The 144,179-nt window shown below is 38.9% G+C and overlaps 1 protein-coding gene across 2 annotated transcripts; it reads left to right on the top strand.

Moving 5' to 3' along the window:
• The first annotated feature begins 35,922 nt into the window (after positions 1-35,922).
• RBBP8 (RB binding protein 8, endonuclease) lies at positions 35,923-92,550 on the top strand. 2 transcript variants are annotated; one of them, XM_068993549.1, is made up of 18 exons: positions 35,923-36,031; positions 47,602-47,644; positions 50,610-50,705; positions 57,314-57,426; positions 61,594-61,660; positions 69,542-69,717; positions 71,746-71,850; positions 73,239-73,324; positions 74,885-74,997; positions 76,289-77,168; positions 77,251-77,377; positions 79,619-79,707; positions 80,591-80,705; positions 84,197-84,340; positions 86,130-86,199; positions 88,084-88,180; positions 90,878-91,019; positions 92,295-92,550. In XM_068993549.1, the coding sequence occupies exons 1-18, from the start codon at positions 35,923-35,925 to the stop codon at positions 92,390-92,392; spliced, it is 2,670 nt and encodes an 889-aa protein (XP_068849650.1). In that variant the 3' UTR covers positions 92,393-92,550. The 2 variants fall into 2 exon arrangements, with proteins under 2 accessions (XP_068849650.1, XP_068849651.1); XM_068993550.1 differs by lacking the exon at positions 88,084-88,180.
• Positions 92,551-144,179: the final 51,629 nt, after the last annotated feature.

Genomic DNA, 144,179 nt, shown 5'->3' with positions numbered 1-144,179 from the left:
CTCTGCAGCCCTTACACATCAATCTGTCTGTCTTCTCCTTTAGGAAAAGGAGAGTGTTACTTCCCTAACTCCTCCCAAACTCTTCTAACATTAGTCCACAAAAAGCAAAAGGATTATATCATAACTTTCACCCTTGAATGTTAGGAGAGGAAACAAGTTCTGTACGATATGTGAGGTAACCTGAGGGAGGAGCAGAACTTTTACAGACAGAAAGAGATTTTTTTTTTTTTTTTTACCAGATTTCAGTATACGGTAGTATATTTCTGTCAGCTACTACAGATGCTAAGTCGCTTCAGTCGTGTCCGACTCTGTGAGACCCCATAGAGAGCAGCCCACCAGGCTCCTCTGTCCCTGGGATTCTCCAGGCAAGAACACTGGAGTGGGTTGCCATTTCCTTCCCCAGTGCATGAAAGTGAAAAGTGAAAGTGAAGTCGCTCACTCGTGTCCGACTCTTTGAGACCCCATGGACTGTAGCCTACCAGGCTCCTCCATCCATGGGATTTTCCAGGCAAGAGTACTGGAGTGGGGTGCCATTGCCTTCTCCATATTTCCGTCTATATGTGCCTAATTAAGTGCATTTATGAATTACTAAACATAACCCTCAAATGATGGCTTTTAAAGGCAAAGGAAAGGCAAAATGAAGATAACACAAACAAACACAAAACCAAACAAGGAAGCAGATAAGCCTCTTCTTCATCAGCCTACCTTCATTTAAAAACTGAAACAGTATAATCAAATCTGGCAAGAAGCCAGCCAAAATCATTTTTAAATTACTTCTTCAATTATTTAAATAATTCCAATTATCATTAACAATGAATTATATTATGTACTGAGATTTTACCAGTAATAGAGCTACATGTATATAGTTTATGAAGAAATAAAGACTCTGATGGTAGAAAAAATTGAAGGCAAGAGGAGAAGGGGGCAACAGATGATAAGATGGCTGGATGGCATCACTGACTTGATGGCCATGAACTTGAGCAGGCTCTGGGAGATGGTAAAGGACAGGGAAGTCTGGCATGCTGCAATCCATGCGGTCGCAGAGTCAGGTACAACTCAGTGGCTGAACAACAACAGCAAAGATCAACAATCAGAAAGGTTTAGACACTACTGTGCTAGCACCATTCTCTCCACCCCTTACCCTACCCTACTCCCACATTAGATTCATAGATTCATTAGACGCCTTCACAGATCCTTTGTTGTTGTTCAGTTGCTCAGTCACGTCCAACTCTTTGTGACACCATGGACTGCAGCACACCCTGTGCTTCACCATCTCCCAGAGCTTGCTCAAACTCACGTCCATTGAGTCGGTGATGCCATCCAACCATCTTGTCTTGCCTTCAATCTTTCCCAGAATCAGGGTCCTCTCCAATGAGTCAGCTCTTCACCTCAGGTGGCAGAAGTATTGGAGCTTCAGTCTCAGAAAGACCCATTGATTTCCTAAGTTCCTCTATTCCCTCTTCCCACAAGGTGCCTGGAGGAAGTCTGGCCTTGGGTACCAACTGAACAATCTGACACCTGTTTGTCTTTGCCTCAATTTTAGATAGGTGGCCTGAGTTTCCTTCTCACATTCTAGCTCAACTTCCAAAGCTGGGACCAGAGCCAGTCTTCTAGGTTTGTATGGTTCATTATTTTGATACCCACCTGGCTATCCTCTCCCTGGTACCTAGGAAAGAGCCTGGCAGACTGTGCAGCTGGGACAGATCTCAGAACAGGGCAAAGGACAACACCTATAGTTCTAATGAGTCATTTACAATAATTTGCTCTTGGGATAAAGTTCTTAAAATCTAGAGATAAGAATAAACTTTATTTACAGGTGCTTTTAAAAATAATCATGTAGCCTTAATGGAAAAACTAAGAACCAACTGTCAAGTACCAAACGCCTTCCCTATATAAAGATACATTTACACTGATACTTTCAGAGTCTCAAACTCTGTTGGTCTGTGTTCCTTCAAGACGGACTGTGCTTCGTGCATCTTTGTTTCCCCAGGCCTAGCACTGAAAATAATAATTAGCATTATTTGTAACTCTTGCTACTACTTTTAAAACATTGACCTCATGCCAGACTCTTGCTAAACACATTGCAGATATCCCATTTAATCCTTTTAATAATCTTATTATCCCTCTTCATGGATGATGTGACTAATCTCAGAAGCCCAGTAATTTTCCTAAGAATTTAACAACTAACACAGGGTTGAACAGGGATTTGAACCCAAGCCTTTCTCATTTTGAAGCCCAGATTCCTACCAACTATACAACGAGGCCAAGGAGGAAAGACTTGGAGTGGTAGGAAGACAGAAGTTTGCCACTGCCTTCTAAGCCAGAAATAAAAGCACGGTGCTACTTAGAAAATGTTACCTCCAGCCATGTTTCCAAGCTAATTATAACTTCTCTGGCACTAAAGACACTTGGTTATTACACTCTCAGACACTGGAAATCTCTTTCTAATATGTGTCACAGCAAAAAATACACAGGCATAAAGTAAAAAAAATATATATGATATATGAACTTTTATAAAGGTGGCTGAGGTTACCTTCCCTTGGTGAGTCTAGTAATTACTGCTGGCACGTAAAGTGAAGCTATTTGCAAATTCATATCTCTTAATTTGGCACAAGGTAGCAATTTAAAGGAAAAAACTATGGGTGGAAAAAAAAAATCACTGCTTACAGCAGCATTTAGAACCACAGTGATGCAATTTTCATTGCATGTCTCCTCAAGTTGGAGAATTCATTAGCACCTATGTAGTACTTAGGTAATTTTGCACAAAGCAAGTTGCAATATTTAGCTATAAGTTCATTTTGCTTTGTAGTTCCATGACTTCACATTAGAAGTTTAAGTACACCAATTACATCAACATTAAATACAGATATAAAATACCCAGTTCACCTTCTCTCTCTTTTAAGTCTTGATCAATCATAAAATGTTCTCACTAATAAATTCTCAAGGGTTTGTTCTATTATTTAAGTTAGTTTTAGTCATAAAAATTGGAACATATACAATATTGTCCTTTTCAATTCTAAGTACACTTTAATTTACACTATTTATGCTGGTTTTTAATGGTTTTGTTGTTGTTCAGTCTCTAAATCATGTCTGACTCTTTGCAACCCGTGGACATAAGCACACCAGGTTCCTCGCTCCTCCACTGTCTCCTGGAGTTTGCTCAAATTCACGTCCATTAAGTCCATGATGCTATCTAACCATTTTATCCTCTGCCACCTCCTTCTCTTTTGACTTCATTCTTTGCCACAAACCACAGTCATTCAGGTAGGCAAGGTTTTCACATCTCTTATATCCTGTGTTTTTTTTTTTTAATTTTTAAGACTTTATTGAATGTGTTACAGTATTGCTTCTGTTCTGTGTTTTGGTTTTTTGGCTGCAAGGCATGTGAAATCTTAGCTTCCCAACCAGAGATAGAACCCCCTGCATTGGAAGGCAGATTTTGGACCACCAGGGAAGTCCCCCTTGCCTTTAATCTTCCCCAGCATTATAGTCTTTTCCAATACGTCAGCTCTTCACATCAGGTGGCTAAAGTACTGGAGCTTCAGCTTCAGTGTCAGTCCTTCCAATGAATATCCAGGGTTGATTTCTTTTAGGATTGACCAGTTTAATGGTAGATAATGCTTAAGGCTGTATATTGTCGCCCTGCTTATTTAACTTATATGCAGAGTACATCATGAGAAACACTGGACTGGAAGAAACACAAGCTGAAATCAAGATTGCCGGGAGAAGTATCAATAACCGCAGATACGCAGATGACACCACCCTTATGGCAGAAAGTGAAGAGGAACTAAAAAGCTTCTTGATGAACGTGAAAGAGGAGAGTGAAAAAGTTGGCTTAAAGCTCAACATTCAGAAAACGAAGATCATGGCATCCGGTCCCATCACTTCGTGGCAAATAGATGGGGAAACAGTGTCAGACTTTATTTTTGGGGGCTCCAAAATCACTGCAGATGGTGATTTCAGCCATGAAATTAAAAGACGCTTACTCCTTGGGAGAAAAGTTATGACCAACCTACATAGCATATTCAAAAGCAGAGACATTACTTTGCCGACTAAGGTCCGTCTAGTCAAGCCTATGGTTTTTCCTGTGGTCGTGTATGGATGTGAGAGTTGGACTGTGGAGAAGGCTGAGTGCTGAAGAATTGATGTGGTGTTGGAAAAGACTCTTGAGAGTCCCTTGGACTGCAATCAATCCAACCAGTCCATTCTGAAGGAGATCAACCCTGGGATTTCTTTGGAAGGAATGATGCTAAAGCTGAAACTCCAGTACTTTGGCCACCTCATGTGAAGAGTTGACTCATTGGAAAAGACTCTGATGCTAGGAGGGATGGGGGGCAGGAGGAGAAGGGGACAACAGAGGATGAGATGGCTGGATGGCATCACTGACTCAATGGATGTGGGTCTGAGTGAACTCCGGGAGTTGGTGATGGACAGGGAGGCCTGGCATGCTACAATTCATGGGGTCGCAAGGAGTCAGACACGACTGAGCGACTGAACTGAACTGAACTGAATGCTTAAGGAGACTGACTAGCTCCTAACTATTCTCACTTCACTGGAAATGGTCTCTGGTCAACCATGATGGGCCCCATCAGCCTGATTTGTACTAAATAATCTCATGCTGGTCAATGCTGACTGATCACAGATGGACATGTTCATAATCTCAATTCTGTCAATCTGATCCTCAAGATTTGGAATTGGAACCCAATTCCAATCAGATAAAGCTGTTGCTTAAACTGACTTCCTATAGGCAGGACTTTTTCCCCCCAATAAGCACTAAGAAGAAAAAGTAACAAAGATAGAAATTATACTATTTTAGAGACAAATACCAGTGCTATGAGCTGATTTATGAGTCCCCCACCCCTGCTCAAATTCGTGTGTTGAAATCATAATTTTCTGTACTTCAGAATGTATCTGTATTTGGAGAGAGATCTTTAAAAAAAGCACTTAAGTTAAAATGAAGTCATTAGGGTGGGCCCTAATCCAATACGATGGGTGTCCTCATAAAACTACGAAATATGGAAAGAGATATGTACAAAAGGAAGGTGTGGGGAGAAGATATCCACCTACTAGCAAAGGAGAGAGTCCTGGAACAGATTCTTCCCTCATGGCCCTCAGAAGAAACCAAGCCTGCCTATAGACTGAGAATAGAAATGTCTGTTTTTTAACTCACCTAGTCTGTGCTGTCTATTATGGCAGCCCTTGTTGTTCAGTCACTAAGCTATATCCAACTCTTTGTGACCCCATGGACTGTGGCCCACCAGGCTCCCCTATCCTTCACTGTCTCCTGGAGTTTGCTCAGATTCATGCCCATTGAGTCGGTGATGCTCTCTCACCTTCTCATCCTAGCAAACTAATAAAACCATAAAGGGGTGTGTCTTTGTTTGAGTTGCTTAGGTCAAAGCATAAAACCCTGGAACTTCCCTGGCGGTCCATTGGTTAAGAATCCACCTTGCAGTGTAGGGGATCCCTGGTTGGGGCACTAAGATGCTATGTGCCTCCAGAGCAACTAAGCCCACACACCACAACTACTGAACCCACACGCCACAACTAGACAGTCCACAGCCAAAAATTCTGCAAGATGGAATGTGTCAGCTGCAACTGGGACCTGACACAGCCAAACAAATCGATATTTTTTAAGAACCCTGAGGGCGTAAGTATCAGAAGAGACAGAAACAAAGGAAATAGTAAAGCTACTTGGCCTGACATCAGAAAAAATTACTCCCTCCTGAAAAGAGACAGAGAAAGAATTCAGCAGGGGAAGTTTGAAGTGGAAGGACTATGGTGAGTGAAGGGCCAAAGGAAATTTCTGCAGGAGTGGTTCAAGGTAGGTATTCTCAGCAAACAGTACTGATGATATTGCTGTGATGTAAGCCGCCCCCCAGTCTTCAACAGAGTCTATAACATGTAGAAACAGGGGCCCAGAGCCAGGGGTGACCAGGAGAGCATCAGTCTGACATTCCCCAGCCCCTTATCTCACTGCCCCTCACCCAGAAATCTGTAGAAGTCACATGGAGGCCTCCAGAGTCTCCACTGGTGCGGAATGTGGTTCGTGCCAACAGTATCTAAATCTCAGATGCTGGGATACTCTAACTGACATGTGGATCTGCGAAGAAAGAAAAATGAAGCAGATAAGTGAAGAAATGAAAGATCATGTGCTCCAAAGAGGGAGAAAATGAGAGTCATGAGGCTTTCTATTTCCCGGTTCAAATTCTTCATTTGACTAGACTGACTCCCTGCTTTTGAAATACCTACGTTTCTTTATTCTTCTTAGGATACCTTTATAACCTCAAAATAAATCTCTGCTTTTCTTTTTGGCTTAAAGTATCTCTAATTAGTTTCACTTATAACAAAAGAATTTTAACTAAGATTTGTAAAATCTTAGGGCCATGAAAAATAAACAGCAAAACCAGGTAGGTAATCATGGGAGATTTAAATCATGCCTGCTGCTATTCCAGGGAGAATATTTGATATTACAGCAATACAATGAGTAATGGTGCTGTCTAGTTTTTCCAAACTAGTGTCCCACAGACTACTTCACACAGTGGTGGGTAGGAGGTTAACAAGTATGATAGTATGCTATAAAAAAAAGTATTCTGAGGTCAAATATGTTTGGGAAATACTAACACAGAATAAATAGCATGTAAGCAGTAGAAGAGACTTTTTTTTTTTGGAAAGGGGTGAGTATAAAACCTTTCTTTCCTACTCATTGAGTGGCAGAAAAAAAGAAGGTATGTTATTGAAAGGAACTTTAAAAGTAATCATCTCCTTAACAATAACAAATATAAATAAAAGTAGCTAAATAATAGAAAAACCAATTTGAGGACCAAAATCTAGTTCACCTCTAGGGCAGGAAAAAGTAATGATTAAACACACGCGTTCTAGCGATAAGCTGCCAAAATTTCTCTACTTCCTCACTCTAAGTAACATGCTTGCGTGCTAAGTCGGTTCAGTTGTGTCCGACTCTTTGTGACCCTGTGGACTGTAGCCTGCCAGCTTCCTCTGTCCATGGGATTTCCCAGGGAAGAATACTGGAGTTGGTTGCCATTCCCTTCTCCAGGGGATCTTCCTGATCCAGAGATCAATCCCAGGTCTCCTGTATTGCAGGCATTCTTTACTATCTGAGCCACCAGTGAGGCATTCCAAATAATGACTAACCTAAAATGCTTTACGTTTAATTACTGAGTTACTATATAAAAATTGCTTAGAAATGACAAACATCCTAAAATATTAGTTATGATTATGAAAAATTTATAGTCCCAATACAACATCGAAGGAGAATGAGGTTGGAGGACTGACACTTTGTTGTTGCTGTTGCCCAGTCGCTAAGTCGTGGTCGACTCTTTGTGACCCAGTAGACTTCAGCAGGCCACGCTCCTCTGTCCATGGGATTCTAAAGGCAAGAATACTGGAGTGGGTTGCCATTTCCTTCTCCAGGGAATGTGGGATCTTCCCGGACCAGGGATCAAACCGGTGTACCCTGAATTGCAAGGTGGATTCTTAACCACTGGACCACCAGGGAAGTCCCATTGTAGTTTCTTAATGATCCTTAGGATTTGTTAGTTTTAATGTTTCCTTTTTCACTTCTGATTTTGAGTGGTCTCTTCTTTTCTTAGTCTAGCTAAGGGTCGGTCAATATTTTTTTAATCTTTAGAAAAAATAGCTCTTAGTTTCATTGATCTTTTATGTTGCCCTTTTAGTTTCTATTTGCTTTATTCCTGCTTTGATATTTGTTATTTTCTTCCTTTCATTAACTTTGGGCTTTTTATAGTTCCTTAATATATAAAGTTAGGTTGTTTTATTTGAGCTTTTTCTTTTTCCTTAATATAAGTGTTTGTCTCTATAAACTTCCCCCATAGAACTCCTTTTGCCACATCCTGTAAATTTTGGTGTTCTGTGTTTCCATTTTCATTTGCTTTATGATTTTATAAGTTCCCTTTTGAGTTATTCTTTGAGCTGGAGTGATTGTGGGACTCGTTTGTTTACTCTTTCTCTAGAGATAGCTGTTCTCTGTTGACTGATGTACAATGTCTTGAAAACTATTGTTTTATACATTTTACTTCTTTTTTTTTTAGGTGGTAAGGGTAAATCTGATTCCTATAACTCCATCTTGGTTGGAAGCAGAAATCTTAATCCTTCACTTTTAATGTTATAGCACCTATAACCTTCTTCAAAGGAATACTCTCAGGTTACTAGAACCACTTCTAGTCGAGAAATGAAAGCGCCTGGAAGTCTACAAATTTCTGGAGCACCCAGGACCCAGTGACTGGTTCGGGGGTATGAAAGCCTGGTTCCTTTGCCTCTCAGTAGGATAAACTCATTACAATGTATGCTACAGAATTCCCTGGGACCAGGCTGATGCTGAAATCATACCCTTGCTTTTCTTATTCTCCTTTCTGGCCCTGCCTTCCTGTCTCCCTAACTAGTTTCATATCGGAGCACATTTCTAATAAATCACTTGTACGTGAATACATATTTAAGTGTTAACCTTTGGAGAAAACATCCTAAAATTAAATTGCATTTTTAAATTGCTCTTCTGTAAAATGTCTCCTTGATTGGTCTATCTTGCTTTTGCTCTCACATTTTTTGAATTGTTCACTTGCCCCAAAGAACTTTAGAATAAAAGTGTTGAGTTGAATAGATATCTAGAATATATCCAATCAGACTCACTCTTTTAATAAACAAAGCAATTGAGGCTCAGGATGTGAAATAAATAACTAACCCATGTTTCCATACTCTAAGGAGAGTTGAGGCAAGTTTCAAAAACGGGTTTCCTGATTTGGCCTTATACAAGTAAAACATGCTCTTAATTTCACTGTGATCAGGTTTTACTAGCTGTTGGATAGTATGTTGCAAACCTTTATTTATGAACATTGGCAGATATGAATGTTTGTGCAAACTTTTTCTGCAGGTGCAGGTTTGTACTTGTACCAGTTTGTCTGCTTTCCTCATTTTATGATCTGTGAATCTCAACCCTTCGTAAAGTGTAAAGTAAGTGACTACTTGCATTTAAGGAAACCTTTTACATTTAAATCTATAACCGAACACTAATCCTCAGATCTCTTTCTCTCCTCTTCTCTCTTTTCTCCTTCCCTCTCTCTCTCTGTCTCTCTCCCTCTGGCCGCTTTCCCTTTTCTTCCCTCAATCTTAGACAATGTGAATTTGAAGTAAAAGTCATGGAATCTTCACACTTCAAACTTACTAGTGTGCTGTGGTCTTAGAACTGGTAGTTGGCCATGTTGAACTCTAAGCAAAGAGAAGAAATGGAGCTACTTCCAAATTCCATATTTTCATCTTTTCCAATTTATTCTTATTTTGTGACACATCTTTCAGTACTTTCTTAATTTTACTTTCTGGTAGATTTCCTTAACTGTATCTTCCAACTCGTGTTGACTTAATTTCTGCCATCATATTTTTACTTTCCAACATCTCTCTTTTTTTTAGTAGTCTATTATTTTTTAATTGGATCATAATTGCTTTACATGTTGTGTCAGTTTCTGTTGTACAATAATGTGAACCAGCTATATGTTTATATATCCCCTCCTTCGTGAGCCTCCCTCCCACCCCCATCAACTGACTCCTCTAGGTCATCCAATATCTCTTTTTTATCCTCCAGAAGTTCTACTTCTAGATAAGATTCTGTTCTTATTTCATGTAATCAATATCTCCTCTTATTTCTTTGAAGAAATTAATATAGTAGATATTTAAAATTATTACTATTCTATTCCCTACATTGACTATTTTCTGTAAGTTCTTTTTATCTACAGGTTTCTTTTTGTCTCCTTCATGTTAGATACCCTCTATATCTTAGAATGAGGCACAAAAATGCTTATTTGCAAATTTGTGTGCCAAGGCGGGACTTACTTGTTTATATTAGGGTGATGTTGACTGGTAGGCTTCACATTAGAGTAGAGTTTCTCACCTTTGGCACCACTGACATTTCGGATCAGATAATCACGTGAGGAGGTAGTGAGGGAGGTGGAGGATATGCTCTCCTGAGCATTGTAGGATGTTTAGTAGCATCCCTGGCCCCCATCCGATAGATGCCAGTACCATACACCTCCCCTACTTTCCCTGATGTTGACAATAACAAATTTCTCCAGATATTGCCAAATGGCACTTGGGGGCGAGATCATCCTGGGTTAATAACCCTGGCCTTAGGGTGATGAGAGTTTTGATTTTTGGAGGGAAATTCTCCAGTTTTCTGCTTTTGGAGTGAGGAACATGAACCTGGTCATCAGCATTCAGAAGCCAAGCAGAGGAATGGATCTGGGCATCTCACCATTCAATAGAGAAACTTTGACCTAATCTCTAAGGGAGGCAGAAAAATGGTCTCTCAAACATGTCCACATCCTCATCCTGGAACCTGTGAATATGTTCTATCATACAGTAGAGAGAATTAAGATTGCAGATAAAATTAAGATTGATAATCAGTTTACCGTAAAATGGGGCGAATACACCAGAATATACAATTGGATTTAAATATGAAAGAGGAAGGCAGCAGAACAAATGTCAGAATGATGCAATGTAAGAAAGACTGGACTGGCCATTGCTAACTTTGAAGATGGAAAAAGGCCATGAACCAAAAGCACAGGCAGCCTTTAGGAGTTGGAGAAGACAAGAAAACAGATTCTTCCCTGGAGCCTCCAGAAGAGAACTCAACCTCGCTGACTCACTATACCTTAGAATGTCAGCCCTGCTGACTTCAACCCAGTGAGACCCATTGTGGACTTCCAACCCCCAGCATTGTAAGATAATAAATTTGGGTCCATTTAAACCACTAAATTTCTGGCAATTTGTTACAGCAGCCATAGGAAACAGATATAATCTCATTACCATTCATCCTCAGCTCTGTCTGCCATTCTCAAGTCCAAAACCAACCTGAGACGATCTCTTCCAGCATGATTCAACAAATGCCACCTATTGTTCATCAAGGTTGAAGAGGGGCAGTCTCCAGGCTTCTGGACTGGGAAGGGATCTAGGGAGCAAACTGTTCTTTAAGTATATTTTCAACTAATCCTCCATTTTGAGCGTGCCCTCCCCCCCACCTATACCCCAAAACTGTTTAGAAGAATCTGTACCTCCAATTCCTGAAGGTTTCCAAGATTTTGCAGAGGAGACAGACTTGCTTTTATTATTGTAAGTAGACTTCCTCTTTTTCTATCCTGCTATTATCAATGACCACTCATCTTCATTCCTTCTTTCAAAATGTATGGACACTTCTTGCCTGTTACTTCTCTCATTCTTCTTGATCCTTAAGAGTTTATGCTGCTTTTCTATGTGTAGTGCTTTGTTTGTTTGTTTGTTTTTACTGCACTGGGTCTTTCTTTGTTGGGATACTTGCACAGGCCTTCTCTAGTTGAGGCGAGCAGGGGCTACTCTTCACTGCAGCTTGCGGGCTTCCCATTGTGGTAGCTTCTCATTGTGGAGCACAGGTTCTAGGTGCAAGGGCTTCAGTAGTTGCAGCATGCGGGCTCAGTAGTTGCGGTGCATAGGCTTAGTTTCTCTGTGGCACGTGGAATCTTCCCAGACCAGGGCTCAAACCTGTGTCCCCTACATTGGCTGGAAGATACTTATCCACTGCACCACCAGGGAAGTCTGAGTTCATGCTGTTTTGATTCTTTACTGTCATTTTATCAAATTTTATGAAATAATGGAAGTAAACATCCATGTTCAACTACCATGTTTAACTGGTCTTATTTTTAGCTGACTTTTATTGGACCCTCACTGTATACTAAGCAGAGTCCGACACAACTGAGCATGCACATGTGCACTCACACACTGTGTACTAAATTTTTGGATAAAGCCTCATGTGAATTATATTATTTGAACTTCACAGTAACCCTAAGGGCTAGTTACTGTCACTTTCATTCACATATTATAAATAAAAGGGTTTCCTGGTTTAGGTGACAAAGCTAATATGGAAAAGAATAGGGATGGAATCCAAGTCTTTTCGACTTACAAGCCTATTTTCCTAATCAATTATATAATCTTGTTAATTTTCACAAGTTACACTCTAGAGCAGGGGTCAGATCCAGCCTGCTATTTGTTTATAAAATTTTATTGGAACACAGCCATCCTCATTCATTGACTACCCTTTATATCTGCTTTTGACCTACAATGTTAGATTTGAATAGCTAAACCAGACACAGTGTCCCACAAACCCCAAAATATTTCATCTCTAATCCTTTATGGAAAAATTTGCTGACCCCTGCAACAGAAAATAACCTTATTACTAAGTTTTGAGGTCATGGTGTACTCAGGTATCTACAACTTTTGTTGCTATATCAAAGGCATTCTTTTTATTGTTCCTTCAACCTTTGGTTATCCTGCAGATAGCAATCTGGTCATGATTAAAAAGGAAAGCCTCTAAACCAATCTCCTTTGTGAAGTCTTTCCCATACTCAGTCACACTGACTCCCTTTTCTTTGTTCCTATCTCAATTATTCTAATTATTCTACTTAATGCAGCTTGATTCACATAACACTAATTGTGATTCCCCCTAGGATCTAGCAATGTTGCCCCTGACTACATATTTACTCAGCAAGCATTTATTAAACACTTTCTAAGCATCTGTGCTAGACACCAGAAATATAAAGATGAATATGGCAACTTGTGATTAATATCTAGTCTATTTAATTAGGTACAACAATACAAAGAAGCTGAGCAATGGAGGCTGAGCCTATGTCCCTACAACAACTGCAGCAGGATCACTGGAACTGCTTTGGTAAATCTCTACTCATCAGGATCCCTGGAGGTGTAAGTGTTAGTTGCTGCAACCCCATGGGCTGTAGCCTGCCAGGATGGGATTCTGTCCATGGGATTCTCCAGGCAAGGATACTAGAGTAGGTTGCCATTCCCTTCTCCAGGGGATCTTCCCAACCCAGGAATCAAACCGAAGTCTCCTGTATCACAAGCAGATTCTTCACTGTCTGCGCCACCAGAGAAGACATAAGTAAGTAAGTAGTGGTAAGGTCCAGTGTAAACTTCAGATTATACTTTAGCAAGAATGTTGTAGAATCACTCCATCAGTACATAGGAAAGACTATTTCTAAATGTGCAAGTATAATGAAAGAGTAAGAATAAATCTCACATGATCTCCCTTAATACAAACCAATTTCTGTCAAAATGTGATCTTGTGTACAAATGAACTTAATTACAAAATAGAAACAGACTCAGAACAAACTTACAGTTACCAGGGTGGAAGACTGAGGGGATAGGAAAACTAGGGACTTTGGGATGGACATGTACACTTTGCAGTATTTAAAATGGATAACTAACAAAGACCTACTGTACAGCGCAGGGAAATCTGCTCAACATTCTGTGGCAGCTTGGATGGGAGGGGAGTTTGGGGGAGAATGGATACATGTATATGTATAGCTGAGTCACACTGCTGTCCACCTGAAACTATCACATTGTTGATTGGTTATGTTGTTATTGTTTAGACACAGTCTGATTCTTTGTGATCCCATGGACTATAGCCTGCCAGGCTCCTCTGTCTGTGAAATTTTCCTGGCAAGAATATTAGAATTGATTGCCGTTTCCTTTTCTAGGGATCTTCCTGACTCAGGGATTGAATCCGCATCTCCTGCATTGCAAGCAGATTTACCACTGAGCCACTGGGGAAGCCCACGAAAAGTTAAAACAACTTGTGATCTTGGAAGTGATGTTGTTTACTTCCTCCCCCTAAAGGACCAACAGACAAGCTTCACTGGGAACCTGGACATTTTCCCCATCTCTTACCAAATTTGTCCTTTTTCGCCATTGTAACCCTGGACCTGGCACAGTCTGGAACATAGTAGTTATCAAGAATTTGCATTCCACTGTTGACTATCCAAAGAAAATCCTCTCTAAGTTGTCCCAGTACATAGAACAGGAGTTTTTCCAACTTTAGACTGGAATGGTATGAGGCTCTTTGAGTACAAGGAAGGTAACACCCCAAGCAAATGTTGGGTCCACCCACAGCTTGTTTTCCTCCCTCTAGAAATGCTTCCTTCAAACTCTCAGGGCCACTGCCCTCGTGGGGAATACAAACACCCCCTCAAGGCTGAGCTAGACCAAGTGGACCAGTGGAAAGGCCAGGCATTATGGATTCTTCTTCACTGTAATCTCTTTCTAGAGGCTTTAGTCCAAAGAGCCTTGAAGTAAATTTTAAAAAAGGATTACCTACCTCTGAGGATGAGATATACTCAAGTTATCTACAATGAGAGGTTTGTAACAATGGACTCTTGCTGTACCTGACACAGACCTTCCCCTCCCACTGGAACTCTGAATTATTTTGCTGCAGGCTACAACATTCTGAGCAGTATGTTGGGAGTTGACGGGAGGTGGGGATAACTCACCTGTATGAGCTTAGCAGAGCTGAGCCGCTGCAGCTTGTTGGGCTAGCCTTTGATGCAGACTGGTTGGACAGGTTCTGGATCTACAGAAGAACCGGTCTGACTGGCCTGTTGTGCCAACATATTCTGGTTTGATTCCATGTTCCACAGACGGCAGAAACCTGCCCAGCCAGTTAAATGAAAGGCAGATTAGGTTATCCATTGCACACCTTATATAGCTTAGATGCAGCAGAACTCTTCCACACAGCAGTGGTGTCTAGCAAACTCTAGCATGGTCCAGAGAGGTGTCTCCCACTGATTACTGTGTAAGTTCATAGCTTCAGGGAAAGCCCGCAGTGAAACACCTGCTTTTGACCAAGAGCAGAAGTTTTCTAAATAAATTGAAGGGTAAGTTAATATATTTTTTTATCTTTCTCAATTTTCTATGTACTTTTAGAAGGTTAAGAAATTAAGTTTAAGATGATATCTTTTTAACATGGCAATACCTGCATTGCCTCTTTTATATAAATTTGCTTAAATGTTGTTTATAGTACTTGCATACATATATTTTCATTGATTTGTTTGAATAAAGATTACTTGGCATATAATATACTTTTCTATATTTTTTTGGTAAGTCATGCATGGCTATGGTCATTAAGAAAACTGGGTTGAATAATTTTGCTAAATATATTTCACCTATTAATGTAATGATTCATCTTAAGCCATCTACTCCTTTGATAATATACTATTATGTTTTACAGGCTGTTGCTATATGGTAACATTTTATATGGCAAATCTAATTGCAGATAAAATAATAACTGCCTTTTTAAGGCATTAAAAAAAAAACAGTGTTATTCTTCTTGGTGATCCTCAGCACATTAAAAGAACAATTCACAGCAAGTGAGGAGTGCGAAAAACAAAGACTGTGGAATCTGGTAACTGATTAACTATTGGAGCTCGAAAGCACTTGCTGAGCTGAATAGAAAGGAATGAAGACAGGTTTTGTCATGTCTATTAGGTCTGAAAACCTTTTTAGGTTAAAGAATATTTAGATCTTCTTTTAGTTTATATTTTAAAATAATTATTTTACCTCTCTTTTTCATTGATCCAATTAATTTATCTTAGTAATTTGTGTCATTTAAAATGAAAGTTACCAATCCCTTTAGATTTATGTTGGCATACCAACCTACTCCTTAGTTATTAGTATTAGATTGAACTGAATGCACACATCTTCTGGGCAATTTAATATAACAGCTGACATATGAACTTTATCGTAGAATTAAAAATTACTTTAAAAAATAGATTTATACTAAATACTTTCCTCTCAAAGACTATCTGCAGATCATCATATGACTCACCTTGAACTGAGCAAGACTGATGCATTCTTTTCATTGTCCCTTTAGAGTCTTCACTTTGTCATTATTTTCAAATTCAAAGGCTTTAAGAGTTTCCTCAGGATGATACTAAAGAATTTGTTTTTTTAAGTGACTAAATGTTCAGATGAGATTCAGTTTTTGCAGGGAAATGTTTTAGATGCTTGCCTACTCCAAGACAATTCTGCATAAAGCTTCTGATATTCAGCTGAACTTATGAAAAGCTATGTAATGTTGAATCTGCAAAAGGAATGTGCTGATTCAGCAAAGCAAAAAATTAATTTTATTCAGCATAAACTATAGTATGACAATTTTTGAAGAAAATATGGATCAAAAATTTCAGTTGATTGAATTTTTCCTTTTAAATTAGTTTTCAGGCTAAATATAGATATATGTCAATAGCGTATACTTACACTGTTTCTGGTAAATACCTAGTAACTTAACATTTTTAAATCTTACTATATTTATAATACAGAGCTTATTCTTTAAAGATAAACTTAATTTGGGATTCCCCCTAATTTACTAGGTATCTTTTATGTTTATGGTTTTGAGGAAAGCTATTTAGGAAGTAGATATATATTTCATACAAAATTTGTGGGTAAAATTTCAAGTCTAATGCTACATTTTAGATAGGGAGTCTTCAGTTTTCACTTAATGGAATTTTTAGTTTCAAATCTATGATTTCCTATTAAATATGACTTTTATATATTTTCCATAAATTGATTCCTTTAAAATATTGATACATTGTGATAACTTTGATTAAAATTAAGGATATACAGATTTATCAATCAAATTAGGAATCTGTGTATGCATCTATATTTTATATAGCCCTGCATTATCTGAGGGCCTAGGTCAAAAACTGTTCTAGTCATTTAATAACCTTTTTACTCTCTAAGTCTAGCTGGGGATGCATTTCTTTATCTTTACTGCTGGCCACACAATTTCACACAATGACTCTTCTTGTCAACCATGCTAGCTTTCTTAACACCTATAAACTCCTTTCCTGAATGTATTCATGGGTTTCCTATCAAAAGCGCTTAGAATCATGACATTTCTGAGCTAGAAGGACTCTTTAAGAATAACTGATGAATTCACTTTTTAGTTGAATGAAAAGCCCCAAAATGTAGCTGAATAATATAGTCTAAGGGTAGAGGTGGTACTAGACCATCCCAGCTTCCTGATACCAGCCCAGACTAATATTTTTTCAGCACTCTACATTGATTCTTCTGAATACTACATAAAATCTACTCTGTGTTCTAAAAGATTCATAAAAAGGTAAAATTGTATAAATTATGTTAAGGAGTATCTACTGAACCAAGAAACTCTTTGCTTTTGTATTTTAATCTATTTAATTATTGCCCCTGAACTTTTTTTGGTATAGTAGTCAAATTTATGGGATTGCCATTGGTGAGCAAGATGACTACCTCTTCAAACCCTAATCTCATAAGACCAACACAAAATGTTGTATCAAACTGATGAGTATCTCACATTACTCCATCTTTATCCAGATTATTTGTGGATAGTGCTGTCATTTTTTAACTTATTATTACTTTATACTGTTTCAACTGTTTATTTTCTTAGTATGTGTATAAGTATATATGTATTTTTGTATTGTTTTAGTCACTCTTACATGGATACAGTTTAGGATTTGCCTAAGAAGGTTGTACTTCCAAAATTTGGTTAGAACTGACAAAAACATTCCAAAAAGTATATGAAGCCCAGGATTACAGAACTCAAAACTCATCTTAAAAGTGAGAGAACCTGTTATATAAAGGGCGATATCTTAATACAGCACTTTGTACACAAGCACTCAAAAATGCTTTAAGTGTTTTTAACTTGAGGAATTCCAAGGTAATATAGGACCACAGAAAGCTTGAAAAAAAATGCTGAAAATTTTCAATTCTGATTCTTCAAGCTAAAAGTTAATTCGCCTAACCTCTTTATCTTTTCACAGGTAAAATCTTACCGGGGGATGTTTCTAAATTTGGTAAATTTAGTTCAGTCCAAGTGGACTCTGGAAAATAATTTGTTTCTGATCTTTATACTCAAGAGAAAAGGTAGTATATTGAAAAACATATGGGTTTTTGGCCCAAACTGAGATGGATTTGAATATTCATCTACTACAAACTAGTTTACCCTTGGGAATTATTTAATGCTGAGTTCTCTTTTCTCCATCTGTAAATGAAGGAAATGGAAATCATTCTCTAAGAGTAGTTGGAAGAATCATATGAGATATTGTATGTAAATACTTAGGAGAGTTTCTAGAACATAGTAGGTATAGCAGTCAATATTCTTCCCACCTTTTTAATAGAATATATAATAAATTTCAACAAATGGCTTGAGTAAGAGAAGTCAAAGCTTTAACTTAGAATATACATTTTTGTCAGAGATAAAATTTAATTAGCAATCTTGGAAAGCATTAAGATTTAATATTTTAATCTTGTTAAATTAAAAAAATTAGAAACCCATATAATTGAACCCAATTAAAGAATCATTTCAAAGATATCTTTGTTAAATGTGTTTTGAGAGCAATATACCAATGTGATTAAAAGGCTTGGATAACTTTTAAAAATTCAGTCATCTCTACCAAAGGAAGGATGTGACAAAGATAGTGCAAATTATGCCTTATTCGTACCTAGTATCTGTTCTTCAAAGGCATTTTATATCTATTTATATATATCATTTAACATGACATCAGATTAGTTGGCCAAGGGTTTCTATGCGTTCTAAGGATTGTGCTTTCTACTACTGATTGAATTATTTCTTCAGGGCTATAGAGTATGTTTTTTCCTCCAAAAGATTCTCTGATGAATTAATTTACTGTAGGTTAATGTGAAATTATATTGCATTCCCTTGATAGTAGACAATGATAGGAAGAGTGTGTCCAAAACTGGATGTAAGAAGTAAGATACAATAGGATTCAACATGTTCTAAAAATAATATTAAATTAGCCACAGATTGATAAACTGATTAGGAAATGGAGCCAATGAACAAAGTTCACTATTGAGATATCTTATCTCATTAGTCAGAAGGGAGTTCAGAATAGTATGATAAAACATTTAAAAAACTTATCTAATGGCAGTTGGGTCAACTGATACATCTTCCAATGTGTGAAGAAGGAACAGGAAAGAGATTATGACTTGATATTAAAATCAACAAATAGATCCACTTTATAATACAAACTGATCTTACTGGGCCTTTGCAATCAATTTTAACTTCCTGGAAGACGTTTAACTGCTATACAAATAAGCTTTATGGGAACAATATAATTCGAACTTATATCCATGGTAAATGCATTAACCTGAAAAGCTCATGTGTATACCTAAAAACAGAAAAACCACTTCACCAATTTAGTCCACTAACTATACATTCGTACTAAAAATATTACATCCATAAGCAATTTAACCTTATATGACTATTCATTAAATTAATATTTAATTTCCATTTAATTTTCATACATTCAAAGTGGACATTACTCTAAACAATTGAAAAGCACACATGTAATTTTTAAATGTTTCTCTATAAATAGCTAATTTGAATAATACAGGACTAACAACCAAACTTGCTATGCATCAAAAACTAACTGGGAATTAGAGAATGGTATAGCTCATTATGTTAAAGACATATAGTTTTAAAAATAATCAGAAAACTATTAACTTAGAAATTATGTATTATTGACAAAGTGGAAATACAACTTATGAGATGGCTGGATGGCATCACTGACTCGATGGATGTGAGTCTGAGTGAACTCCGGGAGTCGGTGATGGACAGGGAGGCCTGGCGTGCTGCGATTCATGGGGTCGCAAAGAGTCGGACACGACTGAGCGACTGAACTGAACTGAACTGATCTCCTAAGTCTATTCCCTTGAAGGTTCTGCATCTGTTTCTACAATGATTTAAATTAGGAGTGAGAAACACTTCCAGCACGAAAATAGTTTAAATGAATGAATTTCTTGAAATGAATAAATGAATCTTGAAACATTAAGAAATAAGGTTTTGATAACTTTCAATAACATTAAGAAATAATGATTGATAACTTTCTGTAGCTTGCAGTATAATATTCATGGACATAGAGCAATATTACAGAGTTCTGTGATGAGGAAAAAATTTACATTTAACATATATAGATTTTCCTCAACTTATGATGATTTGTCAACTTAAGTCTCCATGAATTCACTGTAAACTGAAAATATCACAACTCAAAAATGCGTTTAGGGACTTCCTTGGCAGTCCAGTGGTTGAAACTCTGCTTCCACTACACAAGTTCAATTCCTGGTTGGGGAACAAAGATCCCTCATGCTACATGGTGTGGTCAGAAAATAATCTAAAAAAATTTTTTTAATGCATTTAATACATCTAACCTACTACATACACATCATTGCTTAGCCTAGTCTACCTTGAATATGCTCAAAATACTTAAAATAGCCTACAGGTGTGCAAAATCATCTAACACAAAGCCTACTTTATAATAGTGTTGAATATCTTAAATAATTTATTGAATATTGTACTGAAAGAGAAAAATAGAATGTTGGTCTGGGTATGGAATGGTTTAAGGCCACCAACTATTAACCCTCATGATTACATGGTTGAATAGGAGCTGCGGCTCAAGGCAGCTGCCCAGCATCATGAGACAACATCATGCTGCATATTGCTAGCCTGGGAAAAGATCAAAATTCAGAATTAAAATTATGGTTTATACTGAATGCATATGGTTTTCACAACATTGTAAAGTCAAAAAATCATTAAGGTCAAATCATCTTAAGTCAAGGACCATCCATACAGGTCTACATTTGGAGGTCTTCTAACTGAAAGTAGCTGAAATGCACTCTGAGATAAAAGGATTATTTGCATTTTTGAAAATATTAATATTGTGATCAGTTTTCAATCATATATTGTAATAAGTGTGCATGTATGCTCAGTCCTCAACTGTGTCCCACTCTTTGCGACCCCACGGACTGTAGCCCATCAGGCTCCTCTGTTCACGGGATTTCCCAGGCAAGAGTAACAGAGTGGGTTACCATTTCTTTCTCCAGAGGATCTTCCCCACCTAAGGACTGAACTTTCATCTCTTACATCTCCTGCAACGGCAGGTGGATTCTTTACCACTGCACCACCGGGAAGCCCTCCAAATAAGTACTGAATGGCAAATACCCATCTACATAGAAGTTCAGAGAGCCCTTATCTTCTGCTCTAGTCACTGTCCAAGAACTCGTTTGACAAAAGTTAAGAGATAAATGTTGCTCAGGAACAAGTATACTGTCTTTTAACTATAATACAGAACCAACCACTAGAACCTGACTATTGGCCAGGAACCTGAACCCTGGACCTGGAAACTGGCAAGAGGCCATTCAGCAAGAAAAGCTGAATTTCATTTCAGCACAACAATACCAACCTCTTTTCCTACAGTTTTACTTGTTAAGTTGAATGACGTGTCATTCTCGTTCCACCACTAGGTGTAAATTAAACACATTAGCGTAAATTAAATTCTCAGCACTTCCTTTGGTACCACAACAAACCACATGTTAATACTAAACGTTAAAACCAGAAGTCAGATGAGGGCTGTCAAGTCCTGGTGGGCACTGCAATGACTGGAGCAGCCTGGGCCCAAGAGGAGTCCAGATACATTACAGAATGAATATGGTAAAACTATTTTTTCGTTAGTTTAACAATATATGTTTAACTAATACACTGTACAACTAAAATGGATTGTTTGAGGAATGAGTATAGCAATTTCAAATGGAAAGTGAGGAAATTTAGCCTATTTTTGTCTGATGTATTTGATCCATTCCCATAAAACCTGAGACGCACGGAAACTTGATCTTCTGTGAGAAAGGTATTTTCTAATAAACTACATTTCATTTCCTGAATTTGGCTGCCAGTTTTTGAAGAGCCAAACAGTCACAGAATGAACAATAAGTATGTACTCTACAAATACTTTTATGTCCAGCATTGATCTGAAGTCTTTATTGTTTAAGTCTACATTGGTAAAACTGTAAGCAAAAACAGATTGACTACCTTGCATCCTCAAATAACACATCACTATAGTAAAACACAGAATTTTGAATACTACAAGTTTGTCTTGGACTATTTTCAATAGGGTCTGGTTACAAGAACTAATTCATTATAACATTTAATGTGATCCTGGAGCATGGCTCTGAAAAATATGTTAGATGAAGGCTCTAATCAAACTGATTAAAAATAGAAAACTGAATAGCTAGTTATATGCTCTAATTGAGTAAATACCATATTTGTCTGCATAATGATAAGAAATTTAGCTTAGAGAAAATAAGGAAGAAATAGGTACAATTGAAAAAGAAATCTGATTAAAATCATATCCTCTTTTCATTTAATTTGAACTAAGTCAGAATAGAATAATTATCTGAATTTTTTTTTAAATAACTCTTAGAAAGTGGTTAAATTAGCTAATGAACTGAAAAAGGGAAACTAGACTGAAGAGGCATTGAAATAAGAAAAAGTGGGAACATAAACTGCTGAACAAAGTCCAATAATAGCAGATACTATTTTCAAAAGGAGTTATCAAACGTACTCAGATCTTCACTAAATTAGCTCAGATCACAGTCAACTTGATCCCAGTGTTCCCTTTCCCAAGAAGCTGAATAGATCATAAATCTCTGTTAAATAAATGACTCCTTACAACAATCAATTTCTGAAATAAATGAATAAATTAGTTTCCCCTTTCCTTACAATTCTGCAGTTGGGCAGTTGTTAAAAACCCCCTAGAGAAGAGAATGGCTACTCACTTCAGTATTCTTGCCTGGAGAATTCCATGGACAGAGGAGTCTGGTGGGCCACAGTCCATGTGGTCTCAAAGAGTCGGTCACGATCGAGTGACTAACACTCTAACGCTTAGAATATAACAGAAATAATAATATAATAACTACCTGACTATTTAACTACCTGACTTATTTAAACTTAATCATTTGAATCAAGTAAGATATGTAATACTACTTAATAAATTATTATTTAATCCCTTCTATAGTTATAAATCTCTCAAAATTTGCATACCAATTCAACAATTTCACTACAATTACATAACATTAGCAATTGGAAACATCTTTTTGATTAGCTACAGCTCTTAAATTTATCTATATTATTAACAGCTTCTTATACTATCTAAATACATACATATAACCATTCAGGCTTACCTGATGGCTCAGTCAGTAAAGAGTCTGCCTGCAACGTGGGAGACCTGGGTTCGATCCCTGGATTGGGAATATCCCTTGGAGGAGGGCACGGCAACCCACTCCAGTATTCTTGCCTGGAGAATCCCCATGGACAGAGGAGCCTGGCGGGCTATAATCCATGGGGTCTTCAAGAGTTAGACATGACTGAAGCATAGCACAACACATATAACCATTCAGTCCTTAACAATCCTGTGAAATATCCACGGTATATATTATTATCTTCGTATCACTGATAAACAACTGAGGCACAGATAGGTTAAATTACTTGCTTTAAAGAGGATTATAGTTAAAAATTATAATTCATTCAAAAAATTAGGTGGAGCTGCTGCTAATTTCCCACTGTCTACCTATACAAATACATTGCACGCATGCGTGCTAAGTTGCTTCACTTGTGTCCAACTCTTTGTGACCCTGTGGACTTAGCCCACCAGGCTCCTCTGTCAGGGGGATTCTCCAAGCAAGAATACTGGAGTGGGTTGCCATGCCTTCCCCAGGGTATCTTCCCAACCCAGGGATCATACCTGTGTCCCTCATATATCTGGCATTAGCAGGCAAGGTCTTTACCACTAGCATCACCTGGGAAGCCTACAAAATACATTACAGTACACTCACAGTTTCTAGAACTCAGCGATTTCCCATAGCAGGACATTTGCACATGCCTTCTGCCTAGAAAGCCTCTACCACTCTGTTCCCAATAGGCAAGCTGCTTCAAACTTCTGTGATGTGTTCTCTAAGACGTTTCACAAATAATGTCTCATTTTTACAACAACCCTTTTGGACACAGTGAGGATGAGTAGTCTCATTTTCCAGTTGAGGAAGTAAGACTTGACTAGGAAACATACAAATAACCCGAGGCAGGGCCAGAGCATAAATCCTGGTCACCTCTCAGCTCAGGACTCACACAGTACCACAGGCTGGGAATATGGCCATACACCATCAATGACTGTAGAACAAGGCTACAGCTTTTTGGAGCACTTCCTACTCTGGTCCCTTCTGAGGTTACAACATAATTCAAGGCCCTTCAATCTATTTAGTTTTCAAATAGATTGAAAAATTTTACCACATGATAAATCTAGCTAGGAAAGCTAGAATAAACACTTTCACTAATTCCATTAGAAATCAATTTATATTCCTCTTTCAAATGTCCACGTCTATTGTAAGCCAAGTGAAAGAATACATGTGCCATAGTTACCAAGAAAAAAATTGTTTTTGCAAAACAGTCTTTAAAAACTGAGATAAAAGTGCTTCAGTCCTACCCTGACCAAGAGAACCCCATTTATTTTCCTTTTTCTCAATGAGACTTAAATTGCCATCAAATTGAAAAGTCCTTTTAGTAAACTTGTATAATGCAGATCTTTCTGAAGTAAATAGAAAAATGCACTGTAACTGTAAATTAGCATTTAGGTAATAATAATTTCTGAATAATTTTTCAGAAATTTTATTTGGTTATTTTCTCAAAACTGTTTTCTACATTAAAAACAGAAAAGCGCAGAATAAGTTTCATATAGAATCTATTATTCAAAAATAGCAGAGTGTACTGAAAAGATCATAGATACAGGACTCATGTTCAGAAAACTCGGTTTGGAATCTTGGATCAACTTATCTACCAGTTTGTACATATAGTGCTAGTCACGCCACCTAATTTATCAACTTCTCTGAAAAGATGAAAACTGCACCTGTTCTACCTTTATGACATAATTATTTTTAGGTTCAAAAAAGAAGATAAGTAGGAACAGTACTTTATATTTTTATCATCATAAACTCTTCTTAAACCCATTTTCTAACAGAATTAAATAAACCACTTCTCAACTAATGGGAATTTCAAAGTACTATCAATAAATCAAAAAGTGTAATTCTTTTATGGCTTACATTATCTGTATCACAATATTCTTTAAAACAAGTTTAGATAGATCTATATATAGTTGAGAAGGAAATATTCCTGCCAACAAAAGGGTCATTTGAATCTTCCCTTTTTTATTATGCTATATTTCAAATTCCCTAAACCTTCTGACCATTTGACTTATCATTCAACTCAAACCAGGATATTTTTTAGAGTAAATGGGAGCCCTGTTAATAGCTAAGCCAGAAGAATAGACATTAACCAGAACTGTTGATGGTAAGCCAGGCATATGAGCATTGTATATAAGAAGTGTATTAGATTTGGGAAGAGGAATTCTATCTATCCTAAATAGCCTGCAAAACCAAATTGTCTTAAAGGGTGAGAAGTGAATTAAAACATAATTTAATTTCACTTTTCATTTATAATAGTTCATATTATAACAAGTAAAATTGAAAAGTATTGGCTAAAACTGAAGGTCTCTGAGAGCTGAATTTTGAACATAAAACATTTTTGGAATGGTAACAATCAAAGCTTCCTTAACCTAAGACTAACATATGGATTAAGAAAAGGAAAAAGTCATTATTTTTTAAAAAGTCTATTTTTCTCAAACATAGTTAGAATAGGGAAAATACGGGGGGAAAAAGTCAGCCAGTGTGTTTGAAGACATAGCTATAATTTGTGAGGCATGAACACACATTAAAGGTCACAACTATTTGCCATCAGTGCATAAATTCACCATTTTACTGATGGAAAAACCATTATTTAAGATGTGAATCATTATATTTTTAAGTGGACAAAGCAATGACTATTAAATGTGCTTGCTTTTGTGAACCTATCAAGGAATGCTTTAATTAATAGACTACAAGTGTCAGTGATTTGTTCCTACAGTTCATATTATTTTCCACTTACATTACTGTAAATAAATATTGTTCCCACAGCTGCCATCATGGTAGCATTATTCATATATATATGTTATATATGTATATATATTTGTATTTTTATCATCATAAACTTTCCATAAATATATGTGTATATATGTGTATACATTATACATATATATATATTTGTGTGTATATATATATCCACACACAGAACACTGTTGTATAGAATGACATCTGCTGAATTAAAATATTAGTTTTTCAAGATTCTGAAAATACAATCCATCTTAATTATGACCTCTACACATCACCCTACAGTCTTAGTGATCACTCTTAAATTCTTTTATCATTTCTGTAGCAGTTGAGCTCTGAGGTTCTTACAAATGTCAGTGTTACAAAAAGGGTCTAAGGCTTATTCAACAAAATTTCTGGACTTTATAAATCCATATGCAGAGATATAAAATATTGCTCAAGCAGCCACTATATAGAAACAGATGATCTGGAGGAAAAAGACACCCCTTTCCATTAACAATAAATCACTTTGCAATACCAGATCATAAACATTCTTGATCAGCCCACCATCATTTAAACCTATGCCAACAGGCAAACACACGGTATACTGTATAAGACTATCAAGTATAAAGAGATAGTTCCAAAATTGGGAAAACTATGTATTTAATAAAACGTTGCCCATTGCTGATGTGAAATGAAGTAGCTAAGTACTTAAAAGCACAAACAACTTTAATAGCTTATAATGGGAAATGAAGATGCTCTATGTAGCCATAGTGATAATCAAAATAAATAGAGCTTCTTTATCAAAATAAAGTTGGAAGTTGGCTAGACTAATGAAGCTAATTTTTATAATTAGAAAGCAAAATAATCAAAATAATAATAATAATCAAAACTATCAAAATAAAAACCGTGATACTGACATCCTCCATGAATGTTAAATATATCTTTAAAACAATTATAAAACTGCTCAACCTAACTGGAATCTTGGCACCATCCACTCAAATCATAAAACATTTTGGCACTTGGGGCAAGATCACTAATTGATGTATACCCCTTCCCCAAAACAACACTCAATAATTACTGTAAACAACTTTAAAAAAATTAAATCAAGTGTTCATTTAGGTTGACATAAATTTTGACAGTTAACATAATTTTCTATTATGTTAATACTTCTCTCCCCTCTTATCTCTTTTATTATACTTAACCTCATTATTTTTATCTCTCTCTGTCTTATTATCTCCTTTGTTTTGCTCTTAAAATAGTTCTGACTCTAGGGATACAGCTCACCCCTAGTATTGTATGTTCATGTTAGAAGTGCTGGACTTTATTGTAAACAATCATAACGGGTTTAATCACTAAATTTTTTGCCTGAGGATACAGGCCTCAGTGCTGGGAGGGGAGGAGAACATGATGTATAGAGAGGGAGAAGAGATGGGAAATGGCCAGCACAAATAGCAGAAACAGACTATGAATCAGTTACATCCTGAGTCACCAGGTAAACCATGGAACCTCATTTGTTCATTATATATGATAGTCTTGGGCTGTCCAATATGGTAGCCACTAGTCACATGTGGCTTTGATCACTTGGAATGTAGCTAACCCAGATTAAATGTCCTATAACAGTAAAAGACACATCAGGTTTTGAAGACTCAAATTAATGAAGAAAATTAATGTAAAAGGTCTCATTGATAAATTTGTACATGGATTACATGCTGAAATAATATTTTAGACAAACTAGGTTAAACAAAATATATTAAGTTAATCTCACCTGCTGTGATTTACCTTTCTAAATGTGGCTATTAGAAAATTTAAAATCATATATGTGGCTTTATTAGATAGTGTTGTGCTAAGACTGGAGAAGGGATAGGCTACCCACTCCAGTATTCATGAGCTTCTCTGGTGGCTCAGACAGTAAAGAATCCAACTACAATGTGGAAGACGTGGGTTTGATCCTTGGGTTGGGAAGATTCCCTGGAAGAGGTCATGGCAACCTACTCCTGTATTCTTGCCTGGAGAATCCCCAAGGACAGAGGAGCCTGGTGGGCTATATAGTCCCTGGGGTCACAAAGAGTTGGACACAACTGAGCAACTAAGCACACACACACACACACACACACATACACACACACAAGACTCTCTGGTAAGAACTAGGAATACTGAGAAGAATAAAGAAAGCACAGTCTCTGCTATCAAGGAACCCCTTGCAGTCTAGTTGGGTAAAAGCTGTAAAAATAATTACAATATAATGTCATTAAATGCAGTGATAAAACACATACAAAGAGGAGTATGGGAGAATGAGGAGGGCTATTTAAGGAAGAGGGTAGGAAGGAGCAGCAATGAGAGACCTTATAAGGTAGTCTCCTGGAAGCTGCGCTGCCTGAGCTAAGTGTTAAAGGCTACATAGAAATATAAAGTATCTGGGTGGAGGTCATTTCAGGAGAAGAGGGTTATATGAGCCAAGACAAAGAAATAGCAAGGAGCTGGAAGGAGGAATATAAGCAGTCTTCCTAGTTGGATGGCATCACCGACTCAATGGACGTGAATCTGAGCAAACACCGGGAGAAAGTGAAGGACAAGGAAGCCTGGCGTGCTGCAGTCCATGGGGTCATACAAAGTCAGACACAACTTAGCAACTGAACAACAACAACAACCTGTTTTAGAGGGAAAGGATGATGTGGTGGTTAGAGGTGCAAGGTTAAGAGGGACTTCTTTGACATTTTTTTAAATTGTCAATTTTATTTTTTTAAATATTTATTATTTATTTATTTGGTTATGTTGGGTCTTAGTTGCGGCACTTAAGATCTTCAATTCTTGTTGAAGCATGTGGGAACTATTTCCCTGACCAGGGATTGAACCCAGGCCCCCTGCACTACAAGCATGGAGTCTTAGCCACTGGACCACCATGGAAGTCCCCAGGGATTGAATTTTAATCTTTAGGTAACGGGGAGTTTCTGAAGGGTTTTAAGCAAGGGAGTGCCAAGATCAGAAACAATAGTTGGGTTCCCTGGCAGCTGTGTGGAAACTACATTTAGGAGCAAGATTGGAAGCATGGTCTAGGTAAGAAATTTATCAGAGCCCAAGCTAGGGCAATAAGAGTGAGGAGGAAAGGAAAGCACTAGTTCAGAACTCTATTTAGAAGATAACATCAGTAGAATACAGTAATTGACCTGTCCTGATTCCATAGAAAGGGAGTTGCTATTATTCTAAAGTGATGGAAAGACCTTGGAATGTCTTAAGCAGGGGAGTGTCATGTTCTGACTTAGGTTTTAAAGAATCATTCTGATTGCTATTGCTGAATACACTGTAAAGGGAAAACAGTGTAAGTAGAAAGATAATTGATTTTTTTTTTTTAAACGAAGGCTATCGCTGCACAGGTGGGTCAGTCATCAAGAATCCACCTGCAATACAGGTAGGTTCAATCCCTGATGTCAGGAAGATCCCCTGGAGAAGGGCATGGCAACCTACTCCAGGATTCTTGCCTGAGATATCCCATGGACAGAGGAACCTGGCAGGTTATAGTCCTTGGGGTCGCAGAGTCAGACATGAGTTAGCAACTGAGCATGTATTGCTTCAGAAAATGCTTGAGATGATGGTGGAGAGACCCAGATTGGGTACAGACAAGGTGATGAGAAGCAATTGGATTAGGGTTGCAATTTCACTGCAAAATGGTATTGCCTAATTCAGAGTTGAGAAAGGAAAAGGAAAGTTCAGGAAGATCACACTTATAGAGACTTGTTTAACCAGGAGGTGAAGATGTTAGCTGAGAGTGAGTACTCTGTAGAGGCTTGAGGAAAACAGTGAAGGTTTGGAAGACAGCAAAGGAAACAGAAGGAACTGAATAAAGGCTACCTGAGAGATTAACTGGTGCCCTATATGAGGTCTAAAACCATGTAATTTTAGTGATGTCAGTCTAATCTGTTATGTGATTTTTCCTTCACAACCCTCAGCTACCCAGCTATAGGAGTTAAGCAGATTGTAGAATGAATCAACAGAGTTTCAGTTGTAAAACGGCTTGAGTTAGATGACTCCAGGGTTTCCCTGGTGGCTCAGTGATAAACAATCCACCTGTAATGCAGGAAATACAGGTTGCATCTCTCGAAGATCCCCAGGAGGAGGAAATGGCAACCTGCTCCAGTATTCTTGCCTGAGAAATCCCATGGACAGAAGAGCCTGGCAGGCTACAGTCCTTAGGGTTGCAGAGTCAGACATGACTTAGCAACTGAGCACACATGCAGATGACTTCAAAATCTATAGTTTCAAAAGTGTACACTTCTAAGAATCCTAGAGTTTTTAGTGCATGATTTTTCTTATTTTGATTAAATGTACATATATGATTTAACCACTTTCAGTTCAGTTCAGTCACTCAGTCGTGTCCGACTCTTTGCGACCCCTTTATACACATTAAAAATCAAGCATCCTAAGGGCCTCTAATAGGTTATACATATACTAGGAGAGATGGGAATACCAGACCACCTAACCTGCCTCTTGAGAAATCTGTATGCAGGTCAGGAAGCAACAGTTAGAACTGAACATGGAACAACAGACTGGTTCCAAATAGGAAAAGGAGTATGTCAAGGCTGTATATTGTCACCCTGCTTATTTAACTTATATGCAGAGTACAACATGAGAAACGCTGGGCTGGAAGAAACACAAGCTGGAATCAAGATTGCCGGGAGAAATATCAATAACCTCAGGTATGCAGGTGACACCACCCTTATGGCAGAAAGTGAAAGCCTCTTGATGAAAGTGAAAGAGGAGAGCAAAAAAGTTGGCTTAAAGCTCAACATTCAGAAAACGAAGATCATGGCATCTGGTCCCATCACTTCATGGGAAATAGATGGGGAAACAGTGGAAACAGTGTCAGACTTTATTTTTCTGGGCTCCAAAATCACTGCAGATGGTGACTGCAGCCATGAAATTAAAAGACGCTTACTCCTTGGAAGGAAAGTCATGACCAACCTAGATAGTATATTCAAAAGCAGAGACATTACTTTGCCGACTAAGGTCCATCTAGTCAAGGCTGTGGTTTTTCCTGTGGTCATGTATGGATGTGAGAGTTGGACTGTGAAGAAGGCTGAGCGCCGAAGAATTGATGCTTTTGAACTGTGGTGTTGGAGAAGACTCTTGAGAGTCCCTTGGACTGCAAGGAGATCCAACCAGTCCATTCTAAAGGAGATCAACCCTGGGATTTCTTTGGAAGGAATGATGCTAAAGCTGAAGCTCCAGTACGTTGGCCACCTCATGTGAAGAGTTGACTCATTGGAAAAGACTTTGATGCTGGGAGAGATTGGGGGCAGGAGGAGAAGGGGACGACAGAGGATGAGATGGCTGGATGGCATCACTGACTCGATGGACGTGAGTCTGAGTGAACTCCGGGAGATGGTGATGGACAGGGAGGCCTGGCATGCTGCGATTCATGGGGTCGCAAAGAGTTGGACACGACTGAGCCACTGAACTGAACTGAACTGAACTGAGGAAGTTAAACTCCCAGACCTCAAGGGGGCAGTACTGGGCATGAGGTCGCTAGACTCCTAATTTCTGTTGCTCTGGGTGGAAGCAGTCTGATCGGTCTTAAAATAGGTAATACAAGTATTCATTTCCCAGGTACCCAATAAGCTTGGAAAGCATTGTTCTAAGTTATAAAATTTGTGAAACGCAAATACTACAAAGAGTTCAAATATCTGCTTCTCTGTTAAAGAAGTTTCCTCAGAGATCTTCAGGATTTCGTAATTTATTCCACCACGCGGGTCTTAAAGCTCCTTATTGGGGGCAAAGATCTAGCGTATGCCCACTGTTTCCACCGTTAAAGAGATTATCCTAAAATTCCACACTGAGAATCTAAGGATTTTGAATGGATTCAAAGATACTCTCTGCTTAAATAAAAAGAGGAATCCCTCAACGGATGCCCAATTCATTCATATTTACACGGAGATTGCCTCTCTGGCAGGTACTGAGTTAGTTTCTGGTGATTAAAAAAAAAAAGTGAACAGGATGTGGTTTTGATCTTAGGAAGCTTAAGAGTCTGGTGGAGAGACAGAATTAAATAATGAAAACTGTAATAAGTGTCAGTAGTACAGGGTGTTGTAAGAGGATTCAAACAAGATAAAATTTGGAAATGAATGAGAGTTGCGTTAGCAGGGTAATGAATGAATGTTCAGCAGCCCCAACAGCATTTGCTAGTATGGTACAGAAACGTCCTGTTATGCTCACTCCCAAGGAGTAAGCTGCGATATTCACCCCTTAAGACTGGGAAAGAATGGGAAAATTACCTTTACATTTTATACCTATGATTTCCTAAATACAACTTTTTTTTTTTTTTACAACTTAACTTTTTAAAGTTTATGATGTTATCCTCTGTGTTCCTCCCAGGTCTTATAAGTATTAAAGTATTTAGTTTAAAAGATATTGTGATTCTTGTCTATTCTGCTTATTTTCTTCACCTTTATTTACAGAATTTCTGATACTAAAAACGCTTCTTTTGGAAACCAAAATAATTAGGAAAACATACTAACAATTTCAGTGTTTACAAACAAGCACCGACAGAAAACGTCGACTTAAAAAGATTATCTAACAGCATGCTGTTCCAGTACACAATGCGGAGCTTCTGATTCCGTCTCATTGCAGGTTCGTCAGAAACCGTCTTGAACCTGAGCATAATATACACAGCGTTTATTTTGCTACACGGCCTCGCCACCCAGTCCTGTCACGTCGCATCACTAGACTATAGGTAAGAGCGACGTTAGACTGATACATGTCCCTTAACTCAATTATCTTTAACTTTCCATTTGGTACAGGCCACTCAAACATGCTTTCCCAGAAATGGGCTTAAGTCCGACACATTTGAAAATGCCTCAGGAGAACTCGAAGCTCCGCAGTCAGAACAGCGTGAGCTTTCCCCGGGGTATCTCAAAATCGCTGTGGCGGCCGCCAGCTCTCGGAGCCCCTTCCGACCGCTCAGAGGCGGCGCCCCACCTCGCCAGTCACCGCCCACCGTGGTGGGACTGCTCGCCGCCCCGCTCCCTGCCTGGGAGCGACGCCTCACACCGCCACCGGAGGAGGAGAAAGGGGCGTGACGTCGCGGGAACTCCCACGCGACGTTTCGTGACGTCACGCGAGGTCCGGGCGGGGCGAGCGGGGTTGGAAGCCCTCGGGCCTTCCTCCAGCCCGGGAAAGCGCGGGCTTCCCCGAGGGGGCGGCTTGGCCGCCGCCAGTTTGGTAGGTTAGTCAGGGAGCAAGGAGAAGAGCAAACGGCCGTCTCAGACTTTCCAGTCTCACAGCATGTTTGCTTCCCAGCTGGGGGCTTTGGAGAATCTCGAGGCCGTCTTGTAAGCTGTGAGTAGAAGGAATCTTCTTTCCCCCGACCCTGAGCGCTGGGTCCTAGCGACTACTTCCGGTCCGCAGTTGCGGGCTGACCGAAGGCGTTTGGCCCCGGGGTGAGGATGGCTGTTTGGTCATCGGTCTGAGTCGAGGAGTGGGCTGGGGCAGGCCTAAACTCAGCGGGAGGTGGACCTGAGCGCTGACGGGGTACCGCTCGGTGCAGTTCTTGGGTCTCCTCACCAGCTGAGAGCTTGGCTGCCGGCGCGAGCCCGCCCCGCGCATGCGTCGACCTGCGCCCGGGCTCGCCCCGCGCGGTCTCGGCGCCAGTCCGGTGGATTGCTTCAATGAGGGCGGCCCACCAGCTCGAACCGCGGGAGAAGCGGCTGATAGCTAAGGGTGCTGGGATGGGAGACTCTGGATCTCTGCTCTGCCCGCGAGAGGACGACTCAGAGTCCCTGTTCAGTGTGTTCAGAACCCTTGTGTGACCCGAGGCTCCGCTCTTACCTCACCTGTGTAAGCATATGCGTGATGTGACAGGAAAGAAATCTCTTGAGCACGTTCAGTGTGGTGGTTTATGATTTACACCGCAGCAGGATGCGTAGAAATGTGCTAAATGATTGCCGACCTCTCAGCCCAGAATGCAACTTGAGAGGAAAGATGCACATTTCTGAGAAATTGAAGGGCAACGTCGTGCCAATAAATAACGGTTCACTATCAAAAGAGATGCCAGCAATAAGTGCTAAGCTTGCAAACTAGAGTGGAGAGGGTTTTGTGATCCAGACTTTGCAGGTTTAGTATTGATACATTGTTATGTGCGGGGGGGGGGAATCACCTTTTTACTATCTCTGAAGATAGATATATTTATTAAAGGAAGTTTATTTTACACTATTGGCTTTAAACCATTTAATACTAAAATATACAATTTTAAATTGTTCATTAAAGTAACAAATATTGATTTGAACTTTTTTATTAATAGAAGTAATTAGCTTACTTTTTTTTTTTTTTTTTGGCTTCTTAGAAGTATTTTGGAATTCACTGACATCACAACTTGAGTTCCAGCCACGTTGTAGCCTCGTAGTGTGACCTTGGGCAAGTCATTTAATCTCTTAAACTTGTTTTCTTCAACTCTAACATGAAATTAGTAATAGTGGCTATTTCATGCAATTGCTCTGACGATTAGCTTAAAAGAGAATAGAAAATGGCACACTCCATGGTATATGCTGTTGCTGCTGCTAAGTCGCTTCAGTCGTGTCCGACTCAGTGCGACCCCACAGACGGCAGCCCACCAGGCTCCCCCGTCCTCGGGATTTTCCAGGCAAGAATACTGGAGTGGGTTGCCATTTACTTCTCCAGTGTATATAGTGAACACTTAATAAATGGTGGCTTATATTGACGATAGAAGAGACCCATTGCTTTATCTTTTAGAACAGGCCTCTTTGAAGATAAAGCTGTATTAATTCAACGCACCCACTTTTAAAAACTTTATTATATAAATAATATAGTAATGCATTACTATAGTATAGTAATAATATTTGTAATACTTAATATGATGTATATTGTGTAAATAATAATAATATAATACACACTAGAGAAACACTAGAATTATGAAACCTTCATATACCTATCTGGTTGCCCAGCTTCAATAATTGTAATAGTTCAACCCTTCTTGATTTATCTGTCCACCCAACATTTATTTATTTTCACTGGAGTATTTTAACACAAGTCCCAGTGAACCATCAGTTTACCTATAGAGACCACAGTATTTATCACTTTAATAGATAAAGAAAGGGCTTTCTTTTTAACATGATCATCTTATTATCATAAACAAGAAAATTAAAAAATTAACATTATCTAAAATCTAGTACTTGTTCATTTTCACTGTCTTTAAAAAGTGTAGTCATGATTTTGGAAAGGCTTAATAAATGTATTTTTATTTCTTTAGTGCTTTATAGTTTACCAAGTGACTCTGCACATATATTGCTCCCTTTGGAAATGGCCATTGCTTATCTTAGCCTCTTCATCAGAGACAAGAAATAGCAAGAGACACTTCAATCTATTTGGGTACTTGTTAGCAATGGTAAGGCATTGGCTAAGGAGCCAGATGCGAGGTTTAATAGACTTGTTAATCATTTAATTTTTTTAGTAGTAACTAGTTAATGGTTTCAGTGTAAGAACACATATTAAAATATTTATTAATTCACTTGAACTTCCTAATAGCCTTTTGCTTCCTTCAGGGGTTACACAAATAATGATCCTTCACTTTTACTCTGAGAGGCACAAAATAACTTTTCCCTAGTTGCTTTATTATTAGTTGTTTCTGTCTCCATAGATCTTTGCTGTGTTTCTTGTTCACGGATTTCTCTTATGAAAAAGCTGTTCAAATACTTGTGTTATGTCAGTCATCTTTCTTGCTCTTTTACAATGTATGTATGTGTCTAGATATGAATGCCTAAGTCAAGAATACTTCAGAATGCTTTCCAGTTTTTGGTTCAAAATGTTGTATTCCCTATCAGCTCAGAAGTTTAAAAAGCAATAAATTCTTTAAGAATGGTCAATTGGTTCTGACCATGAATGATTACAAACCTCTCTATGTAAGAGTCCTTTCAATATAACACAATGTAGGTAATTTCTTCCTTTTTGGCAAAATAAGAAAAAATTCACCTGAAAAAAATGTGTGTGACTTAAGGCCAGATAACTGAAATTGGGACTTTTCTCTCCATAATCATCTTTTTTCCCTAACTTCTGCCTCCTCAAATTGTAAAGTGATTGATCATAGGTTAAGAAGGAAAACTTGAGTATAGCTGCGCTGAGCTTGAAGTCATCCTGTTTTCAAATTACATAAAGATAAATGTAGAATTCATTTATGTTGTAACCTGTTGTTTCAGATATTTCAACTGGCTAAAGGCAACTTCAGACTTATATAATGTAACAGAAAAGGTCAGGAAACATTAACCAGTAGAAGCGTGGAGCATATTAAGCAAGATGAACCTCTCAGGAAGCAGTTGTGGAAGCCCTAGTTCTGCAGATGTATCTAATGATTTCAAGGATCTTTGGACAAAACTGAAGGAGTATCATGATAAGGAAGTACAAGGTAATTTTTTTTCTTAAATACCTATATCATTATTCTGCTGAGACATAGTAGTAATAACTAGTCTGTGTGACAGTTCAAAGATCTCCTTCTTAAGGGACCTTTACTGTTCTAATTTTGGGGGATTCATATTCATGGTTGAGTTGTTGCTTTCTGACTACAGATAGTACCATAGGCTGTAGCTCTTGCACAACTTGTAGTACTTGTGTTAATGTGTATGGCGTGGTGGAAGGGGCATAGAAATGGTTGATTGAACATCTTTATTTGAATTCTGATTTCATTTATCTACATGCTTTGTGATCTCAGCCAAGTTATATAACTGCTACAGTTAATTTTCTTATGTGAATTTATTTACAGGATTTTTCTATACACTTCTTAAGTTCAACAAACCTTGAGAATTTGTTTCTCAGTGCTTGGGTTTGCCACCAAGCCCTGTGATGTGATCCAAAAATAAATAGCAGTTTGCCTTCAGAGAGCCTGCATTTTGGTAGAGAGAAAGTCATATGAACAGATAATTACAGTGTAATAAGAACTAAAACATTTATATGAAATGTAGTGAGCTTACGGACGATTGAGCTGTTGTGGTTGGATAAGTATATAAATATTATATGTGATTGTTAAAATGTACTATGAAAGCTGATCTCAAGTTTGATATTAAACCTTAGTATACCTGTCTAATTCTGTGACTTTAATGTAATACATTTGTCCCATGTGTGGAAATGCTTTGTTTTACTTGTTTTTCTTGATTACGTGTTGCCACCATAGGTTTGCTAATACAGTGCTTTGTAAGTCACATAGCTTTTTCTTTTTTTAACTGAAGTATATTTAATTTACAGTTGTGTTGGTTTTAAGTGTACAGCACAGTGATTCAGTTATATGTAAATATGTATTCTTTTTCAGGTTCTTTCCCATTATAGTTTATTATAAAATGTTACTCACCTGTGCCACACAGTAGGTCCTTGTTGTTTACCTGTTTATAGTATATATAGTAATGTGTATGTGTTAATCCCGAACTGTTAATTTATCTCACCCCATCCATCCCCTTTGGTAACCATAAGGTTGTTATTTGTGTCTGTGACTCTCTATTTTGTATCTGTATTATTTTTTTTAGATTCAAGTATAAGTGATATGATATTTGTCCTTCTCTGACTTATTTCACTTAATATGATACTCTCTAGGTCCATCCATGTTGCTACAAATGGCACTGTTTGATTCTTTTTTTTATAACTGAGTAATATTTCATTGTATATCTGTACCACATCATCTTTAACCGTTCATCTATCAGTGAACACTAGATGCTTCCATATCTTGAGTATTGTAAATAGTGCTGCTGTGAACATTGGGATGTATGTATCTTTTCAAATTAGTTTTCTCCTGCTGTATGCCCAGGAGTTGGATTGCAGGATCATACGATAACTCTTTTTTTAGTTTTTTAAGAAAACTCCGTACTCTTTTTATTTCCCTAATGATTAGTAATGTTGTCTTTTCATGCTTATTGGCTATATTATCTTTTCCTGTTTATTGGCTATTTGTGTACATTTGAAGAAATGTCTATTCAAATTTTTTGCCTATTTTTAATCAGATTGGGTGTTTTTGTAGTTGAGTTGTAGAAGTTCTTTCTATATTTTGGATATTAATCTCTTATCTGATACGTGATTTGCAAATATTTTCTGCCATTCTGTGAGTTGCTTCTTCACTCTGTAAATCGTGTCCTTTGATGCATAGAAGTTTTAAATTTTGGTAGAGTCTAAATTATCTACTTTTTTTATTTGTTGCCTATACTTTTGTTCCAAGAAATCATTGCCAAATCCATTGCCATTAAGCTTTTCCCTTGTGTTTTCTTCTAAGAGTTTTACAGTTTTAGCTTTTATGTCTAGGTCCTTGATCCATTTGAGTTAAGGTTTGTATTTAGTGTAATGTAAGAGTCTAACTTCCTTCTTTTGCTTGTGAATATTTCACTTGCCCAGCACCATGTGTTGAAAAGACTGTCCTTTCCTCTTTGAATGGTTTCGGAACCCTTCTCAAAAACCATTTCATCATATCTGCAAGAGTTTATTTCTGGGCTCTATTCTAATTGGTCTATATGTCTATCCTTATGCCAGTACCACATTGTTCTAATTATTGTAGCTTTTAATTTTGTTTTGAAGTCAAGAAATATGTGATGTCCAGCCTTGTTCTTTTTCAAGATTGTTGTGGTTATTTGGAGTCCCTTGAGATTTCATATGAATTTTAGGACAGATTTTTCTAGTTCTGCAAAAAATATCATTGGGATTTCAATACAGATTACATTGTATCTGTAGATCACATTGAGTAGTGTTGACATCTTAACAATGTTAAGTCTTCTGTTCCATAAACATAAGATGTCTTACCTTTTTAAAATTTCTTCCAGCAATGTTTTGTAGTTTTCATCATACAAGTCTCATCTCCTTAGTTAAGCTTATTCCTTAATTTTGTATTGGATGCTTTTGGATGCTACCGTAAATGGAATTTTCTTGATTACCTTTTCAGATTGCTCATTATTAATATAAAGAAACACCACTGATTTTTTTTATTATTATTATTTTTTTACTTTACAATATTGTATTGGTTTTGCCATACATCAACATGAATCTGCCATGGGTGTACACGTGTTCCCAATCCTGAACACCCCTCCCACCTCCCTCCCTGTACCATCCCTCTGGGTCATCCCAGTGCACCAGCCCCAAGCGTCCTGTATCCTGCATCGAACCTGGACTGGCAGTTCGTTTCTTATATGATATTATACGTGTTTCAGTGCCATTCTCCCAAATCATCCCACCCTCTCCCTCTCCCACAGAGTCCAAAAGACTGTTCTATACATCTGTGTCTCTTTTGCTGTCTTGCGTACAGGGTTATCGTTACCATCTTCCTAAATTCCATATATATGCATTAGTATACTGTATTGGTGTTTTTCTTTCTGGCTTACTTCACTCTGTATAATCGGCTCCAGTATCTCCATTGTATATATGTACCACAGCTTTCTTATCCATTCATCTGCTGATGGACATTTAGGTTGCTCCATGTCCTGGCTATTGTAAACAGTGCTGTGATGAACATTGGGGTACACGTGTCTCTTTCAATTCTGGTTTCCTTGGTGTGTATGCCCAGCAGTGGGATTGCTGGGTCATAAGGCAGTTCTATTTCCAGTTTTTTAAGGAATCTCCACACTGTTCTCCATAGTGGCTGTACTAGTTTGCATTCCCACCAACAGTGTAAGAGGGTTCCCTTTTCTCCACACCCTCTCCAGCATTTATTGCTTGTAGACTTTTGGATCGTAGCCATTCTGACTGGCGTGAAATGGTACCTCATTGTGGTTTTGATTTGCATTTCTCTGATAATGAGTGATGTTGAGCATCTTTTGATGATGTATGTCTTCTTTGGAGAAATGCCTATTTAGTTCTTTGGCCCATTTTTTGGTTGGGTTGTTTCTTTTTCTGAAATTGAGCTGCAGGAGTTGCTTGTATATTTTTGAGATTAGTTGTTTGTCAGTTGCTTCATTTGCTATTATTTTCTCCCATTCTGAAGGCTGTCCTTTCACCTTGCTTATAGTTTCCTTTGTTGTGCAGAAGCTTTTAATTTTAATTAGGTCCCATTTGTTTATTTTTGCTTTTATTTCCAATATTCTGGGAGGTGGGTCATAGAGGATCCTGCTGTGATTTATGTCGGAGAGTGTTTTGCCTATGTTCTCCTCTAGGAGTTTTATAGTTTCTGGTCTTACATTTAGATCTTTAATCCATTTTGAGTTTATTTTTGTGTATGGTATTAGAAAGTGTTCTAGTTTTATTCTTTTACAAGTGGTTGACCAGTTTTCCCAGCACCACTTGTTAGAGATTGTCTTTAATCCATTGTATATTCTTGCCTCCTTTGTCAAAGATAAGGTGCCCATAGGTGTGTGGATTTATCTCTGGGCTTTCTATTTTGTTCCATTGATCTATATTTCAGTCTTTGTGCCAGTACCATACTGTCTTGATGACTGTGGCTTTGTCGTAGAGCCTGAAGTCAGGCAGGTTGATTCCTCCAGTTCCATTCTTCTTTCTCAAGATTGCTTTGGCTATTCAAGGTTTTTTGTATTTCCATACAAATTGTGAAATTATTTGTTCTAGCTCTGAAAAATACCACTGGTAGCTTGATAGGGATTGCATTGAATCTGTAGATTGCTTTGGGTAGTATACTCATTTTCACTATATTGATTCTTCTGATCCATGAACACGATATATTTCTCCATCTGTTGCTGTCCTCTTTGATTTCTTTCACCAGTGTTTTATAGTTTTCTATATATAGGTCTTTAGTTTCTTTAAGTAGATGTTTTCCTAAGTATTTTTTTCTTTTTGTTGCAATGGTGAATGGAATTGTTTCCTTAATTTCTTTTTCTATTTTCTCATTATTAGTGTATAGGAATGCAAGGGATTTCTGTGTGTTGATTTTATATCCTGCAACTTTACTGTATTCATTTATTAGCTCTAGTAATTTTCTGGTGGAGTCGTTAGGGTTTTCTATGTAGAGGATCATGTCATCTGCAAAGAGTGAGAGTTTTACTTCTTCTTTTCCAATTTGGATTCCTTTTATTTCTTTTTCTGCTCTGATTGCTGTGGCCAAAACTTCCAGAACTATGTTGAATAGTAGTGGTGAAAGTGGGCACACTTGTCTTGTTCCTGACTTTAAGGGAAATGCTTTCAATTTTTCACCATTGAGGATAATGTTTGCTGTGGGTTTGTCATACATAGCTTTTATTATGTTGAGGTATGTTCCTTCTATTCCTGCTTTCTGGAGAGTTTTTATCATAAATGGATGTTGAATTTTCTCAAAGGCTTTCTCTGCATCTATTGAGATAATCATATGGCTTTTGTTTTTCAATTTATTAATGTAACACCACTGATTTTTGTGTGTTGACTTTGTATCCTACAACTTTACTGAAACTATTTCTTAATTGTAGTTTTTAAATTTGTGGCTGAGATAAACATTAAAAACTCTTTAATTTTATTATGAAAGGTTGGAGTTTCAATACATCTCCCAGTTCACTTGCATACTTTACTGCTCTGTTATGCTCATTCTTTGATAAATTATTCTGATCTGTGTTTCCTTTAAAGCTCTCTTTCAGCATATTAGGATTGCTGATGTAGTGTTGGTACACTAGTGTTCATTTAGAAATACAGGTATCAGTGGAGTTACTCTTGTTTGTGTTTTTTTTATTATTTAAACTTTTTTTCTAAAATTGTCAAAGTACAAAATAAACAGTAAAAATTTAGCCCTGTCCTCCCCACACACTAAAGGTAACCACTTTTTATTACCTTTTGTGTTGTTTTCTATTTTTTTAATTTGAATTTTAAGACTAATTTTAGGAAATATTACCCACTTACAGAAGTAAAGACAATTGTATAAAGAACTCCTGCTTACCCATCACTCAGCTTCAGCCAACATGGCCAGTCTTTAGCCATATTCCATTTGCATCTTTATCCCTCTTCCACTCAATTATGTTGAAGTTTCTGACATAATTTCATATATAAACATTTCAGTATATTCCAGTCATGTTCAACTTTACCCAGTTACCTAAAGTGTCTGTTTATAGTTAGTTTGTTCTAATCTGTATCTAAAACATATCTCCATGTTGTATTTTATTAACATATCTACTGAAAAGTATAGTTTTAATTTATATTTCCCTTATGAGTGAAATTAAGCATCTTTGCTTACATTTGAGGGTGGTTTGCATTTCTTTTAAGAACTGTTTATATACCTGATTATTGGATTGTTGGCCTCTTCCCTATCAATTGATAGGAGCTATTTATATCTGAGGCATGTTATTGACTTCAAATATTTAAAAATTTAGAAATTAAAATGTGTTGTTAATGATAAAGATCTGATTTTAAAGTGACTATGCTTGTGGTCATATGTCCAGGGACAAATATGAATATTTTACATTAATTCTACTCTTCACTTGACTACACTATTTTCCCCCAGAAAATATAGTGTGAAATATTGAGGAAGGATTCTGAATTTTAGTACTGACTTGCTATTCATTCAGTGAGTAGTTCCTGAATTATGCACTGGGAATCATAGCAGTTGCTGACAATATAACCATGAAGAAGATACAGTGGGTTTGGGGAGCATTGTATTAATTTCTCCTTAGGAAAATACTAATACAGTATAATTATATAATGAAGTGATAACAAAAATAAGCCAAATACAAGATAGTCTGTCTTGATTATACTAATAATAACAATGAAATCAGCTGCATGAGCTTTTAAATCTGCAAAGGAATAACATCTCCCAACTTCTGTTGAAGAGCAGCCTTATCTTCCTCTTGGTTTATAATACTGTGACCCCACCATGCAAGTTTACCCGTAGGAACAACTTGAAGTTTAAACTATTATAGGAGCAATACACTATATAAAAGCTTATTCTTTGTGACCTGGAGGTAAAACAAACATAGTATCTCCAAATGATTTAAATAGGACCAGACATACTTGAGTTTTTATTACACATTTGATAGAGAATTAGCATTCTGCCATCTTCAAGAATAAGGTTAAATTCTTTATCCTTCAAATAGTTACTTTCTGTTTTATAACTGCTTTTTAAGATCATTAAAATTTTACCATACAGAGTCCATATCTTACTCATCTTTCTACTTGTATTTCCATAGGTAAAAGTGCTTGGCACGTAGTAAGAAAATAGTAAATGGTACCTGAGTGAATTGCATAGTTTATATCTGCATCAATGGAGCATTTTCTTGAACATAAGTTTTCAAAATCCTATAAGAGAATTCCTTGGTAGTCCAGTGGTGGGGACTCAGAGCTTTCACTGCCGTGGCCTGGGTTTAGTCCCTGGTCAGGGAACTAAGATTCCACAAGCCTGTGGCATGGCCAAACAAAATTTCCATAAGATAATGAAAATATCAAAATTTTTTGTCTCTGAAACCCTGAAATACTTTACTACTCATTTACTTTAAATTTTTTATTTTTCGGTGATACTGTAAAAGCATCATTTTGTAAGAATGACAGTTGTCTATTCTTTTCTAGTTTTAAGAGAAATGCATGTAGCTTATTGTATTCTTGTGATCTATGTACATACTGTTTTATGTGTGACTTATTTTTGCTGTTATTATTAACCAAACTGCTTGTTTTTCATATGGCACATAATCATCACCATTTTAGAATTTTTATGCATACCCATTTAAAACTGGGACAATTTTATTTTTTAGGCTCATAACAGGGATAAAATATTTGTTAGATTTCTTCATGTTTCTTGGTGTTTCAGGTTCTTCAGGAAACTGTTAATATCTGTGCTTTACGAATCATTTGATATACATGATATATCAAACATCTAACATTGGATATATGTTTGAGTTGAGAGAAGATAACTTCTGGCACATTTTAATATATTGATTAGGCAACTTTTACCAATTTCGAAATTACTTAAAGATTCTTAAAGATTTTAAATGATCAAGCACTATTTTTAAAAAATTAGTATTTGGGCTTCCCTGGTGGCTCAGATGGCAAAGAATCCACTTGCAATGTGGGAGACCTGGGTTCGATCCCTGGATTGGGAAGATCCCCTGGAAAAGGGCATGGCAACCCATTCTAGTATTCTTGCCTGGAGAATCCCATGGACAGAGGACCCTGGCAGGCTGCTGTGCATGGTGTCACAAAGAGTCAGACATGACTGAGTGACTAAGCACACATATGTTATTTAAAAATATTTTGGTGGGGCCTGGCAAATTTGCTGAAAGGAAGACTCTTGACAGTCCCTTGTCAGTGTGTTCCACATAGTTCCGTGTAAAATCAGGTCCTATGACTCTTATTATAACATCAAAGACATGCCTGAAGATACTTTATTTTTTTGTTTGAAAGTAGAGGATCCATTTGGAGAAACCAGTGTAAGAGGCCACTTGAAAGACATCAAACATGGACTTGTCCAGACTTCGCAGGTTTTAAAGTATATACAGGAATCAAAATTGACTCATTACTTCTAAACCTTCATGTCCAGGTTAAAAAAAAATGGAAAAGTTATTAATGTAATACTTGAGTTACATAATTTTTTTTAGATATGCATAAGAACTTAAATACATTTGAATGCAGGGGTGTTTTTTGGGGTGTTTTTTTTTTTTTACATTTTAAAATCCCTGTCAGTGTCTGGTTTATTATTTTAAAAGCACAAGTTATAAGGGGGAATTTAGAATATTTTTCAGAGTGCTACCATTTTAATAGTTTTTTGTCCATGCTACATTCTGTCATCAACATCTCATAATATTTTCTGTATCTGATAAATATGGTAATCAGTTTCATAGAAAGTGAGGCAGATTTGTGAGGACAGAAGTGGATCCCTTTGAAGAAACGGAAAGTACGGAGGCTCTAATATGATAGGATAAATACGTCTTGATTCACTTTTGGATTACTCCATTTATTTTCCCATGTTTCATCAAAAATTCCAAAAAGCTAAAATTCGTGTTAAGACTACACAAATTAGCAATGAAAGGAATGACAAGTAATTTTGGTCCATAACATCAGTGTCCTGTTCATTATTATGAAAAGCTAGTCATCAGGAAAATGCAAATCAAAGGGGCAATGAGACATCACCACATACATGTCAGAATGACTTATCATAAAGAACACAACAAATGTTGGTGAGGACGTAGAGAAAAGGGAGCTGTCACACACTGTTAGTGGGACTATAAATCAGTGCAGCTACTGTGGAAAACAGTATGAAGGTGTCTCAAAAATTTGAAAGTAGTGCTACCATGTGACCCAGCCATTTCATTCCTGGGTGTATATTTGAAAATAAAAACACTAATTTGGAAAGGTAAATGCACACCAGTGTTCACAGCAGTGTTATTTACCATCACCAAGATACAGAAACAATGTAAGTATCCATCAGCAGATGAATGGATAAAGATGTATGTAAATACACACACACACACAGTAGAATATTGCTCAGCCATGAAAAGAATGAAACGTTGCCATTTGCAGTAACATGGATTTGCTTAGAGGATATTATGCCAAGTGAGAGAAGTCAGACAGAGGGAGGCAAATACTGTATGGTATCACTTCTATGTGGAATCTAAAACATTAAACAAATGAGTGAATATGACAAAAAAAGATGCAGATCCACAGATATAAAGAACAAATTAGTGGTTACCAGTGGGGAGAGGTAAGAGGGGGTCAACATAAGATAAGGGATTAAGAGGTATAAACTATTAGGTATAAAATAAGCTACAAGTGTTTATTGTACAACACATGAAATACAGCCAATATATTATAGTAACTATAAATGGAGTATAATCTTTAAAAATTGGGAATCACCAATTATACACCTGTAACAACAACAAAGAACATAATATTGTACATCAACTATAATTCAGTTTAAAAAAGAATACTGTCATTAACTGTCACATGTATTATTTTCCATTTGTATTAACATAAATTCAATAAAATCTGCAAAAAATTAATTTACCCATTTTGATATAATTAAATCTTAAGAGTAAACTAAACACACCTTAAAAGTGGCTGCATTTTATAAAGACAAATGTCTTTACTTTGGAGTTGAAATTGATTAGGCAGTTACTGAAATACTAATAGTAATATTTTTGGCAGAAGTTTAATTATTTAAGCTATATGTAAAGCCACTATTTGTCAAGAAAAATATTATTAGACTTACAATTTATCATTCAAAACTGTAAATAATTTGTTTTACAGTGACAGTATATACATAAATGGTTCTGGGTAGCAAACAAAAATGAGTATAAATTAAGATCGCAATGACTTTGTTTATGACAAGTTGAATTCTTGCCTTATTTCTGAATTCTTACTTAAATTTGTTTCTTCTGTTATGTGAGTACACATGTGGGCCCTTAATTGTTTCATTTTGTCCAAAATTCGTGTACACGTGGGTGTTGGCCATACAGTGCTTTTGGTCTTTGAGCACTGTTTTCTCATTAGGTGTCTCAGGTTTCCAGTGTTAACAATCCCAAATACTTTTTTGAACAGACTGCCTGTTCATACAGGAGCTGCCTTGTCGTATAGCCTCATTCCTTCCGATGGGTGTGGAGCAGGATTAAAGCACACTTTATAGGGGTTCTAATTGTGGATGCCTAATTGACTTGATGAATAGCAAATGCTAAAATTTAAACACACATACATACACATACAAACATAAACCTGCTTCAGGGCTGGTCTGCATGACAGAACAAATGCCTCGCAGGTGTTGAATGCTTATAAGATAAAAGAGTAGTCTTTCCATGTTTCCCAAGAATTTTCTTTTGAAGTTTTTAAGGATTTTCTGTCTCATTGTTCCTTTTCATAAAATGGTTCATAGCAATAATCCATTTCATCTTGGGTGCTACTTTTCACTTCTAAAGGCAGACCCGAGTTTTAGAAGTCAGCCAAAATTAAATTTTCACACACTTTGGGGAGGGTAGAAGAAAGTGGAAAACTGCTGACTCTAGTCTTTGGCCTAGTGGGGTCACAAGTTCTTTTCTTAATTCTTCAAAAATGAGTTAATGCTTTACTAAGTACTTTATAAGTCTTCTGAGTAGTCATCATCACCTGAAAAAGAGGAAATCTTCCCCAGCTAGGGAACTAACTAGACAAATGGAGAAGACTTTTTGAAAATCAAAAGATCATACCAGTTTTTATTTTTAACATTAAAACATTTTTCTTTTTATTGTAATGCTTTACATTTTCACAGTATTCCAACTCTCTCAATACTTTTCCATAAATTTTCTTTATTTTGAACTTATCATAGATTCACACTGTATGTATACTCTTTACCCAGTTTACCCCAGTGGTAATAACATCTTGTATGGGCTTCCTGTGTGGCTCAGTGGTAAAGAATCCACCTGCAGTGCAGGAGACGCAAGAAACATGGTTCCATCCCTGGGTCAGGAAGATCCCCTGGAGTAGGAAATGGCAACCCACTCGCATATCTTGCCTGGAAAGTCCCATGGACAGAGGAGCCTGGCAGGCTACAGTCCATGAGATGGCAAAGAGTCAGACATGACTGAGCACAGCACAGTAGCATAGGAAATAGTTTTATATTTTGTTATCTGACTCAAAATTTAAAATACATATAACACATGTAATACATATCTTGAACTAGATACAGTAGTGCCTTTTGTTAAGTACCTTGTCAGCAGTTGTGTTCCTAGTCCAGGACTTCCTGACACAATCTGTTTTAATCCCAGAAGATTTGAGCCTATATAAGCAGTATTGCTGTTAGCAAAATACATAGGTTATGCCAGAACATAAACCTTCATTCATAATGAACATCTAATTATATGCTTGCTCATGCTATTAGGAAGTAACTTTAGATGGAGAAAATTTCATTCTATTTGGCTGTCATACAATAGACTCGGAGCAACAATGTTGCAGATATTTTGTGACTTAAGGGTGCGAGTAAGGGAAGTATATTCTTCAGACTAATGGGACTTGGCTCATTGTTCAGAGACCAGACTCAAGTGATTTAATAGTGTATCATTAGAGTCATAAAGAAACTTAGATTAACTGCTTTAGAAGTGATAAAATGTATAAATAAAATACTGTGGGTTTTTTTTTTCTCTTTTTCAGGTTTACAAGTGAAAGTAACCAAACTGAAAAAGGAACGAATTTTGTAAGTATCAGTATATATAATACTGGTGTCTTATTTATAAGGTAACTGATATTGATATCCTACTTGACCTACTTAGTGTGGACCTTGTATACTTGACAGCAAGTTACTCAAAATTCTAAAGGAAAAAGAATAATAATTTATCAATAAGTAATGAGTATAGCTTTAGGTATTGTTTTAATATATTTATATTTTAATATAATTTTAATATATAATCTTTTTCCTTATACTTATTAAGATGGAAACTGATCTGTGTATCATTTGGATCTGTTAATGGCATTTTTTTCCTCACCTATGGTTAATACCTGTAATTTAAGATACTACAAGATGGGAAGCACAATAATTGTGGGATTTCTAACTCATAAGAAATGGAAACTAAATGGATATTTTGAGACCCCTTTTAACTAGTTTGACATTCCCAGCAGTTCCCCTGAATTGTTTTGGTTATTAACCCCAGAATCAGACCTGATTTTCTAAGTCAGGAGCAGATTTTACTCCTGTTTTTTTAGAATGTCTACATTCAGAAATCTGAGACAGATGGCCTAGTAGAATATTATTATTCATGACAAAATTTAACATCATTGTGACTAATAATATTATACTTGTTCTACAATATATATACCAGTAGGTCTCATTTCTTTCATATTCCTGAATCTTCCAAGGCTTTAACCAGAAGCTGGAGTTACCAACTGCTCATCAAAACATGCCTCACTATTTTTTCTATTATAATCTGAAATTGGAAATTGTGAAGTTTTCCATTACAACTAGAAAGTGATGTTTGGAAGATGACTTAGATACAGAAATATGAAATCATAAATTTTTAAAAGTTTTTTTTTTAAGAATCATTTTATGATTCTTAATTAGTGGCACTTTTAAATAGTTTGCATGTTGAAAGTCAACATGTTCCTACCTTAAAGATGTCATTTTAAACATTTAAATTTCAGGATGTGTATCTTATTAGTTAGGATATATTTTTTATACAAGAGGTATTTCTCCACATGTCTAACCAAACAACCACATGAAAAACCTTAAATTTGTAAATGACTGTTGAATATTACTTTCTCAAAAGTCACCTATAACATTTCTAAATCTATGCTTTACTTCACTGTATGGTTCACAGTCATTTGATCTTCTTAGCAGCCTTTTAATATATATTGTGATTACTCTGTATCTTGCCTACCTCAGGTAGCTTGGGGTTACACATTTTGGAAGCATGGGTAAGTAAGTAAATCCCTCTGAGTAATCAGAGAAGTAAAAGGATGCTTCATTTTTCAGAAGGCTAGGTCATTGCTTTGTGGGACCAGGAACTTGGATTTACCTGTGTTACCATACCTCCCTTACCAAGTATATTTTGCAATAGACCACCATGGTACAGTAACAAGATCTGTGGTCTCCATATTGTTAGAACAGCTTTATTTGTAAAATATCTCAGTCTTTAGGAATTCCCACCTGGAAGAAGCAGTTAGAAAAGAAATCAATAACTATACTATATTTGTCTATCACGTAATTGCTTTAGGCCTGTGTTCTGATGTTAAGTTGTCTCTGTACATAGCTAATGCTTCTCTTTTACACAAATTCATTTACAAAATGATACATGAGGAAATGTTGACTGTTGAATTTTTGTTGAAGGCTTCCAAAATAGGATCAGTAAAAACCTAGTGCTGCTTCTGAATTAAATATATTTTCAAGAAGTATTGGAAGTTTTTTAATTAGTAGTTTCAGCTATCTGTTATTTCCAAAATTTAGTATATATACATATGCTATCAGAACAATATTTGTTATATAGCAGGAAACCACTCTTAGATGTATTGGTTTGTCATTCAATATCAAATATTCAACCAATATTTAAGACATACCCTCATTGGTATCTGACATTTTGACTTAGTTGTTTTGCTCATGTGTTTTTTGCTCCTACTACATTCATTAGCAATTTTGATACCATTATATGGACATCTCCTTTTTTGTCACCTTTATTTGATCTGATATTTTTGACCCTTGAGAGGTCTTGGGGAAGGTGTTTGAACCACTCTATTATATTGTATTTTCAGCTTCCACATCACACAGAGAATCCCAATTCAGTTTCTAATGGGTTTTCATAAAATAAATGCATATTTTATATATGTGGTTTTTTATTTTCTGAAGTGTAATGACAGAGGGGTAAAATATGGCACAGCCTTGGAAAATAACTAGATAGTCTACCAGAAGAAAATTTTAGATGTCTTTGTTTTTTCCTGACCATATCAAATAGAACTTATTAAATAGAACTTACTATTTGCCAGCACTGTTCTGCATGCTTTATATTCATTAGTACTTACTCAGTCCTCGCAAATGCCTTATGAGGTAGATAATAATGTATCCACATTTTTGGGAGTACAGAGAGTTTAGGTTACTTGCACCAGGTCACAGAGTTGGTACCTGGCAGCTGAGATTCAAACCTAGGAGGCATCAGAATAGGGTTGGTTTGCATCTACTTCACAGTAGACCCTGGCTTAAAAGTAATATCAGGTAAAAGTTTAAGCAACACAAAACTTCGTAAAAACACAAAGTATCAATCCCTCATAGTTGGAATAGAAGCAATATAAGTAAAGTTACCTGCTATTTATATTGATAAATATATATAAAATAATAAAAATAATGAGTAAGTATACAGTTTAATAGCGGTTTTGACTATGTTGAGTCAGTGGTGGCATCAGAATTCACTCTGTGTTCCAGCATTGTGTAATGAATACCTGGTGCTTAGGAAGATACTTCTATAGAACGTAAAAATACTGCAGAGCAAATTCTAGTATAATTTGATCTCTGATTAACAAAATATTCAAATCTCACCTTTTATGTTTGTTTTGATACAACAGATTCATAATATGTAAGTGGTGAGATCATGCTTTGGAGTTCTTAATGACAGAACAGTCTTGTTAAGAGTGTTTTTCCCTTAAAAAGGAAAAAAAACAACTTACTGCTTGACTTTCAGAGATGCACAAAGACTAGAAGAATTCTTCACCAAAAATCAACAGCTGAGAGAGCAACAGAAAGTCCTTCATGAAACCATTAAAGTGTTAGAAGATCGGTGAGTCTGGTTCTTGGGTCCTTTTGAGTAAGAGGTGGTTTCCCTCTTAATAGAGAATATACATTGGTGTTCATTTGTAATCAGTTCTGAGGCTTAATTAAAGTGATCTTTTTTTCCAACTTTAGGTCAACTTTGGATAAATAGCTTATGAAATTAAGGATATTCTCTTATAGGTTTGTTTTTTCATTAATTACAGCAACCACATCAGTTTATCCTTTAAATGATATTTCTTTATCTGGTGTTTGATGTAGGACAAGCTCAAGGGTAGCAGTGTTCTAATGCATTTGATGCTTTAATTCCATTTTTACTGCTAAATAGGTGGTAACTGCTTCACAGTTCTGTTCCTATCTAACTCCTGTCCTGCCATTCTCTTTTCTTCCTTGCATATTTCTCCACTTTCAGGCATTCTAGGGATTCTTTTTACTGAGAATTCCCAAGGTAATGCTATTCACCTCCACCTATCAACTTTCTTTTTTCCTACTTCTATGAAGTTAACACTACATTAGAAAAGACTTTGAGATTTTGCTGTTTTCCCTTGTCTGAACTGTAAGTGCTATTTAGGACCTTGAACTATGTACAACAAACATTGTCTCTTCTTGGTTTATTTATAGTTAATGTTTTTCCTTTATTACCATTTCTGTGTATGTTGCAAGAGGGCTGGTGGTTTGATTTTGCTGCTGTGCCTTTACTGGTGGAATAATCTAATATTCCATATGCATGAAAACCGAAGTTGAGTACTCTGTCATCTACGACTACTATTTCTTTGGATGTACACTTACTGGAATAAGCAGCCTGTTCTGGAATATATAAAACTCCATATGCTTTAAAATCAGAGATACAAATTTGAACTCCAGTTTCACACTGTAGCCTTAATTAAATTTAACAATAAATAGTTGAGCCCTGTACCATGTTCTAGGTGTTGCTCTAGGGGCTAGGAATAATACCGTCCCTCTAAGTATACCATGGACCTGTCAAATATCCATACATCTAACCCTTTTGAAAAAAAGGGTAAAAGGAAGGTCTTAGGCTGCATTGTATTTTAGGAAAGATTTGACAAGGCCAGTTGGGGGTTCTGCTCTGCTCATTCATTGGCTGGCTTCTGACTGAGATGGTTGGTGTGGTCACCTGTCTGAACAGGTGAAGGATTTCAGAGCACAACAGTTGAAGCCAGTGATTTTACTTCCTACAATAGGAGATATATTTTCATGGTTGCCACACTCAAAGACTGATTGTATTTATTTCCAGCACTCTTTCTGTTTAGTTGATGATTCACAAATTGCTTAGGACTCAAGGTTAGTACACTGAAGAAAAAATCACAAGGTAAAGTTTTCATTATGTTTTGCATGAATTGGCTTAATACAGTTGGCTCTCCATTTCATCCTCAAGCTATAGTCATCTTCCATTTTAGCTTTTGAAGATATTCTTTTGTAACATATTCAGAACATTTCTTCACTTTGTGATTTAAAGTTTTCACTGTTCTGTTATTCTTTGCATCTTGTGCTGCTTTTCTTAAGCGAGTTGAGATGACAGTGGATGAGTGCCTCTTTCCCGTAGAAGTATTTTCTAAATTACTCTCCTTTATTTGGTGAATACATTTAATTGTTAAAATTACCATTTTTATTCTGCAGTTTTTAAAAATGATTATTTTCTGTTTATTGGTTGTGGTAACTGATTTCGTGTGGTGTTACACTTCTCCACTGTTTCTTATTCCTAAGTGTTCTTGTTGCCTTTCATTCTGATCACCATTACATTTTTAGGCAGGTGAGCCTGTAATTCACTACATGGTGTTAATTTGGGGGTGGGACAAGGAGGGTAGCTCATTCCTTTTTTCACATGCTTTTTCTCTCCTTCTTCAACTCTTAAAATTTCCTTCTGGGATTATTTTAAGGTTTGTCCCTCATTTTATGAAGCTTCTTTTAATGAAACTGAGAATGATCTAGATCTGACCATTATTTTTTTAATGTAGGATGTGATAGGTTTGAGGGCTCATGTTATACCCAGGTATCCAGCACTTGATCTCCACCTTCACCCTGTGAGGTAGATGATAAATCAGTTTTACAAATGAGGAAACAATGCTGACAAAGAGTTAAACTTTCCCAAGATCACATAGTTAATGAATAATTAGGTTAAATTTGATCCCCAAACTTCCGATTTCTACTGTTTGATATGTGTTGTCTTAATTCTATAAATGTTGTGTAAATAAATTACAACTTAACTGATTATCTCAGAGTATTTATGTTTGATATCAAGTTACTAAAACAAGTACTCTGAAATATTAAGTCTTCAACATTGCCTGTTATCATAGTCTTGTTTTATTGGAAGGTTGGTTTGTTTTTGGTTATTTTCCTTTTAAATTGCTACTAATTAAATGCTACCTTTAAATGTGAAAGTAGGTACCATTTAGTAAAGTTCTACTTACTTAAAATTTTACTTTAATTTTATGTCATATGTAAGAATGAATGATAGTCTAGAGCAAGTTTTTCTGAGACCTTTAAAAAATAACATATATTTCATTAAAATTTCTTAATGGTAATTCTGCAACTTGCTGTTTACTCTTCATAAGGTGAAGTGATTCTTACTTCTTAGCCTAATATTGTGGAAACATCAAGAGATGTTTAGATGAAAGGAATTAATGCAATAAAGATAAATTAGACAATAAAATGTTCTAATTTAATGTGGCTTGCTTGTTTGTGTTTTACTACTACTGTTATTATACTTCATTTATAGACTTTCCCTCAAGGAAGCAAAGTATTTCCCTTAATCTAAGGAACAGTCACTGTGCTAAAGAAGTAGAAGACATTTTTTTAAAAATCTGAACTAAGCAGTTAAACCATGGTTGTCTGATAGATTTTAATATCTTTAAAAGCTCTTTTGGCAGTCATAGGAAACGCATGTTTCAACCTTTGTTAAAAGGGAAAATCGGTACTCATAATCAGAGGATTTGTGGTTCTCTAGTTTTCAAATACTGAACCAAATGTCTTCTTTTGTCTTGCTAAGTCTTCTTCCTCATAGATTTGAATTTAAATGTATTCTTCAGGAGACCTTCCCTGACTTCCTAGACTAGGTTTAGTTCTGCTGTGTGCTTTCATAGTATCCTGTATTTCCACTTTAATGTGAATCCTATGTATGCATGTGTCTGCTCAGTCGTGTCCAATTTGGTGTGACACCATGAACTGTAGCCCACCAGGCTCCTGTGGTTTTCTAGGTAAGAATACTGGAGTATGTTGCCATTTCCTGTGCCAGGGGGTCATCCTGACCTAGGAATCAAACCCACATCTCTTGCATTGACAGGTGGATTCTTTACCACTGTGCCACCTGGTCATGCTTTATTTTAAATACTTATTATTGTCTGTCTTTTTCTAGTAGACTGTAAGCCCTTTAAAAGAAGTGACATTATCTTGGTCACTGTTGTATTTTAGCACAAAGGGTTTTAGTGAAACCCTTTTGAATGAAAATGAATAAATCTGAGGGAGTCTTTTTAGGATATAGCAAACAATTGAACATACTTGTTTATATGGTAAGTTTTACTGCAAAGTGAACACTTTTATTTCTTCATCTCTATGAACAAGGTGGAGTATAACTCAGAATGCCTAATGCTTTTCGGCCGTTAAAAGTAGAATTACTCTTCTTTCCCTTTTAACCTGCTTATAGCTAATGAAATTGTATTCTCCTGTGAAATTGAAGCTGTTTTTTCTTTCTCTGAAGTAGCAGTTAAAGGTAGGTAAGAGGAAAGAGGTGGAATCCTACTGATGGAAATAGGAGCTATCCTATTTTCTCACATACATTTAAATTTAAGCTAGGATCAGTGAACGATCAGGAGTTGACTCTTTACAGATACTTTAATACTAAAAGTGGCAGTAAACTGGAGTAAACTAGAAGTAATAAACAAGCTGGGGAATATTCCTTCATTTTATAACTGCCTATATCAGTGACATTTTTAAGCTTGGAAACTAAGGGTTTCAAGAGGTTGTGTTCCATGATATCTTATGATATTTTAATATATCAGAGTTGAATTCTTGGAAACAATAAGGAAAATGGTAGGGTAATGTTTTAAAAATACTTCGTTAGAATTGATTAATGCCACTTAGCTCCTTCAGTGTTTTTCAGTGACCTTTCAATGCCAGTGCTCTTTTTGGCCTCTAGATTTAATAGTTCTAGAGTTTAATAGTTTAAAGTGAATAAATTATTTACCTACAATCAGAACTATTTGAATGTTATTGCATGAAGCCCAAGCTATTAATTTGAATAGATGTCGAAAGAGAAATATGAAATGTGAAGTATTTTTTTAAATAGTTAACATTAAGTTTCTTCTTAAAACAGTTTAACAGTGTCTTGGTTTGGAATAGTTTAGAGAGAACTTTGTCTTTATTTTCCTTTGGAATTTTAAAGGCAAATAGCAAGAACAACAGTAGCAGCAGCTGTTAAGTACAGGATCACAACTAGAGCACCTAATCCTCTGTTTTTATCTTCTCTCTTATTAGTGTAATTTATTAAGTTGAAATAGCTTCATGTGACTTGTGGCTACCATTTTGAACCAGAGTTCTAGACTTTTCCCAGTACTGACTTAGGATTCCACATTCTCAGTTTAGTTTCTATTTGTCTACCAGCTCATTGCTTTCAATTTGTTTGTTTGTTTTCTTTCCCATTTTCCATCTTCATGGTCTTGTGTCTTTAAAAATATGTGTGTGTGTGTGTGTGTGTATACCTTTACTGTAGCTTTGTGGGATTTGGGGAGGAAGCCATAATAGATGCAAATGTTCACTTTGTCATCTTTTCTTAGATCTTAATTGTCCTAATTCCTGTCTCTAGAATCTACTCCAATTAAACCATGATGCCCAATTCTTTATCCTTTGTTCTAGACATTTTAGTCCTATTAATGCAACCTATGAGCTCTAATCTTTATTTTTTATATCCGTGTCAATACTTGTTGATAGGAGTTTTACTTTTACGTAAAAATCTCTAGGTTCTTTTTTGTTTCAGTTGTCTAGTTTTTATCTCTTTGTTTTAAAATTCGTGGAATGTCCTACCATGCTATTACTTCCATAGACATTTATGTATACTTAGTATCTTTTTAAGTTATTGAGTTAAAATTATTATGTAGAATTTATATTTGCTAAATTCCTAAAGTGGAATGTGTGTCTTATTTTTAACCATATTTTTTCCTGGTTATATAAATAATGAAATTAGAGAAATTTTGAAAAATAAGCAAAATACTAAGAAGAAAATTTTCTATGTTGGTACTTATAAGATAACTATTAGTAACATTTTGGAAAACACCTTTCTTTTCATCACCCACTCCTTTCATGTATGTATTCCCTCTTCCTTTCAGCCCTTAAAATAATTAGTAAAATCTATTTTGTAATCTTACATTGGAGTCTTTTTTTATTTTTTTATTTTTAATATAAATTTATTTTAATTGGAGGCTAATTACTTTACAATATTGTATTGGTTTTGCCATACATCAACATGAATCCACCACGGGTGTACACATGTTCCCTATCCTGAACCCCCCTACCACCTCCCTCCCCACTGCATCCCTCTGGGTCATCCCAGTGCACCAGCCCCGAGCATCCTGTATCATGCATCGAACCTGGACTGGTGATTCACTTCACATATGATATTATACATGTTTCAATGCCATTCTCCCAAATCATCCCACCCTCGCCTTCTCCCACAGAGTCCAAAAGACTGTTCTATACATCTATGTCTCTTTTGCTGTCTTGCATACAGGGTTTTCATTACCATCTTTCTAAATTCCATATATATGCTTTAGTATACTGTATTGGTGTTTTTCTTTCTGGCTTACTTCACTCTGTATAATAGGCTCCAGTTTCATCCACCTCATTAGAACTGATTCAAATGGATTCTTTTTAATGGCTGAGTAATACCTCATTGTGTATATGTACCACAGCTTTCTTATCCATTCACCTGCTGATGGACATCTAGGTTGCTTCCTGGAGTCTTTTTAAAACTGAAAGAACATAGCTTTTTTTTAAACTTTGTATTCTTTGACCTTTAGTATTCATTCAACTAAAAAAGTTGTTGCACTCATTATGTGTGATACGCTATGCTAGGCAAAGCAGATGCAAGTTTGCATCCAGTCCATTGGTACTGGACTGGGTTCAATTTTTGGGTCTAATAAATTAAAAAACAAGATCAGTTTTTTCAGTAAATAAGTTCCCTCAAAGAGTTTAAAATTAGCAGATTTTTATAGAATTGCACTCCGAATTACAGCCTGTAGAAAATGATACAGCATGATTTCAGCCTATATGGAAATATGTGAAAGGCATTATAACTAATTAATTTTCTCTGTATTTTCCAAGACAATTCTTTAATTATTCCTAAAGTATAAAAATCCTGAAATTAATATATGGAGCAGTATTTTTTAGTAGTTGAAAAATGTTTTTTATTTCAGTTTAATTAAGGCATAATTGATAAATAAATTGTTTTTAAATGTTTATCATGGTGATTTGATAAATGTATACATTGTGAAAGGATCCCTACCATCTGGTAAATTAATACATCCATCACCTCACATATTTTTATGTTTATTTTTTGATAAGAACATTTTAGTTCTACTCTAAAAATACTTTGTTTTTGTTTCATAGATTAAGAGCAGGATTATGTGATCGCTGTGCAGTAACTGAAGAACATATGCGGAAGAAGCAACAAGAGTTTGAAAATATTCGGCAGCAGAATCTTAAACTTATCACAGAGCTTAGTGAGTGTCCTTTCTTCACATACTAAGTATTTAAAACAGAGTATGCTACTGTTAAACACCTATTATTAAATTGGTTACAACCGGATGGGTTGTTTACATGTTTTCTTCATTTAGACACAAGGTCAGATGTCATTTTTCCCCCTTTTTGTAGATTTAATCTCATGCTTATTTTAGTAAGAAATAGGGTATAGATTGTTTGTTGTTTCGTGATCCCATGGACTGTAGCTCCACTGGATAGACTCCTCTGTCCATGGAATTTTTGAGGGTGTAGAAAGGTTGTACAAATACTGTCCATGTTGGCCTTAAAGTCTTACCAGCTGTAAGACAAGAAGCACATTTTCTTTGGATATATCCATATTTACTTCTTTGATTTTATTTCATGTAATTTGATTATTTATATTTAGTAAATATAGACACAAAGCAGACAATGTAGAATTCTACCAAGATGTGTACTTTCCTGATTTTCACTATTTTTTTACACACTGTTACATCATTTTCATATTAGTCTACTTACCCATTTCATGTAGGATTATCTTACATTTATCTTCCTTTCCAAACTATATTTCCAAATTATATTGCTATCCTCTGGTTACTCAAACAGAATATATGAATATATGCTCATTATTATAAAATGAGATAGAAAAAACATAGTTTTGTTTTGCTCCCAGAGATAACCACTATTAAGAACATAATAAATATCTTTCCATGTCGAAGTTTATCTTTTGTTTACCTCTGTCCCTCACTTTACCCCCTCCTCTCTCTTCTTTTTTAAATTTTAATAAGATCATCTCCAAAATATTCTTCTTGTTCTGACATACATTGTTTTGGACTGTAGGAAATCTTTACATGTTTATATAGTTCAGTTCAGTCACTCAGTCGTGTCTGACTTTTTTCGACCCCATGAACCACAGCATGCCAGGCCTCCCTGTCCATCACCAACTCCTGGAGTTTACCTAAACTCATGTCCATTGAGTCAGTGATGCCATCCAACCATTTCATCCTCTGTCATCCCCTTTTTCTCCTGCCCTCGGTCTTTCCCAGCATCAGGGTCTTTTCAAATGAGTCAGCTCTTTGCATCAGGTGGCCAAAGTATTGGAGTTTCAGCTTCAACATCAGTCCTTCCAATGAACACCCAGGACTGATCTCCTTTAGGATGGACTGGTTGAATCTCCTTGCAGTCCAAGGGACTCTCAAGAGTCTTCTCCAGCACCACGGTTCAAAAGCATCAATTCTTCGGTGCTCAGCTTTCTTTATAGTCCAACTCTCCCAACCATACATGACTACTGGAAAAACCATAGCCTTGACTAAATGGACCTTTGTTGGCAAAGTAACGTCTCTGCTTTTTAATATGCTGTCTTAAGTTGGTCATAACTGTCTTTCCAAGGAGTAAGCATCTTTTAATTTCATGGCTGCAATCACCATCTGCAGTGATTTTGGAGCTCCCCCAAAATAAAGTCTGACACTATTTCCACTGTTTGCTCATCTATTTCCAATGAAGTGATGGGACCAGATGCCATGATCTTTGTTTTCTGAATGTTGAGCTTTAAGCCAACTTTTTCACTGTCCTCTTTCACTTTCATCAAGAGGCTCTTTAATTCCTCTTCACTTTCTGCCATAAGGGTGATGTCATCTGCACATCTGAGGTAATTGATATTTCTCCTGGCATTCGTGATTCCAGCTTGTGCTTCTTCCAGCCCAGCGTTTCTCATGATATACTCTGCATATGTTAAATAAGCAGGGTGACAATATACAACCTTGACGTACTCCTTTTCCTATTTAGAACCAGTCTGTTGTTCCATGTCCAGTTCTAACTGTTGCTTCCTGACCTGTATACAGGTTTCTCGAGAGCCAGGTTTAGACCCATAGATTTTGTGGTGTGTATGAATACTTGTATGCATGCATTTATTTAGGAATATAAGATTATCAGTGAGTAGAAAACTATTACATTTTCATTTATGACATTAACTTTTGAAGAAGTAGGACTGTTTTCCTAAAATTAAGCCACCCTCTGAATAGTCCTCATCATTTTCTTTACCTTGTTTCTTTATTTCCTATAAAATAGAAATTGGATCTGGAAGCTTGATAAGTCCAGATTAAACCTTTTTGACAACCGTACTTCATAGGTAAAATTGTCTACTTTATATTGCATCCTATCAGGATATAGGTATTGTCAGGTTCTTCCGCTCTTTGGGGGTTGATTGTTAGACTTCTCCATTATACAGTTGAATCTTCCCCTGGTACCAAGTAGTCTGAGTTGGAAGGATGGATGTGTGAAATTTTGAAATCTTGCAAAAATACAGTTCTCCCTCAATCTTTAATAATTTTAGTATCCATTGGTGATTCTGGCCTGAATCAATTAATTAATTACAGATTACAAAATGATAATTTTCCATTTCTGTTATTATTCTTACATTCATCAGCTGGTATTTTTCTGTACACAAGAATTCTCCCTCATCAGTTAGGGCTGCTGGTTACCGTAGGATGTAGTTCCTACTAGAAAGGCATGATACATCTTAATATTTTCCCTTTAATTTCCAGTTTTCAGAATTAGATCTTATATATTAGTTACCTATAATGGTGATAAATGAGGTGTTGTGTGTTGCATATGTTATGTTTTGTTTTGCTTTGGAGGTGAGTGGGGCTTTCTCTGTTTTGAGCATAATAGACACTTGGAATTTTATGTATTTAGTCTGTCAGTTATGTTAATTACTATATTGATACTGATTACCTCAGTCTTGTCTGCCTACTCTCTTTTGGTAATCACTTCTATCATGTTAGTTCGAGGCCTTCCATCTTTTAAATCTTTAAACACTTTATTATTATGTAAAGCAATGCTGTTATCTGAAATACTTGGGAATCTATATATGAGTCATTTTGTACTGACTCTAGTGGTCATTGAATTAGGATTACTCTGGCTCCATTCCAGGAGTTCAGGCTTGAACTGGAAATTTCAAGTTCAGTTCCTCCATGAGTGCTGCTATGAACAACTGCTTGCTTACTCTGCTCGGATTTCACTCACAATTTGTTTTTGGTGTTGATTGTGGCAGTGGTGTGGGAGTCTCTTGGATGTCTCTTTCTGTGTCTGGCTCAGGTGTCCTCTTGGATCCTTTCCTGATTTTCTTAACAGCCCAAAGTAAACCTTTTTTTCCTTGGAATTTCATTTAGCATTTTATCTGTGCTTCTCTTAACACCTTTGTTACTTTCAGCAGTTTAAAAAAAAAGTTTATGTAATATCTTGTGTCTTATTAGACTATACTTTCCTTTAGGTCACTGTCATATCTTAAGGTTTTTGTGGAGTTTTTTTCCCGATCCTCCAAAGGAGGCAGTTTAGTAGCCCTCACATATTGTATATAGTCAACAGATTTTTATTTACTCAATGTTAGAAAATATGTTGAGATTTTAAACCACTAAATTATTAACAGATTTTTGGAGTGTGACTAACTTTCTTTATTAGAGGTTAATTGTACTTATTCTGACTTGATGTCTTTGATATATTCCTCCTAGTAAAACACATGCTTAACCAGTGACATAATATCAAGGATTAATAAAAATTTTGTTCTGGCAGCCATAGGAATTATAGCCCCAAACTGAGTTTTTGCTTATAAATAAGGATGATAGGAAACTTTAGTCAAGGTAGAGTCAAACAAGGAGATGCTACTTCAGTGGTATATAAAGTTACTGATACCATAATTATTCATGCAATATAGAGTATGACTAAGAAAGAAAATCTACTTAAGTGTGCTTCTGTTATAAAAAATTACACTGATATTCACTGTTATATTTCATGATTAGATTTATTTTGAGATAAATGACTCACTAAAATGGTATTTGAAATTAGTAGGACTGAGTAACCAGATGGAATGCTTTCTTGTCCTCAATATGAATAATTAAACTATACTGCCCAGTACATGAGGTCCTCTTTCTTTTTTGCCCACAAGCATTACATAAAATTATCAGTTAATCATTTATGTGAAACTGGCACAGTGTGAGGTGTAGTAATCACTACCTAGTAACAAATTAGTTTTGAATAGTAACATTAACCCTGACTAACAAACAACTTAGAATTTGAAATCCTAATTTCTCTATGACTGTTGAAATTATTGAAAGAGCCTGACATGCATACTAATATAGCTATAATTTATGCTTTCTTTTCACATTATATTTAAGTGAATGAAAAGAACACTCTACAGGAAGAAAATAAAAAGCTTTCTGAACAGCTGCAGCAGAAAATTGAGTAAGTATTTTTTCTTGATTGTGGCAGAAAATTGAGTATTTTCCCCTATCTTCTCTTTCTTCATTTTACTTAGCTATGCAAACTGTAAAGGTATATTAAGAATCAAAGATTTATTTTTTAAAAATTACAAAGTATTCTGCAGTTGAAAATACAAGAAAAATCACTGTATTTTTGTTTCGGAAGTATATATGAAGACTTTGCATGCATCTCTTATCTTATACTCTTAGAAGAGTATAAAGAGTATAAAGTATATACTTTAAAGAGTATATGCTATAAAGAGTATAAAGTATAAGAGTATACTCACAAGAGTATACATGTGAATGTATAAATTATCAAAACATTTTAATTTAAAGCATTTTCATTTTTATAACTAATTATAAATAAATTATTCAAATAAATTATTTGAGATACTTCTATTTTAAATAAATACTTGAGTTTTGTTACCACCTTTCCAGCTCTGTCCTAGAAACTTAGTAAAAGTAGTATGAATGATTATTTCCTCCTACATGTTTCTCAGGCCTAGAGAACTTACTCCTTTTCCTCTCCCCCTCTCCCCTAGTTTTTGTTAATAAAAATAATAACTTTTATCCTATATACCAGTTACTCTTCTTAGTGTTCTGTGTTTATTATTTCTAATCCTCACTGTGATTCTTCAAGGTAGTTTTATTGTCCCTACATTATGGACAAGGAATCCACATCTTACAGAAGTCAAATAACTTGCCATGGTCTCACAACTAGTAGATAACAAGACATCACTCAGAACCCCATCTTCTGACTTAGAAGACTCTGTTCTCTCTATTATTTGACAGTGTCTCAAAAAAAGAATCCGTTTTTCTGGGTCTAGTCTGATACAGAGCAAGAGATATAAAGTTTATGTAATATCTTTTAAGAGTTATAATTCAGGATAGTCTTAATGGTTTCCAGGGTTTTTAAAGACTGTTGAATTTAAGTGGACATCTGCAAAAACTTTGCTAAACTATGTAGACATAACATGATTTTGCCTTAGTTATTGTCTTATGTATAAACACATCTCACAAGTGGAATTAGCTTCTTTAATCATATCACTGCTTTTTTTAAGTAGTTGGTGTCCAAAAAGATTTTTATATTTTTGCCATGTTAGCAGTTCACTGAATATTGGTAGGCAAGGAGAATTTTGAGGGGGGATAACAAATGAGGAAAGAAGGATTTGGGGCCAGACTGAGGTTATTAAACAAGTGTGTATGAAGATGTCAGCACTTACTGATTTTACTTGTGCTGAATATTTATGTGAGGCTAGAACACAAATTCACAATCGTTTCTACATGATTCCAAAGCCTCAAATGGTTTTTTTGAAATGTTACAACATACCCTCACCTCAACTGACAAGATACTTTTTATTATTGTTGTTCAGTTGCTAAGATGCATCTGACTCTTTGTGACCCATGAAATGTAGCCCACCAGGCTTCTCTATCCTTGGGATTTAACAGGGAAGAATAATGGAGTGGGTTGCCATTTCCTTCTCCAGGGGATCTTCCTGACCCAGGGATCAAACCCACATCTCCTGCATTGGCAGGCAGATTCTTTACCACTGAGCCACCAGGGAAAGCCCAGTTTTTATTATAGTCTTCCTTATTTGTCCCACTTCCTGTGAGCATTCCTGTGCTTTACTGTGATAATATCAGTGTGCTTGACTGAAGGGTGATACCTCAGGCTCCACTGAAAGTGTTTTGTAACAAACTGTATATTCTCTGTATTACCCTTCATTTAAAAAAATAACTTGAGTTCTGAATTGCATCTGGTTCAAAGATTTCAGATGAGTGGTGGTTGACCTACATTAATTTATGTTCTGTGATGTAAAGGTCACCCCAATCATATCAATGAGTTTAGGGCATGTATCTTTTATTTAGTACATGCCTCCCTCAGGACATTATAGGGGATAATCTGTTGTGTCTTTCAGTTCTCTCCTGAAATTTAAGACAGCTATTCACATAAGCCAGCTTATTCTCCTCAAACATATTCTCTTTTGCTTTCAATTGGAAAAAAAGCAAGTATTATCTTGTCTGAAGTTTCTCTGAACTTTAGAAAAAGTATTATTTATATTTTTTCTTGCTAAATGCGGTAATTCTGATTCACCTAATTTGGGTTAGATGTTACAGATAACCTTTTAAGGTAGGACAGTTGTTCAGTGACAGTATAGTAAATTATTCAGAAAAAGGTTTGCTGTTATGAAATTAAAAATATATATTCAACTGTACCAGTCACAGAAAGAAAATAATTAAGTTTTGAGGACATGACTCACTTTGTTTTGGGAAATGAATGTCCTGGGTGAGTGAAAGTCAGTTTTTTTTTTAAACCCTCACCCTCAGCATTGAAAGTGCAGAGTCCTGATCACTGGGCCAGGGAAATTCCCTCTGTGTTCTCTTTTAAACTGAATTCCTTGTAAATCACCATTGTTTAAATACCTTTTATATAGGTTCACTGTCTCCCAAGTGTATTTAATTTTAGTGAGATGATACTGTTGGTAAGTTCTAAGTCTGGGTAGAGATCACTTTACGGAGTGAAACTTGTTGATTCTGATTTTAACTTCTGGGACCATCTGGAACAAGTTTACCCCTCCTTCTACTTGATGGCCCTTTGTGCGCATTAAAGATAGGTATGGGGCCTTCCTGAGTCTTCCTCATAAGTAGGTAAATATGCAGAGTAAATATTTTCTGTTCATTAACTATTCCTCATGAGACATTACTTGAAGACTCTTCAAATTATTTCTCTTTAATGTTTCAGTTTGTCAATATTTTAATTAAGTCAATCCTCTAGGTATAGTCTGACCAGTAGAGTAGTACTGCCCACTCCATTTTTCTGTATCTTTTTACTTATATTGTATGTGCTTGCATGCTCAGTTGTTCAGTCATGTCCAACTCTTTGTGATCCCATGGACTGTAGCCTATCAGGCTTCTCTGCCCATGGGATTCTCCAGACAAGAATACTGGATTGGGTTGCTATTTCCTCCTCCAGGGGATCTCCCTGATGTGGAGATCAGACCTGCATCTCCTATATTTCCTGCATTGAAAGGCAGATTCTTCACCACTGACCCACCTGGGAAGCCCTAATATGAATGTGGTCAAGATAGGTATATTTTGACCTTACTGGGTTTACTGCTAACTAGAACCTTCAAGTCAAAGTCTTCCCCTATCCTCTACTTGTAGACTTCTTGTGGTGGTATAAAAATACAGGGCAGGACTTTAGAGTCATGACTTTGTAGTAGTTGTTGGCGGAAACCTTATATCAAAGGAGTCTTCACTGTAAATAAGTGCAATATTGATTAAATACTATTTTCTGGGTGTTGCATTATGTTTTTACATATATCATTTCTTTCAACTTTTCCAGAAAAATGAAGTAGGAAAGTACAGTACTGTATCTACTTTAATAGATGAGGTAACTGAGACTCAGAAAGGTTCAACATGACTAGTAAGTGTGGCTCAGATGGTAAAGAATTCTCCTACAATGCAGGAGACCTGTGCTCAATCCCTAATTAACCAAAAGGTGTGGCATAAACTTTTAACTTTTCTCAGAAAACCAGAATGAGACAAAATGCTTTAAAGAAGAAATTTAGTTAAGACATGGAAAGTTGTATTTTTCCCTTTTTCTTTTATGACAAAGGACAAAGGAGGACAAAGCCAGCACTTGTTTACTTAGTTTAGACACCTCTAGTTAGAGCTGGGTTTTTTTTTGGGGGGGGGGTTCCCTTTTGTGATCCCAGCTACTTCTAGATTGACTGCCAGGAAACCAATTTCTTCTCATGACTCATTCATGTTTCAGGTTGAATTTTTATGACTAATAGGCAGGTAGCCTGTGACGTGATTAGTTAAAGCAAGGTCAGATAGATTTCACACTCCATTAATTTGTAAGAGTTTCTCATATGACTTTAGCTTACTTTGTTTTTTCCAGAATAAAATGGTAATTGTAGGTAGATATTAGCTCTAAAGATTTTCCTTGGAATGGAGCATAGGATTATAGACCACAATAATACTGATATTATCTAGAAAATTAAGATATAAATCTGTTAGGAAAAATTAATCTCAATTTAAAAAACTGTTGGTCATAGTTAATAAAAATCTCATTCTTTGGAAATACATAGTCATACAAATTGATAGGACTATATTAGAAAAGACTGGTTTTGTCAGCCTGACAGACTGATAAAAATTATTGGCAAATAAGGTCAACAGTGGTTTGACATGGGAAAGTCAGTTGAGTTAAAATGAATTTATTTTACTCAATACCCACAATTCAGTCATAACCCAATCTTTGTGTACCTTCAGTCTTTAATTGAATTGGGCAAGAACCTATGCCTAGATCAGCACGAATTTATTTTTCTAGTGGAATCAGGAATCTTCCATATTCATTCATTCAACAAATACTTATTGAGCATGTACCAGGTACCCACTATTGCAGATACTCGTGATGTATCAGTGAGCCAAAAAGAGCCTTAGCCTTTTGGAGCTCACAATTCTGGCCAATGAGCAGTAGACAAATCAATTACGTATTAGGTTAGAAAGCAGTAACTGCTATGGATAAAGTAACAGCGGAATAATAATAAGGAATGGGAGTACTAGGGTGTGGGAAGGGGGTTGCAGTTTTAAATAGCATGTTTAAGGCAGGCAATGATAAGAAGGTAAAACTCCAGTGAACACTTGGAAAAGATGAGGTAATTAGCCTTGTGATATCTGGGAGTGAGCATTCCAAGCATATGGGACAGCTGGAGCAAAGAACATAAAGTAGGAACGTGCCTGGTGTGTCTGAGGAGCCTCGGGGAAGCAAGGGTGGCTGGAGTAGAATATAATTTGAAAGGGGTCAGATAGGTAATAAGGGGAGGGAAATCAATCATTATAAGGACTTTGGCTTGTGTTTTCAGTTAAGTGGGAAGATGTGGCAGGTTTTAATCAGAAGAGTGACATAGTATGACTTGTTTTAATGGAACTGTTTGAGTCCTACTGGTAGTCAGTCATTAGTCCCATGGTCTATACCAAGGATAACGGTATTGTCTTTGGGAGTCTGGCTGCCAGGGTTTAGATCCTGTTTCTGTTACTTGCTTTTATTTTAGTAAGTCACTTAATCTCTATATCTTAATTTTTCCCTTTGTAAAGTGAGAGTAATACCTTATGCTTAAACTGATACATGTAGCACTTTGAAGAGTACCTGCCATTGCAAGCCTGCAACTAACATTGGTGCTATCAGTGTTGGTATTACTTCAGTTCAGTTCAGTCACTCAGTCATGTGTGACTCTTTGCGACCCCATGGACTGCAGCACGCCAGGCCTCCCTGTCCATCACCGACTCTCGGAGCTTACTCAAACTACGTCCATTGAGTCGATGATGTCATCCAACCATCTCATCCTCTGTCATCACGTTCTTCCGCCTTCAGTCTTTCCAGGCATCAGAGTCTTTTCAAATGAGTCAGTTCGTCTCATCAGGTGGCCAAAATATTGGAGTTTGAGCTTTCAATGAATATTAGTACTGTTTTCCTTTAGGATGGACTGGTTGGATCTCCTTGCAGTCCAAGGGACTCTCAAGAGTCTTCTCCAACACCACAGTTCAAAAGCATCAGTTCTTTGGTGCTCAGCTTTTTTTGTAGTCCAACTCTCACATCCATACATGACTACTGGAAAAACCATAGCTTTGACTAGATGGACCTTCGTTGGTAAAGTAATGTCTCTTCTTTTTAATATGCTGTCTAGGTGGGTCATAACTTTTCTTCCAAGGAGCAAATGTCTTTTAATTTCATGGCTGCAGTCATTTGTAGTGATTTTGGAGCCCCCCAAAAATAAAGTCTGACACTGTTTCCATTGTTTCCCCATCTATTTCCCAGGAAGTGATGGGACCAGATGCCATGATCTTAGTTTTTTGAATGTTGAGTTGCCAACTTTTTCACTCTCTTCTTTTACTTTCAAGAGGCTCTTTAGTTCTCCTTTGCTTTCTGCCATAGTGTAGTGTCATCTGAATATCTGAGGTTATTGATACTTCTCCCAGGAATCTTGATTCCAGCTTGTGCTTCTTCCAGTACAGCATTTCTCATGATGTACTCTGCATAAGCAGAGTGACAGTATACAGCCTTGTATTATTTAAGACACTGAATTTGTTGTTTGCCAGTCTTATTGGTGTATGCAGGCCAGGAAGCAACAGTTAGAACTGGACATGGAACACTAACTGGTTCCAGATAGGAAAAGAAGTACGTCAAGGCTGTATATTGTCACCCTGCTTATTTAACTTATATGCAGAGTACATCATGAGAAGCACTGGGCTGGAAGAAACACAAGCTGGAATCAAGATTGCCAGGAGAAATATCAATAACCTTAGATGTGCAGATGACACCACCCTTATGGCAGAAAGTGAAGAAGAACTAAAGAGCCTCTTGACGAAAGTGAAAGAAGAGAGTGAAAATTTTGGCTTAAAGTTCAACATTCAGAAAACAAAGATCATGGCATCTGGTCCAATCACTTCATGGGAAATAGATGGGGAAACAGTGGAAACAGTGGCTGACTTTATTTTTTTGAGCTCCAAAATCACTGCAGGTGGTGACTGCAGCCATGAAATTAAAAAGCGTTTACTCCTTGGAAGGAAAGTTATGACCTAGACAACCTAGACAGCATATTAAAAGGCAGAGACATTACTTTGCCAACGAAGGTCCATCTAGTCAAAGCTGTGGTTTTTCCAGTAGTCATGTACGGATGTGAGAGTTGGACTATAAAGAAAGCTGAGTGCTGAAGAATTGATGCTTTTGAACTGTGGTGCTGGAGAAGACTCTTGAGAGTCCCTTGGACTGCAAGGAGATCCAACCAGTCCGTCCTAAAGGAGATCAGTCCTGGATGTTCATTGGAAGGACTGATGTTGAAGCTGAAATTCCAGTTCTTTGGCCACCTGATACAAAGAGCTGACTCATTTGAAAAGACCCTGATGCTGGGAAAGATTGAGGGCAGGCAGAGAAGGGGAAGACAGAGATGAGATGATTGGATGGCATCACCAACTCAATGGACGTGAGTTAGGGTAGACTCCGGTGATGGACAGGGAGGCCTGGTGTGCTGCAGTCCATGGGGTTGCAAAGCATCGAACATGACTGAACGACTGAACTGAACTGAAATGAAAACTTACTGATTCTATTGTCAGTGATTAATACTGGTCCCTTCCTTTCCATTCCTATCTTCAGAATTCCAGCTCAAACCCACAGATGCTCCTGCCTAGACTATTACAGCCACTGCCGCCTTTCTTTCTGTCCCACTAATCTTGCACAGTCCTGCTGCTAGATTGTCACATTACTGCCATCTCTAAAACCTTAGTTCCTTTCCTCTTGCTTTCTAAATGATGTGCATACTTAACTCGAGGTTCTCCTTCATGTAGTTCCAGCGTGTCCCTCTCTAACACAAGTACATGGTACTACTGCCTGCCTTTCTCAAACTTGCTAATCCTCTTTGGATTTTCTCTGCTGTTTAAAATTCTTTTAATTTTCGCCTCAAGTACCACCAACTATACTTTCTACTTCACCACCTTCTACTTCACCTCGCACAATAATATTTTTCACCTGGTATTCTGGTCATTTGAGTATATCTCTGATCCTTGTATTTAGAAATGTTAGATGCAAGGAATTATTTCTCTTCCAACTTCATACCTGTGTTTGGCTGCTGTTGTTTATTCACTGTCTTCGTGTCCTACTCTTTGGCAGTCCCACGGACTGCAGCCCACCAGGCTCCTCTGTCCATGGGAGTTTCCAGGCAAGGATACTGGAGTGGGGTGCCAAGTCCTCCTTCAGGGGATCTTCCTGAGAGTGTTCTGCTATAGCTCATACCATATGGTAGATGTTTTAATAAATATTTATTGAACTAATTTTCTTTTAATTGTCCTTATTTTCCTCTAGGAATGATCAACCACATAAAGCAACTGATTTTGAATCTGAGGAAGATGTTATTCCAGATTCACCGATAACAACCTTTTCATTTTCTGGCACTAATCGGCTACGAAGAAAGGAGAACCTCCGTGTCCGATATATAGAGCAAACACGTGCTGAACTGGAGCACTCTGGCTGTGCACATGGTGAGGATTAGAGTTGTAGCTTAGTTACCTAGTTCTATTAAAAAAAAAAAAAGAGTTTTCATCTTGTTAGGAAGATAGTCACTGTTCAGGGTAACGTACATTACAACTATAACCTTAACTTCCATCAGTGAAGTGACTGGGAAGGTATCTTCTGCCTGTGTTATATATAGACATGATTTGCTCATCTGAATATGTAAACACTCAGCATTTTACAAATGTAGGGAATAGTTTTTTCCTTTTGGTTTAAAAAATATCCCTATGTGTATATCTGAGTGGGATACAATGAAAGGGGAAGGTAGGCTAACACTGAGTTCCTCTCCTGTATGCTGGTTATTATGTTGAGTGATTTGAATACATTATTACTGTATTTTAATTCTCATGACAGGTTTGTAGGGTAGCTTCTAGCACCTTCGTTTTATAGATGAGGAAAGATTCTTCCTAAGAGGAGTTAAATAGCCTGTCAAGTGGATGAGTCAAAATTCAAATATAGATCTTCCTGCCTCTAAATTTTTGTACTTTGTAAGTATTATCCATAGCTACTCCCATCAAAGCTTTAACTACCTATTTTTAATTTTTCTAATATGTAGCACTTGGTGGTAAATCAGGAAATGGTTTTATAATGTTTCTAGTTTGTGGCTAATCAGTGGCGTATTTCTTAATTCCAGGCACCATTTCTGGTAAATGCTTTGAAACTAAATTTTCATGTAGTCCTGAAATTTATCCTGTGGTGTGTCACAGTGCTCATTCCTTTTAATATTGTTCTAAAAATAAATCAGTATTTAGAACTTCCATCTTTAACCTAAACTCTTTGTAACAAGGAAAGCATTTGAGAAGGAGTATATCTAGTCTTAGAGATATTTTTATAATGCAAATAAATTGTTGACAGCAGCTCTGCCTTTTAAAAAAATAGTAATCTTAATTTTTGATATTGTAAAATTGACACAGTTTTTCTCCATTTTATATGAGCTTGCATCACCATCTAGTGGAAAACAAAAGCATTGTTAAAAATCTTATACATAATTAGGAGCTAAAGTAAAATGTAACATCTTGGCTCTAGAATGAACATATGTGGGCCTTTTAGTCTGGTATATATAGGACATGAATAACCACAGATAAGCATCAGCATAGTTTAGATCATGTTTAAATCTATCTGAAAGAATATCCAGAAAAACAAATCACAGCAATTTTCTTTTTCAGGAAAGTCATCTTGTACAAATGCTCTTGGTTTATCTCTTTGTTGTATGAGAATAACTTGTAACTGTTTAAAACCATGTCAGTGTTAATCTTGTTCTGATCATTTTTACTTGGACAATGAAATTTTGGTTTTAAAATATCACTTTTGAGCCATTCAAATTATTTTAAAACTAATTTAATGACTAGTTACTCCTTTCCTTTTTCTAACACCCATGCTTGTTTATTTTGAAATGTTTGTTTGTGTGTTAACCACTCAGTTGTATCCGACTCTTTGTGGCTCCATGGACTATAGCCCACCAGGCTCCTCTGTCCATGGAATTCTCTGCACAAGAATATTGGAGTAGGTTGCCATTTAGTGCTTTTTAAGGATAATTTCTAGTTATAATTAGTAAAAATCTATTCCCCTTTACTTTGTCCTTCTTTTGGTTTTCTTTGAATTAAATCCTTAAATAGTGGAATGATTTCTGATAAAGCATGTTTCAGATTTCCTTCCAGAAAATGAAAACTCTGAAATAAAGACTGAAAAACGATATGATGCAGTATTCATTGCAGATGAACCCACTGATTTCCACAAGGAAAGGTCACCTTAAAATATTACAACACTAGAAGGCTTAGGTCAGAAGAAGTTTATCTGTTCCAGTCCTCTTCTCCCCCACTGTCTTAACTTCCAACTTTTTTTCTTAGTGAAACTAAAGGAATAACCTCTTTATTAGACTGTTAAAGTTATGTCAATAAAATAGACTTCCAGTGCATTTAAAGATAGATTTGTATTGGCATATTAATTTTATCATGATTGTTTGTTTATTTGTAATCTCTTCTTTGTTTTTCCCTTAGAATTGAGAACAATACCAAAGTCTTCAGCTCATCCACAACATAAACCTCAGGAAAGTGAAATTCTAGTGGCTGACACTTGTGATCAGAGTCAAGCTCCAGTGGCTAGTAAGCAAGATACTAAGATTATAAATTGGTGGGCAAGAGTGGCCAACCATGTGAATTTAGACAATATTTTAAAATACTTTCCATATAATTTTGTTTGTATTACTTGTTTAATAGTCTTTTTCATATTGGAAAGTAATGTATCCTGTTATTAGTTCGTATTAATATCTGTGGGCTTCCCTTGTGGCCTGGATGGTAAAAAATCTGCCAGCAGTGCAGGAGACCCAGGTTCGATCCCTGGGTCAGGAAGATCTCCTGGAGAAGGGAATGGCTACCCACTCCAGTATTCTTGCCTGGAAAATTCAATGGACTGAGAAGCCTTATCCATTTTAATACAAATTGTTAGTAATTTTAATAAGGCTTTACTGTGGTTTACTCATTCATTCAACAAATATTTGAGTGCTGACTGTATACTGGGCACTAAACAAAATGTTTAAACTCATAGAGCTTACAATCTCGTTGGGGGAGAAAGAAAGTAAATATATGTTAGATGAAACAGGAGCTCTAAAGAAAAATAAAGCAGGGTAAGAAGAGATTTTAGAAAGTCTCACCTTAAAAAAAGTAACATTTGAGCAGAGACTGAGAGAGCAGGTGAGTCATGTGGATTTCAGGGCAAAGGGCATCCCAGGTAGAGACATCAGTGAGCACAGAGGCCTTGAGGTGAGGGTGCTCTTTGGTTTGTTTGAAGAACATTAAGGAGCCCTTTGTGGGCAGGACAGAGTGAGTGAACGGGAGATTGTTTTGGGCAACTCTTAAGAGGAAAGAGACTGGTAGCTGGAGGTTTGCAGGATGGAGCTGAGGGTTGCAGGATGCAGCTTGAGGGTTGGTTAGAAATCCAGAGTTTGTTTTTAAAAATATATTGTTTCAGATACTGAGTAGACATTCAGGTAAAGATTTTGATGGGTAGGTGAATGTGAATATAGATGAGTCTAGGACAGAGGTTGTTAGCATGTAGGGGAGATCTGAAGCCATGAGACTGGGTGAGATTGCCAAGCAAGTGAATAATGATGGGAGAAGTAGTTCTGATACTTAGACACAAGGCTCTCCATCATGGAAAGGAGTGATTCTCAACTGTATTGTATTGTCACTCCCAGTCTAAAAGCCATTTTAGACTTTTTTTCCCCTCCAATTACTTCCTCCATGGAATTTTAATATAGCACAAGAAATCCATTTAATTATATATTTTTAATGATAATTTTTTCAGTGGCAGTAAACCTGCAATGTATTGCAATTTATAGTAGGTATTTTGGGCTTTATAAAACAGAATTTTTAAAATTGTTCAGTGCCATTTTGTAAAGTGGTCCGTTGAGCTTTTTCTTTGCTTTTTTGGTACGTTTTCATATGGCTAGTTTCTATAATTGTATAATTGTGTTTTTTTCCCTTAAACTTAGAACCACATGGAAAAAGCAGTTATCCTCCTGATAATTTAGCTACAGTAGTTGCTGAAACACTTGGACTTTGTGTTCAAGAAGAATCTGTAAGTAATTGTTTAGTTTGGTAATAAATATGAATTAATTAGTGTTCTTTGAGGTCAGTTTTTAGAGAATTAAGCAAGAGAAAAAAATTTTTATCCAAAAATTATTAGATAAAGGCCTAGAACAAAATTGATGTCACTGGAAAAGGCCCATTTACAGTATTCACTCCAGGCAGTTGCAGAAAACTCTATCAAGTCTTAGAATTCTTGGGATATAGGTTATGGGTTGAGTCAGAATTTAGATGATTTAATAGGGAACTCTGCTCAGTGTTACGTGGCAACCTGAATGGGAGGGGAGTTTGGGGGAGAATGGATACATGTGTATATATATGGCTAAGTCTCTTTGCTGTCCACCTGAAACTATCACAACATTGTTAATTGGGTATACGCCAATAAAAAGCTAAATAATGAAAAAAACCTTAGACAACTTAGAGGGTTTAGCCAAACCTCTTCCCTGTCCCCTCTCCTTCCTACCCTGTTCCAACTTAAAGAGAAGATTTAAACCTTTAGATTGAGTTCAGAATTTATTGGGTCTTTTTGACATCCTTTAAACTGGGCTTTGATTTGGAAAACAGACTAAATTCTTGGTTCTACTACAGATGCTTTAATTCTTTGTCCTTACAAATGCCAATCCAGTTAGACCACATCCTTAGGGATTGAGTCAGAAATTAACCCCATGATTTTCTTTTCATTATTTAGTGCTTCCTTACATCAGATACATTCACTATTTTTCGTAACCAGTCTCTAAAAAATAGAAGCCTTGAATTTGTCAATCTTAAGGAAGCTTCATTTTGATACAGCTTTGAAACATATCCCTTTGCTTTAGTCAGTAAATGCATATAGGCTCTTACAAAGTTTTTTTGCTGTTGAATTTCCAAAATTGAATTGACTTTTGACTACATTTGAATTTTTTTTTTTGTGGTGGGGGTGGGATGAGGTTCTTTCTAGTTTTAAAACTGACTTCAAGTGATGGTGGTTAGTTTTTAGCCTTTGAAATCTAAACATGTTAAACTAAACTTTTTAAAATCCTCTCCTACCAATAAACTTGGCATGTCAGTAGTTTAGACACCAAACCTATTGAGGGAACTGATCTCTAAAGATTTGCTGCTCAAAGTGTGATCCACAGGCCAACAGCATCTTCATCCCTGGAAGTTTGTGTGAGAGAGAAAATCTTGAATCCAGCCCAGATCTACTGAAAGAGAACTTATGTTTTCATAGGATCCTCAGTTGATCTGTGTGTATGCAAAAGTTTGGGAAGCACTGCTCTTTAAATATCCTTTTAAATTCATCTCCTATAAGTATAAATAATCATCTCTGTTCCCTTCCTCTCATCTAACCAACCTGGTTTTTTAGAATTAGCAACTATCAGTCTGCTTTCTGTCCTTAAGAATTTACGTATTCTGGATGACTCATTTAAATGGAATTATATGTGTCTTTTGGGTTTGGCGTCTTTCACTTAGCCTGTTTTCGAGTTCATCTGCATCACAACATGTATCAGTATTTCATTCCTTTTTAAGAATAATCCCCCATTGTATTTATGTACTTTATATTTTATTATTGAAGGAATCTCGAGGCCCTCGGAGCCCTCTTGGTGATGAGCTCTACCACTGTCTGGAAGGAGATCACAAAAAACAAGCTTTTGAGGAATGTAGAAGAAATAGTGAAGATAATTTAAGGTAATTTGGGGCACTTTGGTAAAAACTTACAAACTGTTAATGATATTCCATTGCAGCAAGTTCCACAGATTTAAACTATTTCTCTCCCTCAGCTTGTTATTCTGGTTGTATTTTTATTAAAAATAATAATTCCCCCAGTTTATGACCTGTTAAGGGCTTTTTGCGTTACAATAGAGATTGGGATGTTACTATTAGGTTCTTTCTGTACTTCTGACAAGCAGTGCTTCAGAGGTCCCAGCCTCATCTCTTTTTAGGATCCAGTCATCCCTCCTGGATTTGTATTTTCTAAAACTGAATGTTGTATGAAATCCATCATTAGCTCTGATGAGCATTCAAGATTGGGATACACTGTTGCTTTTACTAATTTTAGAACATCCATTAACTAACAATACTATATTTACGTAGCATTTTGCTTCTTTTTTAAATACATACATCACATTTAATTGTCATTATACTAGGTCATTAAAGTAGGTTTTATTACCCCCATATTTTACAGTCAACAAAAATGAAGCCCCACAGAAGTTAAATGTCTTTAAGACTACACAACTATTAAGTGGGCTTCCCAGGTGGTGCTAGTGGTAAAGAACCTGCCTGCTACTGCAGCAGATGTAAGAGATGCAGTTTAATCCCTGGGTCGGGAAGATTTTCCCTGGAGAAGGGCATGGCAACCCACTCCAGTATTCAGTATTCTTGCCTGGAGAATCCCATGGACAGAGGAGCCTAGTGGGCTACAGTCCATAGAGTCACAAAGAGCTGGACATGACTGAAGCGACTTAGCCTGCACGCACAACTATTAAGTAAGAGAGTCGGAGCTCTTAGCCATTCCACTTCTTCAGACTTAACCCTAATGATCTTTCTACTACCCCAGCTGTCTGCTACAGGCAGGCTGGGTCATGAGTTATGTTCTGTAGTATAAGAATTTTGTTTCTTGGAGTTACTCTTGATAAGATTTCATAACAACAAAAGAATTTGGGATTTGTTCAAATATTTTCTTATATAGTGAATTTATTTAAGTTACTTTGGAAAAGTATTTATAGATAGGAATATCATGGTTATTGAGATAGGTTTGCTGTATCATTTCCCTCTGCTTTCTGTCAGCCAAATAAAGAGAAGCCAGCAACTGTATCTTAAATTTTGGTCAATGATCTGCTTCTAATATGTGGATAAAACCTTACTGTTAATAATTCTGTATTAGCAAAAGTTTTCTCATTATGCTTATCTTTTAATTTTTACCCTGTTTCTTTAATAGGAAAAAAGTTACCACTCTTTTTACCACTCTTTATTTTTTTAGGTTTTCAGATTCAAAGACTCCTCTTCAAGAAGAATTGACTACTCGGGTATCATCTCCTGTATTTGGAGCTCCCTCTAACGTGAAAAGTAGTTTAGGTTTGAATACAAGTTTGTCCCCTTCTCTTTTAGAGACTGGGAAAAAAACCCATCTGAAAACCGTGCCCCTCAGCAATACTTCTGCTTCTGGACCAGAGAAACCTAGATCAAAATCTGAAGATGGAGCCCTTATCACACATCATCTTCTTGGGACTGAAGTGAACAAGATCCCTAGTCAGTCATCTTCTAATAAGCAGATACTTATAAATAAAAATACAAGTGAACCTGTAAGTGAGCAGGATAGTATTGATCACATTAAAGATACTGATAAAGATAAATATGTGGTACCACTGAAGTCACTGGGAGGCAGAACCAAAAGGAAGAAAATTGAGGAAGAAAGTGAAGATGAAGTAATCTGTCCCCAAGCCTCCTTTGATAAAGAAAATGCTTTTCCTTTTCCACTGGATAGTCATTCTTCCATGAATGGAGACTACGTGATGGATAAACCTCTGGATCTGTCTGATCGATTTTCAGCTATCCAACGTCAAGAGAAAAGCCAAGGAAGTGAGAACTCTAAAATCAGATTTAGGCAAGTGACTCTCTATGAGGCTCTGAAGCCCATTCCAAGGGACTCTTCCTCAAGCCACAAGGCCTTGAGCGGGAGCTGTGGGCTAACCAAAGACTCCCCGGAAGAACCCTGTTTACAGGAGTCCCTTTTCCAGTCCTTGAGTAAATCTACAGATAATAAAACACTGTTACAAATAAAGGAAGAAAACCCAGTATTTAAAATCCCTCTTCGTCCACGTGAAAGTTTGGAGACAGAGAATCTTTTTGATGACACAAAGGTATGTCTTCAATATTCAAAGCCTTTGATTAAAATGGTAGTTTGTGATTTTTCCTAGATGCTAATAATTTTTTCTGTTTTAGGGTGCTGGTTCTCATGGGCCTATAAAGATGAAAACCAGATCAGTCCGTGGAGCATGTGAAGTTGCATCAGTTCTTCAGTTAAATCCATGTAGAATTGCTAAAACAAAATCTCTACAAAACAACCAAGGTATGTAAACTATAAATAGCATTTCCACTCTCTTTTTAATGAATTTATATTGAGTATTATAATTTATTATTTACATTCTTTGGATAGATTTCATTGTTTCTGGAAAAAATAGTTTATCTCTGTGTGTTTCTGTGTTTATAGTACAGTTCTTACTGGTTTCACCTTAAAATTTTCCTGCTCTTCTACTTTTTGAAAAAATAAATTGACATCTTTAATACCTACTTTTATAGGTGATTTTATAGATTTAATTCTTTTATGTGTTGTTTCTTGTTTTCTTTACAAAAAGAAAGCTTTAAAAATTTAAACTACACAGATTTTTAAAGTATAAAAAATAGAAATTTATCATCCAAACCTTGTTCCTCACCATATAGATAGCCAGTCCTTTTTTTGTATTTACATATATATATATATATCAATGGCACCCCACTCCAGTACTCTTGCCTGGAAAATCCCATGGATGGAGGAGCCTGGTAGGCTGCAGTCCATGGGGTTGCTAAGAGTCGGACACGACTGAGCAACTTCACTTTCACTTTTCACTTTCATGCATTGGAGAAGGAAATGGCAACCCACTCCAGTGTTTTTGCCTGAAGAATCCCAGGGATGAGGCAGCCTGGTGGGCTGCCGCCTATGGGATCACACAGAGTTGGACACAACTGAAGCAACTTAGCAGCAGCAGCATGTATATCTCTTAACTATTTGTACATATAAATTTATATGGGTTTTTAAACTTCTTGTTTGAAAACATTGTTTGCTCTTTCATAATTTTGCTGTGTTTTGAAGTCTTTTTGGTTTTTTTAGCTCCCAAATATTTCTGTACTTTATATGCAGTATTTATTCCTTATTGGAAACTTATTCCTTCATCTGCATTTATTTTCCTTTTTTCCTGAAGCTCATTCTTTAGTAATTCTTCCAGTGAGGGTTTCAGTCTCTATATGAAAACATTTTTTTAAACTCTTATCCCTGATTTTTTTTTAATCTTTTTGTTTTTATTTTTATTTTTTCCATGGTTGCTCTAGGGATTGTGGTGTACTTATTTAACCTTTCACAATCTACTTTGAGTTTATACTGTACCACTTTATGCTCTATAACTGTACCTTATGTAGTTGTCATGTATATTAATGTAATTGAAACCTCCTCCAGTGTTACAGTTTTAACTTAAGTTTTTTTTTATTGAAATAAAAATCAGTCATTAAAGTGTACAATTCGGTGGTTTTGATGTAGTCACAATTGTGTCACCATCACTGTACTCTTAAGTTTAGAACATTTTCATCACCATACAAAGAACAGTACCTGCTAGCAGTCACCATCCACTTCTCTCTTGTCTTCGCCAGTCCTAAGCAGCCACTTAATCTACTTTCTGTAGCTATAGATTTGCATATTCTGAAGTATTCATATAAATGGAATTGTACAATATATGATATTTCATGACTTCTTTCACTATTTCAGTTTTTCACTGTTACAAGTAATGCTGGTTTGAACATTTATATACAATTTTGTGTGGATGTAAGTTTCATTTTTCTTGAGTTATACCTAGAAGTAGAATTGGTGGGCCACATGCTAACTCTGTGGCTTCCCTGGTGGCTCAGACGGTAAAGAATCTGCCTGCAATGTGGGAGACCTGGGTTCAAGCCCTGAGTTAGGAAGATCCCCTGGAGGAGAGCATGGCAACCCACTCCAGTATTTTTGCCTGGAGAATCCCCATGGACAGAGGAGCCTGGTGGACTACAGGTCACAGGGTTGCAAAGAGTCAGACAGGACTGAATGACTAAGCACAGCACACACATGCTAACTTCTCTTTCCAAAGGAGCTACATCAGTTTATATTCCCACCAGCAGCATGTGAGAGTTCCTGTTTCTCCATATTCTCACCAACACTTGTTTTCATTGTCCGTCTTTTTGATTCTAGCCATCCTGTGGGTGTGAAGTTATTAATATGTCTCAACTGTGCTTTTAGTTTGCCTTTTCTTTGATGGCTAATGATGTTGAGCTTCTTTTCATGTGCTTTCTGGCCATTTTCATTTTCTTTGAAGGATTGTCTATTCAGGTCCTTTGCTTATTCTCAGTTGGAGTAATTGTCTTATTATTGAGTTGTGAGAGTTCTTTATGTATCCTCAGTACAAGTCCTTTTTTAGACACATGATTTGGAAATATTTTTCTCATTCTGTGAGTCCTATAATGTTTTAAAGTGATGAGAATTTTAAAAATCTGTTTTTAATTGTGTATTTTTTTCTGCTTATCTAAGATGTATCGTTTGAAAATATCCAGTGGAGTATAGATCCAGGAGCAGACCTTTCTCAGTATAAAATGGATGTTCCTGTAGATGATACAAAGGTGAGTTAGAAAGTAGAACCAGAGCCCATGTGGTTATTTCTAGTGTATTGTTAGTAACCCTGCCCCCCTGATTCATTCTGTGACCTTGAGATAGCCACACACTTCTTATAACCTTCATATATTTATTCAGAAAACTACAAAATAATAACATTTATTTTCCAATTTTATGGTATTTTTGAAAGGGTAATAATACTTTCTGACTTTTTAGAGATGTTTGCTGAAAAATATAGTTTTAAAATAATGTCAAATGCTAATTACATATTAAATAATTTTATTTTTTATCAAAATAATCTATTGTATGCTTTGATTAACTTAACATACCTTCAAGAAAAAAATTTCATTTTTCCTAGTTGGCTGTTTCTTTAAATGCTGTGTATTTTCTTTTTAGTTAAAATTCATAGCAGAAATTACTTTTTTGGCTTGTATTTAGGTTCTACATAGTTTGAGAAGTTCTCTTGCACATGGTAGCATATTAATAAAATATTTAACAGTTGCTAGAGTAATCCATAGCCATCAAGAAGTCAAATTTGACTTACGAACTTTTCAGTATATATTGATGTTCATTTCTGTGAAGCAGATTAGGGAAGAAAGGAAGCTTCAGGGATTTTGATAACATACAGTTCTCTCTTCCTTGGCAGCAGTCCTTTTCCTGGACATGAGAGATGATGCTTGTATATCAAAGCTTGTAAAATATACTATATCTATATTCCTTTGGGTAAAAGTAAATATTACTTAATGCTACTAAAGTGTAAGTGTACACTTAAAAAATGGTTAAAATGGTAACATATATGTTATGTATATTTTTACCACCGCCCCCCCAAAATAACTATAAGGTCATAAAGGGATAACAGTTAAAATTTTGAATTTTTAAATATTTTTTCAGGATGGCAGTCAGTCAGGATTAGCAGGAGAGACAGTGGACATGGACTGTACGTTGGTTAGTGAAACCATGCTCTTAAAACTGAAGAAGCGAGAGCAGAAGGGAGAAGAGAGTCCAAGTAAGATTTGTTTTGTTTTGTTTTTGTTTTTTAATTTTAATACAAAGTGGAAGGAAGTTTATAGTCATACCATTGCAATGAAGAGCATAAATGACCTTTTCACCATAAACCAGTTTTTTCCCCCTGTTCTACTAATAGTAGACTTCTCTTTAGTAAAGCTTAGTTTCCATATTTCAGCAAAAAAAAAAAAAAAAAAACTTTAGTAAAAATAATTTTTATTTCCAAAAGAATTCAAGTTTGTGTCCAGGGGTCAGCAAACTTCAACCAGCTGCCAGTTTTGTCGGTAAACTTTTGCTGGAAGCCAGCCTAACTCACTTGTTTAATTCATTGCCTATGGCTGCTTCTGTGACACGGCAGCAGAATTGACTAGTTTCTGCAGAGACCTTATGGCCCCACAGACCTAAAATATTTACTGCCTGACCCTTTAAGAAAAAGTTTCCTGATTCCTCATTAAGATAATTTTTTCATAAAAGGTGTAAAGGGAATCTTGAGAGTCCTGTTTTAGAAATATTATTTTCCAAAGCAATTTGATAAGGAGAAAAAGGGGGGATTCTACTGAGAAGTATTAGTTGTTGTTCAGTTGCTAAGTCTTGTCCTGCTCTTTTGAAAAGTATTAGTACAGATTTGCAAATGAGCAGTAAACTCAGACTAACAGTGACGTGATTCCGCCATTTTCTTTTTCTGTAGAAAAGATTTGACTAAACTAGTGGTCTACAGCCCTTTGTAGTAAGAAACTGATAATTCTTCATCTAAAGCCTTGATTTTCTGAAAAGGGTGGGAACCGTGGAAGGATTTGGGTTGGCACCACCTTAGCAATGTTCCTGACTATAGAGGCATGTGACACAAGATCAACTAGACTGTGAATAGTTGTCACTCATCACCCTCAAAGGTTGAAGAGTTAGGACCTGCCACATCAGGATGCAAGGCTAAAAGCAGAGGCATTTTCCCATGATCCTCTGTTAGAAACTGAGGACACTCAGACTGTGTGTGCATTTCCTGTATTCTGCTGCGAATTCTCCAGTCTACCTGCTCAGGGTCCCAGGTCTTGTTCTTGCTTCTTATAAAACACGTTATTTCTCACTGCAGTAAATGAGAGAAAATTTTAACAGCCTTTTCCTTAATTCTTTGTTCTTTAGTAACAAATAATTATCCATACAATCAAATAGCTGGCTGCCTACAGTGAAAAGGACAGTAGTTACTAAAAGGATAACCTTAACAGTGACTTAGTCTTTTTATAGTGAATGACACATCACTTTCTTCTTAAGAAGATGACTTTGCTTTTAAGATTATTTTGTTCCTGGTACCAGTTCCTGATGTTTTCCTCAGTTTTGTAGAAAAGGGCAAAACTAAAGTATGGCAGCTTTGGCTTCTAATTTATCTAGTAAATCTAAGAAGATGATAGCTTCCCAAATATATTTGAAACAAGTAACTTATGGAGGTGAAATTAGAACTTAAACTAATGAGTGGAGATAACTTTGGCTAAATAAGGCATAATGAATACTGTTGCTGCACAATAAGTCACTCCAGTAAATCAGAGGATTAGAACAATAATGACTTTTTTTTTATGTTTCATAGTTTCTGTGCCTCAGGAATTCAGGAAGGGCTGGGCTGGGTGGTTCTATCTCAGGGTCTCATACAGATGGTGTCTGGAGCTGGAACAGCAGAGGACTAGACAGATGGGAGACTCTTGGCTCCTCTCTCATCATTCAGTCTCAGGGTTTCGCCATATAGTCTTTCCATGTGGGCTAGTTTGAGTTCCCTACTGCACAGAGACTAGGTTCCCAGAGTAAGCATCCCCAAAGAGCAAGGTAGAGGTGCACAGCATTTTTATGATCTGGACTCAGTAGTTGCTCAGTAGGAGGAGTGCCACTATCACATTTATAAGAACAGCAGGTGGGATAGGAGATATTGTTGAGCCCATACTTAGGAAAAAAACAGTCTGTCCATTCTACCCATAAGGTAGATCTTTTTCATACTTAGAATTGATGAAATATAAACTTAAAGATGAAACATACCATTAAATGGTACTGCTAATATTCAGTTCCAAAAAAAGATTTTATATCTGTGTTCAACTTAGTATATCCTTATATATCAAAAAAGGATGTAGTCTGTCCTCAAGCATTTTACAGTCAGAAGTCAGCAACAAAAAGAAATCATTAAATCATTAACTTACTATGATTTACTGACAGCATATACGGAATGCTTTGGAAATGCCTAGTGCATAGGAATTATTTTTACTTACAAATTTGATCCTCAGAATGAAAAATGAACAAATGTTTCATCATTGAGTAATTATGGAGACACAATTCTATATCAGGAACTGGAGCAAATAGTAAAGAAAAGTACCTGCCTCTCATGGAATTTACGTTGTAATAGGGGAGAAACAAGCATTGTGTGCTAGATGATGGCAAGTGCTGGAGAAAGATAGCACAGGGTGAGGTGCTGGAGCATCTGCCCGGGGGAGGTGGTTGGTGGTGATTATATAGAGTGACCTTGGCAGGTTCCAGTTTTGTCACAGTTGTTAGCCAACTGAATTTCTTTCTATTTTTGTTAAACTGGTATTTTAAAAAAATGTATTCAGTTCAGTTCAGTCGCTCAGTCGTGTCTGACTCTTTGCGACCCCATGAATCGCAGCACGCCAGGCCTCCCTGTCCATCACCATCTCCCGGAGTTCACTCAGATTCACGTCCATCGAGTCAGTGATGCCATCCAGCCATCTCATCCTCTGTCGTCCCCTTCTCCTCCTGCCCCTAATCCCTCCCAGCATCAAAGTCTTTTCCAGTGAGTCAACTCTTTGCATGAGGCGGCCAAAGTACTGGAGTTTCAGCTTTAGCATCAGTCCTTCCAAAGAAATCCCAGGGCTGATCTCCATAGGTTGGCCCGAAAGTTTATTCAGGTTTTTCCATACCATCTTACAGAAAAACCCAAACAAATTTTTTGGCCCACCTAACAGTTGGTACTCTGAAGATGAAATTAGCATTTGCATATCAAATATGGAATTGAATTCATTATTTCTATAACACTGAACTACCAGGTGTTCATAATAATGCAAGAAAATACTTTTCTGCTACATTAGAAAAATAAAGAACTAAACAAAACACTATAGAGGCTTTTATGTCAGTTATTTATATACAGTTTATTTAAACCTCATATTTTTCACCATTTATTATGCTGTATTTTTCTCTTCCTCACAGTTCCTTTGGTAGTTCCTTTTGGTTTACTATGAATTATACGTGAGCTGATAGAAAAAGATGTCTTAACATTTATAATAGTAAAAAAAACCCAGCATTCTCGTCACATAAATAAAGGACAGTTGAAGGCATAACATTAAAAACCTTTGGAAATGTACAGTAATTACCCAGACTTGGGGTTTATTCTTGCCTAATACACATCTAAATTATTCTGCAGCAGTTCTTACAAGTTTCTATGTATTAGTCTATCTAGAAAGCAAAACACTTACTTGTGGCCTAAGCTGATGCTCTTTCACATAGATGGAGAAAGAAAGATGAATGATAGCTTGGAAGATATGTTTGATCGGACGACACATGAAGAATATGAGTCCTGTTTGGCAGAGAGCTTCCCACAGGCAGCAGATGAAGAGAAGGAATTGTCAACTACTACAAAAAAAACAAACAGTAAGGCAGTTTTCCTTCAAATTGTGTTTTTTTTCCATTACAATGAGTTTAGTAAAGTAAGTTATCAATCTTATTAACAGAGGCCTAATGAGGTATCTTAACAATTAAAACGATGTTTATTGAATAAATTTTTTTTCAGTTTTTTTTAAAGATAATTTCAGATTAATAGAAGAGTTACCAAAAATAATTCAAAGGGTTATGCTTCAATGAAAAGAAGATATTTGAATGACCAGTAAGCACATGAAAAGCTGGTCAACACTCTTGAACATCAGGGATGGTGACAATACTTCATACCCACAGAAATGGTTGGATAGCATGTATCTCTAGCAAGAGTGAAGAGCAGCTGGAACTCTCGCATTGCTGATGGAGTAGAAAATTGGTTATACTTTGGAAGCCAGTTCAGCAGGGGGCTTTTTAAACAGCTTTATTGAGATCAGTCAGTTTTTTGTAAAGTTAAGCATATACCTGTGTTGTGACCTAGCAATTCCACTGCTCGGTATATACCCACAAAAAATGAAAACATGTTCATACTACTTCACAATGAAAAGGAGGTAACTACTAGACTTAGCAACATGGATTAGTCTCCAAAATTTGTTGAGCCAGACAAATGCAAGAATATATGGTATATCATCTCATTGATATGAAGTTCTAAAACAGACATAACTAAGCTACAGTGATAGAAATTAAATGAGTGACTGTAGAGGAGAGAAGAGACAAGAGAATATTCTTGTGCGTGAGAGACAAAAGAATAGGTAACTTGCATGGACATGTTCACTATCTTGGTTTGGGTAGCAGTTACACTGGAATATACACTAGTCAAAATTCATCTTAGTGCACTTAAGATCAGTATGTGTAAATTATGCCTCAATAAAGTAGATGGTTTTAAAGTCTTCAGTGGCTTCCCAGTGCACTTAAAATTCAAACTCCTTCTCTTGGCTCCCAAGGCCCATCATGGTCTGGTACCTGCCCGCCCAACATCTAACCCTGCCCCCGTCTTTTCCAACACTTCCCTTTTTTGGCAAATTAATCACACTGTCCTCCTTTTACATCATATAATATACCAGACTTTTTGCCATTGAGGACCTTTACCTAGAACATTCACCATTCGTACTCTTGTCATGACTGACTTCTCTTTAATCATCAGTTATTACCTGAGATATTCAGGTAGCCTTAGCTGTCTGCTTGCTTAATGTCTAATTGCTTCACTGCAGTGTAAATTCCATGAGGACAGCAGAACTGGCCTCCCCTGTTCTACATTAGCACAATGCTCAATAAATTTTCATAATTTGAACAGATGATAGCAATTAGCTATTTCTGAGTCTAGACAACTTGAAATTCAGGTCCATGGGTTTTCATTCTTACTCTGTCACCAGTTTTCTAATAAAATTTTAAAATCTTTTTATTTCCTATTTATCAACTACCTTAAAGTCACATTACAAAAATCAACAGTACTAAGTGTACAGATTAAAACCTATCTTGTTATTGTCATTTGGTGCCAAATGATAATAGGCATCTAAGTAGTTCTTTTAAAGTCTAAAATACTTTTATGGCTATGATTTTTATCTCTTCAGTAATTCTGAGGTGAGATAATCAGCAGTCTCATTAGGCAGATGAAAAAGAAAGGAAAGAATTCATTACAGAGAACTTAAACTAATTGCCTAGGGCCTAGAGTATGAAATCCAATAAAAATAGATGTTTTGGCATATGTCTTTTTTTTTCCCCAAAAAGAACCAAATTACTTTTTAGTAAGTTCTACATTAAGTTTGTGGTATGCTTGTTTTGTTTATAGCTCCTGGTGATAAACAAGATAAAGTCAAACAGAAAGCATTTGTGGAGCCATATTTTAAAGGTGATGAAAGGTATGGTGGCTTTGGTTAATACCAGCAATATGATTAGAAGTACAACAGAACTATCTTTGTCAGAGCATCTCTGAACTGTGAAAATTGCTACTTTGGTTAAAATCGAATGCATATCATTTACCTTCTGACCATAACAAAAATGGAACTCAGGTATAAAAAATGACAAATTTTTAAAATAAGGAATTTTTTTTATATCACACTCTTTTTTTTTTGGATGGTGGTGACAGTTACTTTTTCTGCTTTATTATAACATACTTTATTCTTATCCTATTTTATCATGAACTTTATTTGAACTTCAGGAATTTGTTGAATACTGTAACATGGACTTCCCTGGTGACTCAGCTAGTAAAGAATCTGCCTGCAATGTGGGAGACCTGGGTTCGATTCCTGGTTGGGAAGATCCCCTGGAGAAGGGAATGTCTACCCACTCCAGAATTCTGGACTGGAGAATTCCATGGACTGTATAGTCCATGGGGTCGCAAAGAGTCAGACACAACTAAGTGACTTTCACTCACTAACTAGGTGGCAAACCTTAGGTTTGTGCTTCAGAGTTATTTTAGGAGAATTTTTAAATCTTAAAAAAAATTTAAACAGAAACATGAGATTCTGAGCAAAGGACATGACTAAATTCTGTATAAACTTAAGAGTCCATAAACTGTTTGAAAGAAAATATAGTCATAGCAATATTGTTTTATCTCTTCTTTCTTAGTCTTCCTTTTTAAGTTCAGTGTTGATCCATAATTGAGAGTTGTTGGATTTAGCACAGTAAGGACCTAGAATCTTACACATTTTGAAATAAAGCACTTAGAGCTTTCCTTTGAAGAACAGCACTTGCCAACTATCAAAATACCTTAAAAGAGTAGATGTGATACCCACAAGTCATTTTAAAATATCCATTTTTTTGAGTCAGATTGATTAAATTCACTGGGGTTATTTCTGTTATAAACAAATTATGATGTTACATAAGTCTTCACTTATAAGTTTGGAGTTTTCTATATTGGGCTTCTTAAAGCAGGATATAAGTATATTAATTAATTAATTCCTGATTGCTTTTTCTGACCAAAGTACTGCATACCTTATTAATCCGTAATACCTCAGTAGCTTTGACCCTTGCTAGGTTTCCAGTGGTTCACAGTAGGATCTGATCCATTTAAAGTGAAAGTGTTAGTCACTCAGTCCAACTCTTTGCAACTCCATGGACTGTAGCCCACCAGGCTCCTCTGTCCATGGAATTCTCCATGGCAATAATACTGGAGTGGGTAGCCATTCCCTTCTCTGGGGGATCTTTCAGACCCAGGGATCAAACCTGGGTCCCCTGCACTGCAGGTGGATTGTTTACTATCTGAGCCACCCAAGCACAAATGATAGTTGTGCCTAATATTTTGAAGAATTTAAGGTGGACAGAAGCAACAGAAGAAACTGTTAGAGAAAACAGCAAATTACATGCAGACAAATGGATCTGTTCTTTGGGGAGAAGCAGGTTAGCCCTGATACATGGTTTCATAGTACTAGAAACTGAGTTAACAGAGACAGTAGTCTCTCTCAGTTATATTATTGAATACCAGTTACTGAGTTTAACAATATAGCATTCCTTTTTAATTAGGTTGTTTTATATTTTACCACACAACCTAATAACTAATTTCAGCCAGCCAGAGGCAAAAATAGGAAGTAATAGCTAACTTTTTCAGTTAGAAAAAAGTAGTAGGCACTTAATATTTTAGTGAAGAGACAATGAAGAAATGCTTTTCTCTCTCACATACTGAGGAAGCATTTCAAATAAAATGAATGAATGGGGATTATCTTTCCTCTGGATGCTCATGTTTGCTAATTTAAGATGTAAACCAAAGGTCTCTATAGTAACAGATAAATTTATTTTTTCCCCAGAGGGACTGAATTACAAAATTTTCCTCATATTGAGGTGGTTCGGAAAAAAGAAGAGAGAAGAAAATTGCTTGGACACACATGTAAGGAATGTGAAATTGTAAGTACAAATGTAAACACTGTCATTTGGGGTTTCTTTGAAGATATGACTTCATGTGCATGATTTTAAAATCATAGATATAAACCATATTTGTATCTAGAAGCAAGTTTGAGCCAAGAATAACAGAATAAGTACATAGAGTATACAGACTGGCTGGGACCTGAGAGAGATGAATAGATGGAAAGGAAAGCCTCCATTTCTCTTAGATTCTCTTTAATTGAATGTGGAGCCTCAGTACTAGTTCTTAGTTCTTACTTCTAGCTTAAGACATTTATGCCCTTTGTTTTTTCTATATTTATTTGTATTTCTTTTAATTTTTTCCCCTTGTGTTATAGTGGAGACTAATACATATACTATTGGGGAAAATTTTGATATTTCAGTCAGAAACTTTGCTGTAATATTTTTTACTTAAACACCAGCACTCTCAGGAAATGAGGTATACTCATAATTGTTTTTTCTAAACAACCAGTACAACCATAAGCTTTTTTTTTTCCCTAAACATTTTCCTTTCTAAAAATACAATGAACAGATTCCACTCCATTCTTAGAACCCACCTGCATTTCCCTTGTTTACTTTGGGTGTCTTGGACTAGATGTGTATCTTGAAGTAGATTGTACTAATTGTCCTCTTACTGAAGAGTCCTGGGCAGGTTCTGTGCTTTTCTGAAACTTGCTGTTTTTTTCTTCCCTTGCTATCCTTTAGCTGTTGGATTGTTTCCAGCAATGTATTTATTTCCCCCTTAAATTTTATTTTTAAAAACCATAGCTAGAAAATCCCATGCACAGAGGAGCCTGGCGGGCTGCAGTCCGTAGGGTCACACAGAGTCGCTCATGACTGAAGTGACTTTGTGTGCGCACACGTGCACACACACACACACACACACACACACATACACAAGCACATTAAAGTTACATGTGAATAGGTTACAGTGCAGGTAAGCATTTGGTGAGACAAATGCTCTCATAAAATAACAGTGAGAGTGTAAATTGAGATCACTAATTTGGAAAGCAGTTTGGAGATAAGCAAATGTATCTTGAGTATCAATGTATCATGAGTTTTCATAATACAAATTGAATATACCATGATTTCTTAACTAAGAAATATGATCTATACTAACTGAACTTCCTGTTTTTAGTTATAACTGGAACTAAAATTACCAATTAGAAAAAACTCTTTCACTGGAAACTCTTACTTTCCTTCTCTGAAATCATTTTTTTGTGCTGTTATCCAGTCTCTGAAGACATTGTTTCATGCATTTTATTCCTTTTCTTTTTAGTTTTTTAAGATAGAGGTTAAATCTGTTCCCTGTTATTCCTTCATGACCAGGAGTGAAAGTGCCAGTCACATGTATCTAAATACCATCTGTCTGCTTAACAGTTCTGAAATATTTCCTATTTCATATTCCCTGTGAGATATTCAGTGAACATGCAATACATGTGGCTGTGTAATAGTCAACTCAAATTTCACATCATAAAGCGAGCATACACTTGCTACCTCCAGTTCTCAGACCTTACCTCTGAGCCTTCTATATGTCCATTCCCCTAGTTGTTTAAACCAGAGATCTTTTAGATATCTTCTTTCATCTCTCATATCTCAGTAATGGATTTATCAGCAAATCCTATTGATTGTATGTTCAACACAGCAATAAATAGTCTCTTCTTCCAAATGATCTTTTTAGAATAAAAGTTAAATCATGTCAGTCTTCAGCCCAGAATCCTTAAATGTCGTCTCCTCTAAGAATGAAATCAAAGCCCTTATCAAGGACAACAGACTCACACCCCATTTCCTCTCTGACCTCATCTTCTTGCACTCTCCTTCTTGCACTTCTTGTTGTCTTGTCTGTGTGAAAGAAAAATATATTAAAAACCCTCACTTAAAAAAAATTCTGATCCTAGTCTGCCACTTGCAATAGGTGATACCATTGGTAAAATATCACTTTGATCTTCAGTTCCTCAAGTGTGAAACAGAATTAGCTGGATTGTGTGATCCAGTCATCTGTGTTCTATCAAACTTTACACCATTGCTTTGTTTTCTTTGGATCTAGAGCTTGAAGACCTGTATAGTTTTCATATATAAGTTTTATCTTTCTTTGCTCGAAGTTTAGGTTCTTTATGGTCACAGTTGCAAAAAATAATATGTCTTTGATCCTAATTGATAGATCTAGTTTAAAAGGGCAAAGTCATGACGGCTACAACCTTCAAAGCTAAACTTTTATTTTTAAAAATTGTAGTGAAAGGAAAATTACTTCAAAACACACACTATATCCAAATGACAGTTGAGAAATGTGCTTTTCAGAGCACACGCCTTGGCTTTTTTGTTACTGGTCTGAGAAAAATTAAAAGTTTGTATGTATGTAAATCAGCTATACCACTGAGCACACTCACTGTAAAGTTCAGCTGGCTTTTTTTTTTTTAGTTGTAATACTATTGATGAAGGGTACAGTATGTTGCCTTACACTGTGATACAAGCCTTCTTCTTTGTGGAACAAACATTTCACAGACCACTAATTATTATCAGTAATTTATAGGTAGTAATTTACTGGTAGGTGGTATAACTTACTAATATTATCCATAAGAATTCATTTTCCTTAGCATGCTGAATACTTTAGTAGTTTTTTCAGCTTCTGGTTTTTAATCCGTAAGCATAACACTCCATTTATTATTCCTCAGTGGAAAACCTAACCAGTTTTATTATCAGTATTATGCAGATTTTCCAGCAGAAGAAAGAGAAAAGAAGTTGGCTTCCTGCTCAAGACACCGATTTCGCTACATTCCACCCAACACACCAGAGAATTTCTGGGAAGTTGGTTTTCCTTCTACTCAGACATGTATGGAAAGAGGTGAGAGTATAGCTTATGACATTTTGGAACTTAAAAAAAAAATACTGTGTATAATATATATATACCCAAGTCTAAACATTAAACTTTTTCTTCATGGTTCTCTACCTTCTGCTATAAGTTGAAAGCCAGTTTTGTGGCACAAATACAGTTTCCTAAAGATAAAATGCTTACGTTTAACTCTTCAAATAACTTCATTGGAATCATTGTTTACAAGCCTGTTAATGAATTGTGTATGTGTTACCCTGCTTTTTTTATCATTCAAATTTCGGAAAGTAATTTCTCTTCTGTCTAGTCATTGAAATGACTTTTAATAAAGTAACTTTACAAAAGTTGTCAAAGTTACATTGTTGAAAAGCATCTTTTTTTTTTAAGAGGCTGCTGTGAATGTGGATGTTAAAACTTCACTTATCAAGAATGCTAGTTATTTATAAACCATATTTGAGTAAAAAAGACTTTTGTTTGGGAAACTGTTAACATGCAACTCACTCCTTCAAAGACAGCACTTACATTTAATAGAATTGAAGAACATATGGGAGCTTTAAAGCTCCAGATTTTTTAGCTGTAAGAAGCTTTTCTAAAAGATGAAAAGTCTATTACAGCTGTTACCATACTTCCACTCTCCCTTTGACGTGACGTCTCTGCATCAGATAGTTAGTCTGGATAGAGCCTGTGTTTGTACCCCTGATAGGTTCTCAGGGTATGGCAGACACAGTCCTCCCTGAAAAACTACATCATGGAGAATCAAATAGTCTGAAGAGTAAGTACAGGGACCATGTCATCTCATCTAATAGCTACTGAAAAAAAGTCTTCTTGATAAGCACCGAAATTTATCCTAACAATCGAAAGATCATGTTTAATACTTGTCCCCATTTGCACCCAATGGAAGGTAGACTAGGAAAGTGCCTAAGCACCCCAGTTCTGGAGTCAGATGTTGGCAGAGTCCCCACTCACTTCCTTCCCAGCTTTAGGAACTTGAGTGAGTTATTGGACTTCCCTGGGTCTCCATAAGCTCAGCTGTGAAATAGGTGTAGTGGAACCTACTGCAGAGGACTGTGAGTTATCCCAGACAGCGTTGTATATAGCACACTTGATAAATGTCTGTTAGTACAAATGAGAAAACTGATGCTAAGTAATAAAATCATCCATCATCACAAGCGGCTAATAGAAAAATCATGTGAACTTAAAAGGCATGACATGAGACAGATGTTGACTGGATATATGCTAAAATATGTATGTTGCAAATATAGTCTTCTAAATTTGTGATTTATTTTTAAGGTTACATTAAAGAAGACGTTGATCCTTGTCCTCGTCCAAAAAGACGGCAGCCTTACAATGCAATGTTTTCCCCAAAAGGCAAAGAGCAGAAGACATAAATGTTGAAGCAAAAACAGAAGAGAGGACAGTTTTCTTTTTAGTTATTTATAGTTAAAGTTGGTGTTAAACCTTGATTTTTTTTTGATCTTCTGTAAACTGGTTTATAAATCATTTTTCTATTGAAAATGTTTTTAAATGGCATTTACTCATCACACAGACAACTATTTAAAAATGTGGATAAGTTTATGTTGTATTTTCTTGCTTTTGCACCTTGAAAATAAGGTGCTTTTATTTTGCACTCTAAATTAAGAGTTGTTTATTACTTTATTTGGTAATACCTAATTACAATTTTGAAAATATAATTGTTATAGTCTGATTTGTTTCCTCTCTTCTTTTTACTCCATCTTCCCTTGCTATGTACATTCAGCAGTGACTTCATGTTAACATTACAGATTTTTATTCTCCTAATGCCCAACTTTCAAGTCTTTTTAAAAATGCTAAATTTTAATAGTCCTTTAACTTTTCAGCTTCTTTCGTTCATTAACTTGAAGTACTATTCTGTTGGAGAAGGAAATGGCAACTCACTCCAGTATTCTTGCCTGGAGAATCCCATGGACAGAAGAGCCTGGTGGGCTATAGTCTTATAGGGTTGCAAAGAGTCAGACACGACTAAAGAAATTTAGCATGCACGCACACACTATTCTGTAGTGAATTCCTTTCAAAGTGACTATACAGATAACTTTCTTTCCTTTGCCATGTATTATAGATTAACATCCTATGATCAAAATATTCCAGCCTCATCTTCCTCATTGATCAGGATTTTCATGTGAATTAAATGACATCAGTTTTATGTTTTCACAGGATTAGAAATCACTTATATTTAGTATCTACTTATATGTTAGACCCTCTTTGTACATTGTTTGGCTCTGAATGTGATCGTAGTTCTTTTTATAAACAGCTCTATCATAGCTTCTAGTCAGCACTTCTCTTCCCTTCCCAGATTGTTTATATGTTTGATTTTTGTTCTCTACTGGCAGTCAACTAATCTCTCCCAATAGTAGCCATTCACTGGTCACCTGCTATATGCCAGGAACTGTGCTACACTCTTCACATAGTTTTTTCTTTTAATCTTCGAATAATCTTGTGAATTTATGAATCAACTTAATACTAAGCTGTAAAAAAAAATCAACCCCCAAATCAGATTAAATAACAAATGACTAGGTTTTTTTTTTTTTCTCATGTTGAAAAGTTTGGAAATCAGTGGTCCAAAGCTGATCTGTGCCCTCATGGTAGACCCAGATTTCTTCTAGCTTTCTGCTCTTCGATACTTTATATGTGGCCTCCATCCTTTTATTAGTTATGCCACCTCTAGCATCATGTCCATGTTCTAGGCAGGTAGAAGAGAAAGGAAAAAAAAGCACACATCATTTGTTTTTGTCCCTCTTTAAAAAGTTTTCCAGAAGGCCCTTCCCAGTGACTTGGCTACCTCTAATAACAGATGAAGTTACAGCTCAGGGTTGCCTGATTCAAGAATCAGCTTGTTTAGTGCTTCTGACAGGTGGAAGTCAGAAACACCCAAACTGGAAGAGGGCACCACAGGATGAGCAGTTAGAGCTGTATGTGTCTAGTGATTTGTTTTTTTAAAAGGTAACATAAGCAGGGACAATAGGAGATTGTCTTCCTGATAGTGGCTTGACAGCATTCCAGCCCCTTAAGCAGCATTTTTCATTTTTCCTCAGTTACCCTGTGAGATTGGGTAAGCTGAGGTCTCTTACCCACCATTGATCAGCTCTACCTTTAAATGAAGTAATAGACACTTTTTAAAACTCTTGTTACATACATTTAAATGGAGAAGTGCAGTTTGGTATTTAATATGTATGAAAAGGCTGTCTTCATTTGTAAAGCATCATAGATGTTAAACAGTATTTTCATACAAACATGTATCAGTCACTGTATGTAGTTGCATAGTTTCAAGTTGCCTGTGAGCTCTTCAAAGTTGAAGACCTGTGATTAAACGTTTGAAAACATGCAAAACCTCTATGTTAGCACTTAACATTAGATTAACACCTTTCCTGCCTTTGACAGCCATTCTGATTAAACCATCTGAAACCTAAGGTTGTCAGAGGTAGCACTCTGAATGAGTTAATCATGGTACCCAGATATATACAGAAGATAATAACATGCTACCTACCTAGAGAAAAGAACGAGTGAAGCAGAAGAATATTCCTAACACCTTTCATTTAGTGAAGAATTTCCCCAAATCCAACTGGAAAGGCAGCTATTAGTAGGCTTAACATATTAGTAACTCGGAAACTGTCAGACTTTATTTTTTGGGGCTCCAAAGTCACTGCAGATGGTGACTGCAGCCAAGAAATTAAAAGACGCTTACTCCTTGGAAGGAAAGTTATGAGCAACCTAGATAGTATATTCAAAAGCAGAGACATTACTTGGCTGACTAAGGTCCGTCTAGTCAAGGCTATGGTTTTTCCAGTAGTCATGTATGGATGTGAGAGTTGGACTGTGAAGAAGGCTGAGTGCAGAAGAATTGATGCTTTTGAAGTGTGGTGTTGGAGAAGACTCTTGAGAGTCCCTTGGACTGCAAGGAGATCCAACCAGTCCATTCTGAAGGAGATCAGCCCTGGGATTTCTTTGGAAGGACTGATGCTAAAGCTGAAACTCCAGTACTTTGGCCACCTCATGCGAAGAGTTGACTCATTGGAAAAGACTTTGATGCTGGGAGGGATTGGGGGCAGGAGGAGAAGGGGACGACAGAGGATGAAATGGCTGGATGGCATCACTGACTCAATGGATGTGAATCTGAGTGAACTCCGGGAGATGGTGATGGACAGGGAGGCCTGGCGTGTTGCGATTCATGGGGTCACAAAGAGTCGGACACGACTAAGCGACTGAACTGAACTGAACTCAATTTAAATTGCATCAAGCTTATGTATTTAAAAAATCGGAGAACATTCTTAGGCCCTCTAAAACAAAGATTTAATATCCCTAGGGCATGTTTAATTCATAATGTAATTGCCAAAAAGAAATAGTGTTGCAAAAAGCTATTACATAACACTAGTAGGTTTAGATAGCATCACCGACTCAGTGGACATGAATTTGAGCAAACTCTGGGAGATGGCATTCATCAAAGCACTTTTATCTTTACCAGGTATAATACATACAAGTATTAGAATCAGGCAAATCTTTTTTTTGTTGTTTTATTTTAAAATCTTTAATTCTTACATGTGTTCCCAAACATGAACCCCCCTCCCACCTCCCTCCCCATAACATCTCAGTGGGTCATCCCCATGCACCAACCCCAAGCATGCTGTATCCTGCGTCAGACATGGACTGGCGAGAATCAGGCAAATCTTGACAATTTTTTTTCCAATGGGGCAAGTTTTAAAGAACACACCTAAGGATCAGTTACTCCTGACACCCTAACAAGCATGAGTTTAATTCTGACAAATGCCACTTCAGAATAGGCATTTAAAATAACTCAAGTTTTACCATTCAGGTGTGTATTCTCAGCAAGCCTAGCAGTTTAAAACATCTCAAAATCTTTCTCTTTGCTGAGTTGATGTCGTTAGAGTGGTTCCTTAGAAAACTGAAGTGTGCTTGCACTTGGATTCTTCACTATGCACTTAAGGAATTAGTGAAGAAGTTGTCTGCTGTCAAACCAGCAGAGGCCACAAGAGAGCTATTTTTGGAAAATAATGGGAACTACCGGCTGAACACAGAAGAAAGTTTATAGGCAAAGTGAACTGAAATTGCTCAGTCATGTACGACTTTTTGCGACCCCGTGGACTGTAGCCCTCCAGGCTCCTCCATCCATGGGATTCTCCAGGCAAGAATACTGGAGTGGGTTGCCATTTCCTTCTCCAGGGCATCTTCCTGACCCAGGGATCGAACCCAGGTCTCCCACATTGCAGGCAGATGCTTTAACCTCTGAGCCACCAGGGAAGCCCAAATTTATAGGCTAAATAGGATATAAATTAGAAACCTTTGGTACAGTAATGAGAGCTCAGTTAGCAAAAAGCTTTCAACATAGTTGCTGTTGATTAAACCTATAACAGGCAAATAATTCATGGTCCTGACAAATAACAAACGTACTTACTAAGATCATGGCATCTGGTCCCCTCACTTCATGGCAAATAGATGGGAAAACAGTAGAAACAGTGAAAAACTTTATTTTGGGGGGCTCCAAAATCACTGCAGATGGTGATTGCAGCCATGAAATTAAAAGATGCTTGCTCCTTGGAAGAAAAGCTATGACCAACCTAGACAGTGTATTAAAAAGCAGAGACATTACTTTACCAACAAAGGTCCATTTAGTCAAAGCTTTGTTTTTTCCAGTAGTCATGTATGGATGTGAGAGTTGGACTGTGAAGAAGGCTGAGTGCCAAAGAATTGATGCTTTTGAACTGTGGTGTTGGAAAAGACTCTTGAGAGTCCCTTGGACTGCCAGAAGATCCAACCAGTCCATCCTAAAGGAAATCAGTCCTGAATATTCATTGGAAGGACTAATGCTGAAGCTAAAACTCCAATACTTTGGCCACCTGATGTGAAGAACTGACACTGGAAAAGACCCTGATGCTGGGAAAGATTGAAGGCAGGAGAAGGGACAACAGAGGATGAGATGGTTGGATGGCATCACCAACTCAAGGCACATGAGTTTAAGTAAACTCTGGGAGTTGGTGATGGACAGGGAGGCCTGGCGTGCTGTAGTCCATGGGGTTGCAAAGAGTCGGACACGACTGAACTTACACACTGGGCACTTATATACAAGAGATATGTGACATCAGTTATTATCCAGTAGAAGACCAGACATCAACATACAAAGATGCCCAAGAGGTCAAAGAAGCTTGGACTGAGTGCCAAAGAAATATTAAGGATAATTAGAACTTGAACCATGCCTTTGGATGAGTTAACCTCGAGAAAAAGAGAAAACACAATCTAAGTTGGGAAATGAACCCAAATGTGGAAATGCTAAAATACTAAGGAGTGAAAGTGAAGTCGCTCAGTCATGTCCAACTCTTTGCGACCCCGTGGACTGTAGCCCACCAGGCTCCTCTGTCCATGGGATTCTCTAGGCAAGAATACTGGAGTGGGTTGCCATTTCCTTCTCCAGGGGATCTTCCCAACCCAGGTATCGAACCCAGGTCTCCCGCATTGCAGGCAGACACTTTAACCTCTGAGCCACCAGGGAGCTCTGGACATAATTTGGTTCTGGCCCCTCACTTTGTAATGAGGGAAGAAAAGCCCAAAGAGAGTGACTTGAGGTCCCAACATCCTGGGACAAGACTAGTCTGGGGCCTCAGTCTGGTGCTCTTTCACCTTGACGCATACTGCCCACAGATAAATTAGAGCTTGAGAGGAGGGCCATATGGCATTATTAGTGAGAGACAATAAACTTGCGTTTTAAAGGCAAGTCTTATAAATAGAGTTTGGACTTGAGTCCGTAGTCCTGTGGTTTTCAAACTGTTAATAGCAGATCCCATTATTCAAATTAAATCAGTTTACATAGAATATCAGTAATCAGTATTTTATTTTATTTTTTTTTTAATTTTTTATTTTTTTAATTTTAAAATCTTTAATTCTTACATGTGTTCCCAAACATGAAACCCCCTCCCACCTCCCTCCCCATAACATCTCTGTGGGTCATCCCCATGCACCAGCCCCAAGCATGCTGTATCCTGCGTCAGACATAGACTGGCGATTCAATTCTTACATGATAGTATACATGATAGAATGCCATTCTCCCAAATCATCCCGCCCTCTCCCTCTCTCTCTGAGTCCAAAAGTCCGTTATACACAGCTGTGTCTTTTTTCCTGTCTTGCATACAGGGTCGTCATTGCCATCTTTCTAAATTCCATATATATGTGTTAGTATACTGTATTGGTGTTTTTCTTTCTGGCTTACTTCACTCTGTATAATCGGCTCCAGTTTCGTCCATCTCATCAGAACTGATTCAAATGAATTCTTTTTAACGGCTGAGTAATACTCCATTGTGTACATGTACCACAGCTTTCTTATCCATTCATCTGTTGATGGACATCTAGGTTGTTTCCATGTCCTGGCTATTATAAACAGTGCTGCGATGAACATTGGGGTACATGTGTCTCTTTCAATTCTGGTTTCCTCGGTGTGTATACCCAGCAGTGGGATTGCTGGGTCATAAGGTAGTTCTATTTGCAATTTTTTAAGGAATCTCCACACTGTTCTCCATAGTGGCTGTACTAGTTTGCATTCCCACCAACAGTGTAGGAGGGTTCCCTTTTCTCCACACCCTCTCCAGCATTTATTGCTTGCAGATTTTTGGATTGCAGCCATTCTGACTGGTGTGAAGTGGTACCTCATTGTGGTTTTGATTTGCATTTCTCTGATAATGAGTGATGTTGAGCATCTTTTCATGTGTTTGTTAGCCATCCGTATGTCTTCTTTGGAGAAATGTCTTTTTAGTTCTTTGGCCCATTTTTTGATTGGGTCGTTTATTTTTCTGGAATTGAGCTGCATAAGTTGCTTGTATATTTTTGAGATTAGTTGTTTGTCAGTTGCTTCATTTGCTATTATTTTCTCCCATTCAGAAGGCTGTCTTTTCACCTTGTGTATATTTTCCTTTGTTGTGCAGAAGCTTTTAATTTTAATTAGATCCCATTTGTTTATTTTTGCTTTTATTTCCAGAATTCTGGGAGGTGGATCATAGAGGATCCTGCTGTGATTTATGTCTGAGAGTGTTTTGCCTATATTCTCCTCTAGGAGTTTTATAGTTTCTGGTCTTACATTTAGATCTTTAATCCATTTTGAGTTTATTTTTGTGTGCGGTGTTAGAAAGTGATCTAGTTTCATTCTTTTACAAGTGGTTGACCAGTTTTCCCAGAACCACTTGTTAAAGAGATTGTCTTTACTCCATTGTATATTCTTGCCTCCTTTATCAAAGATAAGGTGTCCATATGTGTGTGGATTTATCTCTGGGCTTTCTATTTTGTTCCATTGATCTATATGTCTGTCTTTGTGCCAGTACCATACTGTTTTGATGACTGTGGCTTTGTAGTAGAGCCTGAAGTCAGGCAAGTTGATTCCTCCAGTTCCATTCTTCTTTCTCAAGATTGCTTTGGCTATTCGAGGTTTTTTGTATTTCCATACAAATCTTGAAATTATTTGTTCTAGTTCTGTGAAAAATATGGCTGGTAGCTTGATAGGGATTGCGTTGAATTTGTAAATTGCTTTGGGTAGTATACTCATTTTCACTATATTGATTCTTCCAACCCATGAACATGGTATATTTCTCAATCTATTAGTGTCCTCTTTGATTTCTTTCATCAGTGTTTTATAGTTTTCTATATATAGGTCTTTAGTTTCTTTGGGTAGATATATTCCTAAGTATTTTATTCTTTTTGTTGCAATGGTGAATGGAATTGTTTCCTTAATTTCTTTTTCTACTTTCTCATTATTAGTGTATAGGAATGCAAGGGATTTCTGTGTGTTGATTTTATATCCTGCAACTTTACTATATTCATTGATGAGCTCTAGTAATTTTCTGGTGGAGTCTTTAGGGTTTTCCATGTAGAGGATCATGTCGTCTGCAAACAGTGAGAGTTTTACTTCTTCTTTTCCAATTTGGATTCCTTTTATTTCTTTTTCTGCTCTGATTGCTGTGGCCAAAACTTCCAGAACTATGTTGAATAGTAGCGGTGAAAGTGGACACCCTTGTCTTGTTCCTGACTTTAGGGGAAATGCTTTCAATTTTTCACCATTAAGGATAATGTTTGCTGTGGGTTTGTCATATATAGCTTTTATTATGTTGAGGTATGTTCCTTCTATTCCTGCTTTCTGGAGAGTTTTTATCATAAATGGATGTTGAATTTTGTCAAAGGCCTTCTCTGCATCTATTGAGATAATCATATGGTTTTTATTTTTCAATTTGTTAATGTGGTGAATTACATTGATTGATTTGCGGATATTGAAGAATCCTTGCATCCCTGGGATAAAGCCCACTTGGTCATGGTGTATGATCTTTTTAATATGTTGTTGGATTCTGATTGCTAGAATTTTGTTGAGGATTTTTGCATCTATGTTCATCAGTGATATTGGCCTGTAGTTTTCTTTTTTTGTGACATCTTTGTCAGGTTTTGGTATTAGGGTGATGGTGGCCTCATAAAATGAGTTTGGAAGTTTACCTTCCTCTGCAATTTTCTGGAAGAGTTTGAGTAGGATAGGTGTTAGCTCTTCTCGAAATTTTTGGTAGAATTCAGCTGTGAAGCCGTCTGGACCTGGGCTTTTGTTTGCAGGAAGATTTCTGATTACAGTTTCAATTTCCGTGCTGGTGATGGGTCTGTTAAGATTTTCTATTTCTTCCTGGTTCAGTTTTGGAAAATTGTACTTTTCTAAGAATTTGTCCATTTCTTCCACATTGTCCATTTTATTGGCATACAACTGCTGATAGTAGTCTCTTATGATCTTTTGTGTTTCTGTGTTGTCTGTTGTGATCGCTCCATTTTCATTTCTAATTTTATTGATTTGATTTTTCTCTCTTTGCTTCTTGATGAGTCTGGCTAGTGGTTTGTCAATTTTATTTATCCTTTCAAAGAACCAGCTTTTGGCCTTGTTGATTTTTGCTATGGTCTCTTTTGTTTCTTTAGCATTTATTTCTGCCCTAATTTTTAAGATTTCTTTCCTTCTACTAACTCTGGGGTTCTCCAATTCTTCCTTTTCTAGCTGCTTTAGTTGTAGAGTTAGGTTATTTATTTGACTTTTTTCTTGTTTCTTGAGGTATGCCTGTATTGCTATGAACTTTCCTCTTAGCACTGCTTTTATAGTGTCCCACAGGTTTTGGGTTGTTGTGTTTTCATTTTCATTAGTATCTATGCATATTTTGATTTCTTTTTTGATTTCTTCTGTGATTTGTTGGTTATTCAGAAGTGTGTTGTTCAACCTCCATATGTTGGAATTTTTAGTAGTTTTTCTCCTGTAATTGAGATCTAATCTTAATGCATTATGGTCAGAAAAGATGCTTGGAATGATTTCGATTTTTTTGAATTTATCAAGTTTAGATTTATGGCCCAGGATGTGATCTATCCTGGAGAAGGTTCCATGAGCACTTGAAAAAAAGGTGAAATTCATTGTTTTGGGGTGAAATGTCCTATAGATATCAATTAGGTCTAATTGATCTAATGTATCATTTAAAGTTTGCGTTTCTTTGTTAATTTTCTGTTTAGTTGATCTGTCCATAGGTGTGAGTGGGGTATTAAAGTCTCCCACTATTATTGTGTTATTGTTGATTTCCCCTTTCATACTTGTTAGCATTTGTCTTACATATTGCGGTGCTCCTATATTGGGTGCATATATATTTATAATTGTTATATCTTCTTCTTGGATTGATCCTTTGATCATTATGTAGTGGCCTTCTTTGTCTCTTTTCACAGCCTTTGTTTTAAAGTCTATTTTATCAGATATGAGTATTGCCACTCCTGCTTTCTTTTGGTCTCTATTTGCGTGGTATATCTTATTCCAGCCCTTCACTTTCAGTCTATATGTGTCCCTTGTTTTGAGGTGGGTCTCTTGTAAGCAGCATATAGAGGGGTCTTGTTTTTGTATCCATTCGGCCAGTCTTTGCCTTTTGGTTGGGGCGTTCAACCCATTTACGTTTAAGGTAATTATTGATAAGTATGATCCTGTTACCATTTACTTTATTGTTTTGGGTTCGGGTTTATACACCCTTTTCGGTTTCCTGTCTAGAGAATATCCTTTAGAATTTGTTGGAGAGCTGGTTTGGTGGTGCTGAATTCTCTCAGCTTTTGCTTGTCTGTAAAGCTTTTGATTTCTCCTTCGTATTTGAATGAGATCCTTGCTGGGTACAGTAATCTGGGCTGTAGGTTATTGTCTTTCATCACTTTAAGTATGTCTTGCCATTCCCTCCTGGCCTGAAGAGTTTCTATTGAAAGATCAGCTGTTATCCTTATGGGAATCCCCTTGTGTGTTATTTGTTGTTTTTCCCTTGCTGCTTTTAATATTTGTTCTTTGTGTTTGACCTTTGTTAATTTAATTAATATGTGTCTTGGGGTGTTTCGCCTTGAGTTTATCCTATTTGGAACTCTCTGTGTTTCTTGGACTTGGGTGATTATTTCCTTCCCCATTTTAGGGAAGTTTTCAACTATTATCTCCTCAAGGATTTTCTCATGATCTTTCTTTCTGTCTTCTTCTTCTGGGACTCCTATAATTCGAATGTTGGAGCGTTTCATATTGTCCTGGAGGTCTCTGAGATTGTCCTCGTTTCTTTTAATTCGTATTTCTTGTTTCCTCTCTGATTCATTTATTTCTACCATTCTATCTTCTATTTCACTAATCCTATCTTCTGCCTCCGTTATTCTACTATTTGTTGCCTCCAGAGTGTTTCTGATCTCATTTATTGCGTTATTCATTATATTTTGACTCTTTTTTATTTCTTCTAGGTCCTTGTTAAACCTTTCTTGCATCTTCTCAATCCTTGTCTCTAGGCTATTTATCTGTGATTCCATTTTGATTTCAAGATTTTGGATCATTTTCACTATCAATATTCGGAATTCCTTCTCAGGTAGATTCCCTACTTCTTCCTCTTTTGTTTGGTTTGGTGGGCAACTCTCCTGTTCCTTTACCTGCTGAGTATTCCTCTGTCTCTTCATCTTGGTTATATTGCTGCGTTTGGGGTGGTCTTTTTATATTCTGGTAATTTGTGGAGTTCTCTTTATTATGGAGCTTCCTCACTGTGGGTGGGGTTCTATCAGTGGCTTGTCAAGGTTTCCTGGTTAGGGAGGCTTGTGTTGGAGTTCTGGTGGGTGGAGCTGGGTTTCTTCTCTCTGGAGTGCAGTGGAGTGACCAGTGATGGGTTATGAGACATCAAAGGTTTTGGAATAATTTTGAGCTGCCTGTATATTCAAGCTCAGGGGAGTGTTCCTGTGTTGCTGGAGAATTTGAGTGATATGTCTTGTTTTGGAACTTGTTGGCCCTTGGGTGGAGCTTGGTTTCAGTGTAAGTATGAAGGCATTTGATGAGCTCCTATTGCTTAATGTTCCCTGAATTCAAGAGTTCTCTAATGTTTTCAGGCTTTGTATTTAAGCCTCCTGCTTCTGGTCTTCAGTTTTTACAGTAGCCTCTAGACTTCTCCATCTATACAGCACCGATGATAAAACATCTAGGTTAAAGATGAAAAGTTTCTCCACATTGAGGGACACTCAGAGAGGTTCACTGAGTTACAAGGAGAAGAGAAGATGGAGGGGGTAGTTAGAGGTAACTGGAATGAGATGCGGTGAGATCAAAAGAGGAGAGAGCAAGCTAGGCAGTAGTCACTTCCTTATGTGCGCTCTATAGTCTGGCCCGCTCAGGTATTTACAGAGTTATACAGGGAAGAGGAGAGGGAGGAAGTAGACAGAGGTGACCAGGAGGATAAGAGAGAGGAATGAGAAGGAGAGAGACAAATCCTGCCAGTAACCAGTTCCTTAGGTGTTCTCCACTGTCTGGAACACACAGAGATTCACAGAGTTGGATAGAGAAGAGATGGGGGAGAAAAGAGACAGAGGCCACCTGGTGGAGAAAAAGGAGAGTCCATAGGAGAAGAGAGTGGTCAAGCCAGTAATCTCGCTCTCAGGTAAACTTGGGTAGTGAAGTTTGGGTTTTTAAAAGAACATAGTTGACAACAAAAACCTAAGAGCAAAGGTTAAAAATCTAGAGTAGAGGTTGGATTTTCAAAAATACAATATTAAAGAAAAGAAGCAGAAGGAAAAAGCAGGAAAGAAAGAAAGAAAAAAAAACCAAGAATTATTAAAAAAACAAACAAACAAACAAAAAAAACAAACGAACAAAAAAAAACCCACCAACAACCATCCAAAGGCTATAAATGGTGTTTGCCTTAAAAAAAAAAAAAAGTCTTTTTTTTTTTTAAATAGTAATAATAGGTTATAGTAATAAAAATTAGAGGAGAAATAGAAGACTTAACAATTTAAAAAAAAGGTTAGAAAAAAAAAAGAAAAGAAAAAAAAAAAGGAATGATTTTTAAAATAGTAAAAATATATCTGGCTCTTCTCTGATGATTTGGGCCGTGTGGGATCACTTCCAAGGTGGTTCCCTCTGTTTAACTTCTTCCGTTTGCTGGTTTTTCAGGCTCACTAGTTCAGTCGCGCTGTGGGGAGGGGGGATGCCGCAAACAAATAGCGCTGTCGTGTGCTCACAGTGTCACAGCCCCGCTTGACCTCTCCCTTCTCGCGGCGCACAAACCGCTCCGGCTCTACGATGCACAGCCGGGAACCGTCCGGGGCCGGCCCTAGGCTGCGTGCACTTCCCCGGTCCAAGCCGCTCAGGATCGGCGCTCAGGCAGCCCTCAGAGGCACAGATTCGGCTGGGACTGCGCTTTGTGCCCTTCCCAGGTCCGAGTAGCTCAGGAGTTTGGCGAGCGTGATCGCCGCGGCTTGTCACCTTTTCTGTCGCTGCTGCTCAACTTTCTGGGTGGACCGCTGGCGTCCCCCGTGAGGCAGATTGTGACTGTCCAGCACCCCCAGAAGTCTTAGCAAAGAAGCCCGCTTGCAGTTAGGTAAGTAAAGTCTCTCCGGGTCTGCAATTGCCCCTTTCCAGTCCTTACGGCTCTGGCTGCCTGTCCCCGGCGGGGGATGGTCTGCAGCCGGCTTTTTCCGTTCCGTCCTTTGTTCTGTGCTCGGTCCTGGCGGTGTCTTATGTTCGAGCTTTTCGTGCGGTAGCTATCCCACAGTCTGGTTTGCTAGCCCAAGTTAGATCGTTCTGGTTGCGCGTGGGGCGTTCCTGCCTGATTCTTACAAAGCACTGCAGCCCGCGCCTCCCGCGCGTCCCTGCCCTGCCCCCACTTCCCAATGGCGGATGCAGGCGTCTGTGCTGCTTTTCCGCTGGGGGAGTTACTGTTGGGCTTGTAATCTCTTGGTTTTAATTATTTCTTTATTTTTCCTTCCTGTTCTGTTGCCCTCTGGGTTTCCAAGACTCGCCACAGACTCGGCAGGGAGAGTGTTTCCTGGTGTTTGGAAACCTCTCTTCTTAAAATTCCCTTCCCGGGACGGGCTTCCCTTCCCGGGACGGAGTTCCCTCCCCACCTCCTTTGTCTCTTTTTTCGTCGTTTATATTTTTTCCTACCTGTTTTTGAAGACAATGGTCTGCTTTTCTGGTTGCCTGCTGTCCTCTGCCAGCCTACAGAGGTTGTTTTGTGGAGTTTGCTCAGCGTTGAAATGTTCTTTTGAGGAATTTGTGAGGGAGAAAGTGGTCTTCCCGTCCTATTCCTCCGCCATCTTTATGCCTGTCCAGTAATCAGTATTTTAAATGCACATATTTATGTTAAGCATTCAAATCTGTCCTCTTATAAATTAATCAGTGTGTGTGTGCACGTGCGCATGCGCACACAGTCATATCTGACTGTTTATAACCCCATGGACTGTAGCCCACCAGGCTCTTCTGTCCATGGGATTCTCCAGGCAAGAATACTGGAGTGGTTGCCACTTGCTACTCCAGGGGATCTTCCCAACCCAGGGATCAAACCCACGTCTCAATGCATCCTGCATTGACAGGCAGATTCCTTACCACTGAGCCACCTGGGAAGCCCAAATCACTGAGGCTAGATAAACACAAAATTCTGAGATAAATTATGCACAGCTGGTAACATCAGCCTCAGCATCCATGATATCCTAGTCAAATGCTCCTTGTGCCCCAATTCAATTAAATCAGAGTATCTGGGGGTATGGTCTAGGCATCAGTTTTCTGGTTTTTTTTTTTTAAACCTTCTTAGGTGATTCTAGTGTGCAGCCACATCTGAGAACCACTACCCTAAGTCACTGTTGCAGGCTAGTTACATTGTATTTGAACTTTAGTGTAGATCAGAATCACATGGAAGGTTTATTAAATCATATTTCTCGACCCCAAAGTGCGAAGGGGCCCCAAATTTACATTTTCATACTGTTCCCTGATGATACTAATGCTGCTAGTATAATAACCACAAGTACGTAATTATGAAAGTCACCCAGATACTTAGTAGAGATTCTTGGGCTCGTCTTGTGAGAAGTTTGATTCAGGTGTAGCTTGAGCATTTTTTAAAATTCTTATATTATGATGAGTCAAGCCTAAGAAATACTGCTTAAGAAAATAGCAAAAACTAAATAGCAACATGCTGAGCTTTCAAACATTCTCTGACAAAAAGATTGAGTTGGGTAATAATGTGTTCATTTAGATATGATCATCAGGCAGCCATATACATAAGCTGAGTTTGGTGAGGGACAAGGAGTAATCACACGTATTACTGCTACTGTTTGGTGTCCGGCTGGAAGGACTGAAACAAGCTCTAATACTTTGGCCACCTAAGGCACAGAACTGACTCTAGAAAAGATCCTGATGCTGGGAAAGATTGAAGGCAGGAGGAGAAGGGGACGACAGAGGATGAGATGGGGGTGGCATCACCAACTCGATGGACATGAGTTTGCGCAAGCTCCAGAAGATGGTGAAGGACAGGGAAGACTGACGTGCTGCAGTCCATGGGGGTCACAAAAAGTCAGACACGACTGGGCAACTGAACAACAAAAACAACAAATTTAGCAATCTGCCAAGGAATCAGGCTTCCCAGGTGGCACTAGTGGTAAAGAACCCGCCTGCCAATTCAGGAGATATAAGAGACGTGGGTTTGATCCCTGGGTTGGGAGGATCCCCTGGAGAAGGCAATGGCAACCCACTCCAGTATTCTTGCCTGGAGAATGCCATGGCCAGGAGCCTGGTGGGCTACGGTCCACAGGGTCACAAAGAGTCAGACACAACTGAAGAGACTTAGCATGCACACCAAGGACGAAGAACATCTAGGCCAAGAACATGGCAGTAAGAATGGGGAAGAAATTTAAGCCACCACTTTCTGGTTGTTACCAGAACTTGGCAGCTGAGGGAGGATATGAAGATGAATATGACAGTTTCTCAGTGAGCTGATAACTAACTCAGTGGTAACAAGGGACATAACAGAATCAGTGGGATGGGGTCTACTGGAAATGGGGAGAGACCCCAGTTTACATCATTTATACTGTGAAACACTTCAGTTCAGTCGCTCAGTCATGTCCGACTCTTTGCAACCCCATGAACCGCAGTATGTCAGGCCTCCCTGTCCATCACCAACTCCCAGAGTCCACCCAAACCCATGTCCATCGAGTCACTGATGCCATCCAGCCATCTCAGCCTCTGTCGTCCCCTTCTCCTCCTGCCCCCAATCCCTCCCAGCGTCAGAGTCTTTTCCAATGAGTCAACTCTTCGCATGAGGTGGCCAAAGTACTGGAGTTTCAACTTCAACATCAGTCCTCCCAATGAACACTCAGGACTGATCTCCTTCAGAATGGACTGGTTGGATCACCTTGCAGTCCAAGGGACTCTCAAGAGTCTTCTCCAACACCACAGGTCAAAAGCATCGATTCTTCTGCACTCAGCTTTCTTCACAGTCCAACTCACATCCATACATGACTACTGGAAAAACCATAGCCTTGACTAGACGGACATTTGTTGGCAAAGTAATGTCTCTGCTTTTTAATATGCTGTCTAGGTTGGTCATAACTTTCCTTCCAAGGAGTAAGTGTCTTTTAATTTCATGGCTGCAATCACCATCTGCAGTGATTTTGGAGCCCAGAAAAATAAAGTCAGCCACTGTTTCCACTGTTTTCCTAGCTATTTGCCATGAAGTGATGGGACTGGATGCTATGATCTTAGTTTTCTGAATGTTGAGCTCTAAGCCAACCTTTTCACTCTCCTCTTTCACTTTCATCAAGAGGCTTTTTAGCTCCTCTTCACTATCTGCCATAAGGGTGGTGTCATCTGCATATCTGAGGTTATTGATATTTCTCCCAGCAATCTTGTTTCCAGCTTGTGTTTCTACCAGCCCAGCATTTTTCATGATGTACTCTGTATATAAGATAAATAAGCAGGGTGACAATATACAGCCTTGACGTACTCCTTTTCCTATTTGGAACCAGTCTGTTGTTCCATGTCCAGTTCTAACTGTTGCTTCCTGACCTGCATATATATTTCTCAAGAGGCAGGTGAGGTGGTCTGGTATGCCCATCTCTTTCAGAATTTTCCAGTTTATTGTGATCCACACAGTCAAAAGCTTTGGCATAGTCAATAAAGCAGAAATAGATGTTTTTCTGGAACTCTCTTGCTTTTTTGATGATCCTACAAACGTTGGCAATTGGATCTCTGGTTCCTCTGCCTTTTCTAAAACCAGCTTGAACATCTGGAAGTTCACAGTTCACATATTGCTGAAGCCTGGCTTGGAGAATTTTAAGCATTACTTTACTAGCGTGTGAGATGAGTGCAATTGTGTGGTAGTTTGAGCATTCTTTGGAATTGCCTTTCTTTGGGATTGGAATGAAAACTGACATTTTCCAGTCCTGTGGCCACGGCTGAGTTTTCCAAATTTGCTGGCATATTGAGTGCAGCACTTTCACAGCATTATCTTCCAGGATTTGAAAGAGCTTAACGAATTCCATCACCTCCACTAGCTTTGTTCGTAGTGATGCTTCCTAAGGCCCACTTGACTTCGCATTCCAGGATGTCTGGCTCTCGGTGAGTGATCTGGGTCATGAAGATCTTTTTTGTACAGTTCTTTTGTGTATTCTTGCCACCTCTTCTTAATATCTTCTGCTTCTCTTAGGTCCCTACCATTTCTGTCCTTTATCGAGCCCATCTTTGCATGAAATGTTCCCTTGGTATCTGTAATTTTCTTGAAGAGATCTCTAGTCTTTCCCATTCTATTGTTTTCCTCTATTTCTTTGCATTGATCGCTGCCCTTAGTCCTCACAGTTCATCCACCCTTAGTCCGAAGGCTAGAGAGGTGGTATACCAACCAGCGACAGGTTAATATTGTACAGTGGTGCCTTTCTCCCAAAGTGGACCTAGATTATTTTAGCAGTCTTACATGGGGCCAAGTAGAAGACAGGTGAAATCTGTAAGTCCCTTTCTAATCCTCTTCCTCTGGGGCAACAAACACAAAGCACTGGGACTTACCTGCCAATCCCAAGGCCACTTTATAACATGTTCCCCTGGCGGGTAGACCTACGGCAAGGACAAAGGTGAGATATTGTCCTGACCAACAGTTGGCAACAGTCCTTCAGTGGTCAATGGGTGATCTCAGCTTGTGTTGACAAGTTGCTTCTGGGTTAACGCGGTGGAGGTTCTTGCTCCTGGACTCTTGCTCCTGGAACATGTCTCATGTTGAGAGCCTGGTTCCTGTCTCATCATTAAGTAATCAGTAAGCAGCCCATCCACTGCCTAGAAGCAGGGGGATAATATCAGCCTATTCCTGAGCTTCATGCTTGGTAAAGTGGGTTCCTTGGTCCCTGTCTATGTCGATAGTGGTGGTGGTGGTGGGTGGAGCGGGGTCCCATATGTCATGCACAGCTGTTTTAGCCCCACATGGTGGGTTTTTGTGTTGCTCAACAACTCAAGTAGGCCTTTTGTAACGTCTTTCACCTGTTGTGACACATTGTAGGCAACACATGGCTATTGTCCCATCACACTCTATTGCTGCTCTGCCCCATTTCATAGGTGGGACCAGAAGCCCAGGAATACTCATTCATTGTTTTGCCACTGCCTCAGGCCCCCACCAGACCCTTCTGGCCTCATCCACAAGCCTGGCCCTGGGTTAATATCCCTAAAGCCACTGTCTAATTGTTTAGGACCGGTGGGTCTGAGGGGTATGCTTGTCTCACCTGACCAAGGAACATCCGATTATTTGACAGACAATCCAGATCCTTGCGTTTGGTCTGTATTCACCGGCCATCACCCCGCAGTCAGATGAGCTACAAGCCACGGCGCTGCTACTTTTAAACTTGAAAGAGGCTCTGAGGTTAACAGGATATCATCAGTATAACGGAAGAGCTTTCTTTTCCATCATCTCCCATAGTGGTCAGCTGCCACAGGGCCCCACATGCTAGCAGACGGCCACCTCAGGATTTCCCCAGCAATGTTCCATTCCCCATCCTTATTTCCCACCATCTCAGGGTTTACAGAAGTTTCCTCAGCCTCCTATTTGCTCACCAATTGTTGGGCTGCACCCCAAAGGTCTGAAAGCCTTATGGCTGCCCAGCCTTGCAGTTAGAGAAAAAGCCCAGAGACAATGACTTATCAGACAGGGGGATCTTACACTTCCAAAACAAAGGGTCCTGGAGTGACACTCCACCCTCTCCGGGCAGGCGGGCCATGGTAGCAACTTTGCCACCTGGAGGAGGAGGCTACCATTTATTTATAGCGGAAATTGACCTCAGATTGGCTCATCAGTTACCAGGGCAAACTACCAGGGCAGGTCTCTCCCAGCCCCTCAGATTAACCACCATCACAAGGGTGGATATTTCCCTTTCAAAAACTAGCAGGTGGAGTCGTTCTGGCCTAAAGACTAGAATAATCACTAGACAGGGAAGAGGGCAATCCCATTCATATAAGCAGGATGCTAGTCCATAAAGAAGACAACAGCCGTCTTGAGTGGCCTGACCATACAGACCATACGATCTACTTCAGTAAGATGGCTGAGAGGAAAAAACTGGACTCAAAATAAGGGTGAAAGGGGTTTCTAGTAATCCAGGCAATGGTTTAACAAACCTAAGCCAGTAATTCTTGGGAAAAGAGAGAAAGGCGAGCTAGGGAAATCCTCTACATTTAAATGAGAGAAGGGAATTCAGGCTTCCAAGTGGGACAGATTGGAAAAAATATCATCTCTAAGTGCTCTAGAGCTGCTGAAGAGACACCGGCTGAAGAGACTAAGGTTATAGAGAGATGAGATGCCAACAGGGGAGCTGTATTCTGCTATCCGTGTTTCCCTGGGGAGGAGGCTGAGGCCTCCAGACCTCACCCAAACAGAGGGTCTCTTCCAGGAAGAGGGGAGAGCCCCACAGGACCACCGGGGGTCTCCCAAGGCTGCCGTGACAGAGTTGGAGACTGAGGGGCCTCCTTCAGCTTCCCCCTCAAGGTGTCAGTCACATGTTGAAGCTACAGTAGAAGGAGGCTAAAAGCTGTGCTAAAAATCTTAAGATAATGGCTAAAATGGTAGCTTTTATGTATTTTATCACAATAAGAAAAAATTTTTTTTAAGTTTTCAACAGACTATCTTTGATGCTAATTTGTGGTTGTGGTTGTTTTAATCGCGAAGTCGTATCCGGCTCTTTGTGACCCCATGGACTATAGCCCACCAGGCTCTTCTGTCCATGTGACTTCCCAAGCAAGAATACTGGAGCAAGTCACCATTTCCTTCTCCGAGGGATCCTGCTGATCCAGAGATCAAACCTGTGGCTCCTGCACTGGCAGGCAGATTCCTGACCACTGAGCCACAGGGTGCTAAAAAGACCAACAAACGGGGCTCTTAGTTGACACAGTTATCTAACTTACCAGATTAACTAACTACCATACTCTTAGTTGGAAAGCCTGGTGGACTATGACATAGGAACAGGGGCTGTGAGGGAAGGCCTTGCTGAGAAGATCAGAAAGAAGAGAGGTGAACGTGGGAATCTATGGGCGAAGATCCTCTCAAACAGAATAGCAACATGAAGCCCACGCGGTAGGGGCGTGTTGTTGGCATGTTCAGCTCTTACCTGGAGCAGAGCGAACCAGGGACTTGGCGGGGAGATGTGGTCAGAAAGAAAGGCAAGGACAAGATGATGTGGTGCCTTGTGCCCAGAAAGGGCTTGGCTTTAGTCTAAGTGATAAATGGAGTCGTAAGGAAAGAGGATGTGATTTGATGGCCTATTTTATTATTTATTATTTTTATTTTTTTTTTTTACTTTACAATACTGTATTGGTTTTGCCATACATCAACATGAATCCCCCACGGGTGTACACATGTTCCCAATCCTGAACCCCCCTCCCACATCTCTCCCCATACCATCTCTCTAGGTCATCCCAGTGCACCAGCCCCAAGCATCCTGTATCCTGCATCAAACCTAGATTGGCGATTCATTTCTTATATGATCTTATACATGTTTCAATGCCATTCTCCCAAATCATCCCACCCTCTTCCTCTCCCACAGAGTCCAAAAGACTGTTCTATACATCTGTGTCTCTTTTGCTGTCTCACATACAGGGTTATCGTTACCATCTTTCTAAATTCCATATATATGTGTTAGTATACTGTATTGGTGTTTTTCTTTCTGGCTTACTTCCCTCTGTATAATCGGCTCCAGTTTCATCCACCTCATTAGAACTGATTCAAATGTATTCTTTTTTAATGGCTGAGTAATACTCCATTGTGCATATGTACCACAGCTTTCTTATCCATTCATCTGCTGACGGACATCTAGGTTGTTTCCATGTCCTGGCTATTATAAACAGTGCTGTGATGAACATTGGGGTACACGTGTTTCTTTCAATTCTGGTTTCCTCGGTGTGTATGCCCAGCAGTGGCCTATTTTAAAAGGATTATTCAAGCTGATATGAGAAAAGGCTGAGATAACGGGAGGGGGGTAGGTGGCACACAGTGGGAGCAAAGAGTCATAGATTACTGCAGCTATCCTGAGCAAGATGGTGGTTTAAGAGTTGGTAATTTGAAGGCTGAGCATCAGTAGGATTTACTGGTGGTTAAGTCACTAAGTCACATCTGGCTTCTTGAGACCCCCATGGACTGTAGCCCGCCAGGCTCCTCAGTCCATGGGATTTCCCAGGCAAGGGTACTGGAGTGGGTTGCCATCTCCTTCTCCAGGGGTCTTCCTGACCCAGGGATCAAACCCACGTCTCCTGTATTGCAGGTGGGTTCCTAACGGACTAAGCTACCAGGGAAGCCCTGAATGATTTTAAAAGGTGGCATGCTGCATTTCATGGGGTTGCCAAGAGTCGGACACAACTGAGCGACTGAACTGAACTGAACTGAAGGTAAATGAAGAGTTAGTTGTTGTTGTTTAGTCGCTAAACCATGTCTAACTCTGTGCAATCCCATAGACGGCCACATGCCAGGCTCCCTCATCTGGAGTTAGGGGTCACTCCAGAGTTTTTGGCTCCAATGTAGCTGCTGAGTGTGAGACAGGCCGATGACCAGGGTTCCACACTGGGGCATCAGTGATGCATGACACTTCTGCACAGAGCCACACTCAGAGGAGGCGGGGGCTTCACTCCAGCCCCGTTCTAAGGTAGCTTTAGGTGTGGCTTCATTAGGCTCACAAAAGGAGCCCCCAGAGAGTGTGCAGCAGGAAAGACACTCAGGGTTCAACACAGCGCCTTCAATGTGGGAGGATTCAGTACTTGTTTGTTGAATGAATAAATGATGAGCAAGACTGAGAATCAGAAAAACTGTAAAATGAGAAGAGTGGACAATATGATCTTGGCAGTCCCACCTAGCTTCATCGGCTTCTCACAAAGAAACGACTGACACTTTTCAGGAGGGCAGACTGAAGAGGCGTTAAAAGAATGGCCTTCAGAGCCAGACAAGCCAGGGCAGGAGTTATGCAGCTCTCTCACTTAGAGTATGACATGGCCAGTGCATGCAAATTCTCCAAGTTTTCTGCACCTTCAAGGTACAAGGTTATCGCAGGGATTGAATGAGATGCTACAGGAACTTACTACAGGGCCTGGAACATAGTAACTCTGTAAGTGCTGAGAGCTGTTATCATTATTGTCAGTATTGCAGAGGTGGTAGTGATGAATCAGAAAGCCTCTTGGAGAAGTCAGAATTTGAGCTGAGCCTTAACAACTAGGTAGAATTTAGAGGGAACTTCCCAGGGGGTGCTAGTGGTAAGAAACCTGCCTACCAAGGCAAGAGATGCAGGAGATGTGGGTTCAATCCCTGGGCTGGGAAGATTCCCTAGGAAAGGGCATGGCAACCCACTCCAGTGTTCTTGCCTGGAAAATCCCATGAACAGAGGAGCCTGGCTGGCTATAGTTCATGGGGTCACAAACAGTGGACACAACTCAGCGAGTGAGCGCACACACATACACACACACATACACAGGATTTACAGAGAACCAGAGGAGCAAGATGGGAGAGAGGGGTCATACAGGGAGAGGTTCATGGAGGCAGGAAAACAGGAGGGGTACTTCAGGCAGTGGTGGGGGCTCCAAGGAAAAGAGAATTACCAGGTAGGAGAGACCAAGAAAGTCACAGCCCAAGGCCACACATGGGTGCTTAAGCTGCGATCTCTAAGGAAAATTGCACAAAGACGGCTCTGTGACCTCAATACTCTCTAAGCCACTGGATCCTCCCCACTTCCTAAATGTTCAAACTCTGGAGGATGGATACAGAGCAGGTGTCACTTCTAAGCCATAGAGTCATTTAAAATGCTGCCATTTTTGAAAAATTAATTTAGTTCTATAAACCTTATTCCACAGATATGAATTGACCACTACTCATTAGCTCATATTAAAGTCAGCAGAGACCAAAGGCAAAAGTGGAAATGTCTTCCCAGACCCAGATGAAAAAGACCAAAGTAGCACTTTTAGAAGAACACACACAAAGGGATTTTCCAAAACATGTACAACCTTGTTTTATAATTCAGGGCTTGAAAGAGAAGCCAGGTGGCCTATCTGCAGAAGCAGCACTCAGGAGGCTGATAACTCAGCTCATGGGTGTGCATTTCAGGTACAAAGTGTCTGCTGGGGTGCCCAGGAAAATAAGTTGGGGGACAGAGGTAGCCAGGTTAACCTGACACAGCTGCTGAATTATCCAGACACTCCCTGGCACAACCTTTGCCCCCTCTTTTGACACAGAAAGCAGACGAAAACCTCCTCATCAGGAAAACTACAGTGGGAGGCAATGTCAAGGAGACTGCCCCCAAAATACTAAACCATGACCTACGTAAGTAACGTCCAAACACCTCCAAGGGCTTCCCTGGTGGCTCAGATGGTAAAGGATCCACCTGCAATGCAGGAGACGTGGGTTCGATCCCCAGGTTGGGAAGATTCTCTGGAGAAGGGAATGGCTACCCACACCAGTATTCTTACCTGCAGAATCCCATGGACAGAGGTGCCTCGGTGGGCTACAACCCATGGAGTTGCAAAGAGTTGAACACGACTGAGCAACTAGCAAAAAAAAGAAACACCTTCAAGGGAAAACAGTGTGGAAATGTTACAAATACGATCACCCAGGAAATCAGCTGTCTAAGTGAAGATGTACATCGTGGATCTATGTGTCCTTTGACCATGTATATATTGCATGTTTTTCATTCATTAGCGGCTGAAATAAAAACCTACGGCCTTTCGTCACAAGGAGATAACCCACTGCTATGTGAATTTTTTTTCTCCCTCCTCCAATCATTTAATCAGTCAGTTCCTCTGACTTGCTCTCAGCTGTCAGACCCTTGATGTCACTTCAGGGCTCCAAACTGACCCCATATGCCTGTGATCCTAGTGACCTGCTCCTTGTCACAGAATTGTTTCTTTCTGGTCGGTTTCTTACGGAACTCCAGGAGGCTCCTGTTCAGATGTGAGCGTGCCTACCTCCCACACTGAACACACTAATAGTCATTCTCACCTGGACAGCAATTCATTTCTCAGGTAACCATCTGCCACATTGAAAAAGGAGAAAAGCGTCTTGGGGCAGGGTTTTCTGGATGGTGACAGCTGAAGAGAAGAATACGAGGTCCAGTGTACTCTCTGTGGAGCAGTGAGATCAGGGAATTACCCAGAAACTGCAGTGGAGTGGAATCCGGCCCGAGAGCTGCAGTTCTTGAGCCCACATTCCTAGGGCCCATGCTCCACAAGAGACACCGCTGCAGTGAGAAGCCCTCACACCCCCACGAGAGAGCAGGCCCTGCTTGTCACAGCCAGAGACAGACTGCACACAGCTAGACCCAGCACAGCCAGCAATAAATACACAACAAATTAACTTTTTAAAGTGTCCTTGCTGAAGGAGTAAAATATCTATATTAATTGTGTTAAATTTTATCATCTTTGTAATATTCTGTATAGGGATGGTTGTCTTGAGGTAAAGCACTTGTACAATTGAGTTGCAAGCCCAACTGTCACACTTAAGATTTATGCTCTTTTAGTGAAAATTGTAATGACATAAGTGTGGCTTCACATGCAGTTGTGAGAAAGAATACACAGAGATCTCATGAACACTTAACTCGGGTTCCCATGATGGTACCATCTTGCAAAACTATAGCCCAGTATCACAGCCAGGATACTGCCTTCAACACTAGCCTCCCATCTTAGTCAGATCTCCCCAGTTTCATCAGTACACCTGAGTGTGTGTACGTGTGTGTGTGTGTGTGTGTGTGTGTGTATTCAGTTCTACAGTTTTATCATATGCTCAGGTATCCACCACAGTCATCTGACAACTGTTCTCCATTTCTAAGCTTTTCTCATTTCAAAGATGTTACATAAAATGGAATATATAGCCTGTAACACTTTGGGACTGGCTTTTTTCACTCAGCATAATTCATCTAAATTGTTGCACACATCAATACTTCATTCCTTCTTATTGCTGACTGCTGTTCCACAGTGTGGATGTACCACAGTTTGTTTATCCTGTTGAAGGACATCTGGGCTGTTTCCACTTAAGGGCTATTACAAATAAAGCTGCTATGAACATTCACGCACTGATTTTTGTGTGAACACAAACTTTCATTTCTCTGGGAAAATGCCCAAGAGTGTCATTACTGGATCATATGATAATAGCATGATTTGTTTTATAAGAAACTGCCAAACTGTTTTCCAGAATGGTTGTAGCTTTTATATTCTCATCAGCAATGTATGAGTGATCAACTTCTCTTCATCCTTGTCAACAACACCAAACATCAAATTGTTGTCACTATTTTAGGCACTCCAGCAGATATATAGTGATAACTCATTGTGGTTTTAATTTGCATTTCCTGGAAGGCTAATGATGCTGAACATCTTTTCATGTGCTTATTTGCCATCTGTATATCATCTGTATTCAGAACAGCTTTTGCCCATTTTCCGATTGGATTTTTTTTCAACTGTTGAAAATGATTTTTATTGAAGTGGAAATTTGCTTACTTTTCTCAATAGGAAGTCCATCTTGTAAATTTCATTTAACTGGAAGTTAGCTTTACCCTAGAGCAGTTTCAGAGGTGGTGCTGAGGGTTGTTTATGCCCGCTAGGTAAGTACTGCTAAGTTGCTTCAGTCGTGTCTGACTCTGTGCGACCCCATAGACGGCAGCGCACCAGGCTCCCCCGTCCCTGGGATTCTCCAGGCAAGAACATTGGAGTGGGTTGCCATTTCCTACTCCAATGCATGAAAGTGAAAAGTGAAAGTGAAGTTGCTCAGTCGTGTCCGACTCTTAGCGGCCCCATGGACTGCAGCCCTCCAGGCTCCTCTGTCCATGGGATTTTCCAGGCAAGAGTACTGGAGTGGGGTGCCATTGCCTTCTCCAAGGTAAGTACGAGGGGGTTTTTTTCATCTTTTTTTTTTTTTGGCTGCGCTGTATAGCCGCACAAGGGCTTTCTCTGGTTGCTGTACCTGGGCTTCCCGTTGCAGTGGCTTCTCTTGCTGTAGAGCACGGGCTCTAGGTTCACGGGCTTCAGTAGTTGCGTCCCCGGGCTCTAGGACATGGGCTCCATAGCTGCGGCGCAGGGACTTAGTTGCCCTGTGGCACGTGGAGTCTTCCCAGAGCAGGGATTGGACCCGTGTCCCCTGCAGTGGCAGGCAGATTCTTTACCACTGGACCATCAGCGAAGTCCTAGTACCAGTTTTTAAGATAGGATCAGAAAGCAATAAGGCATGTTGACACCTTTAGATGCTTAGGTTTTCCCACCTTCTAGAGGTAAAGATTCACACATACACACACACCCCTCCCACGACTCTGCTCATTTATACCCATTTCTCTGAGCAAAAGGGTGCCAAGCCCAGGTGAAGATAGAGACTGAAGAGGCTTATTTCTGCCCAGAGCACTTGCCCACTCAGTTCCACAGCGATGGGCTTGAGGGTCACCTGGGCACAGCTGAGCAGGTTCCTCCGGGTGATCACTAGCTCACTGTATAGAAACTGGGCCCAGAACAGACTCAGTTTCCAGAGTCACATGGCCAGGGGATGTGGACAAGAGTTAAGGAATGGATGGCAGATGCCTGTAAACTCAGGGTTTAGAGGCTAGGAATTGGAGAGCAGTCGGCGTGGAGGAAGGTGACTGCTGCGTATTATCCAACCTTAGTCAGCAATCCCAATCCTTCAGTTCTCTGCTGCTACCTACCTTATCAAGGCTCTTAACGTATCAGCACCAGCCAGCACTTCACAACGTAGAAAGCTCTTCTAAGCCTGACAAAAGACCTTAAAAATGTATCTGGAAGTGCTCTTCATTGCAAGCTTTGATTCCACTGTCCACCCATCCTTTAATGTCACATAAAAAGATTCGTCACGCTGACCTTGTCCTGCTGAACATGACTCTTACCACTTGCTCAGAGGAACTGAAGATGTCTGCTTTCTCCTTCAGAAAAAAAAAAGACAAAACTTTTCCCATTTGCACTCTCTTTTCAGTTCCTCTTAGGAGATATGTGGACAGGGAAACACCCTGATTGGTTATGCTATTTTTAAAAGAATTTCTAATAGCAAGTAATTTGTTCCATCTGAGAAAAGGCCGATGGCATGTTCAACTACCAGGCATGAATCAGGCTGGATTATTTCCAGCATTTAAAAAAAAAGTATATTTAGATCCACACTGCACTGGTCATTCAGTGTCATTGGCATTTCCTGACCCTAAAGAGGGGCCAAGCCCTTGGCTGCTCTTCTCATCCCCTGAGGTTTCCCTGGTGGCTCAGCTGATAAGGAATCTTCCTGCAATGCAGGAGACCCTGGTTTGATTCCTAGGTCAGGAAGAGCCCCTGGAGAAGGGATAGGCTATCCACGCCAGTATTCTGGCCTAGAGAATTCCATGGACTATATAATCCATGGGGTTGCACAGTCAGACATGACTGAGCGACTTATAACCCTCAACCCTTGAGGCCACTTGCCTATCACAATAACAAAGACATTTCGTTCACCACCCCTCCACTCCTCCGTGGTTTCTGTCAGCAGTTTCAGGGTGGCCATGGTGGTTCACACTGTGGGGCTCGTGAACTTAACCCAGCCATCAGCAAAGGCATGAGGTGGTGTCACGCACCGGTGGCCAGGCTTTTGGCCTCTCTGGGTGCTGTTCCTGAAGCACACAGCCTCTCACTGGAGAAGAGGGAGCGGAAACAGCCAGCAAGTGTGTAGGGAGAACAGAGATAAGATGGGTCCTGGGGCCTCATTCTGACCCATCCAGCTCTCATCTGCCCTCCAGGGCCTCCAGAATTAAAGGCATTCATAAAAAGGAAGGGAAAAGCAGTCACTTGTACACTCACGTTTATAGCAGCATATTCACAGCAGCCAAAAGGTGGCAACAACCCAACTGTCCCTAAATGAATGAATGGATAAACAAAATCTGCGGTATAACTGTCGGTGGGAATGTGAATTGGTGCAGCCACTAGGCAGAACAGTATGTGTGCGTGCCTGCATGCTAAGTCACTTCAGCTGTGTCCGAATCCATGCAATCCTACTGCACCTCACCAAGCTCCTCTGTCCATGAGATTCGCCAAGCAAGAATACTGGAGTGAGTTGCCGTGCCCTCCTCCAGGAGATCTTTGCAACACAGGGATTGAACCTGCATCTCTTATGTCTCCTGCATTGGCAGGTGGGTTCATTACCACCTGGGAAGCCCGGAGAATAGTGTGGGGTTCCCTTAGAAATCATGATCCAGCAATTCTATTCCTGGGTATATATCCAGAAAAGATGAAACTCTAATTTGAAAAGATACATACACCCCAATGTTCACAGCAGCACTATCTATAATAGCCAAGACATGCAAACACTGCCCTTCAACAGAAGACTGGAAGATGTAGTATAGATAGAAAATGGAATATTACTCAGCCATGAAAAGAATGAAATATTACCATTTGCAGCAACATGGAAGGACCTAGAGAATATTATACGTAAGTGAAGCAAGTTAGAGAAAGACAAATATTATATGACATCATTTACATGCGGAATTTAAAAATAATACAAACAAATCTATATTCAAAACAGAAAGAGTCACAATTTATGGTTACCAAAGGGGAATATGGAGGAAGGAGAGGGTGTAACTCAGTGGTAGAGAGCATGCTTAGCACCCAGAGGCCCTGGGTTCAACTGCCAGCACCTCCAGGTTTGATTGATAAAAATAATAATAACTTTGGGACTTTCCCAGTGGTCCAGTAGTTAAGACTCCGTGCTTCTACTGAAGGGGTCACAGGTTCAATCCCTGATCAGAGAACTAAGATCCTGCATGCCACATGGCACAACCAAGGGGAAAAAAGAAAGCAAAGTGGAAAGTGGGGTGGGCAGGTGAAATAGGGAGTATGGAATTAACATACAACTACTATCAGTTCAGTTCATTTGCTCAGTAGTGTCTAACTCTTTGCGACTCTATGGACTGCAGCACACCAGGCTTTCCTATCCATCACCAACTTCTGGAGCTTGCTCAAACTCATGTCCTTTGAGTCAGTGATGCCATCCAACCATCTCAACCTCTGTCATCCCGTTCTCCTGCCACCTTCATTCTTTCCCAGCATCAGGGTCTTTTCAAATGAGTCAGCTCTTTGCATCAGGTGGACAAAGCATTGGAGTTTCAGCTTCAGCATCAGTCCTTCCAATGAATATTCAGGACTGATTTCCTTTAGGATGGACTGGTTGGATCTCCTTGCAGACCAAGGGATTCTCAAGAGTCTTCTCCAACATCAAGTTCAAAAGCATCAATTCTTTGGTGCTCAGCTCTCTTTACAGTCCAACTCTCACATCCATACATGACTACTGGAAAAACCATAGCTTTGACTAGATGGACCTTTGTTGGCAAAGTAATGTCTCTGCTTTTTAATATGCTGTCTAGGTTGGTCATAGCTCTTCTTCTAAGGAGCAAGCATATTTTAACTTAATGGCTGTAGTCACCATCTGCAGTGATTTGGGAGCCCAAGAAAATAAAGTCTCTCACTGTTTCCATTATTTCCCCGTCTATTTGCCATGAAATGATGGGAACAATGCCATGATCTTCGTTTTCTGAACGTTGAGTTTTAAGCCAACTTTTTCACTCTCCTCTTTCACTTTCATCAAGAGGCTCTTTAGTTCTTTGCTTTCTGCCATAAGTGTGGTGTCATATGCATATCTGAGGTTATTGATATTTCTCCCAGCAATCTTGATTCCAGCTTGTGCTTCTTCCAGTCCAGCATTTCTCATGATGTACTCTGCATAGAAGTTAAATAACCAAGGTAACAATATATAGCCTTGACGTACTCCTTTCCCTATTTGGAACCAGTCTGTTGTTCCGTGTCCAGTTCTAACTGTTGCCTCTTGACCTGCATACAGATTTCTCAGGAGGCAGGTGGTCTGATATTCCCATCTCTTGAAGAATTTTCCACAGTTTGCTGTGATCTACATAGTCAAAGGCTTTGGCATAGTCAATAAAGCAGAAGTAGACGTTTTTCTGAAACTCTCTTGCTTTTTTGATGATTCAATGGATGTTGGCAATTTGATCTCTGGTTCCTCTGCCGTTTCTAAAACCAGCTTGAACATCTGGAAGTTCACGGTTCACGTACTATTGAAGCCTAGCTTGGAGAATTTTGAGCATTACTTTACTAGCATGTGAGATGAGTGCAATTGTGTGGTAGTTTGAGCATTCTTTGGCATTGCCTTTCTTTGGGATAGCATGGGTAATTATATTCAATATCTTGTAATAACCTATAATGGAAAACAATCTGAAAAATATAAATATATAACTGAATCACCTTGCTGTACACCTGAACACAATACTGTAAATCAGCTATGCTGAGTTGCTTTAGTCATGTCTGGCCCTTTGCAACCCTATAGACTGCATCCCACCAGGGTCCTCTGACCTTGGGACTCTCCGAGCAAGAATACTAGAGTGGGTTGCCATACCCTCCTTCAGTGGATCTTCCCAACCTAGGGATCTATCAATCAACTGTACTTCAATTTTTAGAATGCAGTGTATATATTCCATAGAATATTATTCAATCATATAAGAGAAAGGAATTCTGATCTTTGTTATAACATGGATGAATCTTGAAGACATCGTGCTAAATGAAATAAGCCAGATACAAAAAGAACAAATATTGTATGATTCCACTTAGGTAAGGTAATGAGAGTAATTAAATTCGCAGAAACAAAAAGTAGACTAGGCGTTATCAGGAGCTGGGGAAAGTGGAGAATACGCAGTTGTTTAATGGGTAGAGAGTTTCATTTTGATGAAATGGTCTGATGATGGTGATGGTTGTGCAATAATAATGTGAAGGTACTTAATGCCACTGACCTACACACTTAAAATGGTCAGAATGGTGGACCTTAAGAGGGATATGCTAAGTGAAATGTCAAAAACAAGTACCATATGATTTCACTTACATGTGGAATCTAATAAACAAAATAAATGAAAAAACAAAACAAAATCAAACTGATAGATACAGAGAACAGACTGGTGGTTGTCAGAGGGAAAGGGGGGTTAGGGGTTAAGCAAATGGATCAAGGGGGTCAAGAGATACAGACTTCCAGTTATATAATAAATAAGTCAAAGGGATGTAATGCATAGCATGGGAATCACTGTCAATAATATTGTTTTGCAAATCTGAAAGTTGCTAAGAAAGTAAATCTTAAAAAAATATTTTTTCTTGTAATTTTTCTCACCACAAGGAAAAAAAAATTGTAACTTTGTATGATGACAGATGGTAATTAGACTTATTGTGAACATTTTGCAATGTATACAAATGTTGAATTGTACACCTGAAACTAACATAACATTGTATGTCAGTTATACTTCAATTAAAAAGAAAAATCCAACTTTAGAAATTTGTTATTTAACTTAAAAAATAAAAATAAGAAATAATATTATTCCTCATTATAGATACCTACACATACCAATTCCCATAAGATAAATAAATCAGAGAAAAAGAAAAAAATGGGGACTTCTCTGAGGGTCCACTGGCTAAGACTCTGTGCTCCCAATGCAGGGGACAGGGTCTGATCCCTGGTCAGGGAACTAGATCCCACATGCCACGACTAAGAGTTTTCATGCCACAACTAAAGATCTCCACATGCTGCAACTAGCCAAATAAATAAATAGATGTTTTTTTAGAAAGAAAATAGACTTTCTTCATTTAAAAGAAAAAGGAAAACATGGCTAAAATGTTAAATTTTATGTTATGTATCTTTGGCCATGACTTTTTAAAAAGGAAATTAAATATATTTATGTTTTTCACTGCCTCCAGGACCTTTTCTAAAGGAAGGCTTCTGGGTGCCATGGTTGCTAAGTGAAGCAATGATTAGTGACTTAATCACCCAGGGATGCGCTGGTAAATGTTTAACAATGGGCTCTCCAACAAGAACAAAAAATATTCGCATGCAAATGTTGGTACACTAGTATAAACTTTACTGATGTCAAGGATAATGAGTCACCCAATTTATTACTGCTACTAACAAGAAAACATACAACATTCTAAGTTCCACATAGCAATTGATTTTCATGGAATATCACTGACTTGCGGAACTCCTGTGTCTGCAGCCAACAATAGCGACAACTGATAAACAAGTACAGTTCTACCAAAAATGTTGATTGATATTTTCATGTATTTTAATAAGACACAAGTGAAATGATGTAATGATGTAAGCAATTTTTCGGACAAATCAGATGAAGGTTTTTGAATGCTGGAGAAATATTTTCTCAATTTTTTGTGTTATTCAGAATGTAACGGCCACATGCACAACATGGTTTTAAGCTGAATCTATATTGTCTCCACCATATTACTGCATCTAGGCAATCAATAAAACAGTATTTTTAAGCCTCGATTTATAGCCTTTGCTGATTGGCATAGTGTAAATACTTCCACTGTGGCTGATTTCAATCTACCAATGTGAAGTCACTTGAAGGCAGAGTCAGGGAGGGGTCACAAAGAGTCCGACATGACTGAGTACCTAACACTTGCTCTTCACTTTCGTGCAGTGACAACCGCTGCATAGTATTTTCACAACAGACATAGAGTGATGGATGTATAGGTAGTAAATATGCTAAAATTATTAGAACATGATGAGTTTTTAGTATTATGTGTTTTAAATATAATGTATTTAGTTGCACATGTGTGCATGCTAAGTTGCTTAAGTTGTGTCCAACTCTTTTTGACCCCATAGGCAGTAGCCTGCCAGGCTTCTCTGTCCACGGGATTCTCCAGGCAAGAATACTGGAGTGGGTTGCCATGCCTTCCTCCAGGAGGATCCCAGGGGTGGCTGCCCTTTAAATGGGGTTTCATTATTGCGAGAAGATAGCACAGAAGGAACCAGAGGAAAAAGTTAGTGAGCCTGAGGGAAGGTCCTTGACCCCACTGGCCACGCACTCCACGTCTCTGAGCTGATCTCGCCCCACCCTGGTGTCCAAACAGAAGTCTCTTTGAACTGCTCGGCCGCAGCGGACTTGAGGGAAGCTTGGGGGGTGAGGTGCAGGGAGACCAGCTCTCCCAGCTCTCCCACTGCTGCCGGGCCTGCCCTGCTGCCGCCTCTGCCTTTCCACACAGGCGCTCTGCATAGCTGCCACCTTCTCGCAGACTTGCAGGTGGAAAGAGAAATGCGATACCTCGGCCTCCTAGCTCCAGGCCTGTCTGAACGTTTTTCTGCAGCCCACCCCCTACCCCAGCTTCAGCCCAGGAAAAGTCTACCCTGCAGTTCATCCATGCTTTCTTTTCCTACTTCCCCTCCTTCAAAAACCTCAACGGCAGACCCTCCAGGGAAAAAAAAAAAATGTGCAGGTTTGTGGTATTTGCCAACTTCTGTGCTAAAGACACTTCTGCCACGGCTGATTTCAAGCTAGTGGACATGCAGTTGAACAGAGAGGTCTACAGTCAGCTCTCAGGAACAGGTGCAGGCACACCCCTGAATGTTGAGGCCACTGGTTATTGATGGTCAAAGCCGAACTTCCAGGATTCAAAATCCTTCTCTGTCTTAAAAATCCAGCTCTTGAAAACAGAAGCCTTTGCTTTCAAGACTTTTGTCCTTGCGGTGCATCTATTTTACCTATTTTAGAATTCAGAGCTAAGACGTTGTCTGTCAACTCTCTCCTACCCCGTGTCCCCAGTGGTAAGAGGAGGTCAGTGGGTACAAGAAAACGTGGAGAAAAACAGACCTTGGGACTTCCCTCATGGTCCTATGGCTAGGACTCTGCACTCCCAATGAAGAGGGCCTGGGCTCCATCCCTGGGCAGGGAACAAGATCCCACATGCTGCAACTAAGGGTTTGCACGCCACAACTAAGATCTGGTGCAGTCAAATAAATAAATAACTACTAAAAAAAACCAAATTACTATCTCAAAACATTATCCATCATCCACTTACAACCTTTTTTTAGGATTTAAAATAGCAGCTACACTGCCAATAGAGGCTACACTAACAAATCTCTAGCAAACTTGGGATGAAATTAAAGGAGAGGCCAGATACTAGGAACCCTCCATGAATGAAGGAGGGAAGGATGGAGGGAGAGGGTGAGGGAGAAAAGAGAGAGAATGGATACAGAAGAAGGGAGGGGAATTAGGGGGACGGGAGAAAGAAGAAAATTGCTATGTGCTATGAGTTACCCAAAATGTGATATATTTTGTTCACATTTAACAAATTAATGGTTTCAGCACAGGCACTTGCTAGGTACAACTAGGTATGCCTAACCTCATTTGCAGCTGTCATAAGACTAGACTGGAGCTCATGAAGAAGGCGAGGCGCAGGTCACCGAGGGGCCCTCCCTAACCTTCCCCTACCCCCAGGGCCCATGGCCACTGCAGGAACGGGAGCTGAGCCGCCATCAAGTCAAAGCTCAGTTTTTGTTCCCAGTGCCTCCCCTTTCCTGTCCCTCCTGAGACCGGAGGGCCGAGTTCCATACCCCACCCCCAGCTTCCAGCCTGGTAGGAGACCCCAGCAGTGAGAGAGTCAGGCTATGGATACTCTGGTCCTCTGACACCTGGCCCTGGGATGTCTAAGACCCCATCTGGAGAAGAAAAAGTAAGAGAATCTTAAATATCGGGACTATCTTCTGATCACTTGCAAATTGTCTCCTTTCCTGCCCCTCTCACTCTGACACACAGAGGGCTGTCTGAAGTACCTCGAAGTGCCTTTGACTTTAAACAGTGAGAAATAATTAAAAGTGAGAAGTGACAAAAACATCAGATTCCAATTAACATAACTGCTGATTCCAGGAAAGCATGGGGGCAAGCCCAGGGACGTCTCTACTAGTTGTGTGACTTCGCAAAAGCTGCTTGGCCTTTCTTAGCTGTGGTTGCCCCATAGGTAAGTGGAAATGATGCTTACACTATGAGGTCAACATAAGGAGTAAGTGGGGCTTCAACAGTGGTGGTAAAGAATCCACCAGCCAACACAGGAAGGAACTCGTGTTCCTTCCCTGGGTTGGGAAGATCCCTTGGAAAAGGAAATAGTAACCCACTCCAGTACTCCTGTCTGGAGAATCCTAAGGACAGAGGAGCCTGGAGGGCTACTGTCCATGGGATTGTCACAAAGAGTGGGACAGGACTTAGCAGCTAAACAACAACAAAAGAGTAAGTGACAGTTTACACGAAAGAGTGATCTGCAAATCAATAGGTTTTGTTTGAGCTTTTTATTTTTTATTGTTTTCCCTTTCCAGTGCCTCCTATTCTAGTCCCCTCTCTACAAACTCATTGTTAGCAATATAACCTATATGCCTCCAGGCTTCTTTTTAAGGAGTTGCCTCTAGGAGAGATATCTGTGTGTGTGTGTTTTAACAGAAGTGATCCATCCATTGTTTCATTGAACAATGTGGCTTAGACAACTTTCTCTGTCAGTACAATTAGGTCTACCTCATTTTAGAATGTAGCAGCACGGTCTTCTATAAAAGTGGTGCACAGTTATCTATTTATTAAATAACTGTTTTATGAATATTTCTTGTTGTTTTGAATTTTTCCACTGTTATAAATAACACTGCAGTGAAGAAGATACTTGTACTTGCTTCCTTCAGCACATGGTTTAATTTTCTCCCTGGGATAGTGATTAATAGTAGAACTTCAGGGTAGTGGGTTATACAAAGTGATCTCTCTTTTAAAGACTAAATATCATTTATTGCTGTTCAATTTCAGAGTGACTTCTTAAGTGGCTGTACTCACACCCATATTCCCTCCAGCTGAGCATAAGTATACTCAATGAATTTGAATTTCCTCCATTAAAGTGAGGCTGAGCACCAGTGTATATAAATCTTGATCATTTTACTATTTATTCTGTGAATTACTGGTTTATACCCTTGGCCCATTTTTTCAATTAGATCCTATTTTTCTTTAGATGACGTGTTGATTGTAATCCTTAGTTTTGTGTGGTTGTTGTTGCTTGTCAAAACTAAAGCTCTATACAGACCAATGTTACCCTTATTCAATGCTAATTTCCTTAAAGACGAGAGGTATTTTATCTTTTAACCACAGCATCAGCAGAGAGCCTCCTCCAGAACCACCCTCCATGAATGCTGGTGGACTGAAGTGTCTCTAGAGATTGGACCCCCATGCCTCCTGAGGACTGTAACTTTTTTCTTTTTATTTTTTGTATCGGTGCATTTATTTATGCGGCTGCGCCTGGTCTTAGCTGTGGCACACAGGAACTTCGATCTTTGTTGGGGAACATGGGATCTAGTACCCTGACCAGAGATCAAAAGATCAAACTTGGACCATCTGGATTCAGAGCTCAGAGTCTTAGCCACTGGACCACCACGGAATTCCCTGGAACTTTTAAAAAATGACCTATTTTATCACATCATGACTGACTGCTCATTAGAAGGATGGGGCTATGTATGAATTCTAGAACTGGGAGAGCAAGCCAGAGGTAACTACTGGCCGGTCAGTGTTCATCCTGTGCTGTAGATACTATTTGACAGATCACAGGATAAAAGGAAAGCCAATGCTTATAGGACACTTACCATACGTGCTGGCTTCCCCAGTGGCTCAGACAGTAAAGAATCCACCTGCTAGGCAAGAGACCCATGTTCGATCCCTGGGTCAGGAAGATCCCCTGGAGAAGGGAATGGCAACCCACTGCAGTATTCTTGCCTGGGAAATCCCACAGACAGAGGAACCTGGCAGAATACAGGCCATGGAGTCGCAAAGAGTCGAACACACCTGAGCAACCAACACTTTCTTTCACATACTGTATGTGTCAGGTAGAGATAAGTAAGTTTTATACCCACATTCTCATTTAATCCCCACAAGCGCATGATGAGGTAGGTTTATGCATCAACCTTTTGTGAGTTTGATTAGTAGGATCGGTCTCCCAAAGCCTGATTTGCCCTTGCGGATCTGATGATGCTGAGAGTGGGGAACGTGGTGACTCTGCCAACATACAGTCACCCTGAGGATGCCAGGCTGAAACAGATGGCTGCACTCTCTCTTAAATTTCTTGATTACCAAAGAGATCATCTGTTCCAGCCCTTGGTTGACCTGGGGAACTAATCAAAGTCATGCTTTCCTTGCAAGATGCAAGGCTCCAAATAGGCAAAACCCAAACTGCAGGAGAGAAGTGATAGGTGGAGTTCAAACGGCCAGTCCCTGCAGAAACTCAAACTGTTTCAATCTAAAAGTTTTACTTTCATGCTTGCCTTTCATAAATAGAAACAAAGATGCCTTCCACTAGATACAGTCAACAGATCTCAAGCGAGGGGTAGGGAAAGCATTGGCAAGGATCCTAACTTCCCAGGAAAGAAGAGAAACCCCCATTCCCCGCCCCCCCCCCAACACACACACACACACACAAAGTCATCGATGGAAGATTTGAAGCCTGAACCATTGATACTATACTCCTACTACAAAATGTAAATCTCCAAAAGAGAATTATAGTCATTCTGACATGATACAGCTTTCAGCCTCATTGCAGACTGAGCTGATGAGTCCCGAGCTGATGGCCTGTGGCATGTGGATCACCCGTCCGCTGCCCTCACATAATCTAAACCAGCAGGCACAGGACGGGCTGGCGTGCTGTTACCGCACTAAGAAGAAAGTGGCTGCTAAAGTGAGTCTGGCTTTGTAATTAGACACTTTATTGTAGCTCTCAACAGTAAAGTGAGGCCCAACAACTTTCTTTGACAGTAAAGTATTCCTTCTTCCTACCAGACATCGATACTGATCTAAGAGGTCTATGCTTATAGCAACGAAAGCATAAAATATGGAAACTGAAGATAAAACTCAACAGTACACACTAATGATTTGAAGGACAATGCAACCGTCTCCAAATAAATTCTTAGGGATGGATTAATGGAGACCCCGTTGCATCGACATGGGTGTATTTTTAAACTATTAAATGTATCTATATTTATTATATTTCATTTATACATATTTAGCATATATATTTCCTAAAGGCTCCTTTCCCTTCTAATCCATATCTTCTTGAAATTCATGATGATACAGTATTGTGGTGTCCTCATTCACTCAACCCTCCCATTTATCCTCAATCAGATAAGATTGTAAACAATGAGCCTGGTGTTTGTGGTTTTTCAGCTTAAGGATGTGGGGAGGTGTACAAAAGGCCATCTATTTGTAAGACTGTGCCTGCACACACAGGGGCAGAATCCTTCCAACCACCATTCCAACTGTCTCTTTCAATCAAACCAAGCATGGTGATCTGTCCGCGCCCCAGTGTGATCGGAACATCTAATCCTTCCAAATCTCCATGGCCGTGTAGACAGAAAACATCGATCAATCGAGCAAAAGCTACAGCCAGAACAATTCTTGGGATGTCCCTATTGCAATTATTTTAAGAAGCAGTTTCAGAAGGATGGCGATGACAAACTGAATGAAAGTTTGCAGACCAATGAAAATAATTTATAGGAAGAAAATGGTTTTTAATTTTACATTTTTTAGAGTGTTTTTTTTTTTTTTTTTTTCTGATTACTAAAGTTTGCTTTCCTGGTAGCTTGGATAGGCTTCATTGGTGGATCAGATGGTAAAGACTGCGTGCACCACAGGAGACCCAGGTTCAATCCCTGGGTCCAGAAGCTCCCCTGGAGAAGGAAAGGGCAACCCACTCTAGTATTCTTGCCTGGAAAATCCCAAGGACAGAGCAGCCTGGCAGGCTACAGTCCATGCGGGTCACAAAGAGTTAGACATAACTGAGCAACTAACATATACATACAAACAAAGTTATACTGCTCATTGCAGAAAACGCAGCAAAGCACAAAGGAAAAAGAAAAGGAAAGAATCACAAATAACCTCCTCCTACCTGGCTGTGAACAGCTTTTTAACCTAAAGTTAAATAAATCTGGAGCCAAATGAATCTTCTAGGATCAAGAAATGTCCTTAAGTGTTCTCGTGTCTGCCCTTCATTTCAAGGGTTCCTTATCCATAGTCCCAGAGCCCTTGTTGATCCTTCCTGTGTCAGCCTTAGTCTTAGGCAGAGCTGGGAGCCCCTATAAAGTGAATGTCCAGGGTCCCCAAGGAAGCTTGTGTCTAGACATACCTGTTTCAATCTACTCCCTACAACCAAAACTCAGGAAATAGCACTTGTCATTTCACAGTGAAATCTGGCTAAGGACAAATACCCATTGTCTTAAATTCATTCACACTAAAATGTAAATGAGGTCTGTTTGATGTTTCTGCAAGGGGAAGTAGGGGAAAGCTCATAACTCTAGGCATCTGAGTTAGGAAGCCGGATGCCATGAAAGACGGTCCTCATTCAGGAACAAGCCATTCTAATATCAGGCAGCCCTTCTTGTTAGTGACTTTTAAATCCTGAAGAGATCTGTTGTAACTTGAAACATGGCTATTCTGTGAACCAGCCACCTAAGGGGCTTGTTCTCTGTGAATTGGCTCTCTGCTACCTCCATCACCTGGGAAAGCTGGCCTGGCACTCACAAGTCAAATCACAGACATCATTTCTTTTTTACTGTCTTCTCTTTTGAAGAAAAAAAAAAAAAAAGCTTCTTTGTCTCATGTTTTCTAACTGTTCAAGTGAATTCAAACAGGAGGGAGCCCTATCAGACCAAGCTGTCCAGTTTCACGTGAGAATTTCTCATCTTTCCATGGACTTCTCAGCTTGTTTTCGTGCTTGAATTAGACATGGCTTAGGGGTCACTGAACCCCAAATGGATTAAATCCCTTGAATTATCTTTGAGAAAGGGTCATCTTGTGTATTTATTAAATAAAATTATCTAGTGTCTTCTTTCAGATTCTTTTACAATGAACAAACTCCCTTGTTTCTTGGGAATTCTTTGAAGTTCCAAAAGCATCTGGCATATTTTACATGAGACTTTTCTAGGTTCTTCTTCCTTAGAAACAGGAAGTTGACAAAAAGCCCCAAACATTTATTTTAGTTTTCCAGAATGGGAAGGGAGATGTCCAATAGGTTCTAAAAATAGTAAAAGCCCTTCCACATGAATGTGGTCTTTACCCAAAGAGTCACTGGATTTAAATTGTCTGAAATTTGTCCAAAACCCACCTGGAGACCTCTTTGCATTCAATATTCTTAGCCCTGAATACAGTACACCTGGAAAATGGCTTTATTTCTGTTCCTTGATAGGATAAATAATTATAACAACAAACATGCTTGACAATAAAAACTCTGTCATTGAACCACCCTATTCTCTCTCTTGTAACAGGAATTGGCATATTATTGTCCATGGGCCATATGCACCTTGTTGCCTGTTTTTGTTGTTGTTGTTGTTGTTGTTTAAATAATTTGTTCAGGTGAAATTCATGTAACAGGAAATCAACTGTTTTAAAGGGAGCAGTGCTGAGGTAGTTAGTACATCCAGTGTTGTACAACACCACCTCTTTCTAGTTCCAAAACATTTCCATTGTTCCAGAGTAAAACTCTGTACCTATTAGGCGATGTCTCCCCTGCCCCCCTTCCCTAGCCCTAGGCAACCACCAATCTGTGTTCTGTCTCTATTTATTTACAAGTAATAATTATTATTATTATTTACTTATAAATAATAAGAGTAAATAGACTTGGAGGTTTCATATAAATGAAGTCACACACACTTAGCATCATGGCTTGGAGGTTCATCCACATTGTGGCATGCGTCAGTACTTCATCCCTTTTTATGGCGGGATGATATTCTCTTTTATGATATGCTCTTGGATGTGTATACAATGATTTATTTATCTATGGATGGACATTTGGCTATTTTCCACCATTTAGCTATTGTGAATAAAATGTGTGTATATGTACCTGTCTGCTGCTGCTGCTGCTGCTGCTAAGTCGCTTCAGTCGTGTCCGACTCTGTGCGACTCCATAGATGGCAGCCCACCAGGCTCTGTCCCTAAGAGTCTCCAGGCAAGAACACTGGAGTGGGCTGCCATTTCCTTCTCCAGTGTGTGCATGCGTGCTAAGTCGCTTCAGTCGTGTCCAACTCTATGCGACCCTATGGACAGCAGTCCGCCAGGCTCCGCTGTCCATGGGATTCTCTAGGCAAGAATACTGGAGTGGGCTGCCATTTCCTTCTCCAATATATACCTATCTAGGTCCCTGCTTTCAATTATTTGGGGCATCTACCTAGGAGTAGAATTGCCGGGTCATATGGTCATTCTATGTCTAACTTTCAAGCTGTTTTCCACAGCAGCTACACAATTTTACTATTTTACTTCATTTACACTATTTTATGTACACTTACAGAGTGCCGGTGCATACTCATTGGGTGAATTCACCACAGAACACAGATGAGACCCAGGTGTCCTGACTCCAGTCCAGGGAAAGGACAAACCGGGATAGCATCTGCTCAGGAGAAAAAAGCAGATGCTTTGACTCATTCGCACAGTTGTAACTTGTCCAGGGGAAATGTGTGTGTGTGTGTGGGACATCCCACTAGTTGGACCACAATCCACATCACCTGCCATGGTCTGGAAAGCCCCACCTGTCCACAGGTACCAGTAACACACACCTGGCCACACCCCCTCCGTGGGCCTCTAAGTCAGCCTAAGAGTAGCTGCACCATGACCCAAGCATGTTCCTGGCTACTCGTCACCTGGCTGAAGCCCATAGTGAAAAACTACAAACACTCAGGAGAAGGCTCAGAAGGCTCGTGTGCCTGCCTCCACCCAGGGGAGGAATCGGCCAAGTGCGGAAGATGCCCCAGCTTGGCTGGGTCTCAGCCAGAGGACCCACGTCTGTCACCAGCTGGATCCACCTGAGCATCCTGTGAAGTCCCACCAGTGCCCTTCAGAGTTGGGGTGCGGTGGCTAACACCTGATATGGGGCCACTAGTACTATCATGGAACATTCTCAACCTCTTGTCCTGAAATCGTTCAGAATCGCCAGGCAAAGCCTCTAGGGGTGGAAGGGTTGCGGCGGGAATGAGACGGAATCTAGGCGATGAGGTCTAACTCTTTCTTTGTGGTTCATCTCGTTCAACTGGCTCACAGAATGCCCTGTGCATCCAGCCCTTCAGACCAGAGTTCCCCTGCAAACATCTATCCCCACACTGCAGCATGTGAACTGCCTGCCTGAGGGAACCTCTTCCAAACCGCTCCACCCTCTACTCTCCTTAGTTGCCCGGGCCCTGGCCTTGGGGACCGTCCAGGCCCCAGAGCCCTGCTCATTCCTTGCCCACAGCCCCACCTCCTCCCCAGGCCCCCCTGTGCCACGTGCACCCCAGACTCTCACCATATCCTGGAAGCTCTGGGTCTTTTGTGACTCTGGCCCTTGTATCTGTGGTGGTCTTTATTTTGGCCTTTCCTATGGCTCAGTGGCAAGGAATCTACCTGCCAATGCAGAAGACCCAGGTTCGATCCACAGGTCAGGAAGATCCCCTGGAGAAGGGAATGGCAACCCACTCCAGTATTCTGACCTGGAGAATCCCATGGACAGAGGAGCCTGGTGGGCTGTGACCCTGGGGTCACATAGATTTGGACAGGACTGAGTGACTGAACCGCTGTCTAGTTTGCCCTTTCTCGCACCCCTCCCTGGCTCAAAACTCACTCTCTCCATGGACCCGCCCCCCACCCCTAGTCTCCCTGCAGCCGAGTCATCCCTCCTCCTTCCTCCTTGCCACTCCCCAGGCACCTGCAGTGCAGCTGTGTCCCCGGTCACAGGGAAACTCCCGAGCAGGCTTGCTTCACTGACCTCTGTATCCCTAACAGTGCATAGGGTGATTGGCAAGAGAAAAGCCTTTAACGTGAACATGCAGATCAGCTTGGTCTTTGCCCTTAGGCAGGCATGATGGCTGTCAGAGGTTAAGGGAGCAAAGGGAGCGAAACAAACATGTTGAAAACTTGCCCTGTGCCAGTTGAGGGTCAGCCATGTATCTGCCAGTTTTACCTGTGAAACCACCTCATATCGAGTCCACCTGGGCCTGGCATTGGTCATGGAAGCTTGGATGATAGTAGCAGCTGGAAGGGAAGGGAGGGCAGCAACCAGTGATAGAGGGGCACCCAGGAAACACTTGGTAGAATGATTGCACTCCAGGCCCTGTCTGCTGTGCAGCAATCACTAAATAGGAGTCCTGGCTCCCTCTGGCAGCATGAGGAGCACCTTAGTGCCTCCCTCCTGGCTGACTCCTTGTGAGAGGCATCATGGTATAATGGAAGGGGTGGAGGTTTCAGAGCCACGGGGACCTGGGCTCAAATCCCAGCTCAATTGTTGCTAGCTGTGTGATTGCAAACAAATAACCTCTCTGATCTTCAGATTCCTCTTCCAAAAAATAGAAATTTAAAAAAAAATTGATCACAGGATTATTCATTCCTAGAACAAATATTGTTTTGAGTCTTCATTTGTATCGTATCTGATTTAGTTAATGGGAATATGCAGCTTCCAATATAAGACAGATACATGCAGTGGTATGAAACGGCATGACCTGAAAAAATGCCAGGCTCCTCTGTCCATGGAGTTCTCCAGGCAAGACTACTAGAGCAGATTGCCATTCCCTTCTCCAGGGAATCTTCTCAACCCAGGATCAAACCTGGGTCTCCTGCATTGCAAGCAAGATTCTTTACCATCTGAGCCACCAGAAACTTAAATATCCATTTCTTCCCTTCTGCTCTTTATTCCCTAGTCAAAAGCACAGAATCCTTAGAGAAACCCCCTCCATTCTTTCACTCCTCCGGTGCACTTATTTTATCCTCCAAGTAAAGACCATCTCATAAAATAGTAATATCTAACACTTACTGGGTGCTTACTGTGAGCTAGGCATTATTGAAAGTATTAATACTTACGTGTATTTATTTATTAACTTAATGCTCACAACACAGGTTGGCTTTCCAAGTAAGAAAAAAAGGCACAGAGACACTAAGGAATTTGTCAATGTCACACAGCCAGTGAATGAGGGAGCTGGACTTTGAACCTGAGCACCCCAGTTCAAGCCCACAGCCTGAGCCAGCACATTAGAGAGTATACATTTTAGCCCCTCCAAATGATACCACGTCTTCAGATTGTGTCTCTTCCACCTCCTTTTTTCCTTTTCTCTTTCCCTCTCTTCTCTTCCTCTCAGCTGAAGAAACCAAAGGTCACTTTAGACAGGGTTAGGTAACACACTCAAAGTTACACAACTCCTGTGGCATTTATCCTGGTTCCAGTTCTCATGCCCTTCTTATGACATCATGCAACACCAGACGATCAGTACGAAGGCAAATGGCTGAAATCAATTACCATTTTGAGTAAACAACGTACATGACTTTATCCTCCCAGTTATAGCAATCATTTGAAAGTCTCAGATCTCTCGGTAAATATATATATATATATATTCCCATTAGACACCACTATGTTTTTCACTCTAGTTAACACTGATCTGAAATGTTTTGGTTTTGCTAGTGTTATTTAAGTTTCTGCCCCCATAAATATTTGCACTGTTGTCTCCATTTTAATTAGTTTCTGGTGTTTTCCTTGGACTGGTTTTACGATGGGATGGGAGTGGAGTATTTACAGTCTGACCTGCCATCTGTGAAGCTTTGCACCCTCAAAGCACGTTGTCACAGCTCAGAGATGCCATCCATGTACAGTCAAAACAAGTCCAGGCGTGTTCGTGAGCAAGGCAGTGCTGTGTCTCAGCTGCCAAGTGACTCCGAAGCACCCAGAGGCCACCACTACATGGGGGACATTACAAACAAGCCTCCACCAAATCTTCCAGAACTGTGCCCTTGAACTGACACAAGGTTACAATCCAGAACCTAATACTAGGGAGAATTTGTTCTTGTGTCAAGAGGGCACTCAACCCAGGGGAGACAAGAGTGAAGAGATGCCATTGAGAAGTTGGGACATAGGTCTACAGAGGCCAGTGGACCATCAGGGAAGTCCCCTTCTATTGCCTTTTTAAACCCAGGATAAGAGAGACAGCTCTGCAAGCATAACAAACACACATCAAGGTAGTGTTAGAGACTTTCCTCTGCACTGGTCCTGCGTGTTCCAGACGCATGGAGGAGGGTGAGGCAGGTGAAATGGACAGCCTAGGAAAACCTGACTCCTCCAAGTACATGAGGAGAACGAGGCTCAGTCACTGAGCTGCTGCCCTACATACGGGCAGCTGGATGCCAAGGCAAGTGACAGAGACTGCTATGGGCTGAACTGTGTCCCCCACAACTGTGCTGAAGTCCTAACACCAAGTGTGACAACATTTGGAAATAGGGCCTTTAGGAGGTAACTGAGGTTAAATGAGGGCATAGGGTGGGGCCCTAATCCGATAGGACTGGTTGCTTTGTAAAAAGCATAGATAGATCTCTCTCTCTCTCTCTCTCTTCTCTTTCTCTCTCTCTTCTCTCTCTCTCTCTCTTCTCTCTCTCTCTCTCTTCCCCCTTCTCTCTCAGAGGAAAGGAAACATGAGGACAGTGGCTATCTCCAAGCCAAGAAGAGAGGTCTCACCAGAAACCAAACCCTGCAGGAACCTTGATCTTTGACTTTGTAGCCTCCAGAACCATGAGAAAATAACTTTCTTTTGTTTAAGCCACCCAGTCTGTGATATTTTGTTAGGCAGTCCTGGAAGACTAAGACAGACAATATTTTTGTTTTACAATTGAAAAGAAAATCAAGTTTTCTTTGAGATAGATTAAGCTCTGAAACTTTTATCTATATACCCAATGAAAATGAAAATTTTAAAAATCCAATGGAAAAGTCTTTTGTCCAAAGATGACAGCCTAGAACATACATGTATGATCGGTTGGCCTGGAGAAAAAGTATAATTTCACAGTAAATTCTATCCAACAAGTCTTATCAGAATCCATCTGCTCTTTTAAGAGTTTGCAAAATCATCGGATGTCAGGGTTGCAAAAACCTTAAGTATTACTCCTCTGTGTGTGTCTGTGTGTTAGTCATTCAGGAGTGTTCGACTCTTTGTGATCCCAAGGACTATAGCCCGCCAGACTCCCCTAGCCATGGAATTCTCCAGACAAGACTACTGGAGTGGGTAGCCATTCCTTCTTCCAGGGGATCTTCTTGATGCAGAAATTGAACCCAGGTCTCCTGCGTTGGCAGGAGGCTTCTTTACCATCTGACCCACAAGGGAAGCTTCAATTTCATTCCTATAGTGGAGAGGCTAAAAACTCACATGCTGGATTTTGATCACCTAAGACCATCTAAGAAAATGAAAACATCTCCAAATCCCACTTTCCTCAGCTATAAAATGGAAATGATAATAACAACAACAGCACGTTGACCTCAGGCTTACTGTGGAGATGAAATGAAGTAATCTACCCCAGTGTAGCGTCTGGCACCTAGTGCATGCCCAGTGCATGTGAACTGTCTATCTTAGGAAAGTCACATATAAGATACAAAATACTCTGCAATCAAGTTAAAGCCAGACCCTCCATTTTGGAGTCACCCTTGGCTCTACAGCCACCAAGTAGCCAGCTATTGATCTGTAAAGCCAATTACGTATTGATCAGTTAGAGTAAGGGGAGGAAAAGGTATTAGAGAATGACAGTAAAATCCACTTAAGGAAATCCAGTTCAGTAAATCCATTCTCTCAAGATCAAGCCAAGTGGAGTCCTTGTGCTCACAGTACAGAAAGGCATTATTATTGCTGCAAATATACTTACCACCCCTTCCAACATCTTGCTCCTATGGTGTTGGAAGGGGATGTCCACAGAGAGGCACCGGGCAGGGTGCGCATGCTCAGTCAGTCGTGCCCGACTCTTTTGTGACCCCATGGACTGTAGCCCACCAGCCACCTCTGTCCATGGGATTTTCCAGGCAAGAATACTGGAGTAGGTTGCTATTGGAATTTCCTATTCCAGGGGATCTTCCTGACTTAAGGATCAAACTCACATTTCCGGTATCTCCTGCATTGGCAAGTGGATTCTTTACCACTGAGCCAGCTGGGAAGTCTCTTGGTGGCAGTGCGGGGGCAGGGAGGCAGCCCCCTCCCCAAACTGGAGTATGGCTGACCCTGGGGGATGCAGGGAACACCCAAGGCCACAGGAAACAAATGTGGCCCAGCTTCCTGGAGTCCCAATTGAATGAAGTAGAATGCAAACATTTGCATGATTTTTTAAAAGGCAAAATACGGTACTTCAGAGAACTTTCTGGCATGCCATATTCCAGCCATGCCTCCAGCTGGGCAGGGGCTGTGAACTCTGCTCTGCCAGAGGGCTCCGGGCTGAAAGAAGAGCCCAGACCAGAACCAGCCCCCACTCCTCACCCCCATCCCAACAGCCTCCCAGCTGCTTTCTCTCCTCCACCAGAGTCATCTTTACAAGCCCAGCAGGCAAGGCCCATCTTCCCAGAGGAAACACCTTCTCAACAACCCGCTCTGACCTGTGGACTAAAGTTCAGTTTCTTTAACTTGGCACAAGACCCCCTCACAGCTGACTCCCAACAGCTTTGTAAGCCTTTAATATTGACTACTCCCTACCCACCACACTCCCTCCACACCTGCCACTCCAGTTCTTCATCCTGCCTTCCCGATGCCACCCCTCCCCTGCCCATTTCCTCTGGATTGCCCTTCCCAGGCTGTGCCCCAACCCTGGCTCAGCTCTGAGATCTCAAACAAAGTTCCCTCCTGTGCGCTGCTTTTTCTGCTCCCCCCTAGCCACCCTCCGCGGTGCTCAGAATGCAGAGCAAGGTTTACGTGCCAAATACTGTCAGTCTTTAACCACCAGTGTTAACTGCCTCCTAAATTACTATTTAACTGGCTGCCTGTCCTGCTGACGACAGTTTTGTCCTCTTTCGCTTTTCTAATCTGTAGAGGAACGTTCCTCACGAAGTTGGACTGGTCTTTTGAAACGAAATCTCAGCAGATTTATTTCCAAACCAAATTAAAACAGGAAGTGAGAATCCAAAGCGTGCTCTACTGTGACAAAAGTCACATTACGAAACCAAAGTGTCCTCATCTCCCGTCTCCCTAGGGGCAGAATGACAGTCCAGGGCTCTCAGCTGAGACGCCCGTGAAATTCACGTCAAGAGGTTCTTGTGCGGCAAAAATATCGTGGGGTTTTGAATCCCAAAGAAAAGTCCCTTTAGACCTTAGTCAGATCGTGGGAATAGAGGGGCTGCAGAGAGCCAGGCTGGGGGCCAGCTGGAGCTTAGAAGACACGAAAGTGCTTCTTTCATTAAAAAAAAAAGAAAAAGAAAAAAGTCCTTTAGTGGAGGAAGTCCTGTGTCCCCAAGCAAGTTCTGACTTCACTAAAACAGCTGAGCTAAGCTCTGCCAGGGCACAGTCAATTGACAATGAATTCTGTTCGTCTCTTAAATAAACAACAAACCAAACTCTATTCGCGTTCACCCCAGTTTCTTGGTAGAAACCAAAACCTCCCTCCTGACATCACTGGTTCCCAAAGCTGCTGCTGCGAGTTCTGTTTGATCTTGTTCATTTATTTTGGTGGGTCTCTTTTACGTTTTTTTCCCACAGCTGGCAGTGAACAATGATCAATAAATTAATGAGGAGAGAAAACGAAATCAACAGACCATCCTGGGAACCCAGGACTGTGCCAAAGCCCACAGAGAAAGCTGTGAGACCAAGTCCTTTTCTCCTGTTCTTATAAATATGCAAATAATTTATCCTGTCCCAAAGTCTACAGCAGCTCATTCATTTTTGTTGTTGTTTTCATTTTGTTCGTCTAACAGTTACTGAGCAGTTACTGTATTGAAAGTCATCCATTAGCACAACTTTAGTGGTTCTTAAACTTCCCTGCCCTAGTCACTCTTGCTAAAATACAGATTGCTGGGCTGGGCCCTTGAGTTTCTAATTGTGTAGCAAGGAGGTTGGTGTCGTTTAGTTGAGAAGTTGAATCTTACTCTTTGCGACCCCATGGACTGCAGCACCCCAGGCTTCCCTGTCCTCCACTACCTCCCAGAGTTTGCTCGAACTCATATCCATTAAGTCAATGATGCTATCTAACCAACTCATCCTCTACCGCCCCCTTCTCCTCCTGCCCTCAGTCTTTCCCAGCATCAGGGTTTTTTCCAATAAGCCGGCTCTTCTCATCAGGTAGCCAAAGTATTGAAGCTTCAGCTTCAGCATCAGTCCTTCCAATGAATATTCAGGGTTGATTTCCTTTAGGATCGACTGGTTTGATCTCTGTGCTGTTCAAGGTACTCTCAAGAATCTTTTCCAGCACCATAGTTTGAAAGCATCTTTGATGCTCAGCCTTCTTTATGGTCAAACTCTCACATCTGTACATGACGACTGGAAAAAAACACAGCTTTGCCTATACAGGGGGTGGGGCCCTGGAATTTGCATTTCTTGAAAATTTCTGTGTGTACAGCTGTTGCTCATCCCAGGAGCATACTCTGAAAAGCACTGTGTGAATATATCCACCACCAAATCCTCAGAATACCCAGAACACAGAAGATGCTCAATAAATATTTTTTAAGCTGAACTGAAACCACTTTGAGAAAATCCTGGACTCTGAGATAACAGTTTGGTTTGTACAAATATTTACCCATCTTCCCAGCTGAGACAGAGATACAAGTGAACAACTTTATATAGCAGAGCGCTCTTGTTTATAGATCAAGTGTTAGGTGGAGGATAGACTGTACTGCAGCTGACTTGTTGGTGAGCTGACCTAGGTGTGGACACCTTGAGGATTATTAAGTAAAACAGGAAAATCATTTTATCATCTTTTCCCCTACAATCACCTCCTTCCTTTCCTCATCCCTCTTCCTCCTCTTTCCTGTTTCTGGGCCCTTCCCCTCTTCTCCTCCATCTCTACAAGGCTATCAGTTAATATTTGTACACATACTTTGAGTTCTTGGAAGAGAGAAACTGTATTAGTGCCAAGTGAAATAAGTAATTTCTCTCTGTTCTGTAAGAAGGTAGACAGCACAACATTATCATCCCAAAAAAAGAAATTATCTTCTTTGTAACATCCTGTTTATCATACTTTAGAGTAAACAAAAAATCTTATTTTTTTTATAAAATGAACCTCAAACTCCATAATCCAAGGTGATTGGTGGCATGGGTTCAGCAGTTGGCTTTTTTTTTTTTTTCCATACCATGAGACAGGCAGGATCTTAGTTTCTGGATCCTGTAATAGAAGCACAGATTCTTAACCACTGGACCACTAGGGAAGTCCCCAGCTGGCTATTGTAAATAATACTTTTAAATACTTAATAATGGTGGCTTGTTTTCTGGAAATAGCACCGTATCAAATGACCTCTTGTGTCCTTGGGTCCTCTCACTTTTGTCATTTTCTTGGTCTTCATCAAGTAGCAGTCCTGGAGAAATATAAATTATATGGGTTTATAATTTAGCTTCTGTCTCCTCTTGGTTATCTTGCAAAGCGAGAAAAGTAACTTCATAATTCTTATAGCTTAAAAGACATGGATCAGCCATTCTGATCATGGCATTTGTGTCTCTCCACGTGATTCTTATCCTTTATATTTTATCAGTTTCATGGTTGTTTTGTTAGGCATATCAGTCAAGATTGTAAACTACAAGCAGGGGCTTCCCTGGTGGTCCAGGAGGTAAGACTCCATGCTCCCAACGCAGGGGGACCCAGGTTCAATCCCTGGATGAGAAACTAGACGTCACATGCCACAACAAAGAGTTCGAATGATAAAAACCTGCTATGATACAATGAAGATTCCTAGTGCCACAACTAAGACCCAGCACAGCCAAAAAAAAAGAAGTAAAAATAAATATTATAAACAAATAAATCGCAAGCAACAGAAACTGACTTTTGCCGGTCCCATTCTTGGAAGACTTGAAACATCGGGTACAGTACCACCCAGACAAGAGCCGTAAATCTAGCCACAGAAGCAGCCACGTGAGGAGGCTACCCCATCACTGCAAAGTCAGGGGTGTGTGTGCGTGTGTGTGAAGTCAGGGGTGTGTGTGCGCATGTGTGTGAATTCAGGGGTGTGTATGCGTGTGTGTGTCACCCACCATGTCTGAGTCTTTGCGACCCCATGGACTGTAGCCTACCAGGCTCCTCCATAGGAAGACAATCCCACCCCTCCTCAATGGGGTTCTCCAGGCAAGAATACTGGAGTGGGTAGCCATTCCCTTCTCCAGGGGATCTTCCCGATCCACAGGTCAAACCCAAGTCTCCTGCACTGGCAGGAAGATTCTTTACCATCTGAGCCACCAGCGCTGCTCCCCAAAGCCTGAGCAATTCAAGGCAACTGCTGCCATTCCCTGCAGAGCCACAGCGCTGCTCCAAGAGTTCAGCCCTGCAGGAAATGACTGACTGGGCTTGAAGGCATGTGCACCATTAATTTTACAAGCAAGTAGTGATAGTATCGATTTGTGCTCTGACCAGTAGTTTGTTCCTGTAACTTCATATAGTCCTCAACATTTGTAATTGTCAGCTGCTTTATTTTTTTCTACAATCTAACGAATATAAAATGTTATCTCACTATGATTTTAATTTGTGTTTCTCTGATTTAATTTTTATTTTTTAATTTGTGAAGTTGAACATCTTTGCTCACATTTCTTTGTCACTCTGCATTTCCCTTTTTAGAATTGCCGGTTCATATAATTTACCCTTTTTCTACTAGCTGTTTTATGTTTTTTGAGTGATTTGTAGGAATTCTTTACAAATTTTGAATATTAATCCTCTGTGAATTATAGTCATTACAATTTAGTTTCTCCCAGTCTGCAGCTTTCACTTTTTATAATGTCCTTTGATTGGCAAAATATTTATTTAATGTTGTCAAAAGATGACTGCATGTTCTTAATGGAAAACCATGCATTGATGAGAGCACATCCTTCTGTGTTAATTGTTTTGAGCTATTTTACAACTTTTAAGTTGCAGATACTGACAGCAATGCAAAATAATTGTTGTTTCTTGACATGAAAATAAATTATGTCTGAAGACTCTGATGCTGGGAGGGATTGGGGGCAGGAGGAGAAGGGGACGACAGAGGATGAGATGGCTGGATGGCATCACTCATTCGATGGACATGAGTCTGGGTGAACTCCAGGAGTTGGTGATGGACAGGGAGGCCTGGCATGCTGCGATTCATGGGGTCGCAAAGAGTAGGACACGACTGAGTGACTGAACTGAACTGAACTGAGGATGGTTCAGTTCCCTCTTTCTGCCCAAACCCTTTAATCTCCCTCCCCCAACCTGCCTGCAGGAAAAGCCAGCTTCACATCAATTTGTAAATTTATTTCAACATTCCTTTATCCCATATAAACTTGTGGTTCTCTGCTTTCTCCTTTTAACAGTCATAATGCCTGCCTGGTTCCTTCATTAATAATGAAGTAAATAAAATCTTCAATATGCATTAATTCTGTATCTGTATGAGTCATGATTTTACCTTTCTGAAAATTTCCTTTAACAATCTTTTCCTTTACAATCTGTGTTTCTGAGTCATAAGAAATTATTCTGACCCCCAAGATTATAAAGGTGACTTATGAGCCTGGAAGGCTGCAGTCCATGGGGTCACTGAGGGTCGGACACAACTGAGCGACTTCACTTTCACTTTTCACTTTCATGCATTGGAGAAGGAAATGGCAACCCACTCCAGTGTTCTTGCCTGGAGAATCCCAGGGACGGGGTAGCCTGGTGGGC

Source organism: Capricornis sumatraensis, chromosome 21 (genome assembly GCF_032405125.1).
Source record: "Capricornis sumatraensis isolate serow.1 chromosome 21, serow.2, whole genome shotgun sequence".
Classification (NCBI taxonomy): domain Eukaryota; kingdom Metazoa; phylum Chordata; class Mammalia; order Artiodactyla; family Bovidae; genus Capricornis; species Capricornis sumatraensis.
The sequence above is the reverse complement of the archived record's forward strand: the minus strand, read 5'-3'. Positions and strand labels throughout refer to the sequence as shown.

Excerpts from the sequence above, each read along its gene's own strand:
- RBBP8 (XM_068993549.1), top strand. The coding sequence starts at position 35,923 with ATGAACCTCTCAGGAAGCAGTTGTGGAAGCCCTAGTTCTGCAGATGTA. Across the intron at positions 47,645-50,609 it reads CTGAAAAAGGAACGAATTTT|AGATGCACAAAGACTAGAAG; the intron begins GTAAGTATCAGT and ends CTTGACTTTCAG. Across the intron at positions 50,706-57,313 it reads ATTAAAGTGTTAGAAGATCG|ATTAAGAGCAGGATTATGTG; the intron begins GTGAGTCTGGTT and ends TTTGTTTCATAG.